Source organism: Opisthocomus hoazin, chromosome Z (genome assembly GCF_030867145.1).
Source record: "Opisthocomus hoazin isolate bOpiHoa1 chromosome Z, bOpiHoa1.hap1, whole genome shotgun sequence".
NCBI classification, from domain to species: domain Eukaryota; kingdom Metazoa; phylum Chordata; class Aves; order Opisthocomiformes; family Opisthocomidae; genus Opisthocomus; species Opisthocomus hoazin.
The window spans coordinates 49,023,893-49,168,071 of record NC_134454.1 but is presented as its reverse complement, the minus strand read 5'-3'; the positions used below and the strand labels follow the sequence as shown (position 1 = coordinate 49,168,071).

The 144,179-nt window shown below is 40.6% G+C and overlaps 1 protein-coding gene across 10 annotated transcripts; it reads right to left on the bottom strand.

The window, feature by feature from the left end:
* Nucleotides 1-51,339: 51,339 nt before the first annotated feature.
* On the bottom strand, nt 51,340-141,172 carry AGTPBP1 (ATP/GTP binding carboxypeptidase 1). Of its 10 annotated transcripts, none has more exons than XM_075410571.1 (27): nt 141,007-141,172; nt 131,382-131,513; nt 130,290-130,360; nt 123,298-123,428; nt 122,708-122,775; nt 122,259-122,322; nt 121,766-121,912; nt 121,364-121,495; nt 119,353-119,446; nt 117,811-117,848; nt 115,125-115,333; nt 114,485-114,662; nt 112,169-112,266; nt 111,030-111,146; nt 109,683-110,392; nt 106,102-106,185; nt 105,747-105,833; nt 105,515-105,663; nt 103,952-104,039; nt 103,114-103,258; nt 100,576-100,729; nt 99,656-99,836; nt 98,061-98,190; nt 97,564-97,695; nt 95,753-95,929; nt 90,275-90,435; nt 73,048-73,955 (listed from the first exon to the last, which is right to left on the bottom strand). In XM_075410571.1, exons 3-27 carry the CDS (start codon nt 130,319-130,321, stop codon nt 73,778-73,780), a joined length of 3,684 nt encoding a protein of 1,227 aa, XP_075266686.1. In that variant the 5' UTR covers nt 130,322-130,360; nt 131,382-131,513; nt 141,007-141,172; the 3' UTR covers nt 73,048-73,777. The 10 variants fall into 10 exon arrangements, with proteins under 10 accessions (XP_075266695.1, XP_075266686.1, XP_075266691.1 ...); XM_075410576.1 differs by having other exon boundaries at nt 98,061-98,172; XM_075410572.1 differs by lacking the exon at nt 141,007-141,172 and adding an exon at nt 140,005-140,139.
* Nucleotides 141,173-144,179: the final 3,007 nt, after the last annotated feature.

Below are 144,179 nucleotides of genomic sequence, written 5' to 3'. Positions count from 1 at the left end.
AGCAAAACCTGGAAACATTTGCTCCCTCACTGTGCCTCGTGTGTTGCTCCCAGAACCATTCAAATAAGAGCACCTTGACATACCTTGAAGGAGCCTCAAAAGCTGTGCTCAGCTGAGCTACCTGTGTCAATGTGCATGGGACTCTTGGCTTGGTGGCTAACTGTCCCTCCCTGCCAATGAGGTACACGCTCCAAATATTTTGGGGGCCTCAGCTAAATCAAAAAGGCCTACCACTTCACTTACTCCGTTTGTTCCTCCAACTATCGGCCATATTGATTTTTATCTTTAGGCTGTCTTGCAGTACTGTCCATGGATACTGTCCAGTTCTTCTAGAGACTGTACTACCATACAAAGAAATGATTTCCATTCCTCCACACACAGCCATCCAAGGCCTGATTTAAGTCATAAGACACTAGGCAGCAGATGGATGTAATGAGCAGATGGCAGGAGCAGAAGGCCCTGGCAAGCCAACACAGATGAGCACAATAAGTAGTGGTTACCCCACACCAGATGATTTCTTAGCCCTGGTCATGTGTTTTACAGGGGTCAAGATGAAGAGGAGTTTTAAGGAGCGACCTGCAGAGGGTAGTATGGAGAGGGGTGGTCTCTGCAGGGAGCTTGTTCCACAGACGAAGGGCCTGGGGAAGGTGCAGGATGGTCCTTGCTGATGGCTATGCGAGTGCTCCCTGGTTGCATAGTGTGAGTGACAGTCAAATGTACCTTTAAATTTTTTGGGAGGCAACTAGAGAACTTTGGATGTAACAGTCTTTATCAAAGAGTGATTTTCTCTGATTCATTTTTTCCCCCTGCAGAAAACACCTAGGTAAATAAATGCACACACACAAATGTGCACACACATGTACCCCCCAAACAACTGAGGATACAACATTACATGCACAGTCAAAGCACGGAAGTCACAATATGCCTCAGTGAAGTGCACACAGGTTTGTTCCCTTGAAACCACATAGTTAAGCAGTCACAGGTATGGACAGCATCACAGTTCTCGGAAAACAGGGATTTCCAAAAGGTCAGATTATCTTGAAGCCTGTTACATCTTTAACCAAATAACTAGCCCTTTTAAGATTCTTCAGCATTACTAGAAGCTCACCCTTGGTATGTTACCGCACAGGACGTACTATTTTTCCTCCTAGCAGAAGACAACTGAGATTTTTGCTTATGGGTTGTGCAAAAAAATTCCTGAGGTCTAATGATTTAACATTAAGCAGTAGTTTCAAGATAAATGCTGGAAACTGGAGAAATCCCGCTTAGGTATTTATGTAGTTTAAAGACTAAGTGAACTGCATATTTCCGTTTAGTAAATCTGTGGTCAACCTGATCACTTTAATATGGCAGCTGAGGTGGCAGAAGGAGGAAGTGATTTATTGAAAAACCATCAACTTTAATATGTATCAGACCACAGAAAATTTCCAAAGTCCCCAAAGGCCATTTTTTATTTTTTTCTGTCCATGTAGGTCTTTTTTGTGTGTGTGTGTGTGTAACATGTCTAGCTTAAATAGTAAAAAATAAGTGATAATAACAACCAGCTGTTTCCTATAGAATAAAAATTGACTGACAGAGCAGCTGCCATTCTGCTTTCTCTCATTCCCCTTGTCAGAGCTTCAAAGTGTCTGTTTAATGTGGTATATTAACAGCACTATTATGACTATAAATATTAAACCCCAAATCCTCATGAGGAGCTCTGCTGAGTGGAGATTTGATTTTTGGCTTGTGATTTTCCAGTGGAGCTGCCATCAGAGCCATGGAGACAGTGTTTCCCTGTCAGAAATGCATGACACGACATGTGGGCATGCTCTCCCACTTCTAACATGCGCTTCCCAAAGCGTTAGCTGGCCACAACTGGGGCTGTCAGTGTTTTCAGTCTTCTCTGCACAGCTTCCCTGCAAGACACATCACCAGATAGCTTGGTGTAAGTCAAAAACTGGTCAAGGGTTTGCAGGAAAGTCTCCTGGAAGGTGAAAAAAACTGTAATGGTCTGTATTGCTTTTACTGGCATAGCATATGGGGATTGCTTTCCCAATAGAATGCCATTGACTTCTTGGATGTTCAGAATTTGGGCATGTAGTTTCCACTGGCTTACCTGGAAATGACATGCTGAAAACCTGTGCATTGGTGAAAGTACAGAGATTCCTGGCAATTTTGTTACAGGCCTGTTCTGCACGACTGATATTAATGGGAGCTGCACCGCTAGCTGAGACCAGGCTTTAAAGGAGCAGCCTTAATTTGCTTATCAGTAGCAAATTCATGTGAATTTCCTCATAGTCTGTTCTTAAAAGTGTTTGTTGTTTCTTTTCCCAGAGCTTTCTTATTCCTCCAAGAAAATCATTTTTACACTTATGATCACTACAGCCCTTGAAAATGCTGGATTGTCTGGAAGGAAAGACACCGAGGAGAAGAGTCACAGCAGACTACTGCAATCCCTAAAGCTGTCCACGCTGGCACTGGGAGTAGGTGCAGGAGGTGGCTAAGCATCTGCAGAGTTTTTAAAAATTCCTTGTGGTAGTACAAGGAACAGGAGCGTGGCTTCATTTCTGAATTCACTCTGTAAGGGTAACTCGTAGGAGGGACTGATGCCTAGAAAGGTCTGCAGCATGGAGGATTAGGAACTCCCCCAAGAATTCCACTAAGAGGAGAGCCAGGACCCTTCTTACTTAACAATAATAACCTACTTATACTTACCTCCCCAGAGTGTTGCGAGGCTTAATTAGTTAATGTTTGTGAAGTGCCTTGCAGATGCAGGAGTAATGTACATACTAAGTATTCTTAACTGGCAGAAGACTTCCATGTGAGAAGTCCCTAAAGTCTGTTAGAACTAAATTATTCAGCAAGTCCCCAAAATTATGGGGCAAGGTACAAAGAGCCTCAGAAACACTACAAGCCCACTTTTGCAGCCTCCCTGTGTTTCACACCCCAAGGGCAAGGACCAAAAATTGTTTCTGTTTGCTGGGCACTACACCCCAAGACAAGACAGGAGGACAAGGTCTGTGAGAGTCCCACTGGACTGAAGCGACCTAAACAAAGAGTTGCCTTCTCTCCAGCAGGCTAAAGGCAGATTTTCAGTTTGTGACATGATTACAGCTTGAATTCTACCCCAACACCTTTCATGATCTTCTTCTCCTGAGTGAGATACACGCGAGATCTCTTCCAAGCCAGCCAGGAGACTGATTTTCCCAGGCAGCCCAGAGTTTACTACCCCATGTCTGCTGGACAAATGCAATTGCCGAAATGGAGCAATAAAGCGTTGCACAACTTACAGAATGATTGCTATGCTTTTATACTAATACATAAGCCAAATACTATGCACACAACTGACAAGTTGGAAATCTTCAGCCGACAAACAAAACCGAACAAAACAACAAAAATGTCTCAGATACGGTTTTTCAGACTCTATAGAGACTAGCTGTCGTCTGATGTATTGCTGTTTAGTTTCCCATTTAATTTCCAGCACAATGAGAACTGCTTGTGCTATTCTTCGTTACTAATGTGTGATTTTAAATTTTTTTTATTCCTGCGTTTTCCTCTTTTTCTTTCCTCTACATGTGTGTTGGCTTTCCGGATGGATTGTTCAGTTGGCTATGTACAATATTATCTCATGCGTTTACATTAGAAGGAAAATAGATTTTCTGGCATCTGAAAAGTACACTGATATAAAAATAAGGCATACAAATAGTTGAGATTAGTTTTCCCATCTTGGAGTCATCATGAACGAGGTGTGTGTAGCTCCATACTTGTGTCCTGGTGCAGCTGTCTCCTGTGGTTATACTCAGGTTATATACCCAGACATTTCTGGTTCCGGTCTGTGCCGCAGGTGGTCCTGCTGTGCCAAGTGGACTTTGGACTCTCTCCTCCCTCTGCTCCCTCGATTGCTGTGGGCAGTCGTTTGCTTCCCACTTATTGTGAGTGTCCTCTTGAGGCTATGGCTAGGAGAGAGGTGCCTCTCCAGTGCCTGGGGAAGAGGACACACTAGGAAAAGGATTAAGGGTCTTTTATTTTGCCTCAATCAAGGGAGCAACAGATACGAATGCACTGGCAGCCTTTATCCTGCTGCTCTCTAGGCAAGGAAAACACTAGCACATAGCCAACCTTCTGTGGCAAGTGCCCCAGCACTGTAGGTAGAGAAGTGTGTGTGAGGAGCCTCAGCCTAACACTGCACTATCGATGAAACACATTACTGTGTATCGGGCACCTAACTATACTAAGTGCCCACAAGCTATAAACAAAATAAAGGCAGGCCTTAGGAGGCTTTTCCAAAACTACACTTACTAATTCAACATTTCTAATGTCATGTACACAGAGAAAATACACCATTTTATACTGTACTTCTGGGGACTTCATACTAAAAACCTGCTTGGATTGTTAGAATAGATGACCAATGACTGAGGAAACTATGCAACAGCCATATACCGGAATCAAAATTTGCAGGAATTTCGGTGAGGTGTGTATTGCACTGTAGACAGACAATGCTTCAAGCTTTTATTTGCCACAGTTGACAAAAGCAGTGAGCTACAGGTTCCAACATCACAAAATTTTTTTCCTGCCAGCAGAGTCTAGGAGAGGGATCTTCTCTCCTTCCCACAGAATGTACATTAGCAACGCAGGCAAAGATGCTTAATACAGACACAGAAAACAGCATGTATGAGATATCTTGCTAGGTGGAGTCTCTTCAAATAGCTGTACACGTTTCCTTTGAAAACCTGTTTGTTATGATAGGTCACCACAAGCTAAACAGCTGCCACATTTCCCGTCAAACACAAAGTTGGTTCTCTGCGGTTTTCCCCATTCCTTCTCACTGTAGATGAACAGATGAAGGCTGATCTTGTAACCAAAATAAATACAACCAACATGTACACATTTTCCATGATACTATAAGATCATCTGTTATTAACAAGCCTTGTGGTAACAAACCCTCTTATGATGCATTTATTCAAGGTTCTACCTTCCCAACGAAGGGGGAATACTTAATTCGTTTTCTGTGCTGTACTTTGTGTAACTAAATAATTAATCACATTGATATTCTATCAATACATCTTTCTTTAATGGTTAAACACGTGTTAATAATTCAAATATCCATGGGTGACCTCTTTGCACTCCTGTGATTTTCAAAAACCTCAGTGCTCTTTGAAGACACTCTGCCATTATCATGTACGGCACAAGTTAAAAGCCTTTTGTTCTTTCTTTTCTTTTTTCTCTCCTCTTCCACTGGTGTGTGCCTTTCCTAGAGGACTCCTGTGGTCCAGCAGTAACCTGGGGTTAGTTTTAAGTGGAACAGCACAGTTCAAGAGTTTTGAACTGCTGATTCAGTCGCAATACTTAAACACAGAGCAACTATACTGAGCGGGCAGATGAGTGCTACATTGCATAAACCTCTTTATACTCATCTGGCAAAGATTTCAATTATGATTAAGTTCATCAACAGAGTCTGAAAACCTCAGAACTGGATGTTTGCCCAATTCACGGGTTATACAATTATGAGTTATTAGAGTCCAGCAGTCTAATGACGCTGCCAAGCCCCAAAAGAATCTGACTACTCTGAAAGACTGCGGGCTAAAAATGCAATTACACAGCCTCTTCTATAACACTTTAGCATGCACTGCCTACAACGGTAGCGATGTTTCCAGGCAAAGTGGTGACCTTTATAACGGAGCTAGAAACGCCAAATACAGAAGTCTTCTCTTATATCCTGTACATAATTAATGGGTAAACCTTTCCCTAGATCCATGGAGGAGCAAGTATTTCCCCATCAAGTTTTCCAAATTTTACAGGTGAAGAATAGACTAACTTCCCCAAACTTACAGTGGAAACTTATAGCAAAGACCATAAACCGCAGTGGACTATCTTGCATTCATGCCTACCGCTTTAATATGAAAACACACTTCCTTGTTAAAGCTTAGATGACATACACTGAGAATTGTTTATCACCCAGTGAATCTTCACACATACTGTTGCAGTGGTTTCTCCCAAAGGGTATATCACAAATCTTGCTGCCTTAATAATGCTGATTCACACATTTTGGAAAAAGAAGCAGGTTTCTTAGGGAAATGAATTTTGGGGACAAATTCTGGGAATTCTGGGAGTGCTCTCTTGGCCAGCAAAGCTCATGAGCAGTGCTCCCATGTTTTCCTCCCCTTTTGTGTAAAACAAAAGCAGAGACTGGCTTAACTTATACACAGACTGCATAGTGACAGCTGGAACTGACATGGTTCTGCTGTGTGTAGAAAATTACAGTAAATAAACAAATATATATACATAGGTGAGTGGAAAGTAGATTTTTACATAACACTGCTCATTATCTCAAAATTGGTCCTATCAGGCATATCACAAGAACACAAAGGTTTTTTTCTCTGGAATCTCCTCTTACTAAAAGTAAGAGCTCAAATACTCTATGAGGTGACATAGGAACCTTTTGTTAACTCCTTGTGTCTTTTCCTCTACCTAGGGAAAGAAGAATGCAGCTGTTTGTACAGGGCTTATACCAACTTTTATATCTATTGTACTGCATAGCATCTACACACTGGTATATACCGCCATACCTCCTATTTCTGGAAAGTACCAAGAAATTTAGGTAGTCCTTCTAAGTCCAATTCCGGAAAACATCCACGTACAGAAAAGCTATAAAGCCAGTATTTTACCCTTGTACTTCAGTGACCTTGTCTTACAAAGAAGTGCTTTCCCCCAGAGTGGCTGGGCCTTAAGCCATGCTTGAAAATCTAGTGTTCTGTTGCTGGGTCAACCAGGACGAAAAAAGGATTCCCCATACAAGGTCCCTCTGAAGGGGCTATGGCGAGTGCCACTGTGTTTGACTTGTCGGGACTTACGCTGTGCAAACTGAGAAAAGGCTTTGAAATAGCATCTCAGTGTCAGGCTTCAGAAGATTTTCTTGACAGAGAGCCAGACCCACCACAATAGAAATTCAGGATGATGAAACGTACACACACAAACCCCATGTGCTTTCTTCCCCTCTCCTCAAAGCGGGACACACCTGCTAGCTCAAGACAATGACCACGCAAACGGCTGTCAGTCAGCTCATCACCTCTCTGCAGCCAAAATTACCCCAGGAATTACAGGGATTTGTTTTTCTAAAGCAACTGCAGTCTGTGTCAGTGAAAGAAGGAGACCTTTTCCGACAGCATAGTGCAGGCAAAGGTTTGAATAACATGCACCATGCCACATGGTCAGATGACTTGCAAGAAACACTCCTGGTTTTCAGTTCCAAGGGAAAATCATATATCCCTGAATCCACACATGCTGGAGGAATCTATTCCAAAACAAAGCATAATTCAAAGTTCAAAGTTTTGAATGTTTATTATTTTATCTGTGCCTGTTTTTAATATTTATATCTATCTCCATGGCAAAAAAAAAACAGTCTTTTATTTATGTTAAGTTCTAACATTGTAGGAAATGTTTCGCAAGGAAATAAAGCCATATACAACAACATTGGAGGTCAACATGAAAACAAAACCAGGCCACGTCCATGCAAAACTCTGGCCCAACTGCACAAGACCTCCCGAAGTGTAGTTGACATTAAAGAAGATCAATGTCTAGAAGAACAGCAGGAGCTTTTCTTTCAGGGGTGAGGAAGAGTGCTCTCAACCCCTTCTTGAACTTCATAGAACACTGACCAAGAATGACATCTCTTTAACTGATATTTTTTATTTCTTTTTGGCTTTGTAAAGCCACTCAGAAGAGCTGGCTGTAGATTTAGAGTTATGCTTTCATGGACAGAACACACCCTATTCCTTTGCGTTCCACATTACAGTTAACCCACCCCTTAAACTGCCTTCAAACATAGGCATCAAAACCAAGTAATTTACCATAGCCTTTAAGATATACAAATACTTACTTTCTTATCGCTGACAGCTGCCAACTTGCGACTAAGCTAAAACTTGACCTTGCGTAGTCACTAGGAGCTATATTCCTTAGCCAGCAGAGATCTCAGCCCTTTACATAGCCACTACATGATAAAAATAAGCATATTTTTCTCCTTTGTATTTACAAACACAACTATTTTTTAGTTGTGAATATTCTACATACTCAAGGGCATGTTTTTATTCCCCTGATCTCTACTTATGTGTGGACACTGCTGTCACTCTGCCTCACTGATGAACCATCTGAGGCATTGAAACATGAATTAGCCAGCTGGAAACTGCACAAGGTAGTGAAAGAGCCAAAATTTTAAATAAGCATTTCCAGACCTCACACCCTAATTTCTTTGGATGCCCCAAGCTCTGTGTGCAGTAAAGATCTTATTAGAAGGACCTGGCTGGAGGAATAAAAGGACAGAATTAATTAACTGAGTTGAAATAAGAGCAATCTAAACCTTAACCTGATGTTTTCACTGGATTTTTTTTTTTTTTTTTTTTTGCTTTCTACATGATCTCTGACTTGTCCAGAATCAAAATCACCATCACATCATGGTGATCACAGAAAACACTCTTTTCTTTACCAGCCAGTAGTCAGAGCTGCTGGCAGCATCCTTTCTCCAAAGGTTGAGATGCCTTTCTACCTCATTCAAGTACAAAACATTTTGGGTTCAAACAACATCCCTTCCCCACCTGTTGTACCTGCAGTGACAGAGGTCAGCCAAAGCGTTTCTGGTGCTTGTTCCCAGACCTCGCTGTGCCTGCACTACCTGGCCTGTGAAGGTGGCTTGCCTGCGCGGTGTGCCTCCCTCTCTAATCTGTAGAATGCACGGCAAATATCTTCTCATGGCTTGGCAGCCTCATGTGGATAGATGGGGCTTTGATAAATAAGAAGACACTGGTCTAAGAAGCTCCATTCCTTGAAGTGCCAAGGAAACTCTCTCACTCATTATCGAATAGCCTACAGTGTTGGGGTCTGCTTTGGAAGACATCAATTAGCCCTTGCTTTATCCTCTAACAATACAATAAATATTTGATAATCATAAGCTGCCTAATGCCAGGCGAGTTTCCAAGGAGAAGGCCTGACTGAATTGGCAGCGTGCACACCTCACGTCCGTGCAGTTGCATGGAGGCAGGGCCAGTCCCTGCCTGTGTCACTTGGGCCTGCTCAGGAAATGAATTTGGCAGCTTTGGTCCAGCTCTTGGCCAATCAGCAGCTGCACTGAAAAAATCAGTGCTGGAGCTGGCACTGATCTGGTATTTCTGTGTCGTATGTTCATCACATGCAAAAGGTCAGCCTTTCCCATTGATTTCCAGAACTTCAGCGGACTTTGGATGCTTTTCCATTTTCAATTTTCCCTGCACACAGCTGGAGCAGGAACCATGGTGTCTCTCCTGTGTGATGCAAAAAATATGTAATGCAGAAAAATGTTCTGTCCTGGCAAGTAATAAAGAGTTAAAGTCAGTGGGAAGAATTTTTTTTATGAACTCTGACATTGTCTAATACTTTCCACTGAAATACTTCCCCAGTAAGAATGGGGCCACACAGACTTTTTGTATTTTGGGGGACAGCACTGACATTTTCTGACTCTACTGATGTTACTGATGTTCGGATTTTCTGATGTTTAGAAGGACTGTTGAGGAAAAAATTTGGGTTGAACCAACATATGGAAGTGAAGCCTTGTGTTTCAGATTGGTATTTCTGCATTTCAGTATGATAAAATATGAAAATGCCACTACTTCAAAGGAAGTCTTTTCAGTCCAATTTCCACATCGGCTTTTCCAAAAACCGTATATTCCGAAACTTCCTGCTCCATAAAGAATAAAGAAAACTGTCTAAACAAATGCATTTGGGCATGTTTTTATTAAAATAACTGTTAAAATACTATAGTCTCTTTTGGCAGGAAAATCCCTCCTCCAAAGAACTACAATGTGTTACATTTGCATAACAATGTCCTTAATAACACTCATCAGGGATTTTAGTTCTTGCCCTGCCCATGTTCCAGGAAATTCTGTCTTCCCACTGGAAAGAAAAAGTCATTTCTTCCATGAAGACTTGATTTCCTGGTTAACATTCAAACAATCAGAGTGACTTATCAAAGAAAGATCTGCGCATTTTAGAGAAGTGCATGATACAACTGGGGCTGTGGTGTGTCTTTGCAAGTCTGCTTTGTGCTTTATTTCTTTGCACTGTCGGAAATGTATTCAGCTGAAGCACAGTGTGAAATAGTTCAGCAGCTCTTCCAAGTAAGCATATTTGTACATTGTGTGTGCTTTTGTTTTTAACAATGTAAAGACGGTCAGCCTGTTGACATTTGTTTAAGAATTTGCAGGCGCTAAATCCTCCTAGTAGAGCTGACTTTTATCTGTAGTGTAAAATCTACCACGCTGCCTTTTTCTCTTCCTCAAGAAAAGGGAATCCACTCCAAGTATTTCTAAGAAACTTTGGGCAGGTCACAACAAGCCCTTGCCCTCCAGAATCATACCCTTCTTTGGCAGGATTACTCCAGCACCACAAAATGGACTAGAGCTTCAGCCACCATCTCCCATCACAGGTTTGAGTGGGACAGTGGGAATTTATCGCTGTTGAGGATGTTGTTCAGTTCTAAAAGCTTAATGTCTAGAAGGGTTACTTGCAGATGTGTCACCTACCTGACCAGCAGAAATGTCTTGGCTGTATGAGTCCCAGCTCACCCTTTTTAAAATGCATACAAAAGGGGCCACAGTAGCAGTGCAACAATTTTCAAAGTAGGTCTAGCCCAAACCTAGTCCCATTAGGTTTGGAAATGTTTCCATAAACTCATCACTGGCTCTGTCATTAACAAGTGTTAAGAAGTTCTTGTGGCACTGAAATGCTGCTGCTTTTCTTGAGGCTACCATTACGTACTACTACGCAACTGAAAAAAGAGCAAAAGCCCTACAAGAGACCAAACTGCTTCCTTCTGAAAACAACACCCATTCTGCAGTGATAGTCATGCTTTTTCTTTCTGTCACTTAGCTTTGTCACTTTTACTGTCAACCTGGGATTTGCTGAGCAGCAATTCTTTTGTTTTGGTTTAAGCTCAGGATTCCTGCAGAGCACAATGCAACAGAAAATATGGTCCTACCTGCTGCGGAAGAGTGTTTGGTTTTCCAGACATTCAAACACAACCTAGTTGCTTAATTTTTCAGACCAAGAGCTATTAACAGGTATACTTGCACATGACAAGTGTATATCATAAGGTCTGATGTATGCTTGATGCAGAGGAGCCTTCTGAACAAGAACTAGCGGGCTTGTATATTTCTACCAGTATTCTGGCATTTTTTCATTTATGCTTCCTTCTGCTCAAAAGGACTTTGAATAGGAAATCCACAGTCAAAAGTTAGCATGTTAGCAAAGAACAGTTTTGCCTGTTTTTGCTTCCCATAAGACTCCTGGAAAAAGAGGTCTTCCTCACAACCCTCCCTACTTACCTAGTGCATCTCAGGCTTGCTGAGTCTTTTGTGCTACAGTGCTTGCCGTTCAGTGGTTGCTGAATGTCACAGAATGGCTTTCATGGGCTGTTTTGGGGAAATGAACAGGCAAGAATGAGAAATCTGTCAGGGAGTCCTTGCACAGAAATGGGGGGGTTCTTCCCACATTCCTGCTGAACTGCATAGCCCAGCTAATGCTAATAAACCACCCAAAATCATGGAGAGATACTGATTTCCATCAACTGAAGATCCAAGCCTATATGCCTTTGACAGATTATGGCATGGGTGTAGCTTCAGTCCATTTTTTGTGCTAATGGAGGCACTTCAAAGAGAATCTCCGAAATATCAGTAAGAGAGAAATATTGGGTTACACAGAGACACACTCCAATTTGTATCACACAAGGCTCTGCCCCAAAGACATTAACAGGAAATTCTTGTGTCATCTGTGAGCAGTTCTTGCAAACAAATAGTTTTGTCATTAAAGACGGACCTTTTTCCTTTTTTTTTTTTCCCCTTTCAGCAAATTCTCTGGAAAATGCAGGGTCTGAGTGGCCAGACTCCTCTGGAGGTTCAGGTGGGATTTGTGGAGGACTTTCAGCTGAAATAAAAATGACATAATAATTCATGAGTGCTTAAGGTACCTCTTCAAGAAAACACTGGAAAGATGCATTTTCAAATGTGTTCTCAAATGTGTTGTCAGGCCCATGTAAAAGAACACAAAACAGCGGTTCCACCTTCATATGTCAGGACAGTGCTCAGAGCTCTGAAGCAGGCAAAAGTCCCAGGGGACCCTAGGATTTCACCCCTCACCCACCTGCACTCTCCTACCTCTCTTGCTTCCAGCATGGCTCTGCTCACTCTTGACTGCTGACGCTTCTCCATTTTGCATGGACATAATCCTTCAGCCAGGGAAGAGTAAACATACAGAGGATTTGTACAAGGACCCCTGTACATCCATGGAGGCTGGACACTGCACATCACAGCCTGCTTCTGACTTAGACATAGCATTAATTCAAACAAATACTGCTAGGGCAATCCCGTAACTTCAGCATTTCCACGTACTCTCGAGCAACGGGATCATTTTGGTAGCTCACTGAACCAGTGGGCTGAAAGAGACCTCAAGCAGCCTCCTCCTTCATCTTCTGTCTACACACCTGTGAATGTCTTGATTCCACAGAACAGCCTGTGCCAAAGCCATTTTGGACAGAAATTGCATTCTTCTAACATCTCGGTGATGGATACTCAACAACTAGGGCTTCTTTGCTATCCTTACCTTTAGAAAGTTTTTGCTCTGGCTTTCTTCTTGCTATGGAGGATTTTTTCTCTCTTTACTGTAACCTTTTACCTATCTGAAGACTATTGTGTTTTACTTCCTTTCGGACTAAAAGTTTTCAGAACAGTCTTTCCATGATTCGTAACTGTAACATATTGACAGACAAGACACTGTCTTTGGAGATGTGGTTGTAACACCTAGGTCACACACACACTGGGATGTTCTAGCTACTTGGCTTTGGGCAGTTGCTGAACGGAAAGTATAGGAGCCTTGTTACAACATGTGGAAGTCCTGTTCTGAAATCTATGGTACCATTTCACCTATGTGGAAAAAACATTTAGAAAAATCCACATTTTAAATTCTAGTACATAACACCTGTATATTATTCCATTTCAACCCCTACTGAAAAAGCTAGCCCATTGTTTCCTGGCATGAAAATGAAATGTGCTAATTTGGGTCAATCAGATTTTATGGTCAAGCTCAGTCAAAATATTTGCAGTGTTGTTCCAGAAAAAAAATTCCTGTAATCAGTCTGATTGGCTTCAGGTTTGGGACATTATTTTTCATCACCTTGATCAAAAAATGTACAGTTTTATAGTCCTACTCATCATACTGAGGTGCATTAGCACCTCTGTATATTTCAAAAAGTCCAATAAGCTAATTTCAGCTATGAAAGCTAAAGTCAGTTTAGTCCTTACTTTACAAATTTCTAAAACATTCTTCAGGAGAAAACTTAAGTAAACTCCACTTAGTTTTACAGAGGAAGATTCAAGATGATGGGCTACATACTTCTTTTAATCTGATTCATGGCATACTGCCTTTAAAATTAGAAGAAAGCCACCTCGAATGAGTCCTGAAAGAGGATTCAGATATTTTGCACAAAGACTTTCTGTACACAAGCAGCACTGAAACACTGTCTTTCCCTCTATGAAGATTTGTCCCCGTTTGCCAAATGCTAAATACTGTCTCACTAGGCAATCTTGCGTTTTGAGCTCGTTCCCTAAACAGTGTTTTGATTTTCCAGCAGTGTAGCTGGCATCAGAAATAAGTATGTACTGTATTTTTCCAGTGCCTGTTTATTTTCTCTTCCAACAGGAGCTTTCTTTTTCCTGGTAACACTTCTCCCATTGCAAGTTTTGGTCGGGGTCCAGGGGATTGTGGTCAGCTTCTGCAGGGATTTTTCTCCTGGTTCTCTCTCCATGCATATTTCATGTGCCCATTACTTTAGGTGCCATAAACACAAATTAAAAACAGCATCATTTCTGCCAGAAAGGACCATATTTCTCTACTCATTCATTATTTATGTTGCTTCCTTAAGTGGTGTTGTTCTTGCTTGTTTGTCTCTAATAGGGGATACAAGTTATTTCACAGCCTTTGTTCATTACCCAGATTGGGCTGATCAGGAGGTCCACTGAACTGTAAAAGCAGTGAGGCTCATCTCTGCTGATAGATAAATCCATGAACCATGTCTGCTGCTGAACAACCAGCCCCAGTCAGCCACAGAAACCACATTAACCTTACCTTTAACTGTGTGTCATGGGAGAGAAGATGATTTCTGTGCTTTGGGCCCATTTGAGCACCGAATGTTTAACCTCTGCACCCAGAATGGGCTATGAACTCGCACGGTGCATAATCAGCCTCTAAGTATGAGTAGATAAAGTGCTGTTCTGTGTCACAGAGTCTGGTCTTGTGAACCTCACCTTCTTCTCAGGAACAAGTCAAACTGCATTTAAAAAGCCGTTTGATTTCTGTCTCCCACTGCTTTTACAAGGAAGCCCCCAGATTCTCTCTACTGCAGTTTTCACAAGATTTCCTATTTCCATCCTGTACTTCCATATGGTCAGTTTTGACCCTTTCCTTTTTTATTGTGCCAACTTTCTTATTCTCCAGTTACATAGCTCTTTCAACCACGATGCATTACCAACCATTGCACTTTGATGCAGCAGCAGCGCAGTCTCACACATTTTATTTTGTCACTCTAAAAATGTTTCTGTGCAGCTGGAGCAGAGACAACTCCACTAATCTTGACCACTGGCCATCTGAGGCCTGCAAAATCATGAGACTGAATTGCCTTGTATTTTCTTGGGCAAATGGCAGGATTTTTTTTCTGCCATCAAAGCTCTGTTTTTCACATTTTCAAGCTGCTCCACACCACCAGAAAAGCCGTACATTCCCTTTAAAAGAAGAGAGTTGTCATATGAATGCAGACTGAAGCTTTGACAAAACCACCTTGTGCTACAAAATGCATAGTAAGATTGTGAGACCACACCACAATCGATGTGGTGTACTCAACCACACCACATCTTTGACTCTACTTTTCTCCAGGTAACCACACAAGAGGGATCAGTAGGTCTATGTTGCCACATGCTGCAAGGCCATCAGTGAGTTCATCCCAAAGAGGTGCTAGAGGACTGTCATCTGTTACCAGCAGAGCCAACGAGGGCATTGTCTAAGTGCAAGATTCACATTACACAAGGAACAGGGTGTTTGCAGGACATTTTATCTCCTCTTTCTCTCTGCACAGCTATGATGCTATGGGTGTCTTGTTGAAGGAGGGGCAACAGCGCAGGTTTAGAGTGCTCAGTCCTTGCAATTTTGGGGAGTCCCACATCAACCAGAGAGCTTCATTTGAGGGCAGCCTGTGTCTTCTGGTGCTGCCATTAACAGCTAACCTTGCAATGAACCTAACCTCCAGCACCAGTTGTCCTGTCCTGTTGGAGAGCTGAAGGACAGTCAACAAGTGCCTTGCCAACGGGTGTTTGCTGGAGGCTGGTGTGTTTTCTTACTTCCAGACATGTCACAGCTGAGGCAGGAATGGCATTTCCCTCACAAGAGTACAGCCAGCTTGGGAGGGAGGGAAGGAGGACTGGAGAGAGGGCAGAGAGAGAGGAAGGAAGGAAGGAAGGAAGGAAGGAAGGAAGGAAGGAAGGAAGGAAGGAAGGAAGGAAGGAAGGAAGGAAGGAAGGAAGGAAGGAAGGAAGGAAGGAAGGAAGGAAGGAAGGAAGGAAGGAAGGAAGGAAGGAAGGAGTACCAGTCCATAAGGGGCAGTGCTATGCCAGGCAGAAATTAAATATCATGTGCTACCCTGAGACATCGCATCCATTTCCCTCCCACCATCTATCTTTACTCTCAAGGGACTCTGAATAACAGAGGCTGCCACTGTCCTGAACCACCGATATTTTCACCCGTTTCCACCACTTCCTTTCTTTTTTCCTTTTAGGGAGTCCTTTAGACAGCAATTAAAGCTCTAAGGCAACAGAGCTCTACCAGAGCCTAGGAACAGTGTTTCAAACGAACTAGGAAAACAGATTACCAGCCCCTGGTTGTGCAGAGCCGTCGCTCCCCCTCCGTGCCTTCTGCAGGCAGAAGGAGCATCCCGGGCAGGCAGGGCTGCCGGCAGCGCGGGAGAGCACTGCCACCAAGCGCAAACCCAGCTCCTCCGCATCCCCCGCGTAGGGAAAACCATCTTTAAAAGCCCGTATCCACACCTAGTCTTCAGCCTCTGTCTTAATGAAACTGCTACAAGTCCCACAAGTGGTCGCACTGGCTTTCTTTGGGCTGTACAGGCTATAATTACTCCATCACTTGATCATTTTTACTCTGTGAATTAATATTTCAGCCTGTTCTTTCACCTTCTTCTTAATCACCAGCTCTTTGAGTAACTCTGCGTACACAAAAGCTGCTAACGTCACAGACCTTTTAACAGCTGGTTAAACTAACTCTGTGATGGCAGGGCGTGCAGCAATCTGTGAAGTGCAGAAATAAGAAATCTCCCAGTGACACTGCGAAGAGAAGGTAGTGAATGGCTTCAAGACTTAGAAAACTAAATTAGGTCCTGCCTATGTGGGGATGCTGAGGAAGGGTAATCTGAGCTAATTCAAGGTGTGAATTTAAATTGGATGAGGTAAACCACATTACATTCCAAAGTCAAGTAAAAGAAACAGAATTAAGCTCTATTTTAAATCAAATTAAAACTGTCACCACAGTGTGTTAATGCAATTCGACCAATACATTTAAAAGTGAATTTGATTAACTTCCCCACAGGTCCTGTATCTGCACAGACTAGCCCTGGATCACAATGCCACCAGAAGTGGCTGGAAAACAGTGATATTCCCTCCTATGATGCGCTCTGGCACTGGCTCACTGAAATTAATTTTGTTCTGCTCCACCCCTGTATCAGAGCAAGCAGCCCGGCCCTTGCTTCAGCTACCTGAATGCTCGACGAACAGGCACGGTCTCTGTGTTTGGTTTACTCACGTGCAGAATGGGGATGCTACTGTTCTTTTCAACGGATAAATGATGAAGAAAATGCTTATGAGTTCCTCTTGTTTGTTCAACACTAAAAGATGTAAGATAATAAACAGAAAAAACATGCTCTGTTGTCTAAGTTATGAGAGGTTATTTAGTTCTTTTACTTTCCTTTCCTTACTATAATATTAATGGCAATATAAATATTTGTACTCAGCATTTAAATATTTGTACTGTCAATGAAATCACAGCATCAAACAAAATTCACTACAAATGTAAAGCAATGGAGGATCTGAGTTCCAAATACTTCTTTTCAAATTCAGGCAGTATTTAGGAACTACAGCTTAACTCTGCTCTACCACAGTCTCCAACACCAGCCTGTGCCTGGCTCAGTCCTCTGGATGCCAGCAATGCTGTGCAGAATTGCCATGAACAATACACTTAACAAGGCTAATGAGAAGTTCCTTCCTGGCTCAGTTCCACATCATGGTTAAAGCTAGGGGAAATAAAATTAAGAAAATGTTAAAGGCTGTTAGTAGATATTGCAGTTAATTCATAACAGCAGACTGGACTCTAATAGCGATATGCTATCATCTGTTTCTTGGCAATCAGCTGTACAAAGTCACACTGCTACTTACTTTTAATTAATACATTTCCACTAGTGCTCTTCATAATTTACACATTATGCATCAATGAAAACGAAAGTTCTGAAAATACTTTCTCTGCTTCTTCCTTCTATTCTCCCTCCCTACCTTTGCAAAAATTACATGTAGGGTGAAAACATCACTGAGAGCACCGACAGAGAGTGAGCTGGCAAGTCCTTTGCTTAATTGAGAAAAAAGTGGCCAGGCCAAGTGGGTGCACACCAAAGTGGGCAAAGAAGTGAATTTCTCTTAGGCTTGCTCTGACATGGCCATATGTGACTCTGCCATGCGCAATCTCTGCAGAGCCTCTGTGCCTCGCTTGGTGCCCGTAAACCATGGCACCGCCTAGTTGTGAAGGCATTATCAGCATTAATCACAGCCAAGACATCTCTTGTGTGTCTCATGCAAAAAGGCAGGGGACAGTTAGGCAGGGACAATGCTGCTGGGGCTGAGTAGGCACCATGGAGAATGACAGTTTGGGTCTTCCAGGTGCACTGCCCTGAAAAGAGACTGCAAAGACCAGATAGCCTGGACGGTTTTCAGAGAAAACAGGACAGGACAAGTACCCAAGGCATGTGCTTTCAGCTCAAGTCATCAAATGGGTTTTCAAATTCAGGCAGGACCTCCAAGGTAGGAGCTGCAAAGAAAGGCAGGAAGAGCTGGATGGTGTCTAACCTTAAACCACTTGCTGAATAATTCTTAGCTGAGTTTTAACACTAAGCCTGTCAGCACTGGGAAGTGAGGGAGTCCAGCCAAGCAGACGAAGTGAGGACACACTACTCCCAGGCAGGTGGCAAAGAGAAACACCCCTGCAAGGGGGATCTAGGTGTAAAGAACTGATCCCAAAAGGGAAGACAAAGGTTGGGCAGTACTGCTTGCCCTGCTCCGAAGAGTCAGAAAAGACAATACTTCCAGATGCTGGCTTTTGGGAAGGAAAGGAAAATACAGCAAAAGACATTGTGCAGGTAATGACCAAACACCCTTTCTAGAAAGAAAGTAATGATTTCAGGGGACAGATCCTGATTAATTCTGATTTTTTCTACATATACCTAGCCTGAAAAATAACTCTGTGGTAAAGCAAGGATAAAGCCAGCTCACACATGTCATTTACATCAGGCGGGATAAGCCCTTGTAAATGTGCAGTAAGGATTAATTGCACTTTGGCAGAGATGGACCAGATGACCTACTGTAACTGTTCTGGAGGTAGCTAACAGCCAGAATAAGTCATCTTGAAAATGCAGTAGGGAAGCTTAATGTTGCAAAGATTCACAGCAGAAATGGCTGTGTTCTTCTGCATGATAATAAGAAAAAGCACTAAGGGGTGAATTAAGGACACAGGGTTGGTTTTGCGTTTTAATTTCCTGGTATTTTTCAGGTTATGTTACAATTTAAATATTCCCAAGAGGCATGGCAAGTTTGTTGACTGTGAAATTTGTATCTGTTTTATTTTTGCTTTCCTTTTTCTCCTAAGTAGGAGGCGGAACTCTCTTAAGACGCGTTATTATATCCTAAATGTCTGATGCAGCTTGGCAATCGGCATTTTTACGGGAAAAACGTATGGAATTGTGTTTGGTGTGTGAACTACATGGCTATACCAAAGTTATTTATTCAGGCAATCATATCTTTTAAACAAAAAAACAATCTTTAATAAGCATGATTTATTTACCCTAGAGACTAGAAAATCTCTCAGGTAAATGTATTTTTAGACATCTCCATGAAGTGAGTTATTTATGCTGTTCAATACATTAAATCTGGAGATTAGATGATTCACCTGACAGACATCAAGTCTTCCCCTGGAACTGCTTCATTCTGATAAGCAAAAGTGCATTTCATGCCTGCTTACCAGGGAAAAATTACTACATTTGCACAATATCTTGTAGTGACTCTAAAGAGGTGTTTCAACATCACTAGCATTTTCAGCCCTCTACACAAAAAGCAAACAAACACAAAGACAGTCAATATTGTCTTTGTACAGTAGTGTATTCAGCTCTGATGGGGCTTTGATTCAGGGGTGGTGAACATTTACACCTCTGAGACATCTGCTGTCTTCAGACAGGCAGTCATTTTATCTTCAGCTTGGAGCGGGCAGCAGAGAGTCTACATAGAAAACGTGCTTCTTAAAAATGTAATTGAGTCCTTTCTTGTTTAGGGCATTCTGACTGAAAGCACATGGCTGCTATTCACATAAAGGAAAGCAACCTTTCTACTAAAGACAGAGTTGTTTATATAGGAAGAATGCTATTTCAGGCTGCCTTTTCAAGGTGGCTTGAAAAAATTATGTGAAGTGCGACAACTAGGAGGAAGGAAAAATCAATGTCTTTGTTTAGCATGGGAAGGTGGACTGACCCTCCAGCTAGAGCTTATATTTTTCCGAGACGGTTATATTTCCCCAGTGACAAACTCAGAATTGATTTTTTTCCCAGCCCTCTAGAATTTAGATGGGAAAGAAAGAAAAGAAGTGTGATGAGAATTCGGACAAACTATCCTGGTTCTCTTTTTTCTCCACTTGTGCAACAGGGAGGGTAGCATGCCATGTACCCAGCCCAGATCCCACCCTGCAGACCTGATGTCACCCACCAAACACTGACTTGCTTTCAAGGCTGGTTCTGAACACTCTTTCCAAGAGAATGACATAGCAAGCTGTCTTCTGATGGGCTGAACCAGATGGACGTACCCTGGAGAAGGGGAGTTTGATAAGAACAGTTCCTCAGTGGCAACCCCTCATAGCTCTTGTATAATTAGTATCTACTCTGGCTAGCAGCAAGGTGCACACCAATGGCTTGGGCACCTCCAGTGGGAAGGTCAGGAGTCCCAGAACATCTGAGTGGAATAGTGCGGAGCCTCATTTCAGAGAAATGTGAGATACTTTGGCAAGTAGCAACAGGGTGGCAATTTGCATAAGAGACTGGCAATAATATTGGTGCTGTCACTTTCTGGAAATGGCAACCCATTTTTAGAATTCTTAGTGGAAAGTATTCAATTTTTATTCAAATTTTATTTCAGAGTAGAGGCTGGAAACAAAGCAGCAGGAGAATCAGAGGAGTACAAAGAGAGGAAACCAAAACCAGAAAGCAAAGTAAGGATGCGAAGGGTACATTGTTGTCAAGTTTTCCACTCAACAAGGCTTCTCCTTTGGGGCTCCTAAAGGGGCAGCTTCAAAGAAACCATTTCACACACTGGGAGAAGAGCAGCAGTGGTATGGGAAAAGGCAGACTTTCAGACCGTGTTGAAACACAATGAAAATAGGATAAAATAAAATGCTACAGTTCCCTTGGCTTTATGACTATGCTAGGTACAAGCTTTACTCCACAAGAGGAGCTCTGAATTACTCTTCTCACACAGACTTACACGTCATTCTGTTCCAGTGCACCTCCTCTCCAAGGTGCACTCTTTTCCTCTTCTTCCTCTGCCTCCATCTCTGTCCACACAACCAACTTGCAACCATGTGGATGTCCTCTTTCAAACTTCCCTGTGCACCTGCACAGGGTTTTGGTTGGAGTTTTTAGTTCCAGTTTTGCCACCTTTGTTACTGTGCATGTCCAAACATCAAATATGGAGCAGAAAGAAAGTTCCTACAATGTTTTTCAGTCTTGTGATCATAGTATTTTGCACGTATAAACCATAACATTTTTCATTCACAGACCTCTGAGCTTCTAATTGATTACTTAATTGTCATAAAACGTTGCTGTGATCTAGGAAAGTATTGAAATGAGTGAGTAAACTAGTATAGATTAATAAAGTCATTAGTCAAGATGACTAACAAAGATGAGAAATGTACTAATAAGGTGTAGCTGCAGCAGAAGAAAATGAGCTTCAAATGGATTAGCAGAGTGATTTTTAGTGAATATTTCTGAACACCTACACTCTTTCATAGCCAGCAGAAGCTGTGACTGCTCAGGAATGTCAAAAAACAAGAGTAGGTCTGACTTACCTAGGGACACTGACAGTGAAAAACAAGATGTTTTTGTAATGGAAGTGTGTATGGGGCATAGGAACACAGCGCTGAATGGACCACCTGGGCTACTGAATCCACTCTCTCACCTACATGGACAACCACATAAGTCATGTTCACTCTAGGAGTCCCTACAGATCATATGCTACTCACTATCCATCTCCAATGTCAGTTGTCATTATAAATACCGCTGGCTCAGAAGTATCTCCTGGGTGGATCTCACTGTTGCCTGGCTCCAGTGGATGATACTGAGATAGCCTTCCTGTATGGACATCTTTACCGAGGCTGCGTGGCTAGGGTGCATTTTGACCAAGACAACCATGGTTCTATTCAGTCATCCCATGCTCAGTCTCCCTGCACTCTGTGGCCCACCGGCACCTTCTCCTGAAGTAATGGGAGAGAGGAGCAGAGAGAGACAGTATAATTTATTTCCCCTGTTGAGTAATGAAGGTACCAAACGGCTGATGGATGCGGAGTAATGCTTAGGTAAGATTGACAGCCATTTCCTCCTGCTTCATACACATAACTAGCACCCACCTGTTTTCCTCCCACCCAGAGATATTTTTGAAAGCTTCTTCTAGCAAATTTCTGCACCAAAATTAAACCCATCTAGCAGTCAGCCTCACTGCTGTGTTCCCACGTCAGCTGTGTGTCATGACAACAGATGATAGAAATGCTGCTATTCAGCCTTCAGGGTGCGTGTTTCTCTTCTTTTTTTAAAATTTTAATAGCTTTAAAAAGAGCTCTGAACAAAAGTGCTTGCTCCATGATGCAGCGCTGAGCTAAGGCGTGCGGGGCAGGTATACCTGCCCACATGCAAGCAGGCAAAAATAGGTAGAGTGGGTGAGGTTTCCTGTGATGCTGTGGGGGCTGAGGGAGAAACACTTCAAGGAGAAAAAGACGTGGCAAGAGAAGGGAAAATGGAATGAAAGGAGAGGCAGAAGCAGAAGTGCTCCCCCTTCCCTATGCGCTGGGGCCCTGTAGCCCTCCCCTGCGGGGCTTCAGCAGCAGGTTGAGCCTGTGCCCCGCACACAGGTGTCCCTCTCCTGCCCCATGTCCTAAAGCAGGTCAGACGTCCCTGCCTTGGGTCAGTCCTTAGGTTGCATGGCCCCACTAGGCCCTGCCTGGCTCCTCCTGCCCCGCAGTGCTGACTCAGGAGACCAGAGGCTGCTTGGAGACTTCAGTGGAAATTGGGAGATTGCAACCATTAGCTTTTGCCAGTTGATCAGGGACAGATTCTGTGCTCTGAAGGAGAAGGCTCCATGTCCACCACCATTGCTTGACTTAATGCGTGGCACAAGTGCCACTTGCCACGTGGGGACAGTGAGTGTTAATTTAGGACCTACAAGCCACAGCTGGGCTTTCACTTCATGGTCATCCATCCTCGTAAATCTTACCTGTGTTCCAACTGATCAGGAGTCCAAAGGATAGGTTGAGTTTCTGTTTTGCTGCTGTTCTGATTTTCTAAGACAGGGGCACCACACACAGAAGTAAAACTGTGAAAAATAGGACAGCTGATGTAGCTTAGTAGATTTTTGGTGCTAAATGTTTCATTTGCCCCCTGCTAGGTAGGCGGAAGTATTGAATGGTTTTCTCTGGAAGAAAAGATGTCCTGAAAGGAACCTGGTCTAGTGTCCCTGCCCATGGCAGAGGGGTTGGAACTAGATGGTCTATAATGTCCCTTCCAACCCAAACCATTCTGTGATTTTATGAAAATTCAGTGTCAGCAGTGTAAGAAAGCCTGAGACAGGCAATTTTAAACACAGTCTGTGTCAGCGTTCCTTTCAGTCCTTCTGAATGAAATGGGAGGGTAGGCACCTACGTAATATCCTTAAGGTAAAAAACCTTGAAAGTTTCTGGCCCTCAAAGGCTACAGCCTAAAGAGCGGAGACAGTCAGTTTGCCTAACAGTTTGCACACTAGGAGTTAAAAAACAGCACTGAGAAGCAAAGCTGCTTGTCCAAAGTCTCACAGAAAAGCAATGGCAGAGGCCAAGATGGGGGGCAGAGTTGCAAACCAATTTGACTGTGTGAAATGCTTTCCCACCTAATTGGCAAATGAGAAAGCATTCCTCGTGTAACATTATGTACTTATTTTCTACCACTCATATTGCTGAGGATGGGTTTAATTTGGAATTCATTTTCAAGTGAGTATTTTTAAACCTTCTCTCATAGCAGGCTTCTGTGAAATGCAAAAGGCAACCATAAAACACTCCCAATAAAATCCACAAACCACTTTCTAACCCCATGGACAAAAATTAAATGACAAAATAACTACAAAAAAGAAGATCAGAAGTAGAACAGCAGATCCCGGGAGAAATCCTCTTTCAGGGATCATCATAATAAGCAGAAGTACCTGGTGTCACTCATCTGAAGTCCCGTTGCATGCATCCTGGACAAGTGACCTCAACGGGTTTTCTACCAGTTTCAAGAAAGGGAAGCTTGTATTTCTAGGTGGGGAAATCTTGTTCTGCAGACATCAGCTGAGTTACTCCGTGGGCGTAGAGAGCTACTGAATGAAAGCCTCCTCCCATGAAACAACATTATTCCCACAAAATATTTTTTCTCACAGGACAGACCTGCAGATACTCCTTTCTACTTAACAGCTGAACTAAAGAGTTTGTACACATGCCTTTTTTTTTTTTAACGCAGGTTCTCAAAGAAGAAAAAGAAATAAACCTAGTAAAAGCAGGGTCCCAGTTACTTTGGGATCAGCTATGTAAGGGCAGTCAGAAGCTCAGAGAGAAAGGCATCTCCAGCTGAAATTGCTGCAGTTTGCAGCTCACACCTCAGCAATCGTCACAGCTGTATCTGTTTCACAGCATCATAAAAGACCACAAGCAACCCCTGAGCCAAGCAAGAATTTAAATATGTCTTTGAGGTCTTTCCCATTTAGAAAATCATTTGTGTCTACGCTTGATACTAAGGGCTGTTTCTGAATATAAACGCTTCCTTGAATCAGGGCTACACAAGTATCAGAAGCTTAGATCAAGGAGCTGATCTGTCAAAATGAGACATTAGGGGCATGATGAAATGCTGCAGATCTTCCCTTTAATGAAACTTAGTTTATGAAATCCTTTAATAAAGCTGCAGTGAGTATATTTACATTCCCAACAGAGAAAAGCTCTCTCTTGAAACAGGAAAAAATTACCACAATTAATAATATCCTGATATTCTTCATAATGCCAGTAGATTGTAAATTTTTGTTGAGCTGTTCATCATTTTGAATTTCCATGCATCTCTTTATTCCACATCCACATCTACACCCGCTGGGGCACTTTAAGGACTAAAATTCATTGCTGTATATTAAAAATAGCAAATGAATCTCATGATTTCTTTTGTATCTCCCCAGTTTATTCAGCATACAAAAGACAGAATCAATGGCATACTGCCTGAGGAATAGGGCTATTTTTATTTTTGTATTTTTTTTATACTGCTGCAGATTTTTGGCTTTAGTCTTGAAAATGTGGTGTGCTACATCAATATATGTTCACTTTAAGAGTTTTCAGATCATCTGCATTTTGCTGTGCTAATCCCGGATGTTTAATATCAAGCAAAATATTATTTATATCCCATTCATCTCTTTCTCCAGCATCTCCTGTGTATCTGCATGTTCCTTTTCCACTGCCAAGAGTCTGATTTGAAATATTCAGAAATTATTTTCTTCTCAGGGGCGCAGATCCAAGTAAGTACTTATACCTAAGCTTACGTATCACTGAAGGTAAGCTCGAGCTTCAGAGGCTGAGGTGCTTCCTTAAGCTGAGAGGAACAGAGGGTAAAGGACGGAGTGGGTGCCCCCATGGGCTCTACCCTTTGGGGAGAGCTGGGACCCACAGACCCAGCATGGCTGTTGCAAGAATTGGTCTGCTTTCTGTTTGAGAAAAGCAGAGTGATATTTCCCTCTTTTCCTTCCATCTTTCAGCTCTTCCACAGTTGCCTGTGGTTTTCAAATACTTGTAAGTGGCAGAAAATTATTCAGGAAACAGTATCTTTAACACCTAAGGATGTGTGTCACCCAGGTGATCTGTGTGTGCCCAGTTTTCCTATATCTTGTTTTACCTCTATTTTTTTTTAGTAGGTTATTCCCTTTTGCATTTACTGTTTTTTTCCATCCACTATGTCTATTATTTTCTTCAGATGAATGCAAAAGCAAGTTCAATGTTTCAACCATGATAAGTGTATGTTCATTTAATCTCCATCCCAATTTAGTAACAGATGGACTTTCTACCAAGTACTGCTATATCCCCAGGATGCTGATGAAACACTTTCTATCTGTCCTCATGTATCTGATGAAGGCAGTTCACTTTGCCTTAACTGTCCTCCTTTCTCTGAAATCACCGGCTTCCTAATTCTTCTATCTACATGTGTTCCTTGATTTCCCAACTACCGTTCAGGATTTTAGGTTATTTGATTTTATTATTTTTGATCCTGAACCATAAGACTTCTTGTTTTATGACAGAATTCTTTCGACTGTAACTTTCTGGACATGTTTTACTATTCACTTCCGTTTTAAAGCAGAGCAGAAAATACAAAGAATACACTTTTTCCTTCTTTCACATCCTCGGTACCATTTCTTCTGGGACTTTTTCCTGGCATGTGAACAGGCTTTTCCAGTAAAGCAAAGCAGATATTTTGCAACTGTTTTCACAGTTAGAAGTCCCTGACATGATATATTTAGTACATGTGTCCTGTATGGCAAGCATTGTACTAAAACTTTTACTTGTAACCAATCTCAATGAAATTAATATAAATATGTACCCCTGTAAACTAATCTTCTTCTTGTCTGGGAGAAAATAAACTTCTCTTTGGATTTCTACATGTATTTCTCCCTTTACCAAACTGATTACAAGGAAACAATATACATACTTACAGTGAATCTTGTGATGGAATTTGCAAGGATTTGGGTTTTATTTCTTTGGTTTCTGCCTCCTAACTTATGGCTCGGGTAGCTAAGACATGTGTCTAAACTTTAATTTTAACTAAATGCTTACAAATTTGGAAAAAAGCCGAGGCCTGATACAAACTTATAGTGAATCTTGAGTGCACTTCAGATGCAGTACTTGACTGGATCCCACCCAGTGTACCTGAAGAGCAGTCATCCTTGAAAGACAAACTCACGACTTTTTCTTCCTTTAGAAAGCACAGACATTTTCAGCTCAATTCTGCTTCCTTTTCCCTGCCACTGAAGCAATGTTTGTTCCCTCATAAAATGGAGCTAAACAAGGTGATCATATGAGTCATGAGAAAAGAGCAACAGCAGTAGATGGTCACTTATGGTGATCAGCCTGAATTGCTGACTGCTCCCCTGCTGATCACTTGCAGACTGTGGCATCTCGAAGACAACTGGGACTTGTCTGGGGAGCAGCATTGGTGCCCGTGAGGCAACAGACAAAACCAGTTTTACTGAAAGTGAAGTTTGCCTTCCCAAAACATTGCAAGTCTAACGTTGTAGGCTATTTCCTTAGCTGATTGCAAAACATCGAACACTAGCAACGGAAAGTAGAGGTGTTCTCTTCTAAGCATAGTGGAGAATACATGGCTAGCTAGTCATGGATACAGCTGTATTTCTAGGTGTTAAAAGAGATGTCATACTGCCTCATAAAAATGCATTCTATTGTCCTTAAGTTGATAGTTCAGTCAACGTGTCATCAAATAGTGTTAGTACCCTTCCTGCTTCCATCTCATAATGAAAGAAGAGTAGGTACATGTGGCATTAATTCTCAAATCCCATGGTATTTTTTTTGGTATGAAGAAACAAAGTATTATCAGAGCAGATGTAGGTAAAGAGAACAGGAAAAGAAAATTCAGTCTGTTTGAGATTTTACTATGCCGAAAACCTCTTCTTGTTTCTCTGCAGCACTTACGTACTGCCATCTGAGTTAGGGCTTCACATCATTGTGCAGTTGGGCATCTGGCAATAGTTGGAGTAAAAAGATTTTGAGGCACACATCATCAACATGTATATAAAAATAAGAAAGCCTAAACAATTCCAAACAATGCAAGGAAATTACTGAAATTAAAAAGGATTGGGAAATGTGTTCCCCTTCTTTAATCAAATGGCAGTATGAAAGGAATTCAGCAGCCCTCAGCAGTTTACACTAGACAAAACTTATAATTCATCAACGTGTTCTGTAGTTTCTTTTAGTCAGTGACAAAGTTTTGTTTGTTCTGCATTTTAAAACAGTGGAAAGGGGGAAGAGCAACATTGCCCGGATCACGACATTTATGCACTTCTTTTAGGTTCCTAAACAGAAATTAAAGACACTGGTAGACGCAAATTAACAGTATCTAATGTACCTAAGGCAGCATAAAAAGGCCCTTCACTCATCCTGCTAATCGACATGCGACAGGCAGAGGATGGCCACTGATCTTGCTGACAGATCGGTTATGAAGGAGGAGCAGTGAGCAGAGTTTCAGGGTGAGTCCCCACTAATGGGGAGCGGCCGGCAGCCTCCCGGCAAGGAGCTCAGCCTTTCTGCAGCGTGGTGAAGCCTGCGCTTGCTGCTGGTGCTGCTGCTGCTGCTGCTGCCACAGGAGACACCCGAGGCCACCCCTCACCCCTGCCTGTGCTGAGCGGTGCTTATTTATCCTCCCATTCAGGAAGGGTGGGAAAGTGCCTGCGAACTGGAAGGTTTTGCAGTGTGCTCTGATCTCCCAGGGATTTTGGCTGAGTCTCACCTCCTCGAGGAGCTCCAGCCACAGATGAGTGCCCTCAGCCAAGAACATTTTGTCTCCGCTTCTCACATCCTTGCCTCTTCTCTTCATGGCCATGTGGTCCCAGTGTGCAATGCAGTGTCGGGGCATTGCAAAGGAGCTGGTGGCTTCTCCAGCAGTCAGCTCGCGATCCATGGGGAGTATGAGGTCAAAAGCCAAGGGCACAGGGATGCTTGTCAGGAAGCAGGCAGCAGGGATTGGGGTGGCTCCAGGTGACACAGACAGCAGCCAAGCTCGGTGCAAGTGGCTTGCCAGTGGCCACAAGGCCTTATAAAGAGCAGCTATGGGAAGCAAGAGACATTCCTGGCAATTGCCTCACTATTAGACACAAAAGCTCCAGCGCAAAAATATGAATAGTAGGGTAAAGGGACCGGCCAGAGGGTTTAGCTGGAATTTGGACCTGTTGCAGTCAAAGCAAGAAATTCTGGGTCGCTAAAGAGGGTCCGGGCTAGAGTCATCTCCTGGTGCAGTTGCACACCCTTCATCAATGTAGGCACCTACAGAGGCCCTTTGCATCGCGTGGTCTGGGGGTGGCACCCACGCTCAGGGGCTCAGGAAGGCCTCACCCATGGAACACAGGGCGGCACCGCTTGGCAGCTTCTCTTAGCCAGCAGAGGTGAGCTGTCATCCGTGTTGGTGATGGGTCGTCATCCTTTGCTGAAAGCCCCCAAGCTCATAGTGGCACTTCGGCCGTGCACCAGGCTGTACCTTCAGGCCCAAATGCGTGTCTCCTGGAGACACTGCAGGCATGAGAAGCTTTCCCGGTGGGTTCACCCACACTGAAAGAAGAGTTGAGGGGGACATAAGGGGGGAAAGCAGATCTGTATCTCACTGTACCATCTGGACTCCACGCTGTTATCCACAGGGCCCAGAAAGGCAAGAGGCTGGTGCCACGCTTAACCCCCACCACTCATCCTCAACCCACAGCTCTCACCACGGAGGACATCAGGCTCCTGTTGGCACTGGTGGTCTGGGAAAAGCAGCTTTTGCCCCATTTTGTGGGTGCAAACAGAAGAGCCTGTAGAACAAAGGCTATTATTAATTCCCATCTGCTGAAAGGAGGCTGCAGCTGTTTTGAGAGGTTTTCCTGCAAGCTATGCAGATCTGCTCAGAATTTTAATGGTTGTTTACCAACCAAAGTGTGCCATTGAAAGAGCAAGTCGTTTCCAAGAAAACAAGGTGTGAACGTCATTTCAGCCTGGAAATAAACCTCTTCTTTCTTGTGAACACTTTTCTGGGCGAGCAAAGACGTTTTTGTATTTGATTGTTTCAGTTTTCAGCTGTTCTTTTTTAACTCATCCTCTCCCATCTACAAAGCATACAGAAGACATTCCTTGAAATATGCAATGCATTTTTATACTCACAAAAACCTGTTAGGGGGAAAAAAACCCCAAACATTCTCTCTGTGTGTTCTCTAAATGACTGAAGAAAAAGGCTAGCCCCACAAAACACAGGTCTTCAGTTGAAAAGGAACGTGCATGAAACTGGTATCTGAACAAAGAGCCTAGCAAGCCCTGAAGAAAAACATAGCATACAAAAGATTAAAGAAGGGAAAAACCAAGAGACTTTGTTGTATTCTGGGGAATGGCAAGACATACGGCAGGCCTTCTATCTTACATTTTCTGCAGTGGCCATAAACTTCAAGAGGATTGTTATTGCTAAGAAATTAGCATGTATTTAACCAAACTCTGTAGTGCACATTATTTATATCAGGAATTAAGTCTCTGCAACTGTGCCTGTGCTTTATGGCTGTGTATAACTGCAAGTCCTGCTTCTGTGATATTAGTACATGCAGTTTCTCTGCGACATGTATATCATACATAGCTGAAAGAAACACTAGAGAAATGCCTCAGATAAATACAAATATGCAAAGATTTTTCACTTCAATGCATTTGCAATCCAAGCTCTTTTTCTTTATCCCAGTGGACATTGAACTGTCTGACCTGCAGAAGGTATTTATAGCTAACATTACAGTCCCTGAATGCAGCCTAGCATTCCTGGTATCACTGCTGCAACTGGGGGATGGGAAAGATCCACTAGCATCTACCGTTTAGCCAAAAAGTTATAAGTATGCTGCATTTAGAGGACTATGCCTGAGAAACTGAAGAGACAACAGAGTTAAGTGATTCAGTAAAAGGCGGACATTAAATGATCATGACATGAATTTAACACTGAAGTGGTGCTAAGGAGAGGGTTGGACTGCCTGCTCCTGTTCCATCGGGTCATGCAACTGAAAATATTAGTGACAAAATTAAAATATTTGTCTTTCACTAAGGCAGAAAGGAAAAGTGATTTGGACAGTCTGACCTTCTAATCAGAGTTAAGTCAACACATTAACAATAAAAATGGACTAATATTTCAAGGAAATTCTTTTTAACAACTGTAGCGGTTCAAGTTAACATGAGATATTTTCCTCTAATATAACAATACCATTAAATGGTCATTGTTTGACTTCTGGTAATGGAGACACCAAGGTTTTCTGTGTGTTTTGTGTTTCTGTTGCAGGAGTCCAGATAATAGATTAGGCTACTGAGATGGCTTTCTTCCATATAATCATGAATTTATTCTGTCTTAGTAAGTGCTAACCTTCAGCTTTGCACAATGGTGGTGCGAAATGAATTTCTACTTCTGGATAGCTAATTCCTAGCCACTGACTTCTAAGACAGCATGTGACTGCAAACAGCAGTGTAGGATTAAATACATGTTTTTAGAAATATTATACTTGCCCATTCCTTACAAATATTTCTGCTCTGCAGTTCAGCCTGCAGCATAGCACAAACAATGACTGAAACAAGTGTTACAAAAAAAAAAAAAGAAGGATGGGAAATCAGGGGAGTGATAAACACAATTAAGTTAATGGCATAGTCTAAAATGGCCAGAGATATCAAATGAGTAAGCCAAGTGAAGAAATCACCTCTCACTGCGCAGTGTTTTCCCTATTAAGAGAGTTGAAGCTCTCCAATATTTTTTAAGTGTTAAATAGGATTTAGCTATATAATCCAGCCACCCCCAATTTTCTTTATGCATGCTGGCATTGATGGGCATGATCTCAAAGAATCTAGGCACTTTGATTTACTGTGAGACAGTATGAAGAAAACATTTACACCACCTGAAAATAACCTGATATACTACACTGCACCATTTTACCAATGCTTTGTGCTCTGTCTGCATGTATGTGCAGGTAGATAAAGAAATCATAGAATCATAGAATACTTTGGGTTGGAAGCAACCTCCAAATGTCATCTAATACAACCCCCCTGCAACGAGCAGTGATATCTTCAAACAGATCAGCTTGCCACCAGCCCCCGACCAACCTGACCTTGAATGTTACTGGCGATGGGGCACCTACCACCTCTCTGGGCAACCTGTTCCAGTGTTTCACCACTCTCATCATAAAAAACTTCTTCCTCCTGTCTAGTCTGAATCTACCTTCTTTTTGTTTAAAATGGCTACCCCTTGTGCTACCACAACAGGCCCTACTAAAAAGTTTTCCCTCATCTTTCTTAAAACCATACTCTAAGTACAGAAAGGCCACAATAAAGTCTCCCCGGAGCCTTCACTTCTCCAGGCTGAGTAGACCCAGCTCTCTCAGCCTGTCTTTATAGGAGAGCTGTTCCAGCCCTCTGATCATTTTTATGACACTCCTCTGGACCTGCTCCAACAGGTCCACACATTTCCTATGCTGAGGGCTCCAGAGGAGGATGCAGGACTCCAGGTGGGCTCTCATCAGAGCAGAGTGGAGGTGCAGAACCACTTCCCTCAGCCTGCTGGCCATGCTGCTTTTGATGCAGCCTACGATACGGTTGGCCTTCTGGGCGCACATTGCTGGGTCATGTCCAGGTTTTTATCCACCAGTAGCCCCAAGTCCTTCTCCTTAGGGCTGCTCTCAATCCCTTTGTCATCCAGCCTCTATCGATACCGGGGGCTGCCCTGACCCAGATGCAGGACCTTGCACTTGACCTTGTTGAACCTCATGAGGTTCACACAGGCCCACCTCTTAAGCTTGTCAAGGTCCCTCTAGAAGACATCCCATACCTCCAGCATTTTGACAACACCATCTACGAACCTGCTGAGTGTGCACTCAATCCCGCTCTGTTGTTGATGAAGATATTAAACAATTACTGATCCCAGCATAGACGCCTGAGGGACACAACTTTTAACTGATCTCCATCTGGACATCGAGGCATTGACAACTACCCTCTGTATACAACCATCCAACAAACTCTTGTTCCATTCAACAGTCCATCAATCAAATCCTTATCTCTCCAAATTAGAGAGAAGAACGCTGTTGCGGACCATGTCAAAGGCCTTACACCAGTCCAGATAGACAACATCCATATCTCTTCCCTTGTCCACTGATATAGTCACTCCTTGATAGTTTTGCTCCCACAGCAAAGTTTCACCTTCAGTTGTTCACAGCCAGTGCTCTGCAGCCCAGTGCAGTATTGTTAGACTCCCTGTGCTGTGGGAATGGGCACGTAACAGTGAGCTGGTTATTCGTGTCATCCCACTGAACAAGCTCCTCACTTCCTTACACAAAATTTGCCCAGAAATAAGGGCTAAACAAGTGTGAACAACCAGAGCAGTAGGAAACAACCTTATCTCCCATTTTTGATCAACATCCTTTACAGACGTGAAAGCTCACTGTCTGGCTGTTGCAATACTCTGGGAAATGCCCTCTTTCTCACTGCTTCTGGACCTGTCTCCTCTATCTCAAAATGCTAAGCACCCACTGAGCTCCTGCATCCTTATGGCAGCTCAAAATCCCACCATCTAATCTTTGCATGCCACCCAAAAGACAGTACATGCACCTTGTCACTGCCACCACCTGGGACAAAAACTTGCACCAGTGTTAGCTGTAGGTGCAGGGCTTTATGGACACAAAACACGTGTCATGACATGGAGGATCAGGGACTTCCATCAAGAGTTACGACATCTTTACATGAGGAGCAAAGACGGTGTGTCCTGAGATCTAGGAGACTAGCAGTCTGTCCCCAAGGGGTCAGTACTTGGCCCAGTCTTGTTCAACTTCTTCATCAATGACCTGGATGAAGAGTTAGAATGTACCATCAGCAAGTTTGCTGATGACACAAAACTGGGAGGAGTGGTGGATACACCAGAAGGCTGTGCTGCCATTCAGTGAGACCTGGACAGCCTGGAGATTCGGGCACAGAGGAACTTGATGAAGTTCAACAAGGGCAAGTGCAGGGTCCTGCACATGGGGAGGAACAACCTCATGCACCAGCACAGGCTTGGGGCGGACCTGCTGGACAGCAGCTCTGCAGAGGAGGACCTGGGTGTGTTGGTGGATGACAAATTGACCATGAGCCAGCAGTGTGCCCTGGCTGCCAAGCAGGGCAATGGCATCCTGGCGTGCATTAAGAAGAATGTGGCCAGCATGTCGAGGGAGGTTCTCCTCCCACTCTGGAGTACTGTGTACAGTTCTGGGCTCCCCACTTCAAGAAAGATGAGGAGCTACTGGAGAGAGTCCAGCGGAGGGCTACGAGGATGATGAGGGGATGAGAGCATCTCTCTTACAAGGAAAGGCTGAGGGAGCTGGGCTTGTTTAACCTGAAGAAGAGAAAGCTGAGAGGGGACCTAATAAATGTTTATAAATGGTGGGTGTCAGAAGGATGGGGCCAAAATCTTTTCAGTGGTGCTCAGTGACAGGACAAGGGGCAGCGGGCACAAACTGAAGCACAGGAAGTTCCGTCTGAACATGAGGAAGAATTTCTTCCCTCTGAGGGTGACGAAGCACTGGAACAGGCTGCCCAGGGAGGTTGTGGAGTCTCCTTCTCTGGGGATTCAAGACCCGCCTGGACAAGGTCCTCTACTACCTACTCTAGGTGACCCTGCTTCGGCAGGGGGGTTGGACTAGATGACCCACAGAGGTGCCTTCCAACCGCTAACATTTTGTGATTCTGTGATTCTGTGAAATTCTTATGTCCAGTCAAGGGATTTTATGCTCAAGGAGGGTTATGGTCCTGCAATGCTACTGTCAATATGAGTCTCTCGACCAAATGAGTTATGCCAATGCATTGGAAAGAGTTGGCAGCAGAAGGCTGCAGAGGTGGCTTCTGTGAGGGGGGCTGTCCCATGCCAGACATGTCTGGTTCCAGTCAGCGCTAAAATGGAGCCAGTATCCCTGGCCAGAGGCAAACAGTCCATCATTTAAGCTGGTGGTGCCTCTGGGAAAAAGTGTTTAAGAACGGGTAAAAAATATCCCTCACCAGTTTTGAGAGAGGGGAATGAGAGCAATGTGACAGAATCAGCCCTGCAGATATCAAAGTCAGTGAAGGAGAAGGGGAGGAGGTGCCTCAGGTGCTGGAGCAGAGACTCCCCTGCAGCCCATTGAGAAGACCACGGTGAGGCACTGTCCCACTGCAGCCCATGGAGGACCCTACACCACAGCAGGTGGACATGACCTGAAGGAAGCTGCAGCCTGTGGAGAGGAGTCCACAAAGGAGCAGATTTTCTGGCAGGACCTCTGAACCCGTGGGGGACCCACGCTAGAACAGCCTGTTCCTGAAGGACTGCACCACGTGGGAGGGACCCATGTTGGAGCAGTTCTTGAAGAACTGCAGCCAGTGGAAAGGACCCACCCTGAAGGACTGTATCTTGTGGGAAGGACCCCATACTGGAGTAGGGGAAGAGTGTGGGGAGGAAGCAGCAGCAGCAGAGAGGAACTGTTAGGGACTGACCACAAACCCTGACCTCGTCCTTCTGCGCTGCTTGAGGGGAGGAGGTAGAAGCGTTGGGAGTGAAGGATTGAAGCTGAACCTGTGGGGGTGGAGGGGAAGTTATTTTACGTTTTGTCTTAGTTTCTCACCATTCTGCTCTTCTTTTAATTGGCAGTAAATACATTTTCCTCACATCAAGTCTGTTTTTCATGGGGTTGTAGTTGGTAACTGATCTCCCTGTTCTTATCTCAACCCACAAGCTTTTCCATCTTGTTCTTTCTTGTGGTATCAACCCACCACAGCCAATAATTACTCCTTGAATGAACCACCAGAAAAATACTGTTGGAGTTTAGATACAGGGATGGCAACACACCTCTTTTCTGTTGTTCAGAGAACTCCGTGGACAACTTCCAATTCCATCTTTCAGAAATCCCCTGCAAAAGTGGCAGCAAGAAATGATCCCTAACCTGGCTAAACCTCCAATGTGCTGTACTAGCCTTAGATTTGTGTTACGACACAGAAAGCCATCTAGAATAATTTCCCACTTCTTCTTCCTGTGTAGAGTAATTTCCAGCTTCGACACAACAGGAATCTATGACCATATTTCATTGGAAGAGTGTGGATTATATGTCATACAATGATGAAACTCATATGCTTCTGTATTTGTACTGCTCATCTGAACAATATTAACAATGAACACTTAAGGTAAAGCTGATTGATTGGAATAAATTGGCTTTTACAGACAATAATAATTTTTTTAAAGACTAGAAAATTCTCTTAGTGGAAACAACTTATCTCCCACATTTCTTAAAGAAGGTGACACTGAGACTACTACAGCAGTAATCTCAACAAGGGTACAGCACTACCTAATCAACATCCGGCAATGTCACACAATCTGTTCACACACCACCCCTCTGTTTCCAGTGTATTCTGCAAGCCCGTGTCAATGTATAGGTCACTGTAAGCACGCAAAAGTCCTGCAAATGTCAAAAATACAGATTACCTCTTGCAGTTCTTATTGGGACACTTACTCGCACACTCAGAGACTTTTGCAGATGCTCACAGGAGTAGACCTTTTCTGTGACTGACCACACAAGTTGTGGTTTATCAGATGTTCCCGAAGGCCCTTATGGGACAGATTACATCTCCCATGCTGTCCCTGCAGTCAAACGGCAGAGGGGAAGGGCGACACTGCATCGTGAGACCTGAACAGAGTGGGATTTCCAGGAAGCAGCTTGACACAGTAGGGAAACCCATCCTAATTTAATTAATAGGAAAGAAATACTTTGGGTTGTTTGAACAAACCAGAATATCACAAAGCCACTTGGGCTGACCCTATGTGAAACACCAACATGCCATACCTTAGACAAACAGAAAGCTTCTTGATGCGATGTTGTTTTGTAGAAACTGCATTTTCTATTGTAAAATCATTTAAAAAATCTTGACAGGCTTCATGGTCAAGAAGAATCTGTCAGTTTCTTGCTCGTGACTCTATATTTCGAATGCTATAAACACCAGCTTTTTTTGGAAGATAATATCACTTTAAAATTCTAATTAAAGCCAACAAGAGCTGAGACTGCTCAGTGTAGGACTTTGAATTTTAGATTAGCCAAGTCATCAATTTGAAACAGGAACAGACCAAATAAATATGACAAAGTAGAAATGAAAAATTGTCTTTTAGAAATACTCTGCCATTTATTCACAACAGACCAAGCAGAACACCTGGCTCCTTAATATAGAACAGTAGTTGGGGCAGCTCCATTAGGGGAAATTGATTTCAGCAGAGATGGTCTTGGAAAAAAACAGTACTTTCCAAAAAAAGTCATATGGAAACACTTGTTATTCCCTCCTCTTCCTTTTCAAATCTGCTTCAGGGAAAAATCTTTCAGGAGCAAAAACTTAAACATTGCTTCCTTCTGTCTGCTTCCAACAGCATTTTTCATGCTCTACTTCTGATTAAAGGATCTGCTCTCATCAGGTTTACACAAACACTGCATTTCATGGTTTCCATATTTCAGCTCTAATTCCTTTGACTACTACGGTTCTCCCTTTTATTCTTCAACTCCTGTAAAAGAAATAACTAGCTCGCATGAATCACTTATTTAATGTCCAAATTCAGTTAAAAGAATTGCACCAGAAGGAGTGAAAAATTAAGATCTCAAAGTCATTGAAAACAGAATTATTACTAATGGCTAAAGCTCCATTGTTCCTCTTTATATGTAGCTACTTCTGTCTATGAAAAGGTGTTATAGCTGTTTTAATAAACTATTGAGTCTGGTTCTGTAAAGAGCCAGTGAGGAGCCTTTTCCTATTCATTAATATTCACTGCGGTGCTGAATTCCATTTCAATTTCAGTGGCTGGTAAAGGAGTGCAGCGCCTTGTGAGGTCAAATGTTTTCTTGGTCACATAAGCAGAGACAAATCTGGTAGGAAACCAAAATAGAAAGTAGGATGGTAAAACTTCTGCTTTGATAGAAAACAAAATCTTCAGTTCAGGAAAACAGAATCAAGTTTATTGTTGTCATGACATTTCAAGACATCTAAGTTCATGTCTTATAACTGCTGGGAATTCATCTAGCCACCTTCAGTAAATCACCACATTTCTCCGTAAATACAAGAGAAATGAAACTACGTTCACCCCTTTTCTGCCTTGCCTTCTTGTCTGTCTTGCCTCTCTGTATCAAATGCTTCTTAGCAAGGACAGATCTAACTTGTTTTCTCTGTAAGTTTCCCAGAAGCACAGAGTGGCTGAGGTTGGAAGGGACCTCTGGAGGTCATCAGGTCCAACCCCCGTGCTCAAGCATTGCACCTAGAGCAGGTTGACCAGGACTATGTCTGGACAGCGTTTGAAGATCTCCAAGGATGCAGATTCCAACACCTCTCTGGGCAACCTGTGCCAGTGCACAGTCAGAGTATATACAAACTTTATAAATGTTTTATAAACTTGTTATGTAAGCTTATACAAAATTTATACATTGCCTAGCACAAAGAGCCCTCTCCTTGTGTGGTAAGAGGAAGCTACCTAAAATAAAGAACAAGAGCATAAGGGTTTGTAAACATGGGACTATTTGGGATCCAGGAGCAAGAAACAAAACACTTCAGTACAAGATAATGCATGTAATCATATTGTTGTACATGAGGAGTTAAAGAGTTTTTATCTGTTTAATGCTGTTTGAAGCACTTCAGTTGCTCCTGAAACAGCATGAAAATGATCAGCAGTAGGATGGAGAGTTCAGTGCCTGCCTAATGAAGGAGGGCTGGAGAATCACTATTCTAACACTGTGCAAGGATACACATATAGTGCTAATATGAGATGATGTATACTATGTTGTACTGCTGTATAACATACAGATTGTGCTTTGCCTCAGAGACATGCATGTTAGGTCTCAGTATGGGTGAAAATCAGGGTGGGTTTTGGCCAGGCAGAGGTCAGCAGGAAGACAGCTGTTCTATTGGGAGACTGGACTGCTCTCCTAGCAGCAGTGGAAAAGTCACTTTTTCTTTTTAAACTTGTTTCCTTCACACATTTGCCTATTTGAATTGCAGGTAACCTGGGGCTCAGTTTGCCTCACAGTCCAGGTGGTAGCTTTTAGCAACGGTTTTGGCTGCAATTTCTTCTTTCTAATTCAAATAGTTTTTTTAAATTATTCACAGAGCACAAAGATTTTCCAGAAGACTGAGACTTTGGTTTCGCCTTGACAAAAACCATCAACCAGGTAAACAAACACCCTTAAATGGCTGATTTGCTGTAGAGGGAAGAAAAACTGGCATAATCTTAAAGACTACGTTCATTTAACTAGTCTGAGATTTACTTGTCACGGATCACTCCTCCAGCTGTCAGTAATATACAAGTATGTATCTGTGTCTGTATATGTTTTGTGCATGTGTATACCACTAAGCAGCTACAAAGTACAAAAAAGTGTAATATTAAATGCTCGTCATTTAATCAGTTTACGTTCCGCTACCACGCCGGTTATTCGGCTCTGATGCCCATAAACAGTGTCATGATCGCAGCATGAGTGCGAATAGCAGGAATCTTTTGTTGGGCAGTGACTTTTTGCTAGGGGTAACAGAACTGAAAACCAGCTTTAAAAGAACATTTGTCTGTTGTTGTTTATTTTTAATTTCAAGTGAACAACTTGATCATTATCTGCTGAATATGAAACACATGCAATGGATCACATAAAATCACACCCTGTGAACTTCGGGAGGTGCAAAACGCTTGGCAGAGCTACAGTCTCCTGGCTGAGTGACTCAGAAACCTACCGTGTCCCTACAGACATTTCTTAGTGTCATCATCGTTTGCCCATCCAGGCAATACAGATGTCTCACACATTTGCAGTCTCTCTCCAAAGCACATCCAAATTAACTCTGCATTACTGAGCAAGTTCATTCTTTCCACCCAGCCCTGTAACCTCCACTCACTTTTCTGTTCTAATGGCTTCCTGCTGACTAATCCACTCTAAAAGGAACAATATGAGAACAACAAACATTCCTTTTTCATTTGCTGGATAGGTAAAAATCACAAAATGCTAGTGGGTTTGAATTCTTCTACTTGGTCCAAATTGAAAATTATTCAGAACCTAGTCACCAATTTCATACATACAACACAGAGTCACTGAACTCTGCCCTTACATAAAATCGGCTTTGTATCACTCATACAAGCCAAATGTTAATTGATTTTCCCAAAGAGGATAAGGCCAAAATCATTTTCCTGCTACGACATTTCATAATAGAGGTATGTCCAGCTTTCAGTCAGTGACCTTGGAATCCAAACGATTTGCACTGTCAAACAGTTAAGATCATTTAGTGCACAAAGAAAATTTTTTTAAAAGACGGGAAATCCGACGGAGAAACACTTTGGCCAAGGTGAAGTTCTCCATTCCAGAATTAATCCCATGAAAGAAGCATTCTGACCCATATTGTGGCCATCTGACACAGTTTACTAAAAAAACCCTTTTTCTGTCCAAATTACTTCCAAGACACTGTTTTTGCAGTACTTTTTGTACTTTATTAGTGTCAACTAAACATGAAATCCTTAGGAAACTTCTACATTTTGTTAGACCAATATAAATCCACGGGAGAATAAAATCAGTGAAGCTTTTGTTTTCTTACATTATCAGATGTTCAGACTATCCAGATCATGCTACCCATTGTTAGCATGTATGTTCCATAAGTGTTTTTAACTGTATTGGTACACAGCTAAAAGAACATTTTCAGAGAATGAACATTTCTTCTGCCCCTATACATTATTATATATATTGCCTTTCAACTGTATTTCCAGCACACTTATACAAAGAAAAATAAAGCAGACAGAACTCTAATCGGTGAATGTTTCATGTCCTTGGAGCTGTATTTTGCAGTCATGGGGAAGCTTCAGAAGGAAGAAAAAGTTTTAAGAAGGAAACAACACTATAGTATTTGCATTTTTACTTCAGAAAAAAAAGCTGACAACATACTCAGCACAGTTCTCTGAAAATATTTCACTGTTGCCTATCTTTTTTCAGCATAAGCACCACAAAGAGAGGCAATTTTAAATATTTTATTTTGGCTTATTTCTTTATGTGCAAAATGCCCTGACACAAGATGGCTGAATATCAGAAGTGCTGACAACAGGTATTGGTTCAGTTATATGGATTCAAATTAACATGGAATAACTGGCATTGACACTTCAGAGGACAAGTGCATACACAGGGAAAAACCACAAAGTTGTAGTTTATACAGTACCCAGACAAGCTGTTTGTAGCAGTAACGAAAGAAGTATTTCCTATGAAATATTTTATAAGTAGCATAAGAAATACCTTCCTTCAAGTTTGATTTACTAAGTCAAAGTCTATTGTCCTGCTCAAAACACACAACTTTCCGTATAAATTTAGGGTGGTATTATGTCAGTCTTTTTAATCAGTGCTGGGGAAGAACATCCTCTCTGCTTTAATCTATGATAAACCCTTCATTCATGGCACAGCAGCACTCAATTTTAACCCAAACTAGGCAAGCTATATTCTATTTTAAGATATAGACTTTGGTCTCCAAATGAACTCCAGAGGTGCGTGCTTGCATCCAAGGACAGGTTCTGGCTTTCAAACAAAAATTTTACTTCTCATTTTCAGTCCAAATTAGATAAAGCTGGTTTTCTGTGACTTCAGTTCCGTGGTTTGAAGAGAGAAATAATTATGTCACCTTTGTGCTAAAATTAGACATTTTCTTTGTACCATAGGTAGATAGCGCGCTCCCTGTCATTAAGTAATCAATAATTAACAAGAAACTGAATAACAAATTAAAGATTCAGGCCTTCTTCTTGTAAACCTATAAACACCTCCTTACCTTTGTTTGGGTAATTGTAATTAAAGTTACCTTGTTCTTATGCTTTGGCAGGGTCAGGGCCAAAGTTAAAACAGCAGCAAGAAGCTTTTTGGAAACATGGGCAACAGTTTTAACTTCATGTATTTTCAGCAAGAGACTAGTTTGCCATCCAGACATGAACAAAGCATATGAACTTCTGCTGGAAAGTTGGTGAATCATGATTAAAACCATTGCTATGGTTGGAACTACTGAAAAGACGGCTTTCAAAGGTTCATTTTTGCTAAATCACAGCCATCTTTTATTGAGACAATCAGCAGCACTTATTATACTCATTAAGTCCTTTCTTAGAATCAGAAATTCAGACTTTGGCCTCACATGGCTTTGGCACTACCAGATGTTCACGTAAAATCCCTGGGACTCATTTGCTCATTTTCGTTTGTTTAGGGCTCTTCCTCCTTCCTCCCATCTCACCTTTCAACATGGTGTGGCCGTACTTTTTTCTCCTCAAACTTTTAAAAACAATGCAGCCTCAGGCAAAGCCCACGCACAGAACTTCAGGCTAGTAGGAGAAAGAGAAAGTTAGGAGTGAGTCACGCCAGAGACATGCGGATGACTGACTAGAAGGCTCTGGCTAGGGTTATGCGTCAAGCTTCCCAAGTGCTTTTCCTCTGTAGATCTCACAGAAGTTCACAGATGTTAAAAACTATTAGTCACGCTGAATGACTTGACACACGTTGAATGTGCGTTAAATGTCTTTCCCAAGACCTCATAGTAAGCTGCAGCCTTACGACAAGTTGAAGCAGGGCCGTATGGTTTTCAATGCCAGGCATTTTTCTCCAACATATCATTGGCCTTCTATACACTGCTGACGATTGTTTTTGAGCAGTGTAAGTATTGTGTAGCATAGAAGGAGTGTGACATCCAAGACTCCTGAAGTCAGGCTCTGAAATCCATTTAATGCTATGTTTAAATAAGTAGCTATGGCTGTGAATACCCTACAGTAGACAAACGCTGCCACTGACATCAGTGGAACAGCCTTCCCACTCCCATCCAGGTGAAACAGATTTTACCAATAAAAGCCACTTTCTCTAACCAGAATTATTTTCCTTTCTCCACTCCCCTCTTCCTTCATTGCATCCGTTTCATGCTTCTCATGCTTGCCTTCGACACCTTTACTACTAGATGAGCCCTCACAACTTCAGTGTCGACATTTTGCCCTCCCATTTCTAAAGGCACCGGTCCAAAATGCCTTTGTCCTACCTGCTGTTCTGCACTTCGAATACCCACTTTAAACTGTGTTTCTCTTAGCCTAAATAAGAAGGGTGTGACCAATATGCTCTTAGAACCCCTTCTCTAAACATGTATCTGTCTTAGAGCAAGAAATAAAGCAGTTACCAACAGTGGGGTAGAGACTCCAGATTGTATGGCTGCTCTCCTCTTCAAACTTGAAGCTACTCCTCTCTTCTTCTTTTGCTTTCTGCTGCTTTTCATTTGGTCAAATTACAAGGATGGACTCATACTGCTGATGGGCAGCATCTGCAAGGTCTGTGTTTCTGCCTCACTGTGAATAACTCTGCTAAGCACTGGAAACAGTTAACTTCCCATGGAGCTGTGGAGACGAGGACAGGCGGAGAAGAGAACCTCTGAGTCACTTTAGCAGGTGCTTACCAGAAGGGTCAGATATCCTCTGACTGGACCTCTGACGCTGCCCCCGAAGGATTACGTTCAGCAGAGGTCTGTGACAATGCTCTGCCAAAAGTACCCTTTGGTGTATAATAACAGAGACAGGGTGAGGATGAGATAGCACAGAGCCCCTTCCAGATGTTCTTCCTGTTGGCAGCTCCTTCCACACAAGAAGTTTGCCCAGGCGTTGCATCCTGTGGATTATCATTTTTGTGACCCTGCTCCTCTGCAAAAAAAAAAAACACAAACCAACACAAACAAGAAAAACCCCTAGCATCTTCTGATGTTATTTTCTTTCTTACTCAGTACCGGATCCAGGCTCTCCCCTTTGCTAAAGGAAAGGTTATAATAACAACGGCTCACAGTGCTTTTAGTCTTCATTAAAGCGTACAGGGGGATGTGTCAGCTGCAGGGCAGACATGGAAGATGCAAACAAAAAATGGTATTGTTTTGTGTTTCTATGTACTTATGCAGGCCTTCCTGAAGGCCTTGGAAGTCTCTCTCATATACAAACAAAGACAGTTTATTGGTTATAAGTATTAACCTCAGAAAAAAGAGTGTTCTGTATGGCTTTTCAGACTTCTCTAATGTATATATTGCTTTCCATAGCAACACCTTCTGAAATTAAAATGTTTTCAACAATGTTTGTAATATCTTCGCTGCTCTGTAAATGTCATTTATTCACTGTCATGTCAAAAAAAAGCAGGAAGAGATATTCTTTTGTTAAAATGGGATAAGACCATCTCTCAGCCACTAAGGTATCGATCTCTAGCATGTGTTCTCCAAAGTGAGAGTATTACATTTTTATATATATCACTGATTAAAATCAGACTAATATTTAGACAAATATTTTATGTAAGGGTCTGGACAGAGAGAGGAGATGCAGGTAACACCGTTTTACTACCCCCATAATTTTTACATGTGGAAAAGCTGAAATACAAAGATACCCATTTCACTCTTGCTTGCAGAGTCAGACAAAGTGTCTCAATGAGCTGGAAGTCTCCTGTTTTTCCATCCTCATGAGACTTCACAAGCTCTTTTTTGCCTCTTTTTCAGACTTTTTGATCCACCCTTTTGCCCTCAACCTTGAGGAAAAAGACAAAGAGAAGCAGGTAAGGTAGATGGTAAAGCCTGGCTTAATTAATTCTCAGTGCAAAAATATGTCTCAGTAGTAGGAGAAACTTCAGACAGAAGAGAAACAGTGGAAAATTGAAATATTCACTTGGAAACTAGAGATCTAGTGGATCTTTATCCAGTGCAACAATATTTTAAAAATACTGTAATGTAGCAGTAACTATTGTGTGCTACAAAAGTATTATTTTGCCTTCAGAAGTGCTCAGCAGAGGGCTTTTTTTCCCCTTGGTCAGCTGAAGACACTCATGTTATTAGGAAAGAGTGTCAGGAAACGAATATAAAAGTTATTGTGAGAGGAAACCTGTTTCAACTCCCATGATTACAGTTTAGCACAGCTGCACCCCAAGAGAACAATAGTGAGATTTATTTCTTTTATAAGTCTCAATTTTATAAAGTATAAAACAGTCCTGTTAAAGAAAGCTGTGAGCACAAAAACTGTCTGGGAGGATGTGAACATAAAAGAGAGAGAGAAAGAGAGAGCACAAGAGAGCAGGGATGCACATGTTACTGTGAAAGGGGAAATAAACATGTTTCCATCTAATATTTAACTGATTTCTTTTGGGTGCTTAAAAAAAATGAGAACCTCCTATATTCTAAGCAAAAAAAATGAGTAAAAAGCAAGGCGCATTTTACGTGCTCGCTATAGGCACTTACTCACTACCTCTGTGCTAAGCACAAAAACTGGGCCCCCAGGCAGGGCATCCACCTGTATTTGCTGGGCATCTCACAGTCCCTTTGCAAAACTGGGTCCCAAGGGGTGATTTTCTTTTCTCCCAATGGCCTGCCACAGCTGCCCTACATCTTATTTTTAATTTGTGTTTTGCTTTTGCAATAGGATAGGCAACTTTGACTCTCTATCTGCTCGTCGTGCTGGCTGCATGCACATGGGTCAGGTACGTGTGCCTCGGCACTTCACCTCCCCCCAGCGGCACAGGCATCTGCTGAGATCAGCAGCCGAGCATGTGGAAGCAGGGCTCAAGGATGCTGGGATGTGTTTCCAGTCTTACTGGTCAGTACTTAGGAAGAGCTCAGCAATTCTCGTTGTTCCTTCCACCTTCTGTGTAAAGCCTTCTGAATAAAGCCTTTCTGAATCAGTGGACCTTTGCTTACTTCAGCTGTCTCCCCAGAACGGGCCTCCATCCTATCTGCAACCGCTGGTGCTACCAGGCTGGTTGTGAGGGGCTGCTGTTCCCTGCCAGTGACCCAGCACTCAGACCTCTGCCACTCTTCGGTGTGCTGCCTTTGCAGCCAACCCGGAAAGGTTCCTGTGCCTGAGGAGATTAGCTGGCAGGAAATCACGTTCAATGCAGTGACCATGTCAAGCCTGCAAGAGACCTCCTACCCCCATTTTGCTGTTTTTGCGGCTGAGACAAACATGTCTGCTTTTCAGATGAGGAAACAGAACAGCCATTCATGTGCATTATGAAAAATAAAAGTTGAGGACACAGAAACAGTAAAAAGCAAAGCCCAAACATTAGAAACAACCACTAAGAGAAAGTACAGTCAGCTAAGAGAGATTATTCCTGCATTTATTTCACTAATATATAACTATACATCATATATTTAAGCTGCTCCCATTGGTCTGCAAAGTTATAGCTTCAAGTGGGGGGAGGAGAGAAATGATGCTATTTTACGAGAAACACATAAAAAGAACTGCTCAGCTACCTTCTGAAATACTGCATTAGAAGTCAAAATTCATTCCAACTCCTTTCATTTGTTAAATGTTTTTGACAGAGAGTATGGCATTTCTTCATCACCTGCTCTGAGCTACCAGTATCACAGTTTTCTCTGACAATGCTATCTGCATGTCAGTTCAGAAACATTAGCGTTTGAAAGCTGGAAAATTTACACATTTTGGTTACAACACAGTGCTCACTCAGGAAATTTAAGTTTTGTTTCCAGATCTGCTGCAGATATAAATCCCTCCAACAAATCCTTTGACCCTTCCATGTTTCAGTTTCCCTATCTATAAACTGAGAATCAGCTATTTTTAAATTGCTGTGAGAAGGCAAGATGTACTTTTCTGTGTATAAAACCAAAATATTGTTTTTGACATGCAATCAGCTACCACTCTCTGTTATTAGAGGCTACATATTATGATTTGAAAGAGACAGATGTCTGTGTGCTGCTGTTTAGATGTAAAATCAGAAATATCGTAATTCAATGTTATTTTTCGTATGAGGCATATGAAAAGAAATTCATATTTCAAAAGGAAGGTAAAGCATTTGAAAACACATCATAGCCATACTGTACCTCCTAACAGTTCACCCCATTTCTCCTTCTATTCCCACATGTACATCAAAAATACAATAAAGGAAGAGGAGAAAAAAACAGTTAAAACTGTTATGAAGGAAGCTGGTACACAACTAAAATCAAGAAAGCTGCCCACTGATTTCAACAGATTCAGCTTATGACTTTTTTAGATTTAATGAGAACATTTTTGCTCTCCAAGCCAAAAGAAAAAGTCACAGTTAAACATTTCAGAACCAGTTTTACTTTCTCAAGAAAAAGAGGGAGTGATTGTGGAATTATTATGAAGATGTCATCTAATTTTTATAGCAATTCTGAAAAAATAATTATCTGACTTATTCCTGACATCATTGTCATTGTCATCTCTTCCTGTTAGATAGGCAAGTCATATCGCACTTTATGTTGTCACTCACAGACATCCAGTAATATGTTGAAGTCGGTATTTCCCAATGGAGAAATACATAACTCACCACTTAACTTTTCCGTCTGTTAGTCTTCTATGAGTTTTCAGAAAACAAAAAAACAAAAAAAAGAGGTGATCACAGTGTTGGCTTTATTTCTGATAAACACCTTTTCTCAGATGCTTGGCCCTCTGATGCTTTAATGTATGCAGTAATAAGGCACTTCTTCCAAAAAGCTGGAAACTTGCAAATATTTGGAAAAATGTTCAGTCTCCGAACTTGCCACTAACAACAGTATCATAAAAAGACTGCAGAATAAACTTGTCTCTGCCGTAACTCAAAGGGATATCAATGAAATTAAATTAGGAACGGGTTTAACTCAGAACTTAGACCAGTGTGTTCCTAATGGATCCTGTAATAAACACAGTATCCAGATTTTCTTGTCTGGAGCAGGTGTTTTCCATTCCTTTGCATACAGGGGCACCAATAAATATGATGCAATTTTCTAGACCATCCACATTAACAACACTTGCATGAGCTAAGGATGCATCACTAATGCTGGCTACTAAATGCTTACACCTGTTTTAAAAGGTCAGTTCCAGGGCCACCCACTTGAACAGCAAAAGGGGTGGACTCTGCTGTCTCCATAAGAACACCCTTCTCCTTTTCCTGGGCCAAGACTGTCCCTCAGACTTTCAGCCAAAGGGAGGAGGGAGACAGAAGTTTCCTCCACCGTGGTCACACCACATGGAAACAAGCAGGGTCCCCTTCAGTGCAGGCCTCATGAAGCCATTAGCAAGAAAATGTGCCATCAGTTTCACCCAAAGAGTGTGGCAGAGAGGATGCCAGGAGGGATATACCTAGCTGCTTCTCAGTCAGCGATATAGCAGTTCTAGGTGCAAAAAATCTAGAGTATTTTTTGCTAGGGAATATTATTCCTTCTGGGAATGCCCCTTATTTAGCTATGAGGCTCTCATAGCTTTTACTGAGTGAGAAATCACCTACCATTTATTCTGTGGGATCTGATAAACCAAAATGAAATGCAGAGTTTAAACAACGAAAGGGTAAAAATCTTCTTCAAAAATACCATCAGAGCGGAAAGCCAGAAATTGGTACAGAATTATCTCTTACCAGTGGAAGATGGCAGACCGTTGCTGTTTCCAGACCACCCTTAAGAGCACCTATGTTCCCTCATCTCCTGTCTTCCCAGTTTGGATATCTGCATCTTTCTGGCAGAAATCACCTCCAGAAGGAGAGGAAGGAAGGAGCAGAGAAGAAATTTCTCACACCCTACTCATGCTGCACTTAGAAACCAGTTTTCCCTTCCCAGTAATTCTCAGTTTGCCTCACTCCCCATAGTTTTCAACTGCCACCATATTTTTAAAATATTTGCACTGATTTACAAGTTTAGAACCTGAAATTGCCCTATTTTCTCCTCTTGTGAGTGCTGCTTTGAGCTCCAAGGGCAGGATTTGTGGTAGTAACAACCACTACTTGACTGCCAGCAGCCAGCCTTTGGAGGGACTTGTAACCACCAGGCAGGAATCATAGAATCATATAATCATAGAACCGGTTGGGTTGGAAGGGACCTTAAAGATCATCTAATTCCAACCCCCCTACACTGGGCAAGGTCACCTTTCACTAGATCAGGTTGCTCAAAGGCTCGTGCAGCCTGGCCTTGAACGCTTCCAGCTAGCGGATGTTCTGGGCAACCTGTTTCAGTGCCTCCCCAGCCTCATAGTAAAGAATTTCTTTCTTCTGTCAGTCTAAATCTACCCTCTTCTGTTTAAAGCCATTACCTCTTGTCCTATCACTAAAAAGTCTCTCTCCAGCTTCTTTAAGGGCTCTCTTCAGGAAGAGAGCAAGAAGGCTGCAAGAAGATATTCATGGAGCCTTCTTTTCTGCAGGCTAACAGCCCCAACTCTCTCAGCCTTCCCTCATAGGAGAGATGTTCCATCCCTCTGCTCGTTTTTGTGGCCCTCCTTTGGCCACGCTCCAGCAGGTCCATGTCCTTGTGCTGAGGGCGCCTGAGCTTGATGCAGGACTCCAGGTCGGGTCTCGCCAGAGCAGAGCAGAGGGACAGAACCCCCTCCCTTGACCTGCTGGCCATGCTGCTTTTGATGCAACCCAGGATACGGTTGGCCTTCTGGGCTGCAAGTGCATATTGCTGGGTCATGTCCAGCTTTTCTTCCACCAGCACCCCCAAGTTCTTCTCCTTAGAGCTGCTCTCAATCCATTCTCTGCCCAGCCTGTATTTGTGCTTGGGATTGACCCGACCCAGGTGCAGGACCTTGCACTTGGCTTTGTTGAATTTTGTGAGGTTTGCACAGGGCCATGATTACTCTAGTCTTCTGCAGTCAGAGGAAAAAACAGACCTGCTACCATGTAAACCACCATCTTCTTACCTGCTGGAGGAACTACTCTGAGAGGTGCCAGCTATAAACTTTTCTTCAACACAAAAGATGCCTAATATCACACTATTTGCCATCATTGCTACATTAACCATTCATAATTAGTTGCTTCATTAACTAGCTATTAGCAAGTTTGTTGTTAGTTACCCCTTACGCAGAATACAGAGTGTGAAAGAAACTAGGACTAAGACCCTCAGTTTGCCATGGTGCAATCTGGGTAGCAAGGCATGCGGAGGACAGGTATCCCACTGGCAGAGAGAGGCCAAGTTCTGTATGGAGTCAAAGTGTAGCAAGAAAAGGGGCAAGCAGCGGAAGATGGGCAATGATACCACTGATGAGGAAGGAGGAAAATTGTCATGCTTGCTGAGCAAAAAGTCCCACAGGGCCAAACCAAAGATGCTCTGTAATATTCCCGCAGGAGTTCTCCGATCTGTGTGTTGGGTTGGCTCACTGTGGGGATGGGCATGGCACAAGAAACATCGTCCCTAAAATGCAGGTTTTCTGCTGATCTCACTCAAGGAACACTGCGGTCAGGAGAGTTACATTTTGATCTGGTTTAGAGGGAACTACTTATGAACTATTGCCAGCCAGCTCAGAGCTGTACTGCTCCACACATCACAAGTGACTCAGAGTCATGATAGCTTGAACAAATAAATAAACAACAGTTGAGGAGAGAAATCAAAGGCACAACGGAGTAATGAAAGCCATGTTTCTTTTCGGTTTGCATACAAATCATCAGATGCTAAATCCATCAGCCTAAGAAAGGGACAAAAACTTTTGTTCTCCAGGGCTTGGATTAGCTTTTGTGTGGTTTTCTAACTACATTTCTTTTAGCTTTTCTTTGCCTTTTTAATCATTTGTCATAAGAAGAAAGCAAAGAGAACATCTTGATTTTGCGAGATATTTTCTTTTGAAGGCAAAGGAGCTAGTGGCACGTTGCAGTAGGTGCTTACATTGCCTTTTCTTTCTAGGAGCTTTCTCTCTAACTCAGCACTGCTTTCTTTCACAATTATTTTACTTCCCTCCTTGGCTGGCTTTGAGATTGCGACAGCCGAACAAACCCTTCCTTCAAAAAATAATTTTGACAAGCAGCATGTGGGTATATTCCTGCTGCATACTAATTTGGAAGATCTCCTTTTGAATTTGGGGTGCAAGAAAACAAAGCAAAGGTCAATTTAAAGCAATATTTGTCCTAAAGCACTTCCAGCCTGTTCAGGCAGCCTCCTAGAACCATCAGGTCATTGCAAAGTTGGTGTCCACAGAGTAAAAAGCAAGCACAGCTTCCCTACATTCCTTCTTCCAACACATACACAGGGATTTTTACTGCAACACCACTAGCAGAAAAACAAAAATCAAGCATATGCTACAGTCATTGCCATATTTCTCATAGAAAATTAACTGCACAATTAGCATTCACGCATAATAGAAAGATCCCGTGTGTGTAGCACTGTAGAAATAAAGCTTGACTTATTAGGCTGCAAATAACAACTTCAAAAAGTCCAGGCATATACCAGTTGCATTAAGGAATGTGTGCCCACTTGTCCACCAGTAGCCAATACGAACTACAGGGTGAAAGGATGAGGATGTAGGTTTTGCTTTGATGGACAGTTTTCAGTGAAAGGGATTTTATTGTCAGCATTTCCATTTGTGACTGGAACAATTTAAATAATGTTTTCCTGACAGAAGAAATGAGCCAAACATTTGGGAAATAAAAGTAATTTTGTTCTGCATTTCGGGGAAAACCAGTCACAGAACCCACTGAAAACTCATCACTCACCTCTAGGTTAATAAAGGGTATAAAAAGTGTTGCAGCAGTCAGTTACGCCAGAGATATTACAGTTAAGCAGGCCAAGAAGTTTATTGCCTATTTTGTGAAGGCTAGTTCATTGGGTATCCTGTTGAAAGCTGCATTAGAACTCCAACTTCTAAACCAAATAGATTTGCCTCGCAACAAGACCCTTAAGCTGCGTTTTTCTTGAACGGCTCCTTTAGATTCATATCCCAGGCTTCCCACTTAAGGCATCTGAAAGAAAGCCGCAACTTCTCTTGCATACACCTAGCCCATAAACAAGAGCGGTCATCCGCAGGTTCGCTGTCAGGATCCTTTCATCCTTCTGGGATGTGAAGATCCACAGAGCACCGAAGATGAGAAATAATATCATCTGGGGTCAGAAACAGGAGGATAACACAAGTGCTTAAGAACACACAACTTCCAGCAGAGATGGAGATGAAAATCAACTACCTCATTCAATTACCAACCATATTCCAAGGGATTCCTTTGTGGTCATTCTAAGTGGGATATGCAGACATCTATAATCTTGTATGTATAATTTCTTCTCTGAGTTTCCCAGGAGGGTGATGTAGTGCTATATGAGGACCGCATTATTGCTGAACCTGCAATGACCACAACAAACAGAATTAAATCTATTGAACTGCTTTTGTGACAAACCTTTGCTTTCAGTTCTGCTAAACCTTCTACAGTTTCTACCTTTCAGTCAGAAAATTTCCAGGCTTGCCTCTTGGATCAGTACTACGTACTTAGAACATTTATTGGAGGAAGTGAATAAAACATAATACTCCCACATACTTTGCAACAAAACAGAAGCAGAAAACCATGCACTTGCCACAAACACAGGCAACAGTCGTGGATTCATTTTACACAACTTCTGAGAAGGTGAATAAAGAAGGAGGAGAAAACCAAGAAAGTCTAAAAGGACAGAAGTTAACACGTAGCAGCAAGGAAGTTAAATAAACAGTAGCATACATTTCAATATTGGGTGAACATTAGTTTTATGGAAAAACCAAACACTCAGACTTCCTCTGGAGCACCATATTTCAGGCACGAGATGTATCCCTGCTTCCTCCACCTTGCCTCAGGGGAGCAAGGTCGAGCAGACTCCAGCTCCTTCAGCTCCCTGCACCATCTAAGCTGGCCCCAGGGACCCTCACTCTCCCTCACTCTCCCAGGAGACAGCCACCACGGCACCTTCCCAGAGGACTGTTGGCCTTGCTCAGGTCCCACTTTGCTTTACCGTCCTACAGACAGACCTGTGTTGCTAGTGCTGAGATGCAGCATGTGCAGCTCCAAGGACAGCCCTGCTGGTAACAGCTCCCGGAAAGGGGGCACCAATAAGGCGGTTTTTGTGGGCGTCCGCTCGTCCAACAGGTGTGTCTTGTGGCCCACTTACAGCTCTTCTGGCTGAAGGTGTTGGGGTATTGCAGTTTATCTGGTGGATTTTGTTACTGCAGCCCTGCTCACTGGCATTTTGATTGAGACTACCAATTTACTTCTCAGCAAGGGGTTGCAAACAAGCAAACGGGTTATATCATCTCTTCATAATTGCTGTAAATGGCCAGCTGTCCAAACCAATGAACTATGTACAGAGGGGTTTTAGCCCATTAACAACTCCCTGGACTACCCAGGCAGCATCTTTTTGAATGCCTAAGCTAGTGAAAAGGTGGGACATCTCATGTAACAGTGGGATAGTGTTGATTTGTGACAAAGGTTGTAATTCTGCCCTGCATAGATGCATACAACTCATTCACGTAGGAAAAACCATTTCCTGCTTACTACATTGACAACCAAAACTTTTCTTGGCCTACAGAGCTACTAAGTGTTTCATTGGAGAAGGTTGAGTGAGGCAATCAACATGAATTACCTACTAATTAAGTAAAATAATAAGTAGAAAAAAATCTGGACCAAGTCTTCTCTCTGAACCACCCCTGTATCAAACTTCCCTCAACTGAGAAATACTGATGTGGCATCCCACAAGTTGCCACTTCTTATTTGCAGATTCTGCTGTTCAGAGATAATCAGAAATTTACCAACAGTGTTTGTCCCCATCAGAAGTTATTAATAGCTTAAAATAGCAATATTTTACAGAAGCATTCAGTTCTGGTACCAGTTCTCATAAAGAAAAAAAGGGGAAAATATTTCTGCTAACATTCTTTCTGACAGCTCCAGAATGGAGTAATTTGGCTTTTCATTTTGAAAAGAATTCTTGTATTAGCCTCACTTTAAAAGTTTGTTTGCAGAGTGTTGACATCTTGTTTTTATTACCACAAAGGATTTTTCTTCATGAAAGTTATTTTCAAAACTTTCTGTTAAACTTGCAAGATTTGCTATCAAACAGAAAGTCTGGTTCCTGTACAGTCACTGTCACCAAGTCTATTTTTCTGCTGTACCAGTGATCTGTCTTATGAAGGACTGAACTGAAATTCATTCCTTGGCTGGGAAACACAAAGATTAAGTAACATAAATATTCTACAAGCACTGTATTCATGTGATAACATGATTACTTTCACATTACATTGCAAACTCCTGTGATTTTAATTTTCCCCCTTTATTAAAAAAGTCCTGCAAAAATGTTATTTGTGGCTGTATCTTGTTGCATCAAATCAATATGTTAGTTTGTGCCCATGAGTTATCCCAGTGAGTTAAAATGATGCTGCTTCTGTGAATGCTCTTGAAGAACAGAATAATAGGAGCCTGCAGGGAAACTTGATGTCCATAAAAACCTCAAAGTCAAAAAAATGTCCTGGTGGGCACATCTTAAAATACTTCTCAGCAACATTTAAAAATACAGTACTTGCACAGAAAGATGTTTTTTATTCATTGATTTGTTAAAACAGGCTAAATCATCACAGGAGAAGATGGTGAAGAAAGTCACACAGCTGCAGTACAAGGGCATCAGCTTCTGTTTGCAGTTATGACTTCATTTTCTTTCCAGTTTCTCTTGCATACACAGTGGTCAGTCTTGAAACTAGCCTGATTTACTTTGAAAAATAAATACATACTCCACTACTTACTTCTCTTTACTTCAAATAGCCAGTGATGAACACATGATACTAACTAAAAAGAGAAAAAAAAGAGCGACATCTCACAGAAAAAGGAGGTTATATGACAAGAGCTGTGTGTGGTTTCGTGCTAGTGAATACGTCAGGTAGGTTGCTAGCCAGCTGCATCTGGGATCTCAAACCTCCAGATACGCTTTAGTGGTGACACACTTTTTTTATTGCCTCTCCTCACACCTGCACAAATGTCCAACCTCATCCATGCAAAAATGAGGTTTCAGGCAATTGTGAAGCCTTTCTTGATTCCCAACATGTCCTGCGACAGTCCCGAGACACAGCAAAGTTAGTATTTGTAGCTGAACCCAACAATAACCGCCACTAATAATCCTTCGGTTTGGGGGTCATTCTACGTACAGAATCACAGTCAGAGCAGAAGATCTATGAACTGCAGCATACATTTGCCAGGTAGTGCTGTACATCCCCTGATTATCAAAAAGCCCAACAGAGCCAATGCCAGCCATCTCCAAGACGGACCTGCTGCCGGTCAAGACCGAGCCCATTACTGACAGTGGTAGCGCCTCTGGGATAACATATTTAAGAAAGGGGAAAAACACTCTGAGCAACAACAGGCAGAGAGAGGAGTGAGACAATGTGAAAGAGGCAGCCCTGCAGACACCAGGGTCAGTGAAGAAGGAGGAGGAGGAGGTGCTCCACGTGCCGGAGCAGAAGACCATGGTGAGGCAGGCTGTCCCCCTGCAGTCCATGGATGTCCACGGTGGAGCAGACATCCACCTTCAGCCTGTGCAGGACCTCAGAGCAGTTGGATGCCCAAAGGAAGCTGTGACCCTGTGTGGAGTCTGTGCTGGAGCAGGGTCCTGCCAGGACCTGTGGACCCATGGAGAGAGGAGCCCACGCTGGAGCAGGTTTGCTGGCAGGGCTTGTGACCCCATGGGGGACCCACACTGGAGCAGCCTGTTCCTGAAGGACTGCACCCCATGGAAGGGACCCACGCTGGGGCAGTTCATGAAGAGTTGCAGCCCATGGGAAGGACTCATGATGGGGCAGTTCATGAAGGACTGTCTCCCATGGGAGCAACCTCATGTGGGAGGAGGGACAGAGTGTGAGGAGTCCTCCCCTGAGGAGGAAGAAGCAGCAGAGACAATGTGTGATGAACTGACTGCAATCCCCTTTCCCCATCTTGCTGCGCCACTCGGGGGAGGAGGCTGAGAAAACTGGGAGTGAAGTTGAGTCTGGGAAGAAGAGAGGGGTGAATCGAAGATGTTTTTAAGATTTTACTTTATTTCTCATTATGCTACTCCAATCTGATTGGCAATAAATTAGATTAGTTTCCCAAAGTTGAGTTTGTTTTGCCCGTGACAGTAATTGGTGAGTGATCTCTCCCTGTCCTTATTTCGACCCATGAGCCTTTCCTTCTCTGTTCAGTTGAGGAGGGGTGTGATAGAGGAGTTTTGGCAGGCACCTGGCATCCAGCCAGGCTATACCATGACAGAAAGTAACCCATAACAAACTTGGTCGCACATCAGATGGACCAGCATAGGCCATAGACACATTAAGGCAGTGCGCTTAGGAAAATTTAAAGGCTACAGTAGGAAAATTTAAAGGCTACAGTCTCTTGAAATTGCCTTTGTGAACACAGGGAGCAGGTGTAGTTGCTGTTGGCCTGCGCAGAGCCAGCTTATCAGCACATATATGCAAGCAATAGGCAATTCTGGCACTTTTCACAAGTATTTGAGAGAAAGTTTGGCTTCCTTTTACCATAAAACTAACAAAATAATTCTAGAGAGAATTTTTGACTCACAGTAGGCTACATTTATTTCTACACAAAATTTAACCCTCCCTAAAAAACTCAGCCTTGCAGTTTTTTCAGTTGGGTTTACATAGCTAAGAAGAGTGAATCACTGTTCAGTTCATGAGCTGACAGGGAACCATGAAAAAGGGATAGCAGTTTACCTGAATGTCAGATGGTAATCAAGACTGTAATTGCATTGTCAGTTTTGGATTGAAGGGGTCACATACTTCACTGGATTGCACATCTGTACTGAAATCCTGCAAATGGTCAGGTGGAACAGCCAGCCTCTGCTTCAAAACCTGTTTGTGAGTCCTTCCTTCCTGGCATCAGATATGAATTGCTCTAGAATCCTTTGCCCCAAGGGTGATATTAAAGTAGCTGCTAATGGAGGGACAGAGCCTTTCCACCCACTCGTATTATCCATCACAGATAATTACAACATTGTCTGTAAATGAATAAGGTTTTTCTCTTTTTCTTTGCTCTTCCAAACACTTACAGCTGCAATGTCACAACAAGCATCTGTGACTTTCCTATATTTACTGTCAGATTGGAACAGCAATCCTGCCTCAGTGAGTCAGGAGAAGAAACACTATAAAAGAGAATATTAAACACATGCAGCAGGAATGATAAGAAAGAAAAGACAGGGAAGTTAATAAGGATATACACACCTTCAGTGTTTGAAAGTATATATGCATGCTTTATGGAGCTGTGTGAAATACAGAAAATCAGATTCCATAGACCTACAAAAGCTATGGTAACCTTAATAATCCTTTTCAAAATACAAATAATTTCAGCAAGTCTTGAAAAATATTTTCTTAGTGAGTCTAGAGCAAACTTAAGGAATTCTCATTTTGCAGTACGTTGTAAATAACTGATGCTGTTTTCTTTTCTGTATGCAGTTGTTTTATGAATTACCACTCAGATGGTACAATGTTTGCTAACTGATAGTAAAATAAAATCTGCTCTCATGAGAAAGCTTAAAGTAACATGGTAGAGTTACAGGATATTGCTCAGGCCCAGGGCATGTTCCATTATGCAATATAATCATCCCCAAACCGCTGAAATCTCTTCACATGCATTATTATCAGGCATTTGCAATTGAGTTTATTTCTCAGATAGCAGATCTGACAGTTTACTAGATTAACCAAGTTCTTTCTTCAGTGTCCTTTCTAGTTAATCAGATACACTGAAACTTCTGTCACCTGCTGTTGCCTCAGTCCATGGTATTGCTCACAAGGTAGCTGTGCACAGGTTTCACTGCGCTGTTCTCCCCATTACAATGCTAAGTCCAAAAATGAGTAAATAAGAGAGTATTTCAAGAAGTGAACCAAGTAGTTACTAGGGTGTAAACTGAAAAATAATTGAAATAATTAGAGGTTAGTCTAAATACAAGAAAAGATACAGTCAATGGGTGCTAAGAATGCATGGCTCTGAGCTGGTAACGTATAAATCTATGAGGCTGGTGAGATTTATGGGAAATGAGAGAATGTAGCACTTGAGCAAACCTGAATCTGTATCACAAAGTCATGCTTTACAGGGTGATACCATTGTGACTGCCTGCTTGTGGTCTCCTGCGAGGACAGCTGACTTTAAAATGCTTCATATTTGTGAGGACAAGAACTTAGAGCTCATTCATAGACGGCTGTAAATGGTGAAGATTATTCAGTTGCATATCCCAAAATAGACTGGGAGGAGATTTAGTGCTCCTCCTGCTACCCTGACATGCCTGATCTTTGGCACTCAGCATTTCCTGCAACATCAGAATGCTCCTTTTCTGCCAAGCATGAATAGCCCCTGCAGGGCTGGCTGCAGACCTCAGCTTTCCCTGGGGACTCAGGCTATTGCCGGATGAGGAGCCATCACTGCCTGAGGCTGCCCTCTAGGCACCCCACACACCCCTGCACAACCCGAGAGAGACGAGCCAGGCAGATCTCCAGGAGAGACCTCTCACCTAAAGGAAAACCTTTCAAAGGAGTGATGAACAGCAATGAGTCACTGCTCTCCGAATACACCTTCCCCACAACGATCATCAGCTAAGCTGTAACTGCCCAGGTTTAACACTGGGATCCTTGGATCTTAGTGCACGCCATGAAAGTGAAAAACGCCTCTGCTCCTTGCTGCCCTTTCAGCTGCCTTCACTCGCAGCAAGAGGGACTGTGCTGGGGATGCTGCACTTGGCTTCAGGGAGAACAACAAAATAGTCGCTGTCACGCGGGGATGGACCCCTCAGCGTTAACATCCCACCGCTCCCGGCAAAAAAGCGAAAAAGGGCGAGGATAGCCACGCCACCTGCACTGTTAAGAACACAGAGACTTCTTCTGTAGTTTTGGTGCACTTGTTTTATTAGGGCAATTGGATTTGGTGGGGCTGGGAGGCCTTGAGGGCCGGTGCAGGCCCCAGCAGATGGCCCAGTCCTGGTGTGGCCATCCCCCGAGGCACCCTCCAGGGTCAGCGAGGCGGTGCCAGCCTCTTGCTGGCCGGAGAGCCCTGGGACCTGCCGGTCCTCCTCTTCCGGGGTCGCCGTATCTGCCCAGGGGAGCGATGCCTGACCCGGTGGGAAGTGGATGGCCCGGGCACAGCCTCCCCTGGCTCCTCCTGGGGCTCTTCTTGCTCCATGGGGATGGCAGCAGGAGCAGAGGAGTGTCTTCCAGGACCGCCAGCAAGAGCAGCGGATGAGGTGACGGGAAGCTCATCCCCGCTGGATGTGGCAGGGCTGGCACAGGGGGCTGGTCTGGGGCCGGAAGACCCTCCTCGGGAGGCAGCAGGGCTGGGGCTACTGGAGTTCTGGAGGGAGACCCCAGCATCCAGACCAGCAGCTTGGTATTCATACCATGGATGCCTGGGAAGGTGTCCTGCACCATGGCTGTCTGTAACAAGCCATTGCCAAAGGTCTCTTCCGTCTCCTGATGGAACCAGGACTGCAGGGTCTGGAGGAGCACTGGGTGGGTCTGGAATGCATTCAGCCAGTTTGGGTGCTGGAGGATGTTCACAAGATACCTGGGCACCTCATCTGCAATCCACCATTGGAGTGATCCATGGCCCTGAAGGTCATCGTCATCTGGATCTGTGGGAGCCGGTTGCGCCTCACCGACAAAGTCTGATGGTGGCACGGACAGTGTGAGGCTATGCTCCTGGTAGTCATTGTCTGCCCACACCAAGTGCAGGATGGACTGCATCCCCCTCTTGCAGAGGGGGCACTCGGGCTTGCACTCAGCACACCGCAGGAGGCATTCATAGCAGAAGTGGGGGGGGCATGGCAGCACGTAGCTGGCCTCCTTGCAGCTGCCCAGGCATGGGGCAGTGACCACCTCTCTAGGCAGTAGAGAAATGCTTCCTAGTGTCTGGTCTAAACCTTCCCTGATACAGCTTTCAATGATTCCCACATGTCTCATCGCTGGATCCCAAGGAGAAGAGATCAGCACCTCCCTTTCCACTTCCCTTCCTCATGAAGCTGGAGGGAGCAATGAGATCACCCCTCAGTCCCCATTCCAAAAACCAGGAGATCAGCTCTTAAACATCTTCTTCTACTTGGACTTCTATGTCAGTATGTCCTACCCAATATCTCCAAGGATTGAAAAAATCATTCATTCTTGTCGTCGTTTAACCTGGCAGCTGGTAGATAAGGACCAGACAGTTGCTCGCTCGCAGTCCCCCTTCCCCCATTGGGAAGGGGAGAAGAATGGACAAAAAGTAAAACTTTTTTGTTAAGATAAAGACAGTTTAATAGGACCACAAAGGAAATAATAATAATAATAATAATAATAATAATAATATAATAGATTGTACTAGATTACAATAGATTATAATAGATAATAGAGAATAATTATAATAAAGAAGATGCAAAACAGGCGATACACAAAACAATTTTTCTCACCGCCCTATGACCAATTGCACAGCCAGTCCCTGAGCAGCGATCACAGAACTCGCAGGTTTCGCAGAACGCTCTAAACTTACTGTACTCGCAGAAGAATTTCCGCCCCCGAGCCAGCCCCCATTTATATACTGAGTATGACATCTATGGTGTGGAATATCTCCACTGGCCAGCTTGAGTTAGCTCCCAGCTTTTTCACCCCTGCTCATTAGCCGAACTCGGTGAACTGAAAAAAGTCCTTGATTTCTTAGAAATGGGTAAAAACATCAGTGTAGTATCAACATTCTTTTCATACTAAATCAAAAACACAGCAGCTACTGGGAAGAATATGAAGTCTATCCCAGAGGAAACCAGGACAATTCTATATTTCTGTCAGTTTTGATCTTCAGGATTACACCATTTATGTATCAAGGATTGATAACAGATCTGTAAGAGTATTAATATTTGAATGAATGAGACAATCTCTCAGCAGAATCAATCTCTTGGCACAAAGTGCAGAACAGAATAGAATAGAAGAGTTCCAGTTGGAAGGAACCTTGGATGATCATCTACTCCAGCTGCCTGACCACTACAGAACCAACAAAAAGCACATTATGAAGGGCATTGCCCAAGTGCCTCTTCTTAAGGCACTGGTAGGCATGGGATATCAACCGCCTCTCCAGGAAGCCTGTTCCAGTGCTTGACCACCCTCTTGGTAAAGAAATGTTTCCTAGTATCAAGTCAGAACTTCCCGCATAGTGTGCTCTCCAGAGAAAGCCTGTGTCTTGCAGATGAGTTCTCCTCCCAGGGCAGACATCTCGCCCTCTGTGCAGCCCCAGCGCGGTGGGGCCTGGCCTGCTCCGGCTGCTTTCTGCCTGCTGCCCGCAGAGCCTCTCCCTGCTCTGCTGCTCCCCAGGTTCCTGCTGCGTGCCTGGGTCACCTGTGGGCCTGGCATTGGGACCTCACCATCTTCAAAGACCATATTCCAGCTGCCCAGGATGTGTTTTCCCAACACAGCTTCCCCTGAGGCACTTGACGGCTGCTGTTGGGGCATCCTCAGGGAGAGAGGGAAGGAACATGGTTTTGCACTGTGAAAACCAGCTCAAAGTGTGATTGACATCCCTCAGCTAGGGGAATCTGTTTTCTTCTTCTTTCTTCTTTCTTTTCTTTTTTGTATAAAGAGAGTAATAAATCAAGTATCTTAAAGTAATGAACTTGGTCAAGTGAATATCTACCCTGCAAAACACAGGCTGAGCTCTTGACTAATTCCATTATTTCAATCCTCACGTTCTATACTGGGTAGTTGACATTAGAATATGTTATGCCTCAGAAGACCTCATAAGTCAAGCAATAGCTATTTCTTAAAACAGAATTTTAAAAATTCTGTCCAGGACCTAAATTAGGGCAAACATTTTATTCTGCTTCCACTCAGAATACCATTAATAAGATGTTGTATCCTCTGCAAAACTGGGAAAAGCTGAGGACAGTAACTGTTGTGGGTTTTTTGTTACAAGCCCAAAAATTATCCCAGTCTTGGTTTTTAGACATGCTGAATCGCCAGAAAGCTGTGTTTGGTATTTGTATACCTTCTGTATTTCTCTGGTATCTTTAGCAATTTCTGTAGGGAAAAAATAGATGGAATATGAGAAATTAATTTTGCATGTTCACATTATGAACATCCCAAGCTTAATTCTTTCTGTGATCCTTTTCTAGGCTAGTAAGTTGCTGAAATATCTTTTTTTTTTTCCTACTATTTGTGACATTCAAGAAAGCTGCTTGATCTTTCATAACCTCAAGTATGATGCCAAACAACAAAAACAAACTTCAAGTTTGCAATCCTCCTGCTTTCTGGAACTTTGTATCTTCCAAGGTCTGTGGAAAGAAATAGCAAATACTCGTTTTTGCTTTGCCATAAAGAGCAAACGAGAGTATGAATAACAGCCCATCTTTAAAGTAAAAGCAATGTATATTCAGAGCAAGTGAGGGATTTGATGTTAGAGGTAAGTTTACATTTGGCAAGTTACCATTTTTTCTTCTGCTTTAAAGATAATTATTTTGCATACTTTTCTTTGAAAATCAGGACAAGATAAAAACAGATGTTTGAATACTTGCATGGGGATATTTTAGGGAACTTTGAGATTTTTTATTATGTAAATAAACTAATAATATTTATTGTTATCCTGTCAAAACATCCATGTGCTCTACATATGTTAATATAAAGATGAAAAAGTTCTTGTCAGATTTTTTGTTCTTTTTTTCAACACGTGTAGCTTGATAGAAGCATTTGAAGATAGTGAGATTGAAACAGCATTTACTGGTTGCTGGAGTGCAGTGAAAGACCTAACTGCACTCCATATAAAATTGCATTCATGTCGTAATAAAGCTGCATTCAAGAACTCCAAAGTTGCCTGTACAGACTTCATTCAGGCCCCGTATGATTATAAATTATGATGCAATATTTATGTACTAACTTGCTTTCCCCCCTTGCATCTGTGCCTCATTCACTGCATGAAAGAGACCCTATACCTTTAACGGGCAACTATTTGATATGCTGTTTCATCCCTATTGTTCAGTGTGGAATCTCCTGCCTTATTAACTTCACACTATTCAAAATATTCTGAAACCAAAATCCTCAAGTTCATTGCAGGACTCTTCGAAACAGTTTGTTTAAAATACAGTGATGCTCATCACTGTATTTATATTTGGCGAACTCAAAATGTTTAAGTAAGAGAGTGGTGGGTTTCCTCCATTTTTTTAGCTGGGACCTGGAGTGTTGAGAATTTAAGATGCAAAATAATTACAAATGCTCAGTGCCCTACAAGGAATGTGAAGCATTGCACTTCGCTTCGTATATTCAGAACCAGCTCCCACCATCTTCGGCAAATGTTTTGGTGGTCTCGAGTCAGGCTTTCAGAAACTGACATTTGCCAGCCACTGAGAAGCCAGGAGCAGGGACCTGACTAACTCCATGAAGCAGAGGCAGCAGTGGACACCAAATCTAGATCTCTAGGCTGGTATTAACCACTGTGACTTTTTTGGTGATTGATCTGTTCTTCATTTGCCAGACAACTCCCACGGTCGACAGCGAGGAGCCCTTCCTAGCTACATTGGGCTCACTTATGACGTACTAACTCCTTTCCACATCACAAGTCCATAATTTTCATGGGCATTAAATATTAAAATAAGTTTGAGCCAAATTTTTAAATTGCTTCTACAATCTGCTTAAATTTAGATTGTCTTAAGTTTACATTGAATTTTAAACAGGTGTATTTTGAAACGGTAAATTATGCTTAGGGAGTTTTTTAAGTTTCATTTAAATTAAAGATCTGCATATAAGTCTCTACTTTTTGCAAGAAAAACAGAGATCATATTCTCCAAAAGGAGTGTGCTTACCAGCTGAACACAGAGTAAATTGCAAGATTAGCTGAACTCACAAGTTTTTCTGCACAGAATTTCAAGGTCAGACATCCGAAAAATAGAAAACTGTTCTGGAATAGTGACTACAGTTTTGGAGAACAGTAAGACAGGCAAAGAGTTTTGAGTCAAGGCAGATGAACTATGCGAATTCTCACCACAAAGGCCAAGATATACTTGGATGTATGGCCAGGAGACGGGTTAATAGAAGTGGGAAAAGTGGTGTAATGCTGTCCGCAGCAACAGGGAATCCGTGTGTGCAGCGCCGGGTTACCGTATGGTCTCTGATGACAACTGCTGAACAGTGACCCAGGGACCACTCAGAAAAAGCTGTAAGAATGAATCCAAGTTTAGGCAGATGCTTTACAGGAAAGCAGGCCAAAGAAGTGCAGTCCGCTTGCTTCAGCAAAGAAAAGATTGAAGGATGACTTCTCTGTAGTGATTTCTGAACTGTAAGGAGGCAAAAACAAAGTGAGATCAAGTACTAGATGTCAACCGCTAGATGCACCAGAAGTAAAAAATGGGAATTTTCCTCGTCAGCCATAAGAAGTAATTCACAATTCAAGAAGTTTCCTCAGGATTCAGCAGTTCTCAGAGTCTAACTCAGGGCTGAACTACAAGCATTGCTCTCTCAGCCACCACTGACCAGCCTGAGACAGGAGCTGCTTGATGACCCTTTCTTTAAGCAGCATTAATGAAAGTAAGATGTAATGGTGACTCTTGTCCTGAACATCTGTAAAGTCTATGCTAATTTTCAAGTAAATCATATGAATCATATTTAGAAACTGCTCTGAAATAATCTCTTTTGAAAATTTACTGCACGGTCTCATGCCACTGTCCCAAAAGTTACAAAAAAATGGAATAATGCAGATCTTTGAGGTTTCCCCAAAACTGGAAACTCGCAGAACTTTCAGGTGTTTGCACAGACAGGAGGGAAGGGCAGAAGATTTGTGGTGTTGTCATTTCTTTCCCACAAGAGCATTGCTGCCAGCTTGGAGGTCAGACTATTCGAGTGCTTCTGTCCTGCCTTTCCTGCTCAGACTCCTACATGTTAGCTGTGAATTCACAAGGATAGTTTAATGTCATCATTAGCACACCTATTAAGTCTTAACAGGCACCCTGGTTTGTCACTGACTCGTGACTGTAGCCATTTCCACCTAGAAATACAAGATGTGGACTGTGGCCATCTATGGTCTCAGACACAGCACACAGGTAATATTGAATAGGACAGAAAAACTGTAGCATGAGACTTTCACAGGGATGAAACTGTCACAGCGCTTCATTTAAGTGAAGGTAGTAAACAATATCGAAAACAGTGACATCTGCATGCACTGGATAAGTACAGTCAGTTAATGAAGGGGGAAAGGAAACCTCTTTTGCTGCAGGATTTTTAAACAATTTCTGGCTGCTAGGGATAGTTTGGATTTGGCTAGATGAGCTAATAAATGGGTCCTCCCGTCTTTTCTAGAGCTGTCAACACTGGCTGATGGCAGAGATGAGGTTACAAACCCTTTCCCTACTTCTGCAGCACAGGTCCTGCATCTTTTCCAGTCTGTGAGGAAAGAAAATGGTTAACCTGGAAATTGTGCCAGGATATAGAAACACACTGGATATTTATTCTATACTATCATCTCATTCATAGGTTAGTCACTGACTATCATATAAATAAAAGACAACAGCATAAATCAAAACAAACCAGAGGAAGAAAGTACAGGGAAACATTATTTTAATGGTTCCTGGGAGCATTTCATGGTCAATACCTAGTGAAAGACATCTCTTTCACCACTTCATTAGGCCAAGGCCTGCGTCATCATTAGAGACCCTCACTCAGAAGAGCAGTCACCAGGGAAACACAGTGTAAAAATGACCTTTAGTTGCCACTCATAGGGCTGCCTGGAAAGGCTCCTGCCTGTAAACAAGGAGTGACGTTTGCTTTTCTGCTCCAACACTTCTACAGATATGGTGTGCAGTCTTCCACTGTTTATTTGGTTGTAAGTTATTAGCTGGCAGCCAGATGTGTATGATGAAAATAATGAAATTTAAGATGCATAAACAGGAACTCTGTGTAAAAATAAGATACAGCTTCTCCTCAGAACAGTCTTGCAGCTTTGAGACATGTTACGCTGCTGAATGCCATATGGACTGCTTTTTCACCTCTTTACAAGCTTTCTCAAGGGATTATTCTAATAACTGGCATTATGTGGGGATGTGAATCTTTTACGTATGTAATACTATCAGGCAATGCATTCTAAGTGTACTACCAGTCATCACAGCTTTTATTATAGCAATCAATATTTTATATCCTTACATGATGTAATATAACTGCCCTTTCCAATTTACAAACCTTGGGTTGGAAAATGGTACATTTCTTTCACAGTATGGACCCACATTATGAATGAAGCTTTAACGGATACCACTAAAATGAAGAAGAAAGAATGGGGTTGGGTTCATGCTATATATGGCTCTAGCCTGGAAGTGGCAGGTGGTCTTTGGTAGGAAACAGTACAACTTCTTCTGTCAGTATACCAAAAAAAGCTTCTTTCCTATCTAGTCAATACTGAAAATTAATTAGCTTAAAAATTGAGAACCTGAATTTTAGAAATTCAGAGTTTGAGTGACTGCAGAAATAATATTGAATTTGTACTTCAACTGTGTCATGTCCCAGTCCCCCTCTTTTTTTTGAGGCATTGAAAATAAGTACATCTGAGCTATTTGAAACCTCTTTGCCATCTCCTTAGTTTGCAGTACCATAACCTCTTCTCTTCCTCTTTTGGTATAGTTTAAATCCTTAGCACTTAGAGGCATATAAAGCCTTTCAGCTGGGAATGAGAAAATGCCTTTCCAAATTTCCTGAGAGTTACTCAGCCTCCAGCAGACACATGTGGCTTAAATGTCTCTTCCTGCAAACCCCAGTGCTCAATCAACACATAAGGCCTCCCGGATGTAAAGCTGGGGTCTCAGATACGTTCTTTCCACCCTCAAACCTGACAAATATTTCTAAAGTTTTCTTGAAGTACTCCATTTATATTATTCCATCCATATAAGCACCTCTAAAGGTGAGCACAAATCCTTGTGGAGTAAATCACTAAATTTAACAGGGATAACTTTGTTGGTGGATCCTGGTTTTAAGGTGATGATTTTAAATTGTAAGGCAATGCTTATGTCCCATTTTTGTAGAACAAAATTGTTTTCTCACAAAGAGGTGTTAATGATCTAGTTGGCAATAATTACAGATCTGTATGAATATGGGGGGGGGGAGAATGTGAGAAATGGAAAATGCAAGTCTTAACCTAGAAACATGCAATTACTTGGAATCCCTGGCCCTCCTGCTCACAGAACCACACACCCAAGGATCCTGCTTCTGTGGACTGGCAGCTGTGTTCCTGAAGGGCCAAAATTTGGTATGATTCGCCCAAGCAGGTTGATTGGCGATTGCAAGACGTGCCATGACCCTTCTTTTGGGCCCGTTTGTTCACGCGTCTTACTCTGAGTGCAAAGAGATGCTGCAAGCGAGGTATATACACAACATAAAATCGTAAAGCCCTTGCTCACTGGCTGGCATGCACAAAAGGCAGGTGGGATTTGGCGAGCTGGTCTGCAAAGCCCCAGCACGCTGACCACCCTAGCAAGGCTCTGGAGGCCATGCAGGAGTCGGTCCCACAGGCAGGGTGGGCTCCGGTGGAGTGCTCAGCCCTGCTGCGAGACACCCACCACGCACACACTGGCACTAGCGGCTCATCCCAGTGATTCCCACCCAGCTGCCCTCTAGTTTTCCCTTGAGATTTCTAGGCTGGTGTCTTCTTGAATCCTCGACCCACCAGTGATGCCATCGCAACAACCCTGCTCCACACCCAGCGTTGCCTTTCGTTCCGCCGCAGGGATGCTCTGGGTTGTGCCGGTGGCCTGGCCCCAGTGCTCCATCGGGGCCCCCAGCACCCAGCCAGTCCTCGCAATGATATGGGGGGAAGCTCAAGGCAGGGACCGAGGAGAGGGAGTTTCGCAGGCTGCCAAGGAGTTCTGGCCCCCTTTGGCTCTGCTGTCCATAGGCTAGAAACAAAATAGCTATTTCCCATGTCCATCTTCCATTTTCTTTCTTTGCCCATAGGTGCTTCGCCCACAGCCATCTTGCCACAGCGGACAAGTCGCGGACAAGGGTGGTCGGTCTTCAGCTCTAGCCTACGTGACCCTTAAGATTGGCAAGCTGTAATTTATCCTTCCCTCCCTCTCCACGTACCACAGGGCAGAGGAGAATCTGCCCACAAATCTCAAAGGTCTGTGAGGCAGACGCAGCCAGGTAAACAATGTTAAGGCTTCTTCCCCTACTGTGAATAACAGAATTTTCTCCTCAGCATAAGAAACTGTGTGAGAGGAAACACCAAGTGACTCGGCTTTGTTACAGAATTAGCTGACCAGAAGCCACTCCTGCTCGAGTACATCAGATTTTATTTACTTCCCTGTTAAAATTTGTGTCCAGCTGCTTAGCATAAAGGGATTTGTATAGTTAAAATCTTCCTGAATTCACTCATTCCAGTAACACACATCCAAAAAATTGTTCTTTTGAAATATAGTCTACTTCTGTTCCAGATATTCAGTCTTTGGACAAAAGGAACTAGTAGCTGACATACTGAGTAACGAGCTACTGTATTTAAACATATAACTTGGGGCACCTTCTTTCATTCCGGAACGCACTCAAGGTGTACATTTGATAACAGCAGTTTTAAAGCAATTCCGACTGATGTGATTCACAACAGAAAACTTTTGTCAACAGCGAGGTCAAACCCAAAGGAAGAGGGAAAAATCACTTATGCTAAAGGACTGGTTTGACCAGACGAGATGCTTTAGAAGAACAAAGTAACCTAAAGCAGATGTGGATTTAATTGAGCTAGTGTGCAAGCGTACACATGCACAAGATCTATCTCATCTGAACTTGTCCCTTTTGTGATTGTACACAAGCTGTAACAGCAGCACGACTGTTGCAGAGAATCTGTTTTCATCGCTCTTCACAGGACAAAAAACCCCAGGCATACATTATTTTGGAATACCGTCTGACCCAGTTTAGGATTTTTCATTTGGTAGTGTATTGTACTAAATCAAATTAAGTGCGATGATGGATGAAAGCCAAGTATTAAGGCAGACGGTTGGCTGAGGGTTTGTGAGAAAGACCTCATTCCAGTCTGTCTTCATAAAACGTACAACTAAGCCATCTTAATCTGTGGGGTCTGCTGGACTGCTTGTATCATTAGCAACATTCATGTAAATATGGTACAATTAAGCAAGTATCATACAAAATATCAAAGAACACATGTCTTCCTTACTCTGTGCTTCAAGTATGGATTATGCCGAAATATTATCATGTTCATTTTCTTTTCGGAACGAAATGAGCACAAATACCATGCTGCCATCTAAGAGTAGTTCATGTTTCCTCAATGATCAGCCAAAGGAGACAACAGTTCTGAAAAGCTACGTGAGCCTTGCTAAGGAGAGCGGTCTGCAACCCATCAGCTGATGAAAGACCACCCCAGGGCAAAGCAATTGAACTCCAAAAGCCAGTAGCCTCCCAGGGCTGTTTCAGGTGCTCGGGTTAAATGTAAGAAAACTGCAAGCTGTAAATAAAACATGGTCTGCATGACCTGGGTTTTGGCTTCAGCCTACACCGCCCCCCCCAGCGGTCTGGAAGGCAAATAACCTTTGTCTTGTTCTCAGGTTTGAGGGGAAGCAAGACTGTTGTTCTGTAAAAGCTAACCCTTGCCTTGGCCATTCCTGGGCCACGAACCTACATGTTCTGTCGCAAACCTCATTATGACTTTAACAGCTTCTCTAATAATCTTAGAATTTACCTTAAACTGAGACACCTCATGCAGATTAAGCTGTATGAAGGCTTCTACAATAGTATTACATCATTTTAGACTCCAGTTGCCTTTTCCAGGGGAAAAAAATAGAAGAATTGAGTGATAGATTTATTCTCTAAATACACAACAAGCGAATCTAGACCTTTTTCTTTTGAAGTGAGTGGGACAAAAGATGGGTAAGTGTAGTCTGGGGTTTTGAAAAAAGTTCTTAGTCTGTAGTGAATTGTGGACATTCTTTGGTATGTTTATTATCTTACCTTTGCAAGTCTGGAGTGACAGTGTGAAAAAGAGTCCTATTTCAGGTCACTGTAAGTCAACCTCCCCACTCCACATTAACAGCGGTGTTTCATGTATGGACTTAGTATTGTGGAATTTTGTTAGTCAGGTTGTTTCATTATTTAGCATTTAGCCCAGTGAAAAACTACAGTAGTGCTGTGTAGTGCTGCTAGCGTAAGTACGTATTCTTCCAATCTGCCATGAAAAATGATGCATGCTACATAACCCCATTCCAAGAAAGAAGGGCACACACTAAGCAAAAACATCTCATGGTAAGAATGCTGCACAGGCATCAAAAACCAGCAGCTGGTTGGCATTTGGTAACCACATAATTTGGATCAACAGATCCTATGGTGTGCTGTTTCCTTTGTTGCTAAACCCGTAATTTGCAGCAATGATTCTTTTTGAACTGGTTCAAAAGCTGTAGTAACAATATTATGCTTTTTTACAAAAAAAAAAAAAAAATAATTGCACCTAACTTTTTCTAATAAGAGAAGAACTAAGGGGGTGTGCTCATAGTTCTGAAGTATTTTACAGGAATTAAACAAATTCTCTATATGATACTACTAAAAATAGCCAAGCCATCCATAATTTAAGATAATGTATCCTTTACTAGGTGTCCAAGCTGTTCAGCACTTCATATTTTGAAGACCTTCTTTCAAAGCAATCTCCAGTTAGTTTATTTAAGCAAATAAGATGCAAGGTCACATCTCAAATGGTTTACATCCTGACAACCTTAGAAACATTAAGATCAAAGAAATACATCCTTAGACAAATTTAAGAGTCGCTGTGACTCTTCTACACCCTACAACAGTTTGGACAACAGAGCTTGTGAAGAAAGTTGTTGAACTTAAACTAACATGGCACATGTAGTTAGGTAAACTGCATATGTATTTGCAAAAGTAACACTGATGATTCCTAGTAATCACTTGCTCTTTTCAGACACCTCCATACAATCAGAAGATCTGCTTTTAAGCTTTCCCTCAAAAACTTGGCTCAGATTTTAAAATTGGTACGGCAAAAATACAAATAGTAAGAATAACTTAGTCTTCAACTGCAGTGTGAGTTGCACTGTAAAGGGATAACTTACTGAAGAATAAATCTGTGCCTTTCCTACATCAGGTGAACCGTCAGTTAGCTGCACAGGAGGGAAAGATTCTTGCCAAAAGACTCTTCCGTGTGCTCCGCAATGGCCTTCATTGTGGCTCATCCAAAGTCTTCGTAAGTTTTACATACAATGATGAATATTAAGCTTTTTAAGAAAGTTATAATTCAATCTATTAATATGCAAATGGTACTCTTCAGTCCGCAGCACACTGACTTTAACTTGATGGTGAACAAAAATATCCTCATTTGTTAAATGCTAAGCACACCCCAGTTCTTATATGTAGGTACACTGTTGCAAATGCTATGATGAGAAATCCTTTAAACATTTCTAACCAATAATAGGGAAGCAAAGTGATTGTAATTAATTCTTTATTATGTATTTTTATTAATAAGTATTGTTATTTGGGGCATGCATAACACTGCAACAATTATAACTATCACAGCATTACAACAGAAAACTATCTGAAACGTTGAATTTTTGCATTTTGTGAACAGTGTTTACTACTACTGGTCATCTTTGAGATTCTAACCAGTTCTCTCTGAGAATTGAGGCTGACAAAACAATCCACCTCCAAAAACTACCACGCAAGATTTTGGCACAAACTACAGTCTTGGCTCTAAGTTACATTACACCAGGGGACGTCACCAGTGAAGACACAATACTAAAATTTGTGCTGCAACTTGAATTATACCTGGAAAGGGAATAAAGCAACTGATCATCCAGCAATTCTTCAGAAGCAAGACAGTAAATAACACGGATGGAATTATTGTTTATAATCTTTTTTGATGTTATTACTGGAAAAAAGATTTAAGAGTATCTTCTTTTCCTACACAGAAACAGTCATGCTTAAAGAGCATCTTTTAAAATCAGATACGCATTGGAATGCCAACGCCTAAAATAAAGACAGTCAACTGTCTGGGGCAGGCCGTGCTAGATGACTGATTTGTGACAGTTCAAGAAGCTGCCATTCTTTGCTATCCATTCTGCCCACTTGTTTGGGGTGGTGCCACAGTAACACAATGGAGCGTGTGCTCAAGCCTCAGCTATTCCATTTTCAGCTGAACACCGGACTTCCCACCAAAACAGATAAAAGGGGATAACAGCGTGAAGCATCTACCACTGTGGCAGCTCTATCCAAGAACGGGCATCCCTGTGAGCACGAATGGAGACTCTGCCTTTCAGAAGGCACACCAAGCAGTGCCGCAAAACATGTAAGCAGTAATGGCCTTCGCATTTTCAACAACGTGTAAGGTAATGACGAAGTTTCACTCTTGCATTGGAACTGCATTGGTAGAAGTTCAGACCCACAACTGCCAGACAGACATCTCATCTAATCAAATGCATACACCTAACCTAATGCATAAGTGCATTAGGAATCTAACGTATAAACACAACATTATTCTTTTAGTAAAGTGCTGGTTATCCTGAGCCATTATAGAAGTCATGAATGACTCCTCCTTTGCACAGACTAAAAGCTGTAGGAGACATGAGAAGAACACACATGCGTATTTACTCTGTATGAAGAGACGACTTTGTACTACTAAGCCACAATTCTTTCTGAATGGATGAAGTACATTTCTAGTCTTGCCTGTAGTATGACAACGGTGCTTCAGGATTAACACAGATTCATACGAAAACCAAGGCGAAATGCACAATGGGGTTAATCAACCTGTGCCATCCTGCATCACCTGAAATTGAAGTCAAATTATTTATATAAAATACTGAAGTAAGAGTCATTGAGGATGAAGACCTATTTATGCAGATAACTAGTGTAAGACTGACACAGCAATATGAGCATTCTGCACTCTCTCGTTGGGATGACATAAAGACAGTTTAAACATTGTGGCAAGATTAATCGTCCCGTTTGGCAGATTCCCAAATTCCCCTACAGTTTCAACGCAGATGGCTCCTCTTCAACAGGATATTAAATAAACTTCCTTATTTGCAGTATGTAGTTCACAGAACACAAGGAACGCTAATTTTCGCTAGAGAGGGAAATTTATCAAGGGACAAGAATGTAAATGTTTCCATTCTACTCTTACACCTCAAAACTGCATGATTACTAATACAAATTTAAGCCTTAAACAAAAATACAGTAGCATATCAGCAGGGACCAAAAACCCTCCCCCAGTTTCAAAATCAGGATGGTATGGACAGGCACCACCAAACAACACTGCATTTGAAACAGCAGATCCTGGCAAAAATCCATCTCCTGACTGAGAATCATTGCTATAGTTAATTCTCTTCAATTTTTTTTTATCCTTCTACCAAAGGCACCCTTCCTCTCCAAAACAGTTTTATTTGCAACAGTAGACATATACGCAGTTCTCACCAGTTAAAAACCTGCTGTAACTCAGAAGTGCTGTTCTTCATGTTCTTCAAGCCCTAGCACATGCAGCAGAAAATGAATGCCACAATTAGGTCGCATGAAGTAAAAATAATTTTGGAAAAATATTTTTCATTGCAAAACATGTCAGTTCTGTAAACAACAGGGTACAACTTCATTTCTCTATTCGATCTTCTTCTAAGCACAGGCAAGAGGCCATAAGAATTAGCAGATGACAGGAGAAGATGAACAAGTGTAAATCCAATGTCTGACAGCTTGACTTTAAACATGAAGAATACAGAATCACAACTACTCAGGCTGGAAGAGACCTCAGGAATTTGCAATCCAATCCCCTTCTCAGAGCAGGGTTAACACTGCATTGAGACAAGGCAAAAGATGTTTAAACCAAAATGCATCTTTCCTCTTAAAGCATTATGAATTGTATATATAGCTAATGTGCCCCTAGCAAAGTGAACTCTTTTTAACTATGTGTATATTCAACAAGAAAAACTGAGCACCTGGGTACCTGAACGTACATACAGTGTACATATCTAATCACTTCTTGTAGTCACGTACACGTAAAAAAAACCCAAAACCTCTTCATATTAAACCACGCCTATTTTATGGGAAAGAGTTTTATACAAGTGTATAGTTCTTGTAGAACAGGCTGCATTGGCCACTGTGCAAAATTCCTGAACTGTGAACAGACGACACATATTTTCAACTAGTACTGTGGCAAAACCATACATTCCTCAGAAGCAATAAACAAGTGCAACAATTCATACATCACTTTTTCACTTTTAATTTAGTAATTATTGAATGGTTCCAGAGCAGGCACTACATTACTCCAAACACAATCAAGTATCTTTGAAATAATGTTGAAAAATAACCTCTTCACCTCAGTATACGCACGCGCATATACACACACGTACACAAATTAATTTAGAAAATCTGTACATACATATTATTCAGGAAGCAGCTCAAAGAACCGTACCACAAAGAATTAGTTTCTGTACTCTGAAACACCACAGATTATAATTCATTCTTCTGAAGACAGGGTTTAAGGACACAAAATGCCATGCGGTGCTATTTAGTAGAAAATGAAATGGTAAATAAACTTATCTATTCAGTGCTAAAAGAAAACACAGAACTCCTTAAATAGAACAAATGCCAATTTATCAGAAAGCAGAAATATTTACTGTCCTTGAGCTAGGCAGGCCCTGTTATTTGTGGTTGCTTAAGCTTATCCCCTTGGTAGACAAATTGAGCAAGTATTTGACTATGAAAATCCAGGATACTTAATTTCCTAGTACTGGCTGCAAAGACAGTTCAAGATAGGAGTACCCTTGTTGAATCTGAGTCTGAAAGTGCATCTTCTTGATTAGTTGCCTCGTAATCACCTTCATTATCAGCTAATTCAATGTCTTGATCATCATTACTCTCTGCACTGTAATCAACTTCTTCGAGGAAGCGAGGCTCATCTTCATCCAAAACATATGTAGTGGGGCTACAACAAACAAGAAGTTGCATGAATCACGTTAAAAGTTTTACCTGGAACAAGACTTTCAGACCATGCCCTGTCCCTATCCCGACATACAATAATCCAAGAATTACCTCAGGAAAGGGCCAGTTTGCCTGAAATAATATGGATTTTTTAATTGCATGTAAAACAACTGGGAGCCAAAACCATGTTTGTAAGACCCTGAACTAACTAGTCAGTCACACACAACTCATGATCCAAATGTGCTGTGACAAGTCAGCTACACATTACAGACCTACACTAACAGCCTGTATCAACTTCATATAATTATAGCAGTATCAGAAGTTGTTGCAGAAGGTACAACTACATAAAGAAACAGCACTTGCTATAAGGCATAAGCAAACTAAAAAGCAGATGAAAGTCTAAAATTTCAATTCGGAAACCTCTGTATTTTATTAAAACACATTTTACTGAAAAGCATCATGAACAATTACACTGTATGTATCAGAGATGACAAAAGAAGGAGGCACATTTACACATACAACTAAGATTAAATTCCTATACGAACCACTTGACTCACATCAAGTCATCACATGCTTACACGTGGTTAAAACCTAAAATTTGCACGTTAGGCCTTGCGACTTAGAGGCAGTGGATTTAAGGATCTGAGTCACGGCCCACAGAACGGTCTATGCCCTTAACTAGTGGCCTCCAAGAATAAGAAGACTAACACCTTTAGTGTTAACTGGAGAAACGTTAAAATACAACTTTCTCATCCTCTCACCTCCCGAGCACAGAGGAGAGGCAGGGGGAAAAAAAAAAGGAGGGAAAAAAAGTGCTTTCCAGACTCAGGTTTACAACCTCCCTTGGGACATAAAAAAGGTACATGCTTAGAAGCACTAGGTATTCCTAAATATATCGCCAAGTAATTTTATACTCAGATGAAGTGCTAAAAAGGTTTGGTAATGCATTTTACCTAACAATCAAATCATACAGAACTCATACAAAACAGTGAAAATGTTCTTACTGAGAAAGATCATACGGTACTTGTAGAAATGCCTGCATATTAATTTTGATGAATATTGTCTTAAGGCACACAACAGCCTGCCTTGCCTGTGGCTTTATAATTAAAAGGATTAATCACTGCTTCTTTCGAAAGGTCTTTCAGGAGCTTAAGTGGACCGCCTGAAATCTGCAATGCAATCTCTATTCAATATAAGTAAATTTCACAGTATTTTCCTCTACCTGTAGCCTCAACAACACACTACACACCGTAATATTTTGTGCTGTTGACAGTTAATTCAAACATTGGGAGATAAACAAATGATAAGAATTGTTAGCCTTAGCTTAGGAAAAAAAGCACAGAAGACACAAAATAGTCAAAATTAAATTCAGTCACAGTCACAGAATCACAGAAAGATAGGGGTTGGAAGGGACCTCTGTGGGTCATCTAGTCCAACCCTCCTGCCGAAGCAGAGTCACCTACAGCAGGCTGCACAGGACCTTGTCCAGGCGGGTCTTGAATATCTCCAGAGAAGGAGACTCCACAACCTCCCTGGGCAGCCTGTTCCAGTGCTCCGTCACCCTCAGAGGGAAGAAGTTCTTCCTCATGTTCAGACGGAACTTCCTGTGCTTCACTTTGTGCCCATTGCCCCTTGTCCTGTCACTGGGCACCACTGAAAAGAGCTTGGCCCCATCCTCTTGACACCCACCCTTCAGGTATTTGTAAGCATTTATAAGGTCCCCTCTCAGCCTTCTCTTCTTCAGGCTGAACAAGCCCAGCTCCCTCAGCCTCTCCTTGTAGAAGAGATGTTCCAGTCCCCTCACCATCCTTGTAGCCCTCTGCTGGACTCTCTCCAGTAGCTCCTCATCTTTCTTGAAGTGGGGAGCCCAGAACTAGACAGAGTACTCCTGATGAGGCCTCACTAGGGCAGTGTAGAGGGGAAGGAGAACCTCCCTCGACCTGCTGGCCACACTCCTCTTGATGCACCCCAGGATCCCACTGGCCTTCTTGGCAGCCAGGGCCCACTGCTGGCTCATGATTAACCTGTCGTCCACCAGGACACCCAGGTCCCTCTCCGCAGAGCTGCTCTCCAGCAGGTCCGCCCCAAGCCTGTACTGATGCATGGGGTTGTTCCTCCCAAATCCAGTCTCTGGATTTAAATTTAAAACAATCTGTATCATGGTTTACTAAAATTTAAAACAATCTGTACCATGGTTTACTAAACAAGCTCATACTCATTCAGTCATGCAAAAACGAATGCTCCACAAAACTAAGTATTTTTAAAGGTTATTTAAGCTGCAACTATGTTGTTTAATGAACTGGGTGTTTAAAACAAAATTGTTTCTATTCAGGAGAGACAAAACAGTGAGGAAAATAACCAGCAACTTTGCTAAGATGCCTCTTTCGTTTTACAGGTGGGGAACCCAACATACCATAAGAATACATGCTTTGCATGAAGAACCTGTGAAAGCACCAGCAAGGCAATACAATTTTTTTGTGCTTTTGCCCTATGACGCTTTCTGCCTTAGGAAGTCACTACCTATCAATACTTCTTCTAAAGAAAAAAAAGTTGGGGGGGAAAAAGTTCAATGTTTCATTTATTTAAAGTACATAATGAAAGGAACTTCACCAAATGTACTGCATTACAACAAGCACACAGCTTTTTTGCAGCTTCTGCGTCTCATCACTTAACACACATACTGACTTGTTAGCTTCTGTATGCAAGGAATCCACACCACCATTGTAGGACAGACTGTGTAATTCAATTCACAGGAAATGGAGCCGTTAAATCAGAATGTTGGCCCAATATTAACTAATAATTCTGAATACTGAAAGAGAAAACTACTATGAGCTATGTTAACAACAAACATTTTATTAACCACTGGCAATGGGATGTTAATGCATTACATTAGGCACTTCTAAAAAGTAATGTTACTGAGGTATAATACAAAATAGTAAAGCTCTTTAAAAAAGTCTATCCACTCGCTTTAGTTAAGTGTCATTATTTGGAAACTAACACTCACATAGAACTGACAGAACTGGACACACAAGCAAACCACACAGTTCACATCTTTGAAGAGGCCTGTCAGTTCACAAACCATGTCCTATTTTATATTGTCTTGGAAAACACACAGGTATATGTACTCCATATACACTTTTGCTGTAGTTGTATAGATTTATTTTACTTCTTCATGTATGTGTAAGCACGTAGGCATGCCCCTAACTTCCACAAATTCAGCTACTGTGCACAGTCTTAAAGTCAGGGTGTCTGATGTAACATATTTTAGACATTTGCTCTGGCATGTGTGGACTCAAAATTCTCATCCAAAACTGAGGGAAGCTTTTTGTTGACATTTGCCATTTAATGAAATATTAAAAATCAACATTATATACTACTTTATTAAGTAAAAAGCATTAGAATAGATTAACAGATCTTACTTTCAAAACTACATAAACTTCAACGTATAAACTGGTGCTGAAATCTGCTTCATAATAATCTTAGCTTTCTATTAGCATCCAGGACAATGCACCATGACTTCTCAATCATTTATTACTGAAAATAAATACTATGATTATATTTATTAAGATGATTTTTTTCACTTTCCCTTTCTTGAGTCTTCATTCCTTATAAAATGATATCCGAGTACTTTCTACATTCAAAGGCAAAACCCGTGTCACACACCACTCACACACATTTGCTTTCCCATGGCGTGTTTTCTTCTGATGTAGCAAACATTAACCTTGGACATTTAACTTTCCAGCAATCTTTATTCTAAAGGTTAGCATAAATCCGCAAAGTGTAATTATTCCTCCACGGTTTTACTGAGGCTGGGTCACAAGAAATGTAGAAATCAAAACACCTGAAAAAATTTCTTGCTGTTTAATCAAATTCTTTATTTGCCTTCCTGCCGCTCCCCACCCTCAGCATATCTTGTGACAATGTATTTTTAGCTGCCGTCATGCTGATTCTATGGGTTTTAATTTCCTAACTTTCCCTTGGGCTGTTTCTAATTAACTTGCTCAATAATCCCTCTTCCTCCACCCCTACAACTCCTGCTTTTCCTTTTAAAAGGAAACCATTATTTCTCTCAGGTTAGCAGAGGTTGTTTATCACACAGCTACAGTTCTGTAATGTAAGGGATGTCATAATCTGTGTATTTTCTTTGAAGTCACAGCAGTTTAAAGAGAGTACTATAAGAAAACCTGAAATTTTGTAGATTTTACTTAAACAATATTTTATGGGTAAAAAGACGAAGTCCTAAATACCTGATTAATACACCTGACACAATACTGTGGTCTTCATGTGTATGAAGAACTTATAAGAATACTCCTTTCATTCAAAAAAAAGTGTATTTTCTACATCGCCTCCCACTGAATACACTGAATTTAGGAATGAACACAACTTCTTTCTAAAACGTATTTTAACTACTATTTTTTTAATGACAATATCTTACTATGTTTTTTCTTATCTACATTAATGCTCCAAACATATTAAAAAATAAACCTATTCACTAACATGGTACATTTTTTCAAACTAAAATTTTATTTGTCCCTCAAAAGATATACTTGGATTTTTCATTATTCATATGACTCAATTACAAAAAAGTTAATCCACAAGCCAGACACAACCATTACTAATTTCACACCCATGGAGATCAGCAGTTTTCTGAGACTACAGCGGAACTGTATACATTTTAAAACTTTGGAAGAAAAAATTATGAAAAATTCACTGCCAAACTACAGAGGGTTGCAGCTACTTGGGGAGTTGGCAAAGGAACGAGAGAAAAATCTGGAGAAATAATGATGCCTTTTCACATTCCATTGCCAGGGAGGGGAAAATTCTAGAGGAGACAGAGAATCAGAAAGCATCACAAAGGAATCATTTCTCCATACTTTTCCTTTTAATTTCCCTTTAGTATCTACATTCTCTTCTAGGGATCAGCAACGCCGCTACAGTAAGCCACATTACGCATGCAGCTACACGTGCCGTCTCCTTCAGGAGCTCTTCACCTATGTGTTCTTCCCAAGTGGTAACAGTATTTCCTCAACGGAATTTCCAAGGCTACAGTGGAGAACAACATGTCCAAGTCTTTTCTAAACCATAGGAAGCAGGTTATTCAAATCGCATTTAAATCTTGTTTTCAAATATCATCACTTAGACTTACAAAGTTTCACTCCACAGCTAATTAAAAGTAATCTCTACACTTTCTTTGTGCTGTCACCCTGAAATACATTTTGTGAAGCTCAAAACTGGATTAAAATAGTTGGACTCAACAATCACTGACCGTAGCCCATGCTAATATCTGGATCATACTACCAGGAGTGGAAGAAAAGCTTGAAAAATGGTATGAAGAATACATAACCTGTTCATCATACTTCTTTTTTTTCCTCTCTGTATTAGTAGTTTCCTTATTTTGCCACAGAGAAGACAAACAGTACTTTGATGCTACAGTCTATACAGAATTAAAAGCAATTAGTTTCACTTAGGCCAGAGGAGGGTGTTGGTGCATGGGTGCTGCCACCACGCCTACCAGTGAAATTCCGGGTCTCGTCTTTGATAGCTGTTTCTTCCAACCTTCTGAAAGGGACAGACAGGACAAAAGTTGCAGTATAAGATGCCTTCTTTTTAACTACATTGTACACCTGAAGTACCTGAAGAAAGGCCAAGAAAAGATCAAACGCTGTAGGAGAGTAGGAAGGAACAAAACTTTTACTCCCAGGTGAAGGAAATTAGAAGTATGCGAATGTCTGGGCAAAGCTGGAGAGTTACTAAGGGGGAAGCAAATTAAGCAGGACAAATCCACTTTTCTTCTGGCAGCCTTGAGAAATACCCTTTGCGAGGAGATCTTGGACTCATTCTCACTGCATGTATCCCTCACTCCTTGCCCCACCAGTCCGACATCTTTTCTCAAGAGTAAGACTAAGTGCCGGAAATGGATTTTGCATTGGGTGTTTTCTTTCCCACGGCTCCTTTTGGCAGCCTACTTTTTCTACCATTTTCTAGACATGCTTGGTCCCAAAAGCTCAGTCTGCTTCTCTGCTGTAATTAAATCAAATTAACAAACAAAAATACACCATGTTCTAGAACACACCAATGAGCCTCAAAACAACGAAATGACTAGAATTTCCAAAAAGAGGTCAAGTTATTGCGCAAAGGATAATTCCAGTAAGTCCTAACAGTTATGACTGCAGTCACATGTTTTTGTTTCATTGCACACAGACCCTATGAAACCTGTCAGTATAACAACTATAATTCTTACTACAAGATCAGTATTACATTTAGTCTAATCTTTTCCATTTGGAACTGGCGGGAAAACATTGCAAAATGGGTTTGAAACAATTGAAGAAAAATAAAGTGTTTAATTCATCACTTAAAATGTTAAAGTGCACTGCCAGAGGGAATAAATCTACTTATTGCTTTATGTTTCTTAAGTCAAATATGTTTCAGACATGGTTTAAAATGAACTCGTGGAAACTGAGCTTACGTGCAATGAAATACTGGAGGTCTATTTTAAAATATTACCATTTATTTGGTCATTATAAGTTCTACCAGTAAACCCAAAAAGAATTTGAGAAATGCTCAAAATCACTTGCAAAAAATAAAAGCAGTGCTTCTGTGTGTTTAGATTTGAATGTTTAAACTTGACTGTGTATCCTCTAAAGCATTAAAACTGTGTTTTTATAAAAACTAACACCAGTAACTTCCAAAATAAAGGAAATAACTACAATCTTATTCACTGCTCTGCTCTAACATTACAGGGACATTACAGCTATGCAAAAACTACTCTCTTTTATACTTCTTATTCATGAACTTTTTACCTGCATTTTCTGTAGGAAGCTTTTCATTCATCTCTAATGGTAAGTAACAAGCCGTGAATCATGAGCAAAGTATAAGCAGTACTTTTATTAGCTATTTAATACAACAACGGGAATGGAAGTCTGGGCATATAAAGAAAGGAACTGTGTGACTATGATATGACCCATGACTGCCTCTGAAGAGGAACAGAAATTAGCTTTTTAAATTTTACTCAGTAGAGGCTCTTTGTATATTTCCAGCACTCAAGTGAATAGAAACTTAACAGACAGATACCTCAGCTGTCATATTTTTAGTATCTTGTCTAGAACCTTACAGAAAAACTAAAACTTGAGCACTTTGGATACAAGGATTGAATCAAAGGACAAATGGACAATGTATTTCACAGATTTGGCATACAGGTTACCCCAGGTGTTAACAGAACTCTGTTTTTTAAAGCACTAAGAATGAGAAAACAATTAAATTAAAATCTATTTCCTGTGAATTGCAAAGAGAGGGACTTCTGCTGCACAGAAAAGTAGTCAGGTCGGGGGCGGGGGGGGGGGGAGCGGAATCGTATCAAGCAAACATTTCCTCCAAACAGCAGTTAGGTCTCATGCATCTACGGAGCCCTACTACCCTGTTTCAGGTGCAAGGGTACCTAGAAATGCCAGCCGCAGGGTTCTCTACATTTTATTATCATTGGACTGATAAGTGGGAAAAGGAGAGCTCAAGAGTCTGATAAGCCTTATTAGAGGTGTCACTACAAGCTGGTACTCCTCCTGTCTATGTAAATTATTTGTAGTCTTCTAGCAAAACGTTCTGGAGTGTAGGTCACCACCAGGCACAGACAAATCAGTGGCTGGACATAAGGCTGCTGCAGTTACACATAAAGTTTAAGAAAACACACACCTGAAAAAAGGGACAGTGGGCTATTAGGTCAAACTCCAGCAGTGACACAGACAGCTATACAGTTTGCACATTTCTCTGAAAAACATTACAGAATCACAGAATCACTTCACCCTCACTTTTTGAATAGAAAGCATTTCCACTGAATTGAATGAAATAAATCTCTGTATAAATGATTATCGAATCACATTTAAGATGGGGTCAGAACACATAGAGAGCCATGTACAAATACAAATACCCATTTCAGTCTTAATGCTGCATTTTTAAACGTAAGTTGTTGGAATTACCAGGTTTAGTTTAGATTTAGATTTAGCTAAATGGACACTAAGAGCAAGGTACCCATTTTCTCACTTCATGCTACACATTTTTCTATTTTAGTGTTATTAAAGTAGATTTACATTTCATAAATTTAAGAAAAAAGGTATCAGACATCAGAAAAATCTAAACAGTTCACAGATTTCTTCAATAAAGTTCAATATTTCTTACGTCAATGTTCCTTATCTGATGAAAATTGTAGCTCTAACGTGCAGAGTCCGATTTTTTTTTTTTCCAGTGCCTTAACTTCTTTAGTGCAGAAGCATTTGGTTATTATGTTTCACTGCCTGTAGCTGTGTAACACCCAAAGGTCATAATTAGGGGAAATTTTTTTTTTTTATTTTTTCTACATAGAAATTCAATTTCAAAACACAGAATGAAGGCATTCAAAGATCTCTCTCCAACTTAAAATTTTATCTTACAGTACAATTACTTTTGTGATTTTCATGATCTGGTCTTTTGGGATAGAGATTGAACCTTTCTGGTTTTTGAAGTTCCTGGGTACTAGTTACCTTCCTCACACAACTGGATTATAAACATTTGCATGTACAGTCCCAATAATGTTAATCTCATTATGAGCTTCCTGCTATTTTTCATCTATGCTTACAAGTGCCAAGCCAACTACATGGCATTTTTGCAGTAGTAAGTCTTTTACTAGTGCTTTCATGAAATCCAGTATAAAATGGTCCCCATGCCCCTTGCTCCCACCAACAAAATATAAATCAAATCAGATGCAGTTTTCCCACTGCTGCCAGCACGGATGTACTTTACATGCAATTTATTTTGGTACATAATAGTTTTTCCAGAGCTAGCTGGATAAATGAAACATTTTAGCTGGAAAAGGAAATTCAAACTATGCATGTCTATTAATATCCCTCTCTCCAGGATCTGCTTTATTCTGTAACATCAAAACAACGCACCTTCCCACTTGTTCCTTTTCTCATCTAGCATTACTCCAGTTTGCTATCAAACAGAAAGCAGTAACAACCTTTTACTCACTGGAGGCACTTTCATACCCATCATAAACAGCATGCTTTAAAGAACCCTTAAATCCAAAGGATTATGTTTATGCTTGTACATACTTTCAAAGAAGCTGACCGACTTGTGTATAGATTAACTACGGAAATCCTACTCCAGAACCTTAACCATTACCTTTACTGCAAAGTTTAGTTTCACTGAAATGAGAAAAATCTCTCTCAATGGATCACTATCCTAATCTACTGAAAGTTTCAGAAATATTAGAAAGCTGTAACCCTGCTCTTAGTTTAAGGTAACATCTAGCACCACCATTTAATCCAGACAACAGTTTTCTACTTCTTTACCGCAATTGCACCTAACTGTCCACAGTCTGAGGATCAGTTAAAACCTTAACCAGAGTGGTAAAGCATAACCAATTGCCTCTCCCTACACTACCCTGGAAAGGTGGTCAAGAACTACAGTTACTTTTCTTATTCACTTCCTTCAAATATCTCTAGAACTGTTTCTTTTGTGCCTATGTCCATTCAAAGCAGTATGTTAGAAGGCTGGCTGGCACATGACTCCTCATCCTTTTTTATCCCATCCTGATAGTGAAGTCTTTCTGATGTGTCTTTAGCTCTCCGTCAGATACTGTGGGGCATGATTCACGGACGACATTCCTCAGCTCAAGAGATGCTGTTTTAAGGCTACTCCACCCTGAGTAACATTAACACACTAAGAAATCCAGCACATAATATTTTTCCAAAGCACAGCCACTAACTGTGAACTGGGATGCTAACTTTCTCCAGAGAGACAATATAAAATATAGATTCTGTATCTCAGGCAGCTCTTAATATATAAGTTACGTGGAAATCTGGGGCTGTTTTTCAGCGCCACCCTGATAATTAATTACAACCACATCTTGATTCAAAATGCCGTAACTGAGGTTAGTATTTCAAATATTTATACTGAAGCTTAGTGCTAATAAAATTGACAATGATATAACACTTCTGGATGGGAAAAATACTAGTCTCATCAACATAAAACAGTAGCTGCAAATGAAAAAAAGTAAAACTTCTAAAAACTAGTTAGTGTGATAAATAGGTGTAACACATCATTATTAAATTGTGAAGTTCAACATGCTGCACCAATGCACACAAGGAACTCAACAAACACGTGCCCTTGCTGAAAGACTATTGTCTAGAGGCCATCCACAATAGCTGTCAAGTGAAACTGCTTTACAGCCAGCCTCTGTTTATGGAAGAATTCGTATTTACAAAATTATTAAAGCATATATAGCAGAAATGCCAAGGGATCAGGAGCTTGACTGTGAGAGTTCTGCAGGACAAAAATGCAACTACATTGTGATTTTAGAATCTTTTATTCTAATTACTTAAATTACCAGTCTAATTTGAAGCTGCCCACAACACCAGCACTCAGCATAATTTGAAGATAGACTTAAAGACGTTTTTCCCCTTTCACAGAACCACAGACAGGCTGAGGTTGGAAGAGACGTCTGGAGGTCATCTTGTCCAACACCCCTGCTCAAGCAGGGCCACCTACACCAGGTTACTGAGGACCACGTCCAGACAGCTTTTGAGCATCTCCAGGGGTAAAGACTCCATATCCTCCATGGGAAACTTGTTTCAGTGTCTGAGCACCCTCACAACAAATATATATATATAACCATTACATATATACACATATATAATGCTTAAATGGAACTCCATAGCCTGTGCTCACTGCTTCTTAGCCAGTCACCAGACTCCACCGAAAAGAGCCTTGATCTACCTTCTTCACAACCTCCCTTCAGGTATTTGTAGACCTTGATAAGACACCCCCTAAGCTTTCTGTTCTCCAGACTAACTGTCCCTGTTTTCCCAGCCTTTCCTCCTATGGGAGATGCTTCAGTCCCTTTGATTTATGGGTAACACCTTCATCATTGTAGGGGCATCTTACCGGACTCTCTCCACCATGTCCATGCCCCTCTTGTACTGGGGAACCCAGAGATGGACACAGTATTCCAGGTGTGGCCTCAACAGTGCTGAGGAGAGGGGAAGAATCACGTCCCTCAACCTGCTGGCTACACTTCACCTAATGAAGCCCAGGATACCATCAACAACCGTTGCAGCCAGGGCACACTGCTGACTCATGTTCATTTTGGTGTCCACCATGACCCCCATGGACTTCTCTGCAAAGCTGCTTTCCAGAAGGTCAGCCTCCAGCATATACTGGTGCTTGGGGTTGTTCCTTCCCAGGTGCAGGACGTTGCACTTTGCACTTCTTGCTGAACTTCACGAGGTTCCTGTCAGCTCATTTCTACAGCCTGTCAAGGTCCCTCTGGACCAGCCACTCCTAGTCCAGCACTGTCTGCAAACTTGCTTAAGTTTCTGTCCCATCATCCAGGTCACGAACACAGATATTAAACAGGAGTGGAGTCAGTATTGTGTCCTAGGGTGCACCACTAGTTACGGCCTCCAACTAGACTCTGTGCTTCTGATCATCACCCTCCAGGCCCAGTTGTTCATCCAGTTTTAAATCCACCTCACTGTCTGCCCATCCAGCTCACAATTCATCAACTTCTCTATAAGGATCCTATGGCAGACAGTGTCAAAAACCTTATGAAGTCAAGGCAGATGATACCCACTTCATCCCCCATGTCTACCAATCCAGTCATCTCATTTCACTGCAGAATGTTAGCAGGTTGATCAAGCATCACTTCCCTTAGCGAATTTGTGTTGACTGCTCATGATGTCCTCTTTCATGTGGCTGGGAAGGCTTTCCAGGATTAGTTGTTTCTTCACCTACCCAGGGATCAAGGTGAAGCTGACCAGCTTGTAGTTCCCCAGGTCCTCCTTCTCGCTGCTTTTGAAGACAGGAATGACATTTGCTTTCAGTGCCTTACAAATGACATTTGCGTTACAGTGACATCAGCCAGCTCCCTTACTACTTGTGGGCACATCTCATCAGGACCTATGGACTTGTGCTTCAGTGTTCTCCAATCTGTTCCTCTTCCACCAGGGGTAAGTCTTCCTTGCTCCAGACTTTCCTCAGACTCTGGGTCCTTAGATCACTGAAAGCTGGTCTTGTCAGTAAAGACTAAGGTGAAGAAAGCATTCAGTACCTCAGCCTTTTCCATGTTCTGTGTCAACAGGGCTTCTGCCCATTAAGCAAAGGGCCCACCTTTTCCCTAATCTTCTGTTTACTACCTACGTACTCACAGAACCCCTTCTTGTTGCCTTTGACATCCCATGCCAAATTCAGCTCCAGGTGGACTTTATCTTTCCTAACCATGTCTCTGCATAGTCAGAGAGTGCCTCTGTATTCCTCCCAGGTTATCTGTCTCTGCTTCCTTCTTCTATGTATTTCCTTTACATGTTTGAGTTTTATCAGAAAGCTCCTAATTCATCCACGCAGGCTTCCTGGCAATTTTGCTTAAGTTCCTGTTCATGGGGATGGACTGTTCTTGAGCTTGAAAGAAGTGGTCCTTGAAATATACATCAGCTTTCTTGGGTCCCTCTTCCCTCCAGGGTCTTATTCCATGGGACTCCTTCAAGCAGATCCCTAAAGAAACCAAAGGGTACTCTCCTCAAGTCCAGGGCTATGATCTTGCCTTTTGCCCTGCTCCCTCCTCTTGGGAACCTGAACTCCATCATCTCACGGTCGCTGCAGCCAAGGCTGCCTTCAACATTCACATCCCCACCATCACATCCTAGTTTGTGAGTAGCAGATCCAGCAGAGCACCTCTCCTTGTTGGTTCTTGTATCACTTGGGTCCAAAAGTTATCAGTGCTCTCCAGGAAGCTCATGGATTGCTTATGCCCTGATGTGTTGTTCCTCCAGCAGATACTGGGGTGGTTGAAGTCCCCCACAGGAGTATCAGACATCAGGCTGTTTCTAGCTGATTGTGGAAGGCCCAATCCATTTTTTCTTCCTGGTCAGGCAGCCTACAGCAGCCACTCACCACTGTGTCACACAAAGTGATCTGGTCTTTAATTTTCACCCATAAGCTCTTGGTTGGCTCATCCGTCACTCCTGGCAGAACTCCATGCATCCCAGATGCTCTTTCACATCATGGGCAACTCCCCCTCTTCATCCTCCCTGCCTGTCCTTACCCAGAGAACCTGTATGCCTCCACCGCAGCACTCCAGTCGTGTGAGGCATCCTATCATGTCTCCATGACTCCAACAAGATCACAGCCCTGCAGCTGCACACGTATCTTTAACTCCTCATATTTATTCCCCATGCTGCATGCACTAGTGGATGGGCACTTCAAAGTGGCACCCCAGCATGCTTATTACCCAGAAAGGGCCTGGGGTTTTTTTCCATATGGTGCCTCATAGGCACCTCCATGCTTACATACAAATACCTGAGAGAACGCTGTAAAGCAAGGCTTTAAAGAAGAGAGTCACAGTGACTCTCAACTATTTAGTATTTATGAATAATTTATTTTAAGTACAATACTTAGTGAAGAAATTTCCTCACAGCCCTCTTCTGTGCCTCTGTGCACTAAGGCTAATTCAGCTTTTCCCACTGCCATTCTAGACTAACGCCTGTCTATATGATTCTTAATCTCTGTGGAGACTCTGCAACTTTCCCAGAAGACTATTCCAGAACTTCATTTTTGCTTACCATGTAGAATTATTACCTGAATTTTAGACTGACTTTTCCTTGTAATTCAAGGCCACTGCTCCTGGTCCTGTCTGCCCTAGAGGGAACAAACTCTTTGCATCTGTCTTTTTGTATTTGAAGGCAGCTGTCATTTCTTTCTTCCTCCCCCATTTCCTAGTTTTCGTCTTCATTTTGATAAAGGCCTTGCGAGGCAAACTGTAATCAAAATAATGAATTTTATTTGCTGTAGTGAGACTTCCTCTGTCACAAAGACAGAATTCCACCTGGCGATTTGCCTCAAGAGCTTTACAGTATAAAACTTTGCCCCTTGCTCCCCAGATTTATTTCAAGGAATATACCTGAGGTGCACTATGGAACTTTTTTCAAGCATCTACACACTTCCGTAGCTGTTAAGACTTTTCACTTCTCAAATTTTCATCTCTTTTGTCAATACTTACATCTCATGCCAAAGAAAAACTGAAATGTCTATCAGATAGTAAGCTCCTCACAATTTTAAGAAGAATCCTAAACAGACTACCTTCAGACGACACATACCCAGAATCCCTAGCAACACATATAAAACAATATATAAGCAATTCAGTTTTATTCTTCTCAGGCTGATCCCTGTCCATGAGACAAAACCCACTCAATCCATATTTTCCTATTCCAAAAGCTTAGGACAAGACCACTGCTTTCCATAGTTACCTGATGATCAATTATCTCAGACCCCAGCATAACAGCAGTGGAAGCAGATTTTCCATGCTAATCTCCTTGCAGCATTGCTCATTAAACTACTATGCTACACAACTGGACAAGCAAGAGACTTCTTAGAGCAAAGCAGGTAATTACAGTAATTCATTCTAATAGCCAACTTTTCAGCCAAGATAAGGAATAAAAGAAAGAGTTCAAGACCATTCACAGTTTAGCCCTTTCCCCCTTTTTAGTTTTAAAGACACTGTGGACATAGTAGAATATGGTTTTACACTTGCAAAACCAAGGACACAGATTTTATTTGCACTTTCAAACTTCATCTTACAAGGCTGACAGCAATTCATACAATATCAAACAAAAATTTATAGTGATACAAACATTCTAAATGCTGAGCACTGCTCTCTGCAGCTACCATTGTTTTGGTATCAGTGTTACATTAGTGAACAACACCAAGGCATTCTTAGTGATTAAAATGCTGTGTTTTGCCTACACTGGAGACACCCTGCTAATGCCATTCCAACAGCTGCAGAGCACTTTCTGCTTTTTTCAGCACCTGCCACACTCACTCTCCCAGTGAGCCTACCTATGCGTCGGTGAGGCGTACACACCAGTGGGGGGGGTTAATCCAAAGCCATCTTCTGATCCTCTCTTCCAGTAATCACTACTCAGCCTTACCCAAGCACAAAACTTGATGTGACAGTAAAAATTCGACCATTACAAGCATGCTAATGCTGTACTAGTGAGCAAATTATACTAGGCGATCCAGCCATCGCTGGAGTTATAGATATCTACACATCACAGCTACTCTTCATACACTTTTAACCATTTACTTCAGACACTCTGCTATTGTTACTCCTATCGGTCTTAGCACCTTTCCGCTTATACTTCAGTTTTCATTACTACCTGTAAATGAACACAAGCTGCAATCTTTCTCAGTGCTCCACATTCTGATAACATTTATATGTTTAAATGCCAGAACCAAACATCCTCTCCCCCTTCCATAGCATACTGCAGACGCCCTCCCACATCTCTGCTAGTTTTGCATGGTCTATAGACAAATTGCTCATTAGTCTAGCATCTAATGAAAGTCTTAGTCTCCAGCACCTCCTTGTTTCAGTTGCACAAAACCAATAACAAATTTCATTTCTTCCCCACATTTCCACAATATAGGTCTACCTAAGTTGGAGCTACAGTCAAGGCCACTATAAAAACATTTTTGGCTCTAAATATGCCAAACAGTAACATATTACAGTGTGTAAATCTTACTCTTTTCTAATTTAATGCTTTTCTGAAGTCTGGAACTCTGCTTTATTTAATCCCTAACCAGATTTTCAGAAAGACATGCTTGTACATTTGAAATCACTTCTTTGCTGCACACCCCCAATTACCATGTACACATGGATACTTCAGGGATGAACTACATGAACAGAAGTACGCAATAGTATGCATACTTTTGTAAGCCCATCTAGAGCTTTAAGAATTGACAATTTAATAAGATTGCTACCGAGAAGACACAATTCATTTCTTTTGCGACCCAAACCTTATTTCACACGTTTTAAATTCTTTAAATGCTGTTATATATCTCTACCAGAGGGGAAAAAAAGAAAAAAAAAGTCTGGAAGGAAAAAAAAAAAGTTCTTACAGTGGTTCAACTCATGTATTTTAAGTCTAAAAACATTTTTAATACTTTAGCCAGTAATAAAAAGAGAAAAAAAATCCTTTCAAAGAGACAATTGAGACCTGCAACGTACTGAGTTTTACTGCACATAGTAACTCCCCGATGACATTAAAATTGCCAGTGTTTATCCCAGCAACAAATGTGACATATAGTCTAACTCTGTATTTATTGTTTTCTTTAAAAGTCTGAAGCAAATGAATTAACACAAGAGGTCTCCAACATGTTCAGAATATTGTTACACTACCATGTCACAACGTATCAACATGATTTCTGATGAGTGGAAGAACATTTTTGAGAGAATCATTACGTCAATTGAGAAACCAGAATTTTTCCTGAAAAAAAAAAGTAAATATAATAAATGTGTACTACCTTGTTACTTTACAGCTTGACCCAATCAGCTCATTTTCAATATCCAACAGACTAGCAGGCAGATTGCATTCCAAAGGTGAGGCCATTCTTTTTAAACGCAGTAAGCCAACACAGAACTTTGCTCCCATCTCCTCCAGTTCTCTTGTCCCTATCTGCAATCCCTAATTTAAAAATAAAGTTAAAAAATACAAAATAGGTACATGCAGATGGACCCACACATATTGCAGAATTACTATTTAAAAAAAGATGTTATTTTATTTAACACACTCTTTTGCTCTAAAAACAGAACAAATAAGAGTAAACACTTATGATCAGAGAAAACTCAAAGAGTAACTACATGGTTCCTCTCATGGAAACATCCACATTTCTTTGGAGCTTCCTAATCTAGACTTCTAGCACATCAATATTAACAGGACTTTACCCAGTGGCACTGGAAGAGAGACACAGATCATGTCCAAGTTCATAAGTACAGAATATTTTAAAAACCTGAGACAAAATTTATAAACAGGAATTTCAAGTACTAAGATTTCACAAACAAGAGTCTTCAACAGAAGTTCCATCAGAATGAAAAAAATTAGTGAACTCATATTGTAGCTTCAAGTTCATTGCTATGTTCTGACTTGTAAATAAGGCTACTTAAGGCAACAAAGTTACTCCTTGACACAAACACCTTTTCCCCTCCTATAAGTTAGAGGCTACACATGTTAATTCTGAAAGCATTTATTCACATATTTACAACAAACACACAGTATCAAAAGTCATAGGTGTTTTCTAACTCAAATTCCACCAAGGTATTTTCCCCTGCAAAGAGTATTTAGGAGGTAGAACTTACATAATATTCTCCAAGTTTACATACATGATAAAGCCTCCCATCAGACAACTGTATACTTCTAATTTAGCCAGCAGTGCAGTATGTAGGGACAGAACCTCTCAACTACTTTATGAAAAGAGAATGGTATTCCAGAGTGACCCTCAACAATTACGGAATTGGCTAGCACTGGCTGTGCATACACTAACAAATTCAATGTCACAACCCAACTCAATCTCCCCCTTTGCAACTTTTGTATCTCAGGAGAATTTAAAATGATTTTAGCTTGGATCTTCCCAGCGGCTTAAGATAAAGGGTAGGTAAAAAGAAGCTTTGACAAAATAAGTGGGGAAGCAGAAGAACCAGGAACTGGTGGTAAGCTAAGTCATCAAGTAGGAAAAGACATGAAGTAAAAAGAATGGAGTAGGAATTTTTTTATTACAAGCTAAAGCCCACACACACGCAAGCTTCGTATACGTTGCCACACTGACACTGTATTTTAAAATGCAAGGTTTGAAAGACAGCGTTACGTTCTCCGCGAATGGCAGAGTCTACACATTCTTCATGTACTTCTGTTTTGAACATACGCACACTTAATAAACAGAAAGTTTATTTTTCTTGCAAGTATTTTTCTTCCTCAGTAGCCTTCATAAACAAGGTGCTTTTTAGTAACACGAAAGCTAAAGCTATACCCACTATTCTAAATAGTGCCAAATTGTACAGAAACCTGTTAGCAGTGAACAAGAGTTGGATATTTGAGTATTATTGTTAATAGTAATACTACTTACCTCTTTTATAATGCTTTTGTGCTGTAGGTTTCAAAGCACTTTATTAATAAAGGAAGAATTATCCTCACTTTACTGATGGAGAAATGGAGGCAGAGAGGGTTGAAGCGATTTGCACAGTGTCTCACAGCATGTCACTGACCCCGCTGGGAACAGAAATCAGCTCTCCTCACTCCCAGTGCAGTACCTTATCCACAGAGGGCAATTTTTTGTTTTTGTTTTGTATTTGTTTGCACGTCAGTAACATTCGAAGTCCCCAATCATAGCTGGGGCTCCACTACGCTAATCACAGGAAGACACAGTCCCTGCCCCAAAGAGATTAAAATAACATTAAGGATAAGAGGCAACAAGTATGCAGAAGGGGAAGGAGAAGTGTAACAGTAATCTCACTGTTACAAGGATTACTAACGTGCGCAACTCGATGGTTCAGAAACTTTTCCAATCATTGTCTACATCTGTTGCTGAAGAAATTATCATTAGTTGGCTGGTTCCTTACAGACCGTATAATAGGAGTGGCTCGAAGTCAAAGAAGGATGAGAGTAGAGTACGAAAGAAAGTGCAAAGACAATTGTTAGAAGATAAATAGCGTGTGCATGTTCGGTGGCTGCTATTTTCAGCACAGCAGAAAGAGGATGTAACTAAAGAGAGACCTAAATGGATCACATTGGAGGTGGGTAACTGTGAAATGCCTGGACTACATGAAGTTTGAACTTACTATACTGAAAGGCCTACATACTTGCAGTAAAAGCCCATGCCAATGTCTAGATCTGCTTCTGTCATTTATTTAAATCAATATGGAGAATGCAATACCACAAGCTGCCAAATACCAAATTTCTTAATCCACTGTTATTCTTCCATCAGCCAAATCTCTTCATTTCCACCGAACAAGAGACCCAAAGTCTCTTTCAGGAAATAATAATAAACAGTTGCCTTAACTAAGGGACCTGAAGTTCATTTTCACTGAAGCCTTGATTACATTCCTGTTCTTGATATTGTATTCACCTTCAACTGTTGTTCTAGTACCTTTAACTGGGGCCTACTAAATTTCCTGAAGTGTTACAAGCACTGGTTTTAAGCACAAGCCACCTGGAAGTAGACGCCTTGGGTCTGTTGTTTTTTTTTAAACATGCACCGAATTTCATTGCTTTTTCTTTACATTTTATATAACTGTCTTTCTTCTAGACAGTAACATTTTAGATGGCTAGTTGAAGTCTTCCTTGCTAAGCATATCACAAAAATATCTTAGAATGAGCAGACTGTCTTTGTGATGATCCTTGCTACCTGAAAGATGCAAAACAAAAGCACAACAGACTGTGACCTTAAGTTGAGAAGAATATTCCTGTAATACGTAGTTAATAAACTGAAAACAGCCATACTAAGATCATACTAAAACATGATCATCTTGTTCTGCTTTCTTATTCAGTAGAGGCTACAAAGATATGACCATTTTTGACAACTCAAAATCTAGAGATTGAAGAATCATGGTAAACCGACAAAGTTTGTTGATTGAACCCTCATCTCCTAAAGTCTTCTCTTTTTGTGCATCATAAAATTGCCACATAACAAAATATTTTCAATTAACTTTAAAATTAAGCAATGCTCCCAAACTTACTAATCTCCAGTCAAGAAAGGGATGGAATTCAGTCTTCAGGTAGTTTGAGTTATTGAAGAAATCGTTCTTTTGTCTGGCATCTTAATTATCCTCCATAGTAGATCTTGGAGTATCTCTTCACCTAAACGTTTGCTTTTCAATATCTTGAATCGCAGACAACTGAACAATATTTGCAGCACTAATTCTCAATGCACTACAAAGACCCCACACAAGCAGTTAAAACAAGATTGCTTCCAGAGATAGCTCTGTCACCAGGGATCCTAAATGCAGGCAAAAATTGCTAACTTCAGTTCAACAGCTTTCCGGCTAGAGATAGTCTAGCATCACCATTTTTGAGTAAAATAACAAAGAATAAAAAGAAAAATGGATGTTCTTCTATTATCCAGCTTTGGCAAAGACTCAGCATTTCTTCCACAAAGAACAGAATTGTTGAGTAATCCTCTTTGTACTTTTAACAAAATTCAGTGATGATGCCAAACCAGAAGACAACTGGAGAAGTGCTTCAAACCTTTACACGATATACAGTCCACTCCCTCAGAGCTGAACTGTCACATCCTTTGGGGTGCGAAGTAGGAACAGAGGCAATTTCTACAGTTTAACTCCTCTCTATGTTTTGAAATCACATATTAAGATATGTCATCAAATTTATACCTCAAGTTTATTCACAGTTAGTGGCCCCACTCACTCCACAGCAAAAAATACAGACTGCGCCTCTTCATCTCTTTGACCTTCTCGCTGGAGAAATGTTGTTCTTTTCTTGTTCTGTCTAGTCAACTTGGCCTTTCAGATACATTTTCTTAATAAGCCTGAGCATTATCATAGTGAAGAAAAAATGAAGAATCTTCCTGTATGTTCAGAGGATGACTAAGACCTCACAAATAGTTTTATTCCACATACAGTGAATGACAGAACAGCAATCTGATCTCACCAGCTAGTTTATATTACATAGAAGAATGCTGTTCCCTTTTGAGTAAATTATTTTGCCAGAGAATTCAGCCATTTTTTTTTCTCCCTTACTGAATAAGGGATGTGCGTCTTAAGCATCTTGAAAGTTTGTCCACAAAGCATCTTCAATTCACCTTCCTTTACAACTTTCCTTAGCAACACTGCTGAAGCCATGAAGGTTCATGGTTAAAAATATTCTGGAAGTTTCAAAATAAGCAAGTTGGACAAGCTATCATTTTTTAAAGCTCCATAAAGATGTCATCTGAGGAGTAATGGAATATCCTGAGAATAGCAGGAATGCTTCTGTTAATTGATAAAATTAACTAATTCATCTAGTAGTTACAGACCTGATGAAATTTCTGCCAAATATCTGCCTTCCTTTTGTCTAGGGAGATAAGCACGGGTGTTGGAGCATACATTAACACATTAAATATACCTTGTTTCAACATTTTTTTTGTTCCTGCCCCCTGCCCCGCCCCAGTCCCAGCCTTCTGATCCTCTTTTTGTCAAGCACCGTATTTGAGGCTTATGGTCCTCTTCTTGATCAGCATTCCTAAACTCTATGTTCAAGTAGAGGAAACTGTGACTTCTTCCATGAATGACCATTTTAAAAACTTGCTTAAATTAGTAGCTAATTTTAATCCAGTGACTGAAGTTGAAGATGAGATGTTAGGGTGGTGGTTCTCTTTTTTTCCATAAAAATATTTTATTTTACATAAGTTCTCTATTAATGAGAAACTAAAAACAGCATCACCTTTTGTTGTCAGATATCCACCCCTGTTAACACTTTTGAAGGACAAAGTTGAAAACAAGTTTTAAGTCAAACAACTATGATGAGTTCAGAGACATGTAATTTGTAGTTATGATACAAAAGTATTTTGATTTATAAGCCTGTTTCTGCTGCTACAAAGGAAAATTATGTAAGGGACACTACTAAATATCTGCTGAAGAACCATGAACTGCCATGGTGCAGTCTGAAATTGTCATATGCACAGGAAATTTTTATTCTAGTACTGGCATTTACTACTACCCAACAATCTACTGGAAAGAACAGTTCTGATTTTTTTAACTACATGCATACATACGTGTTACAAGCAGTTATCAACTGTGTTGAAACAGCCAATAAGCATAACATACTGGGGGGGTTTTAAGTGACAGATGAAGACTGTTATGCAAATTAAGTAATTTCACTCTAACATTAGTGTACACGGATCTTCAAAGAGTTTTAGAAGTTTAAAGCAAGCAAGCAAGTGGCGTTATAGAACAAGATACCAATGCAAACAAAGAAGTTATGAAGCAAGAACAGTTTTACTGACATATTTTCTTACCTTATATTTGCCCTGGTCACATCCACATAACGTGCTTTCCATTGTGTAGCTCCTTTGTACTCCTATCTCTCTCCAGACAACAACGCGCGCTGTTGATTCCTTGGACTTTTCCACTACAAAGCTGCAGCTGCCCATGCAGAATGCTGGAGCAGTCTGACTTAGGATCTTGGGGAGTGCCTGCAGGACAGCAATTTGAAAAATACAGCAATTCTTTTCTTTCACTTATGGAAGCAGGGGAAAGGGGCATACGCCACCACAAACTGTTAGAAAATTTTGCTGAAATTTGAATTAAAAAAACAAGAATGAAAACATTTCCCCATCATGAATTTTCAAAACTCATCGCGTTCAAGTAACAACAGGTTTGCCATTTCACACTTATAAAAATCCTCTTTTTCCAATTCAATCACTAAAATTAAGTGGTAGTCTTGTGGGTAATAATCAGGATTCAGAAGAATTCCACCACCTCCTAATTCACCAAGACAACTTTACTCAAATAAACTCTACTACATACCTGACATAATTAATTGAATTCGTTTTCAGACTGTTTCAACAATCCAATTTGCAGACCTAACACAGGCAGTACTTCATTGATACATAAAAGTCAGTCATATTCAGCGAAGCACTAGGTGGATATTTAACTTCAAGAACGTGAATCAAAGTTCAATACAATGGTTTACGTGACAGCTTTTGAAAAAGACGAGAAACGGTTTTGCAAATGTACGTATTTGACTAATGCTAAGCGACTGCATTCTGTCCAGGTTTTATTTGTATCAGTTAAACCAAAGCACATGACCACTGTGAATTTCCTATTTCAGTAGTACGTACACCATTATTAGTGTAAGCTTGCCCAACATTTCAGTCCACCTTTTTGAAACCAAGAGGTTTTTTCCCAGAACTGTTACTGACTATTGTCTTATGTGTGGTATGGTAGCACAGGCCGAAGTGACAGAACATGGTGGGCAGCAGACGTGAATGACATCAGACTCAGCATCCAGGAGACAAAAAAAAAACAATCAAGGAGTGATAGATTTTTTTTTTTTTTTTTTTTACAAAATAGTTGGGAAAAAAAATCTGAAAGCATTTGTAGTCATGCACACTCACAGATGCATTACAAGCGTTTTAACGTACATTCACACGCTTTTCAAGCTTAACTGCATCTCCCCCAAAAAACACAGGGTCTGGATACATGAGGTTGCACAGATTTGCGGTTGCCACAAGGCGGCAGTGGAGTTACACAGAAGAAACAGGTAACACATAATTCTTTAAATCTTTTCGACTTTTTGAAAGCTTATACAATGCAGTGGATGTCGTTTGTGCAAGTATATTATGTATATGTATTAAGGGCACATGCCTCAACTGCACATCTGTACAAGAGGAACCTTGCCTATTTCCATACTCAAAAAATAGTATTTCTCGGAGCAGTATTTTATTTTCTGGTTACTACAATATTGTTTGCATTTGCGACACAGGCTTCGATGACTCTTTTTTCATCCAGTAATTATAAATGCACAGAATCATATTTTCAGTGTATTTACTGTAACGGTAATGCTGAACATAAAAAAGTACATATTGGTACAAAGACCCCCAAAAATAAAGCACTCTACTAACATTAAATCTTTAGCTGTATTAGTGTACAATGTTTAAAGCTCTCAAAATAGTTGGAAGCACACTCATGAACTAAAAAGCGATCATTCTAAGTAAGTCTGCTTATGCTATGAGACCACTATGTGCACATAATAGTATTGGGAAGTTATCTAAAAATAATATTCCAAATTCATGCTAAGTGAAAAAGGTACAAATGTCAAACTTACCCTGTAACCAGGGTCTTCCATCAGGTCACAAGAGGCAGCATTAACATTCGTGTGCCACATTGTCTCTTTGATGCTGCAGCCATACATAAATACATTCTTTTTACGAGAGTGACCATGATAATCGCAGTAGACCTACAATAAATCATTCAGCAAAATAAAGCCAAGGCATATGAAATTAACATTTTATAAAAGTAATAGAAGGAAAACAAAAATTTTTATTTGTACTGTTGAAAGCTCCAAAGATTTAGGAAATACAGCTCCTTATATAGTTAACTTTCACATTAAGGCAAAAAAACTAGGATTCATCTAAGCAAGGTTTAACCTTCTGCCCTAGCAAAGGATACAGATTTAGACCTAAAGGTTTGCAGAAGACAAGTTCTCCAAGTCAAATTTAAGAGTGACACGGTTTACAAGACCACCTTAAAATATTTACTTAACAGACTTGCTACATAGACAAGGATAAAAAGATTCAGAATTGCTTACACACACATACTCACCAAAGGTAAGCGTTTTATAGCAGCCAGATATTGCAGTAACCCTTTAGCATGGTAAATAGTGGGATGCAGATCTGGATTTGGATTTTGCCACTGTCTGTTTAAATCTTCTCCACTTAAAGAGCAACGGTGGCTATTGTGAGGGGGTGGAAAAACGCGTGATGTAGTCTATATTACCATACTTTTAAATAAGCCTCCCCCCCACCTCAAGTTTTCCTCATCACCACTGTTTCTTTGGAAGGAGTCTGGTAAGAAACACACCCCAGTTTTCTAAAATGCCGAATAGTAGAAGTGTTTTGGATTTTAAAGTTATGTTACAGAAAACCTAAAAATAAATTATAAGTAACTTCTTATATGAAGTCAATTGTAATCTTGCTTATTTGCTGTTGAAACTGAAAGCTTGCGATTCTATTCCAGTGCTAGCTCAAAATCAGTAATTTTGAATATACGCTATCTTTACAGTGTTGGTGTCTTCTGTAATATAAAGACTAATGTCAGTCAGAAATCTAAGACTTGAAACATGAAATTGTTAGGAGACAAGCAGCTGTGAGAAAAACAAGAAAGAAATAAAAACCAAACCAAATAACCAAAACACTCAGTGAACAAATAAAGATCATCTCTGTATTCAGTAAACTATCAGCAAGAACTTTTAAACTTGCAGAAATTCATGTTCCTGCAGTCATCTTCAGTACCTTTGTCTTTAGACTCCACCTGCCAGGACAGATTTCCTAATTGTCCCTGTATTAAACTTTCACTTGTATTCTGAATGATTTATTTCCAGATGTTCCATTAGATAAATGTTTTTACATATATAAGGACAGTGTTCAACTCAAATCCATAATTGCTCTGATTTTTACTATTTTGTTCACAAAACCTTTTAAAATGTTGCCCACAACTAGTTATGAAGGAACAGTAGATTCACCATACCAAAGTCTCCATTTCATATGAATTCCCTATAACCAAATAAATATAAGACTACTGAATGCTTACTCATAGCAGTATCAAAAGGTCCTGAAATATCCCTTAAATTTATTAAGAAAAGTGGTAGTAAGTCGAAGAATTATCATTAATGACTTTAATTAAATCAGGATACTTTCTTACCCTTTCTCTTGCACACTTATTAACTTTCTCCTTTTCAGTAACATTTGACATCAGCCATTTCCATAACATCCTTCTAAAAACTATAATTAAGAGGTGAAAAAATACGTAAAATGCTTTCTCAGATACAAGGACTGCTCTTTTTCATGAGAACCATGAACTTGTTTAGCTGTTCTTAAAAGCAGCTGGTGCTCTCAGATGACACTCTACACCTACCCAAGACTGTAGCTCAGAAAGACAATTAAAATGCCATGTCAAATCACATAGGAACGATTATCATCCATGAACAACTGAAGACATTTTTTATAAAATTGAAATTCACAGAAGAATGCCTCTGCCTTTAAAAAGCCAAAACAATGGAAAAGTCCTAGCTATGTTTTAAGTGTGGTTTTTTTCACATTATGTATTGCATTTGCAGGTTTAGATATATTTTTTTTTAATTAACAGATGCAAACACTTAGTAGTACAGGTTACACATTTGTGAGTAAACTTATGCTTACTTTCCATTGATGACACCATCTGGGTTCAGCATGGGAATAATTTTGAAAATGTAAGATTCTCGTAAACATTGAGCACTTGGATTATTGCTCATAAGGTATTCCAGTGTCCCCTTCATAACCCAGCTTGCATTAGTCTCTCCAGGATGTACACGAGCAGATAGGAAAATGTAAGGACGATTCCCTAAAACAAGTATGCACAGAAGTTGCAAAACACAATTCAAGTGAAGTAAACGGTTTGTTAATTGAAAAAAGAGGCAACAGCTACTTCATTTATTACAATGCAAAATGCAGTCTTTGGGAGTTGAGTGTTATTGATACCATTGATGGACCTTGCCAGAATATTGTTGTAAGGACTGTTAATTACAGAACTCTCACAATGGACCTTCATATTCAATCAGACCATCATACAGTCACAACTAGTTTGAGCTGGCAATTGTGGTATGATGACTTTGATGGGTTTTTTTTCCAATAGCCAAGAAAAATACTGGGGCAGAGGAATAAACCAGGAACGCCATCCTAACTAAAGCTCACTTTGAATTGCAGTACTTAGATATTGGCTTTATGAAAGATTTTTTGACAAGCAAATAACCTGAGCATTCGGAGAAATACTCAGAAGTCAGGTATTCTTTTCCAAGAAGTGCTGTCTGCAAAATGTAACATATAAAAACATCTAGCAATCGATTTAAAATATATGAATATACATACTCTTATATATCCAGATATAAATATCCTATTTGACTACCACAAATATTACTAAACACAATGCAAATCCTGAATATTGATGCCTCAATTTCATTAAATTCATCAACCTTATTTTACACTGCTATTTTTACTATGCACAACAGTTACTACTAACTTTTTTTCATAAAGATCTATTATTACATTATTTTCAGTAGATGAGAAAGAAAAGTCATACTTACTGAACTGACAGATATGTTCATAGTAATGGGACTCTGGCATGGCCGTAATGGTGATTAAGGGACAACTGTTGCCTGCCAGGGTCTCACAAAGAACAGCTTGTCGAAAATATATCTGTTGAGGGTTGTGCATAGATTCCAGCTTCTGAAGATGCATCTTCATCCCAAAAATAATGCAAAAATGCTTCAAATCTTTTGCAGTCACATATCACAGCATATTCCACAGGTACTATTTAATCAATCTTTCTTTTTGTTGTTCTAAACAATGTTCAAGTTTCCATCATAATTTTGAAAATAAAATATCATTCTCTACATCTCTAACCGAATACTTCTCTTTGTAGAGTCTATTTTTCCAATGGTTTCGAGGAAGATGAAGGCACAGAGGGTACATTACTTTCTACCAGATGATACTGTAAGAACAGGTGGAAGGTAAGAACCTTTGCGCTTCATTCAGGTTATCTGATCAGGACCTTTTCAGTTCGAATGGGGATAACAAGTAAAGGGAGAAGCAATAAAGAGGAACAGAGAGAAACAATCCCCGCAGATGAGACGTCACAGAAACAATAGCAAAGATCAAAGTCTCCTGTATCTAACTGATGGCCCACTGAGAATCTACAGGCAAAGCTTTGTAGAGGACCAGCTGCAGGACAAGGAGGAAACAAAATGAACGTGAGGAATTGGGATATTCAAGGGAGGCCTGCGGGAGCATGCAAAACTTATGCACCTGATCCCTACTGTCTGTCCTTAGCTACCTCTCTGTGCAGCCTCACTTTCTATCCCCTGCATGCACGTGCTGTGTGGATAGGTGCAACTAACAAGACAGGTGTAAGTGGATCTGGGGTCAGCAACTAGAGGGAACAAGGGTCTCAGCATCAGCAGTGGGAGAGGCCACACCTCTTAGGAGCATCTGTGGGCACCAAAGACTTTGTGTCCAAAGTGCCAGCTACTGCTGGGATCGAAGCAAGTGCACTTCGTGCCAGCAGCAGGAGCCGCAGGCAGTGTAGGCAGTCTTCAGTGTGTAGTGTCAGCAAGAGGGGGTCTCGGTGCCAGATGCTGGAGTGGGTCAGGGTCTTGGTGTCCATTCACTGGGGCAAGAAAAGTGTGTGTCCCAGAAACCAGCCAGTGGGGTGATAAGGGGAGTGAAGCAAGGGAGGGTGTCTAAGTGCCAGCACCCAGCACAGGAACATGGGTCACGAGCCTATGTGCCCAGAACCAGCTGCTGGGGGGAGTGGGGGGGGAGCATACGCATCTTCCCCAAAGCTCGTGTGCATGGGGTCTGCGTGTGCAACTTGCTAAGAAACTTCAAGGTGGACTACCTAGTGAGTACGAGGCCACAGGTGGAGGCAGAGGCATCAGGCAGGCCAAGACTCCATGCTGGCACTGAGGGGAACCACAAGTGTGGAGTGCCTGTGAGACAAGCGTGCGAGTGCATGCATCTGTCTGCTAGGCAGCAGCATCAGGCTGGACAAGCGTGGAAGCTGGAGGCCTGCACAGCAGGTGCGAGAGACTGGAATCCAGGCAGGGGTATGGCATGGACGGGTCATGCCAGTCATCCACAAATGTGCACATACTTATCCGGGGAGGGGATGGGTGCTTTTACCAGTGAACAGCAACCCTTACCAGCTGGAGAGTAAGAAAGGGACCTGGGTGTCTGTAATTATCTTTTAAGCAAGTCCTGGCAGTGTTACAGAGGGGTGCTGCCGAAGGCAGCACATTGCCTGTGCCAGCCTGTGCAGCCAGCCGCGACGGGGAAGGCAGATGTGCAAGTGTGTATCCAAGTCTCCCTCTCTCCCTCTTCGGGATACACACTCAGACTCACTAGTGGTGGAATCTACCAGCAAAGAGGAGAGCAGCAGCCACACCTGTCAGCCTGGGGCAGAGACCCTGGCCTCTTGGCTGGGCTCCACCAGCTGTGCAGGAGGAAGCACCAGGCCCCAGAGCTGTTGGTGGCAGCAGCTGCTCATAACATCCCTTAGCAGGTACTTTTTCCAAGAGCAAGTATGCCTTAGTAAAAAGCTTCATTCAGTGCTGTTACACACTGGCCACTGAATCCCCCCGTTTGCTTTTATGGCCACGACAGAAGCCACCAGCAGACATTCTAGGCCAGAGTTTTGCTCAGTACCAAAAGCTTCATGCCACTTTGTTAGCCAATTCATTATCCTAAAAAGGTCTCTGATTACCCTAAATACAGTAACCTGAATAGGTCAGTTATGAAGAGGTACATGCAGAACAGTAGGATATGAGTCATTTGACTCAAACACAAATACTTCATCCAATCAACACTGTTCCCCACAATTATGAATTACAATTCCCAGAAAACCCACTTAAGCTGCAAGTAAGTACCAAATTTATTTTTCCAGGGACTGTTTTCTAGAGCAACCTACATACTTTGCCAGTCTAATATTTTATGAAACTCTCCATTTTAAGCAGCATTTTGAACTTCCCAAAAAGAAGTAAGAAGAACTCATTCATGAATACTTACATTCCACACTGTCCAAAAGTATGAATATGTATCTATGTAACAGATCATAATCTTCTCACCTTTAAAGTTGAGTACGTATATGGATAATGGTAAGCAAAGTAGCAGACATCATCTTTATGTTGGAAGGTCACCGTGAACGTAATTGTGTAATAAGATTTTCCTTTCTGACCTCCAGCAGCAATTGAACTTCTTGAAAAGTGATTCCTAAAAGTAAAACAAAGATAATAAACACATTAGAACACTTCTTTTTTTTCATATCGTTATTCCTGAATGCAGACTCTAAGAGCCAGGAAGAGTTTTACGGACTGTACTTCTCTTCTGCATACATCCAGGTTAAATACCTGCTTACACAGGTTTTAGGTTTTACTGTTCCCACCATCTGTAAGGATACTTCATTATAGCAGTGATACACATTCACTCATAGTGGGAAAAGAAAAAAAAAAAAAGGAAGGAAACAACTGTTGACCAGGAAGGGTAACATATGGATATGCCATCTCATCTCATCCTGTGTTCCAGGATTGCCCTACAATGATTGCATCATAGAATACAGCAGCCTAATCACACTCACCATGTGATCAGTATTACTAGAAGTCACTGTTAAGATTTCAAGTAAGCATGCACATGTACATTCCCTTAAAGCCTCTCTGGAACAGTACGCAATTTCTCATAAAAGTATAAACGATGAACAGCTTAAATATTAGCAGTGTGTTAACAAAATAAGATGCTGTATATTTTGACCACTTCTATTACTCTCCGTAGTAACTCACGAAGAAAACTCTGTTCACAACTGAACTACTAAAAATTATCAAATTCATAAGCAAACATTTCTCCTCAAAAATTGTACCTCATACTGATATTCAGTATAAGATTTGCTGTATGTTTGACTGGCGTACTTACTTATAGTAACAAATATCTGTGCCAACACGAGTCCAACATGGTTGAGAATTTAATGCTTCTTGAACAGAATACATAAGGGGCTGCATACCTTAGAGAAAAAACACATCTCACTTTAACGTTTAACATTAAACATCAAGATCTTAGCACTAACTGACCATATCAACACTTAAATGCGAGTCTCTGAACTACATATACTCATTTACTCACTATTATAGAGTATATTTTCATGAATGCTTGGGTATTGTACACTCTTTCAACCTGGTGACAAAAGATTCTTCCACTTCTCCCCTCATCACGTCCTCATTTTCAGAAAATAACAAACTAAAGATAAAAAACTATTAGACCTATGGAAGACCAAAATTAAATGTTTACATGAAAGCTGTCGCTAGCATGAATGGTAATGTATAAGAAGTCTTGGGTCCCACTCCATCCAACTCACCATAACAAAAAGGCTTCAAAGATAATACAAAAAATTTATACCATCATCCATTCACGCGGATTGCAGAAAGTAATTGATGTTTCAGGACAATTTTTTTTTTTTTTTAAAAAAAAACAGTAAAGCTTTAAAGTTTGGGATTTTTTTAAAGAGTATACTTAAGTTGAATACTTAATACGAAGTTAAAGTAGAAAATAATACGTATTAACTGAACACTGTTCACTAGTTAGACAATTAGCCAAATATATTGCCTCCATCAGTATACTTAAAAAACCCAAAGTAACTATCAGGTAAGTATATGTAACATATGAATGAAGAGATAAGGTAACTGATGAAGAGTAGTAAAACATTTCAAAGCATCCTATTACTAGTGAAACTACCTGATGTTCCTGGATTTTATCAATGTGAATTGTACAGTTATGACAAAGAATAATATGATGTTACTCTGTCCCAAGAATTTGAGGTTGGGGGCTATAGTGGAGATTTTTCCTTCTTAAAGGACGAATTTCAGAAAATCCATCAGGAAAAAAAAAACCCACAAACTCGCAAAAAGGCATACTCAGTCAGCCAGTACTTTTGGATGAGGTACAAGCAGCAAACACCACTTGCTCGAGGCTGCAAGGGTCACCTATGAAGCCCAGTATTTCAAAGGAGAATTACTCTTCCTTCTCAAATAATGTGCCTCTCTTCCTATCAATAAGACAAAATTGTTTAAGAATGTCTCCACTTACTTTCATATCTGAAAATATATCTCTATTCAGAAAGAGATTAATGATGACAGTCGTCATTCTTCTTGCACCTGTGTGGATCAACAGCCTTTGGTGTTGTCCCCACCATAGCGGTCTTGTAAGACAACTTTCAGCTGCAGCCATCAGTAAATTTCTTCTGCTTTAGCCTCTTACAACAAAACTTCAGTTTAAAAAGTGACAGCCAGTGTTTTAAGATACTTTTTTTCTTTTCAACTGAAACGCGTCAAAGCATTTTCTAGTAATACTATTAAAAAAGAATCTGATCTGACAACATGAATATACTACTGATCCTGGGGCAGAGGGAAGGAAACAGCTGAGCCATCTAGTACAGATATCTTTCTATGTATTTCTTCTCAAAGTATGGGAAGTGTATCTTACCGTAGTTAAACTGACTGTTTGACTTTTCACAGTTGATGATGTTAAACCGGTAACCAATGCCAGTTTTCATTCCACTGACTTCAAAGTAAAACCACTGATGATAATGATTGCTATTTATATCCGAGTTCAGAATTAGATCATACTCATTTCTAAAGATTAACAAAAACAATCTTTTATTAAGAAGCAGAAATAAAAGGCCGTATGTATGAATAGAAGAGTTAGAATATCTTACTTTCTGATCTGAATAACTTTGCGCAGGTTTCCAGATTCAAATTTGGAATTAAACTTCAAAACATCCGCGTCCTCTGGTACCGAACAACTACAAGTAGAAAAGGGATCAAAACGAACAAAACAAACTTAACTAAAACAAACTCATGAAGTTTATTTTAGCCCTCACTTGGTAACTCGGAAATTATTTTGAACCTTCCTCTAAATACAGCCTGGATAGCAGAAACACTATTAACATCAGATGAAACTTTCACTGAAGTCTGTCATAATAGTACTGCTTTAAATATTACAAATCCTACCACAGAGAAAGTAGAACAGAGTGTTCGCTGAATATTGTTTTCAGAAGGATAAAAACTTACCTCAAATTATCAAGGTCATACACAACTCTGTCTATAATGTCATTTTGATGAATCAGTCTTTCAATATCTTGAGAGATTTTTGTCCTAAAATAAAAAGCAGAGTTCTCAGTTACATTGTTGCATACTGTTACTAATTAGAAAAGCGGAATCACCTCATACAGCAATAAAACTAACAAAGTTGACACGAAGACAGGGGGACAGATTTTCAGAGACACCTCAGCTTCATCCCCACTTATATCCACAAACAATAAATGTACTTAAGTTTAAACACCTCCATTCACAGCTGACCGAGTCCAGTACTTGTATGTGAGGGAACTGAGTTTTCATGCACACAACCCACTGGGTTTTGGAAAAACAATGCACCATTTCATACTTCGTAGTAGAAGCAGGAATTACCCAGTCATTACTTATGTTAACGCTCTAATCCAGGACAGCACGAGGTAACATTAGTAACTTACATGAGTCCTACCATAACTAAAATTAAAAGAGTTTTAGAGAGTAGCTCGTGCAGTGAGTGTGTTAGTGCACTAGCTTTTCACCTCTGGAGAGCTAGGTTCGTTTATCGACTAGGTAACAAATAAGAATGAATTTGGCGGTGTCAGCCAAATGTCAGGTGTATGTTTATCCAGATCATAAAACCATTGCACAACTGGCAGTATCTAGGTCCTGGTTTGGAAAAGTAAGAAGGTGTTGCAGTTCAAGAATGAAATATAGTGGCAGAGCTGTGTGGAAAAGCTTGCACAACACCTGCAATAAGAAGAAAAGGAGGCAGATTAACAGTGAAGAACACAGGAACAGGGCGGTAAAGTACGTTCAGGCTGGAAACTGTCCATTTAATTAAAACAAATATTGTTAACAAACAAGAAAAAGAAGGTATGTGCACAACTCTCATGCTTTTTACTAAATTAAAACTAACTGGAAAAGAAAACACTCACAAGTCCAACATACTATAAAAATTGTAAAAAGGCTGACTCGCCAGAATCTATCTGATCAGATTCAGCTCAGGGCAGAACTACAGATTTTTGATCTTGCACTTGATCTTACACAACTCCTCAGACCTCAGTATGCCTCAGCTCTAAAGGGTAATAATACCTCCTATCATCACAGGAGATTTCAAGACAAAATCCATTAATGAACAAGGCATTCAAATACCATAATAATAACCAATATAGACAAAAGGAAAGAAGAAATGGCATTCAAGATGCACACGAAAAGGAAAAGTAGTAGCAGACATTTTCAGGTTCCAAAAAAATCAAGAGAAAAGAAAAACTATTTTGAGATAAATAAATGAAAAAATACAAAAACAACACTGTTGATGTGGAGCTGTGTTTATAGATTAGCTCTTTGTGGATCCTGATTTACCCGATGATCACTTGTGTCAGATGATTAGAAAATACTAAAGTGTACAGCAAAAAACAACCTAAAATGTTAAGGAATGGAAAAAAGTAGGAATTTAACCCCGAATTATATATATAGGGTATTGAATTATATAAAAAAATTTTTCCGTATACAACACTTTGGTTATTCTCAACGACATTTTTCCAAATAATAATCATTTGGTGAAAATCACGTCACTAGATGGAAAAGCAAAAGCACTCCAAAGCACAAATTCAAAAACATTGCATCTCCTAGCATACCGCAAGACTAAACACCCTCCCCAACCACCACATCACATTTGCCTCATGAAAGCAAAAAGAAAACCCACTAACTCCACACCTCAGGCCTCCACAACATTTTCTTAAAATTACAAGGATTGATTAAGACAACCATTTGTTTTCTAAAGACGACTTCGCTGATGAGCAGTAACTAACTGTTTACATTAAGAAGAACACGAATCCCACTGAATGCCAAAAAAGTCTGGACACAGCTTTGCAGAAAACTTAAAAGCTTCCCCGTGTCCCCAACCAAATTCATTTTCATCACCTTCCTATAAATCCCGTAAAACATTAAGCTTATTTTAAGCAGGCTCCCTTCTCAGAAATTTGTTACACTGCAGTAACGAGTCATTTGTGGAAAACTGAATTCTTAGAACAGTGTACCTGTGATGCAGGGTTTTTGATGGAAGTTTAGCAATATTACCTGATATTTCACTCCTGTTTCACACAAGACCTAAAAAAGTTACTTTCAATACAGAAAATACAACAAAAATAAAACATTTTAAAGTAAAAATAAAATATATTTTAGAATGACCTTCACAGTTTAGAAATCAGCTTCATGTATAACCACACAAGCAGGTTTGTTGGTTAAAAGTCAGAGAGTTAATACCGTGCTTTTTATCTAAGAAGAACGAGCATGGGAATGACAAATTTTATCTGACTTCACTCAATTTTACTCAGGAAAAGTCAGAATTATTAAGTACTACAAAAACATACATGAAGATTTGCAAGATTTTCTCCAAACACAGTCTTGAGTCAGAAATCACCCAAGAACTATCTCCCTTCTAAACCAGCTGATTCTGTCTAAAATAAGCAGCTTATAGGGAAGATGATTCTTCTTCAACACTGAATGGTGCTTTCTAGTAACAGTATATTCATCACAGCATTAGTGTTTCAACACTTTGTCACTTCACTTGAAAGATCACCTTTTTATGACACGTGTGAAATACCTGAAGGATTTTAATTGTACAACACAAAGGCACTTAATATCTTAATCATTTCAAAAACTAAATGTCAATACAAAGAATCTCATGAAACTGGTTAAAGTTGTAAGTATAAAGCTGAAAGCATTCAATTTAAAAATCAAGCAAGTGGCACAGCCTCATACCTACTATCACAGTTCTGCTCATTTTTCTTTACAGTAACTGACTATGCATATGAACCAGCTCTTCACACCACCACTGCAAATTATTCTTAAGAATCACATCACCCTTCATCATCTTCTAATATATCTCAATGAAGAAATACATAAATGGGTGTTGATGCATTGGGTTTTGTTGGTTTTTCGTTCTGTGTTTATTGCGTGTCATTCTGTAGGACCTAATACAAACTGCATCCTCAGCATTTGTTACCTCTAAATTCTGCTATACTGCCAACACTAAAAACAAATACTTAAGTGTATTCATTTTTTCTTTTTTCCCACTACGTTTTCCTGAAAGACAGCTTTATTAGCACAGCAAAAAAGAGCTGAATTATCTTTAAACTATTAACTGTCCTATCTTTGCTAAGACCTGAAGGGAGCATTCAGGATTTTATTTTGTTTGTTTGTTGGGCCTTTTTTGTGGGTTGTTTGCTTTGTGGGTGTTTTTGGTTTGGTTTGTTGTTGTTTGGTGGTTTTTTGGTTGTGTTTTTTTTTTTTTTTTCAAACTATGAAATTGTGATGGGGTACCGTGGGAAGGCATAAAGGGAGACTATAAATTAACCTTAGTATTTAGAAACTGAAATACAGAATTAGCAATTACAGACTCAGATTGCATTCTTGTTTATTGTTCTGCATTGCTTAATGCCTGCTCACCTACCTTCAAACTGCTTTTCAGTGAAAACAGTTTTAGATACCAAAGTAAACATTGTGTATGTTGATCTCATACTAAAGACTGTTTCTCAGGAGAACAAACCCAACAACAATAAAGGACTATGGTAACTCACCTCTGCACCCCATACTGCCTTTCCAGAATAGGCTCCTTAAATGGGGGTGGAATATGGCCAAAATAATCTGGATAGGCCACTTCTGAATATTCAGGAATAGACTTTGTGTTTTTTACCATTTCAATATAAAGATCACAGTCATGAACTGGTGATATGTCAGAAACCTCAAGTATGATTTGTTCCCCTGATGAATTTGATCTGGAATCCTCCTCCTCTGAATCCACCCCTGTGCAGCAGAGTTTTCCCAGCTGGACAGATGATCCTTCAAAGAGGCTGCTTCCACAGGGTGAAACATGTTCGCAAGGTTTACTACAAGCAACTGTGGTAAGGCTGGTTTTGCTTTCCTTCCTTATTACACACCCTGTACCATAATACTGATCATTTTTTGCACTGTTCTGCAGACTGATTCTGTCCAAGCCTTTCACAATTTCTTGGCTTAGACACTGGCATGATGGAAGCAGGTTTCTTTGATCACTTTGCTGATGTAAACTGCTGTCTTTGATACTGTCTTTCTTTGGTAGTTCCAGAAAGGCTGGTCTTCTATTGTATTCCTCTGTCAATAAAGGATTGCTCTCCCTCAAAGCAACTCCTTTCGTTGACTGGTTTGCTTCAGCAGAGTGCTCCTCTCCTGCTGTAGGAACAACAATAGGGCCACTCAGATTTGCATCAGATACAAAAGGCTTTGGTTCCTTGGAAACTAAGTCACATTCCTTAAAAAACATAAGAGAAAAAATAATTAAATTATTTATTTTTTTAAAAAAAAAGTAAACAGTTCCTAAAGTTTCATTTATATTGGAAATGTTTCTCTTTCATTGCTCCTGATGTACATTTTGCAATCATCCAACACAAGTGTAATTTATTTATTTTAGCATGTTTAAAGTTTAGATAAACATAGCAATGAAGTTTCAGCTTTTACAAGAACATAGTGTCAAAGCAGTAAACAAGTAGTTCACCAATAACAAATTATCAAGTCAATGTGATTACCCAGGTATTTTAACCAACTACTATAAAGAGGTGCACAACATTTAAGTAAACGTCTAACACAATGAATCTTTGTCAGAAATTTCGTGTCCTTTCTTACTATTTTTTGCTTTCTGCTGTGTGCCATAATCAGACATGAGAAAATAGTTTTCCTTTACATCTGCCCATGGTCTCCTTCTCAGTCAAATTAAAGTAACCCATAACATTTAACCACACAATTCATTATAAAGCACTCTTCTATGTAGCTCTAGACCTGCAGACTCTCATTTTTTGGCTAGAGAAACTAAGCACCAAAAAAGAACGACAAAGTGTATCATAGAGTCAAACCATCACGATGAGGAACACCCTGGCAATCATGTACTTTACCTGAAAGTTTTCTGAAAGTTCTGGGAAAAACTGTTCATACATTTTCAGTTCTTCTAGGGGTCTTCCCAATTCCTGTCTAGGTTTCAGTTTATTAATATCAGTCTCAATATCATCATTCTGAAAAAGCACCAGAACAAATTAATCTTGCATCCAGAATTAATGAACTTCTAAAATAACTACATTCACCTTATACTTCTGACACGGCCACGCTTTAAAAGTTGAATGTCACTATCTTAAAAATAGCTGAACTGCACCTTTCACCGTAAGGGTTTAAGCAGCTCAGTTTTATTCGTATGCCAAGGCCTCCGCTTCAACAGAAATATTACAAATATCTCCATTTTCTTGCTTTCATCCAAATATATTATGCACAGACATCAGACTACACTTTACATGAATACTGTGTGTAATCCCACTATTGCAACTTGGAATGTGGAGATACCATCTGATTGCAGCGACAAGGAAATAATTGCTTCTTTGGAAGATTCTCCCTTCATCACGACTCATGAGAGCCTTAAATAAAATTTATCATTCCAGTCCATGGACAGACAATTCAATTAACTCAACATACGTAACACAGAAACATAGAATCAGGCAATTTTGACCAAACGTCCTTTCATGTTCTGACAGGCAGCTGGAAAGCAGAACAAGACCTTCCCACAGTCACAGAACAGTGAGAGGTGTGATCTCCACCTCTACAGTCAGTTCAACTTTAAAGTTACCTTGCTGAAACACTGACTGAACCAATCCCAGTCTAGAATGATGGAAACAGTTAAAGCCACTCCTGCATCCTAAGCAGCTTAGATGGGAAGAGCGGGCTGAGAGAAATACAAGTTAGGAACAGAACACTACTAAAAGAGTTCGTAGTTCTGTTCCACTGTACTCCAGACACATCAAGTGTGAAGCAAACAGGTTTTGATAAAAATCTTGAAGCAATCTGAACAACAAAGGTTGATATTTTCAAGCAGCACTCATCTTCCTTCAGTTTCAGGAGCTTTCTTAATTTTTGACTTTGAGGAGGTTTTCAGGGCAATTTCTTGTCAACACTTTAAATATATGGCTGTATACATGATTCAAGCAACTTACAAAAATAGAAAACTGTTATGCTTGATTTTTGCCTGTCAATTATGTCTCATACCAACCTTAAATTGTTGGTCCTTGTCATCATCATTTTCAGTTTCAATTTCTGATTCCGTTTCAGCATCTTCATTATCATCACTTTCATCTACTACATCATCCACTATGATACACAAAATTTTGTAAAGCAGATTATACACTTAATCCAATATATATGCTCAAAAAGTTTCTATGTCCTGGGTTTATCTTCTTTTTCACTTACCATTTGAAAAAACTGTGAAAACCTACTCGTAAATATTAATTACTGTTACCAGATTTACAAAACAAAATGCTTATTTGACAATACTGAAGACTCAGTTTATTACATTTTTGTCCAGTTTTAAGTTAAAACAAAGGTCTCTGGTTTAAACAAAGCAAAACAAAACCAAAAAATACCCACTCACTCCCTGCCCCAAATAACCCAGCATGACAGTAGACAGCCACTAGAAATGATTTATAATATGGAGGTGCCAAGAACATCTCAGCATGGCTTGAGGTCAGCACAAAATGAGAAGGCTCAGACACCTTTTCCCAAAGTAAGTATTAATGATGTCCAAAACAATTTGAGGTCTCAGCAGCTTTTAGTCATCTCAGCTAGTATTGACCCAGTATCAGGCAACAGTGGGACAAAGTACCCTTTCTGTCTTGCTTAAATGGGACCTAACAATTAAAAAAAAAAAAAAAAAGTCAGAAATTTATCACTGGAAATTCAACCAGTAAGGGAAGTAGTCAAGCAGTGTGGTCACTGCAACTGCTTAGCATGGACAGGTTGGGAACTAAATTTTACCCCCAAAACATACAGCACGATGTTGTTTTTTAGAGATGTGGAACTATCAGGACGCTAATGACTAATTCTTACTTGAGTTAGAGACTAGTATACTGCAGGATCTAGGACTTCTCCTTTTTTAACAAAGAAAATCAAGAGGAAGCAAATGAATTGAATTTTTTCGACATGACTAAGGAGAATTGGGCTAACTTGCTCATACGTGGAAGTGGGCATTAACTGGTTATTCTGGCAGATGTTCTGCTTACTAGGGGCAAATTTGACCTTTATCTAGAAATCTCATGCAGTTTGAGTGCTGGGATTTTTTGTTGTTTTCTGAAAGAGTGTTTTCCATGCAGGAAATTTGCTTTTTGTCAGTAAGGGGCTCACAAATTATACTGATTTTCTAGTGTATTCAGAATGACTACATTTATTGCTTTTACAATGCTGACTATATAAGATTACACTTATAATACCCAGCCCAACATTCTACGTGTCTTTTAATACAGAAGTTTTTCTTTAAAAATAATATCCTACGTGTCCTATTTCCTCAGGTTTTTCACTTCTTTTTTTAATAGATAAAAAAACCTGTCAGTGGTCTACTTCAACACAATAGAAGTTTCCAAATGGATATTATGCCACATACAAATACCAAAAATACTATACTATGTAGAGGTTTAATTTCTGTGGATTTTGGAACACACTTCTAAATCTATTTTCTACTTTGAAGACAAAACATAAACAAACTCGAAGCTCCTGCAGTTTCATTCTGACTCATATGAACCCAACTGTGATTGCATTTTATTTCAGGAGATACTGTGAATAAGAAGATATTAAGAAGTCTGATTTTGCATCTTCATTTTAGAGTAAATATCTGACAGCAACTTCATGAGTTGCTTACCCAGGTACCAAGCTGTTTCATCATACCTGAAAATGCATTAATTACCCCAAAATAATGAAAGGTGTTCACAATTGGATAAATCCATTTCTCGTAAGGCACCATACATATGCTTTGCAGAGAAGTGTTGCCTAAGTGACTGCAACAATCCAAGAAAACAGCTCTACTTATCCCATCACGCAAATGAAGGAATAAGCACAGTAATTCAAAAAACAATGCTTCAAATGGAGTGTGTTAATCTAAATTCACTACATCCAGCTTATCAGAGTAAGAGAAAGAAATCAAGGCATATACATTCCTGTAAAACAGGCTGTACACTACACTACATTTCACATAGGAGAATGTATATGATAAGTGAGTTAAAAAGAGAGCCCATTGTAGACTAGTATGTATGGTTTATGCTTTACACTTCGGAGTTTGATGAACATCACATTTTAGTTCCTGGGGTTTTTTTTTAATATCTCAGAAACATAACCACATATGTGCCGACAGAATTTTCATCAGTTAAGACCTAACACTACAAACTGGTGCTCCACACCAACAGTCACAGACTCTTTGCTAGCTGAAAAGAGTCTCAGAGTGCAAGTTTTAGTGGAGAACAGAAATAACTGCAATTGATTCCACCTTACATAAAGCAATGTTAGACATACTCAAAGACAAAATATTACAAAATTACCATACCATCAGGAGGCAAATTGTACAGCTGAGCCACAGGACCACTGGCAGGAATAACTGGGAGTTGGAAGTGAAAAGCACTTTTAATAGTTGGTAAAGGAAGACGATTTTTAGGAAAACATTTTCTCATTATTAGGCTGGATGTGTTGACAAGGGGATCAAGAGTTCTTACCGCAAGGCACTCCTATTAACAGGAAAATAATGAAGACAAGAAGAAAGTATCTCTTAAATGAATAGTCAAAGGAGATTTGTTTTACAGATTTCTAGAATTCACTAATGACAATGTATTGTGTTTAAAATAAATTTTGCTAATGTCTCCATGGAAGGCCACAAGAACTTTACCACTCAAATTCACCCTTTTCAAAAACCTAAACTCGAAAATTAAAAGACTTCCCCCTCCTTTTTTAAAATTAAATTCAACAGCCCCTCCCCGAGATAGTCACAGTCAAATAACAGCAAATATTAATTTAATTCTGTACTCCTTCATTCCGCTTTAGTCAAATACAGAAAATAATCCTTACCAGCATGATCAGAAATGACCACAAATATCATAAAAGAAATATGACAAATTTGAGGTCTGGACGTGTTTTTAAAGCCAAAGAGGCAAAAAAAACCACTAACAAAAAAACAACTGAGATAAACTTACTTGTGAAGTGTTGTAAAGAATTTTCATCCCATTGGCATCAATGAATGCTTTTCTTCCCAATTTGATGTTTGTAACACTTTTAATGCACTGTAAAACTCCTTTACGTATCAGCATGTACCTGTGTCGACTATCATTACGGTGCCAATCAACATAAATCGTTAAAAGCACCTGCACATATCCTCTGTCTACCGCTCTCCTGGCATTTGTTCCTTAATAAAAAAAAAGTTAGGAAAGAAAATTTAAAAATTGCCCAATTATTTCAACATTACTTTCAAATCAATGTTAGAATTATTCTTTTTACCCAAGTAACTGAATTGTTTCATTTAAAGTAGTATTTTAGCCACATTCAGCAGAGTTTTACATCAACCTAAACAGAAATGACTGAGGCCAGTAATCTACGCTTCATTCTTCAGAATAACATTGCATGTAATTTTCATTATTTACCAGAACAGCATGCATTACACTTACAGGTAACAGTAAGATACTGTCAGATTGCAAATTGGGAAAAAAAGTGTTTATATAAAGTATATTTATCTCTATCCACACACACTGCGTAGATACAAGATTTGAAATAAACTTCTTAGTGCTTGTAATCCATACAGTTCTGCAGCAACTATCACTCAAACTTCATAAACTCAAAATACCTCTGCCCCAAATACTGAGTAATCAGTATGACAACTGGACTCTACACAGCAGAGATTAGTGTTTTTATTAAAAGATTTATATAAAGTGTAGGAAGTTACAATGTCAAAACCACTCAAGACTGAATAAGGCATCTCCAACTAAATGCACAAGACCTCCTGTTTTAAAGACACACCTTTTCAACATCTGTTCCCTCAACATTAAAGTTTAACTGCTAATTTACAGAACAGAACACTGTCAATAACTCTGAAATATTTCTTTTCGTAAATTTCCGAAGGAGAAATTCCAAAATTAGTAAATACACAAATCTGTAAGACCAAGGTATCATCAATCATCATCATCAATGACCTGGATGAAGGGACAGAGCGTATCCCCACAAAGTTTGCTGATGACACAAAACTGGGAAGAGTGATGGATACACCAGAAGTCTGTGCTGCCATTCAGTGAGACCTGGACAGGCTGGAGAATTCGGCGCAGAGGAACCTGATGAAGTTCAACAAGGGAAAATGCAGGGTCCTGCACCTGGGGAGCAACAACACAATGCACCAGTACAGGCTCAGGGCGGACCTGCTGGAGAGCAGCTCTGTGGAGAGGGACCTGGGTGTCCTGGTGGACGACAGGTTAACCATGAGCCAGCAGTGTGTCCTGGTTGCCAAGAAGGTCAATGGGCTCCTGGGGTGCATTAAGAAGAGTGTGGCCAGCAGGTCGAGGGAGGTTCTTCTCCCTCTCTACTCTGACCTAGTGAGGCCCCATCTGGAGTACTGTGTCCAGTTCTGGGCTCCCTAGTTCACGAAAGACAAGGAACTACTGGAGACAGTCCAGCGGAGGGCTATGAAGATGACTAGGTGACTGAAGCATTTCTCCTACGACGAAAGGCTGAGGGAGCTGGGCTTGTTTAGTTTGAAGAAGAGAAGGCTGAGAGAGGACCTTATAAATGCTTACAAATATCTTACTGGCGGCTGTCAAGCGGATGGGGCAAACTCTTTTCAGTGGCGCCCAGCAACAGGACAAGGGGCAACAGGCACAAACTGAAGCATAGGAAGTTCCGTCTGAACATGAGGAAGAACTTCTTTACTCTTAGGGTGACAAAGCACCGGAACAGCCTGCCCAGAGGAGTTGTGGAGTCTCCTTCTCTGGAGATATTCAAAACCCGCCTGAAGGAGGTCCTGTGCAGCCTGCTCTAGGTGACCCTGCTTTGGCAGGGTGGTGGGACCAGATGATTCACAGAGCTCCCTTCCAACCCTGAACATTCTGTGAGTCTGTGATGGTATCCTACCGATCAAACATGAGAAAACTCAGCACCCTGTTTAATTGGTACAGAAGTTCCCCATCATTTGTCTGAAATGGTTTTCTGCAAGTCTAATCACGCCTCAGTTCTTAGCCAACTCCACTAAAACTACTAGGAATACTGTATTTTTTATACAATTGTTTGGAGAGAATGAGTTTGCAATTCCTTGTCAGTTACAATCCTGGCGCAACACCTGCAGAGACGACATTTGTCAGGGTCCACTGCTGCCAGCAGAGATAGCCCGTGTCTGGGAACAGACCATTCTTTCATTACCCTTGGTTCCACTTCATGAGCATCACTGACACACTTCTCATTAGAACTCAAGACCTAATTACTCAGAAAGGTACCTGACAAAACCCTATATTTTCCCGTGCCATTCACCAGATACTTTCAGATGTATGTATAAAGAAGATGCACAGGAGTTACGCTGTATTTATGTATTACTGAAGGGCTGAGGTGAGTGACTGTAAAAGCCTATTTCTCCACCTTGGATCCAGACCAGTTCTGCAGAAGCAGCGCAGCCTGTCTGCTGCATAACTGAAGAGACAGTAACTAATTGTTAAACATATATATATACACACACCACAAATACTAAAGTACCAGAGACTGCACATAAAACTGTAGCCTTATTTCTTCATTTCCTCGCCTTGATTTTGTTTTGGCCACAGACTTAATATCAGTTTTAGTCTGTGTATATATACACAAACACATATATATCTCAACTAGACAAACAGTTTCTTGTACTCAAAGACTTACTTGATTTTAGCAATGCAGCAAGTGTGTCTAAAGCAACCCTGTCAACATAACAAGAAAAGTCAAAACAACAACCAACCAGTAAGCTTAATTTACAACACTGTAAAGCTCTACAAAATGTTTACTGCTAACAGATTTATTTAGTATCTAACCTCATATTTTCCTGGTTGCCTTGTATCACAGACTTTGCTTTTAAAATTTTATTTTATTAAAATACCATGCAACTCCTTGCTATAGCTCAAGTCTGATGGTGAGATTTAAATATCAGTGCACTGGCTATACAAATTTTCAGTCTTTGCAAAAGAACACTGTAAGAGACAACGTAACGTTTAGGAACCATACTCCATGGATGAGATAGTCTCACAACTCAGGTTTCTATGCTAGTAGCAGAACAAGTACTTCCACAAAGCAAACAACACTATTTTAGAAAACCGTAAGTCAAAACGGGCAGTGCATGAATAGATTGAGGAGTGATGCTCATCAATTTGTACTACAATACAAGATCATCAGTGTAAGACCTTTCGTGTACACAAAGAGCTTGTCTCAATTAAGTCAAGACGTACAATTAGAAAACATATATACATATTTGTACCCTCTTTGTAAAGATAGATTTCATGCGTCTGATCTTAGACCTTAAACAAGGATATCATGATTACTCACATGATGGCACAGTAAGTTCATGTCTAATTTTAGCTGAGGCTTAAAGGGGCAGAGTATTTTTTTAAAAGATACTCCAGTGACCACAAATACCAGATTTAGATAACATAACACTATTTTTTTTTGGTACTGAAGTCAGAATACGAACAACATGAGATTACTATTTTGCTAACTAGATGAAAAATCCAGTCTTCCAAAGGCACGTGCTTCAAAAAGCTGGTAGTGTACAAAGAAGGGGCTATCTTCAGTTAAATCCACTTATCTGTATTTACCCTAAAGTCACTTTAAGAAAAAAAAAAAGCAGCAAAATACGGGAGGGTAGGGAGGGGAATCTAATGTCACCACTTTAATGTATGCAGTGACTTTTTTAAAAAAAAAAAAACAAAAAAAACCAGAACAAAACACAACAGCCCACTAGACAGGTACTGCTGGTACTTCCTACTCTAAGTTTGATGGTTTTGCTCTGAGGGTCCATAATTGCTTTGAAATAAAACAGAAAAAAAATTCTGTTACAAAACAAAATAGATACTGTCACTCTAAAAACACAAAGATGGGGGAGCTAATTCAACAAACTGAAAAATGATGGAATTGTCTTGATCTGTTTGTCCTGATTTTGGGATAACCACTGGATAGTTTCTATGCAGGAATATTAGAGACAAAAGTAACATTTATATTCTTTTACCAGTACTGTAACTAGACATTAAAATATTCTGTGTTACTCTCCTAGGTTAGACTGTTAGATTTTTGGTTCTCCTTCCCACCTCCCTTCACTTTAACTTTCAAATATGAGTCACATTCGATTTCTCTAACATTATTTTTCATTTACAAGTAAGTTTTGAAATGTATCTAAGGCTTTTCCATATCCTATATTAAAGAGATCTTACTTACTTCATAAGGCTAGTGTTCTTTTTACTGAAAGGGCCGATGATCTTAAACATCAGTTCTACTACTCCATTCTTTCCCAATGACACTGCATTTACAGCTGGAAGAGATAAAAACAACCCATTTTAAGATAATGTAATAAGAAAGGCAAAATAAAAAAAATTTATATACTCAAACTAAAATCCATGAGAGTTAATTCTGAAGTACAAAAAAATTTTAGGCATGTTCATGCTTTAAGACATAAAATGACAAGCAGACACTACTCTGCACAAAATTGGTGATATAATCCAATCCTTACAAAACTTGGAAAAGAAGAAAAAACTTTATTATTACTTTACGAATAAAACTCAAGTACGACTTCCAATGCATGCTTCTGCAATCTTTGGTATTAAGATACATCATAAAGACTATTTTCTTCAAAATAAATCTCAGTTTATCAAGACAGCACGCTTTCTAAAATTTCAAGTCTAAGGAGTTCTATGACTTGCTATTATGCTTTAGTATCAGGATAGACAGGTATGTCCACCAGGATGTGAATGCCAAGCATTCGCTGTAAAATTTAGAAACACTGACCAGTATAAGCTTTCCTGAGCTACATGTTATGCATATATGTCCTCAGAAAAAAAAAAAAAAAAAAAGAAAAATGATCTATTTGAAAGGGAGCAAATTAAAAGAAATTATGCTAAGACCTACAATCAAGAAATGTACACTAGATGCATGTATGGCTGAAGTCCAGCACCCACTGAAAATACAAACCGCTGAAACAGGAACAGAAATTCAAATCCCGATTGAGCTTAGCAATATGCCCTCCTAATAAGCTAGGAAGAGAGCAATTAGGAATTTACTTCAGCATAACGAATGCTGTTATTAGTGTAGAATTTAGTACTTGAACCCATTCTGCAATTTCATCATCATTAGCAGCAATATTACACCACTAGTATCTAAGAAGAGTTATGACTCTATTCTGGTAGCAATTGCACACAAGCTTTAAATAGTACTACCCATCAGAATGTAATGAACAACTACTACTTCTGTTTTTAAGGAGTGGGAAATACAGAAACATAAAATTGGTCTAAGCAGAATTCAGATTAGAGACTCAGTTCAATTGCTCGTTTTCACGATGAAGTCAGTTTTCAGCTAAGCTATGTAACTATCCGTATTAAACTCTTCCACTTAGAACCATTTTACCTCATTATCAGACAGCTCAACAGAAATAAAGCTCCCACATTTCAAAAGTACTGGGACTTTACGAATTGTAGGTACTCATGTGAATGTCCTGAAAACACAATCTTACAGATCATCAAATCAATTCTCTTGGAGGAATGTGGTTATATTTTCAATTTCTTGCACTTCTTTAAGAGGTTTAATGACTATTTTGAGCTCACAGGAAAAACTTTAGAGCACCTATCCGACAGTAGAGATATAGCAAGAACCACACAATTTTCATCAACTTCCTACTGTCTGCTGAAATAATGAACTAGGCTCTTGTGGAAGAATATTAGTCCAATCGTAGGTCACTTCAACATATGGAATAAGGGAAAAGTTGAATAAAGTAATACAGTATTTCCTGTGTGAATCAAGTTTTAAATTAGCAATTAAGAATGAAACACAATAATAAAAAGCAAAAAAAATCATAAGCATGTATAGTAAAGAGAGTAATTCTTTAATTTGAAGTATTTTGCAAGCACAATGTTAGCATTTCTGGTTTAGATCTTAAAACATCAGCCTTCACCCAAACTGGATGACTCAAACTTCCACACATCCAATAGCACTGATTAAAACCCACACACACAACCACACACACAACCACACACACTGTGTGATACAAGAAGTACAAACATGCTTCACAGCTTTTATTAGAAATTTAGCAATTTGATGATATAAAAAGCAAGTTCTCAAATAAAAATTATTTTAAACTTCTAACATTCAACAAGTATTTAGATCCAATATTTTAACCGTTCCTAGGTATAACTTTTTACCTCACATGGGAAAGAAAATAATTATCTGCAATACTTACAGTTGGCTGAGTAAACTCTTAATACTTGAAGACACGGCATTATTAGCCTGTTGTTCTGCAAATTCTGCTTCACTAAATTCAAGGATATGTTTAGGGCACCATTAATTCTTGCTTTCACGCCAATCTTTTTGTCTGATATCAAAAGAAATACAAGATCAATCACATTAATTTTGAAATTATAAAAAAACAGAAGTTAAATGAACCATGAATTCTTTCTACTGATAATGTCAATCCTGCCTATTTACTTTTTACCATTCTTTCCCCTCCTGTTTTACTTCTTTCTTTCTCCTCCAGTTCTGAGTATGTGGATGCTTATACAATAACGGAAAGAAATTTTTTCTTAAGTTTCAATTATAAAACTGTAAAGCATTAAGCCATATTACTCAAGTAAATCATTATCACCTTTTGGACCAATTTTTGCAAGCAGAGTATGAAGAAGCACCATTAATTCTTCATTTGGTGGAGAGTCTTTGCTGGCAGTCAAAAGCAGCTGCAGTAAGATCTGTGTCCCTCCTTTACTGACTAAGACGCTTGCTCTCCGACCACCACCTAGAAATTAAAACTCAACTAGTATCTCCGAAGCCAAAGAACAATTAAGTATCCAAGCTACAGTTACCATAAAGAAGGTCTTCAGAATGGCAGTATTTTCTTCATATGTGACTGCACTATGCTGGACTCAGACTTATAGCAACATAAAATAGTTGTGCATGATTATTTGAAAGGTGACTTCAGTCTTTAGGTTCTTTTTATTCTGCATATAAATCACCTTTAGCAAACATCAGAAACAAAAAAAAAAAACCCTCAAAAAGAACCCCAAGCAAACATAAAACCACCCCAAAAGTCTACAGAATAATATAGGAATATAATCACAAATTGCTTTTTAATGAAAACTTACCAACGGAGACTATCTCAATGAGAATATTCAATATATTTAGAATAGTTTGAGGATCTTTCGTATTCTGCAATAAAAAACAGAGAGATTTCTTTGCTTAATGTAGAAGTCCGATGCAGTGGTTTAGCTACTCAAAGCTCGGAGAAATTGCCACCACTACATCAAACAGAGCTTAAGATGTAACTACCCACCTAACCATCCCACTATGCAGCCTGAATTCACCATAAAGCCAATTAAAATCTAGTTTGCAGTATGGAATATTAGTTAGAACTGACAGTTGACAAATAATTTCTTAGAATATTTAAAAATAAAGGAGAGAAAGACCATATCTCATTACAGTCCTACACAAGTTTTGGAGACTAGCTAGGACAACTAGCTTTAATAACACAAAACCCAATGATAAAATTAATACTTTCTCTGTACCTATAACCACACAGATTAAAAGGTTTTACCTCTAGAGTTGACAGGATAATTTCTATTCCAGTGGAGCCCTTGGAAGTCATCTCCTTCCTGGTTTTTTCTGCCAGTGAGAGAAATACAATTTCTCTTTTAATACACTAGCTTGCAGAAAAAAAAAAAAAGCGATCGTATGCAGAATGATTAGAAAATCTACATTTCAAATCGTAAAACCTATTAAAAACTGCATATATGTATACAAAACTAAGTAAAAGACTTAAATGATTTTAACTCATTTTTGCGTTCACTTGTTCAACAATCTTGTCATGCCCTAGACAACGGACTGTAATGAAAAAAAACTGTAAGAAAGCTCTCTTCCAGATACTTCTACTTCTCATATATATATATTCACACACATATATATACTGTGAAGTATTACTTAAATTATAGCTGTTTGACAACACAGAATGCACTCAGTGTAACCAATACTGTATTAGATAGCATTGAACATTGCCTTAAACAGGTGTTTTCAACAATCAGTGACAAAAAGGAATGGATATTCAAGTTTACCAAACACAAACAAAAATTAAAGAAAAACAAGAAAGACGACTCTAAACTACTACAACCACAAAACTTACATATTTACCTTGACTCTGAACCAGATGAAGAATCTTTGAGGTAACATATCTGGCATTGTCTGCTTCTCCTAATACAGAGTCCAAATTGATCTTCTCCAGCTGTGACAGCAGAGACATAGTCCGAGAACTGGTAGAAACACTACAAGAAAAATTTTTTTTACATTCATTTTTCCATCTAGATCATAGAAAAAAACCACTAACAACAGAAATCTCATGTCAGTGTAAGGGGAGTGGTTAATTCACCTTCACAGTTTATATCAATTGGAAAACAGTCTTAATCCTCCTTAATTCTGGCAAATTTACAGATTTTGCAAAGCCTGCATTGCAGCAGCCTAATTATATACAACAGTATCTCCAAGAGCAACTGTGAAAAATGAAACTGGTTGCAGCAAATAAAATCCAGACGTAGGTACAAATGTTTATCTTTGTCAATTAGAGTTAACTTATATTTAATATAGTTTAAGTGCCAGGATACTATATCAAACCTGCCATTCAAGTGAAAACCTGCTACAAACAGTCCCAAAGACTGTTTGTCTTACAGGCTGGTGTTTTGGAAGTTAAAGAAAAGATTATCATTCAAAAAGTGAGCAAACTAGCACCCTCCAGTTGAAGAAAAAGAACACCATTTTGAGTAAAAAACTTTGGAAGGTGTCCAAAGCTATAATCAGAGTTTGGACTCATTTTGAACAAAAGAGTATTTTGGCCTGACATAATAAAATTGCCTTGAAAATGTATTTTAATATAAGAAAATTTCAAAACAGGCCTTCATAAAGATGGGTAGATTACAGTGAAAGAATACTTGTAAACATCGACCGTATTCAGAATAAAGTCAGTCTAGAAATTGTTTTATTTGCTCTTCAGTTTTAGATCATAACAATTATTCAGAACAGTTTTGAGATTCCCATATAAAAGTAATTTAGACAAATGTTTAACATTTGAATTATAGTCATGTAATTAACTACAGGAAATGATGGTTTCCATGGATTAACTACCTTGACTTCTCACTTTTGTAACATTCATCCTGCAATAATCATCTATAATTCATTTCACACACATACTGTTCTAGCTGCAATAAAACTAAAGTATACTACATTGGTTTTATAAATACTGTCATTTTTGTTTATGACAATGAGGAATTATTACTCCTTGATTTGTATTTTACATCTGTGAAAAGGTTTCACATTTACAGTTAACTCTACTAAAATAATTAGTTTAGATGTGGACAAAAATGCAACAATCAAGGAAAAAAGGTAGCTGACCGCAATGGCTGCACTACTGTGAAAGCAAAGTGGTATAACAGCTACTGAAGAAATTGCTTCCACCACTTTCACTTTTCCACACAGACACCTAAATGAGCAGCATAACCAAAAAATAACTTCAGAATACAGATGATGCTTACAAGCTGTTAACATCAGTAATAAGAAATGGTTACACTAATTACAGAGCTTAAATCAAAATAATTTTATATTGTGAAGTAAGCATATCACCTTCTCAGCTATTTTCTGGACTTGGATTTAAAAGTATTTTTTGATCTAAAATAAATCTGTCTTGGTTGCTGAAATATTACTTTCCTTGTATAAGTAAAGCACAATCCCTCTAATCCTCCAAAACCAGGCTGAATATTATAAAGGTGTTGTTATTATTTGCATAAGCTTTGTTTTGTTTATTTCTGGTCCTCCATTTATCCACTGAACTTGAAACACTCTACCCAAGATTCTAAAGAAATCCACAAGCTCTGGTGATCTCTTGTACAAACTGACAAAATTCCAAAGGATGTTATCTTCACCAGCTTCACAATCAAAACGAGTCCAGCCAATCCACATATAAGCCAATGTCTATGAGAACTGCTGCTTCTGTATAACTTCCATTGTCATATACAATTGATCACACAATGAAATAAATGTGGTTTGAAAGCTGGAAACAACCCAGGAAAGCAAAGATAATCCTTAGGAACAAACAGAAAAAAAAGAAAACAAAAGGTTTTGTAAAGACAAAACTCATTAACAGGCATTAAAACATGATTTTTGACTATAGCCTGCAAATTTCAAGCAACACTAGCACAAGGAAGTAATATACCACGTAGAGCAAATTAGCATCTAACATATTTCTCCATACTTACTAAAAGCTTTAAAAGATTTAGGAAGGGTAAGTCATTCTCACTACTGGGTGGTATAAAAATTTAAGTCCTCAGATTTAGGGGTATAATCTCCTCCTGGGGTCAGTTTCTATCAAGACCAATAAGCACTCATTCTGGCAGTTAAAACGGTATTTTTAGAATGGTTTTAGGCCATTCATCTTGCAAGAAGCCTCTCAACAGAAACACAACCAAATAAACTTCACATCTTCAGCGTATCCAATAAAGTGTTCTTCAAAATAACACCAGCCCAGAGTCTATGCTGAAATATAAATTAAAGTCCTGATTTCCTCCTAGCTATGACTGAGTTTTCTTCTCAAAACAAGAACCGTATTCTTATAATATTCTACACTCAAATACGTAGTGGTTGTGATAGTGCGACAGCGTTCAATGTCTGCACAGTAGATCAAAAAGGCTGTAGGACAGGAATTACAGCAGCCAGCCTGACTGACTCTGCTCCTGTACATAATGCTGCTGTGACAACCCATTTGACCTAAGAACAAAATGCAAGCCCAATTTACAATGGGACTCTTTCTGATATTTGCAATACAAATACATACGTTTTGACCAAGAAACCATTCAGGATCCAAATCTAGAAGATAGTTCTCCAACAGAGAGGGCCACCACAGAATTCAGTATTTTTAATCCAACAGCTAGGTAAATCAATAAGGAAATAGTCAAAATGGCACAATAAAAACCGTGTCCTGTCACAGCGAGATTTCCTTTTAAGCTGCTCACATTGCAGAACCTCACATGAATACCCTGAACACTGTAGCTAGCCTTTCACACAAGACTTGTTGTCCCACAATGTGAAGAACACTTCTCGCTACTAAACCCAGACATTTTTCATCCCACCCATTTTAAAGCCTTCTCAGAAGACCACTCTGCAGTTGCTGAGGGTTACACAACGTTTCTGCTATCTTCAGTTATAAAAATCACAACTAAGGAGCACCAGAAGAAGCTTTGTAAGGCCACATAAACTATTGTCTTCAGAGCTGGATGAACACCACAGCTGCTCTTCATGACAGACACATGCCCAATCAGTCCTTAACGGTCTGCAAAAATGGGGATTCAACAATCAAAGGCAACTTCATTCTAAGACCTTGTATCCCTTCATCTGAAAATTTTTCTCTCTGCAGTTTAATCTAACTATTTCTAGCTCTCCTCACTACAAATATGACTGTCGTTTACCCATTTCTGTGGTATACCTCTCTAGCATGGTACCTTCCACATATTTCCATCAAACACTCTTAAACATTTTCAGCATTTCACAACAGTGTTTTGAAGTCATTTGGTCCTCTAATACTTTTGCAGATCTTTCCAGTTTCAAGGTGATTGCAATTTTAACAAGCACCCTTTCTTCTCTTTCAGATCTACTCAAAGCTCAAAATATTTTCAGTCATTAACTGTAACCAGAAAGAAAATGCACATCCAGAAACAAACTGTGCACCATCGCCTTCTGACAGCAATTCACCACCACTGCTCTGGTACCCAGTCAGTGCTCTACTCCAGAGCATCTGAATGGAACACTTGCCTTAAATTCCTGATGGCAATCATATGCAATGGTTATTTTAGTACAGCTTTAAATGGGTATGTGGTATTTTAATACCAACTCCCTGCTCATGGGACCTGTAACCCTGTCACACATGAAAAATCAGATGTTTTTTCAAGAGTAACTCAAAACACCCTTCAGCTGTTTGCAGCCTCACTCATTCGGTTAGTTCTTCCAGGTTCCTTCCATGCAAAGAAGAGAACATAGCAGCTACTCAGTTTCTGCACTGACTCCCACAGACACAACCACTAGGTTTGCCATCTCTGTCTTTCACTACTGTCCTGGTTTTGGCTGGGATAATTTTCCTCCCTGCTGTGTTTTGGATGTAGTAGAAGAATGTTGGTAACATTGACTTTTTCAGTTGCTGCCATAAATCAAAGCCTTTTTCCAGTTTCTCATATTCAGCTAATGAGCAGGTGTGCAGGAGCTGGGAAGGAACACAGCCAGACAGATAGCTAAGCTGGCCAACGGAAATATTCCATACCATAGACACCACACTCGGTTTCTGAATGGGTTTGGCCAGGGGGAAGAAGGCTATCGGGTTTTCGGTTTCCATGAGTTTTTTCAAATCCACTCTCAGCTGGGAGTTCAAACCTTTTTGGGGCTGTGAATTGGTTGTCAGATGGTGAGAAAAATTGTATTGTATACAGTTTGGTTTGCATATTCATTATTATTATTATTGCCATTACTATTATCAGTATTAGTACTAGTATTTCCTTTGTTGACTTACGAAACTGGCTTTGTCTCATCCCACGAGTTTTCCCTTCTCCTCCCCATCCTGCTGTAGGGGGAGAGGTGATAGAGCAACTGTCTAGTGCTTAGTTGCCAGCTGCCAAGTTAAACTACGACAACTACTTAACCCAAGTCTCATGAGTTCTGAAGACAACTGGTAATTATCATTCTGGGATGGATTTAGACTTTCTTTAAACATCCTAAAGTGAAGTTTACCAGGCTTATTTGATCCCATATACTGCATGTCTCCATAGGCAGGAAACCGTTTCTCCATCCCACGTTGAAATGCTGCAACTGAAAACACCCCTCACACTACCATCTTACTTGAGGAAAGGAAGCACAAAAAAGCTTGCCATCATCTGAACTGTTGCCAAAGCATACAGCGTTGACTCCAGCTAACCAGAAAGCTTTGTGGGTTTCCTCTTTCTCTGGTTAGGAGAGCTATGTGCAAATATAGAGGAAGCAACTACCCATACAGTAAGGAACAGAGGACTGCAAGGTTTCATGTTTGAAAGAGATGTCCCTCAACAAGAAAACATCTTCTCAAAGAAAGCTCCCTCACTGCAGGGATGTCTTTTCCAATCCCACCAACTCCCAAAAGGCTTAAGCACTCTGAGTATGAAGAAGTGCTAGATTCACAACTCTCTATTACTCACTGCATGCTACTTTCGCTATGCAAATGCTAAAACATTTCATTACACCTTTCTAAGTGTCTGCTCAAGATGAGAAAGATAACTCTAATGGCTGTTCACAGAATCACAGAATCACAGAATAGTAGGGGTTGGAAGGGACCTCTGTGGGTCATCTAGTCCAACCCTCCTGCCGAAGCAGGGTCACCTACAGTAGGTTGTAGAGGACCTTGTCCAGGCGGGTCTTGAATATCTCCCGAGAAGCAGACTCCACAACCTCCCTGGGCAGCCTGTTCCAGTGCTCCGTCACCCTCAGAGGGAAGAAGTTCTTCCTCATGTTCAGACGGAACTTCCTGTGCCTCAGTTTGTGCCCATTGCCCCTTGTCCTGTCACCACTGTTATGGCAGCTTATAAAAATTCAGTTGTCTTAGAATAGATTTTGACTATTCATCTTGCAAGAACCCTTCCAAGAGATAACAGTCAAATGAAGGAAGTCATCAGAAACCTTCAGTTTGCCAATTGCACCTACTTCCTCCGACACTGCGGTTTGCAGTCAGCCAGCACACTGACGTATCAGGGAGTGTCTTCTTCCCCCAAAGAAAACAGGTCTTCTGTGTTTCAATAAGCCTTAGAAAAAGTATTTTGAAGTAGGCAGGCTTCTCATGAGTTTGTCTTCATTTTATTCCAATGCAAATAATTTCCAAACTTTTTTCTTCTCAACCACCTCCACAGTTACCAAATAATCTTTAAAGAGCCAACACTTCTGATCAGTTCACAACTATCTCCATACAATAAATTCACCGTAATTTATTCATGAGTTAGGGAGCAACTGTTTTGAATTGCATGGACGGAAACTTTAACTCAATAACTAAAGAAGAAGAAATGTACTAAAGTAGCCACTCTGCAAAAAGCTAACATTATTTGTGATAGTATACTTTATGTATTATAATTAGCAGCATTTCCAAGAATATCCATTGCTGACATTTGCTTATCATAATGCCTAAGGAACTAATAACCCGTAAGTAGAAAAGGTAATAGTTTCTTTACTATTCCTTTTGATTCATCTCTCACACAAACAGGAAAAACCAGTCTCTGATATCAAGCCGTTCCACTGTTAAAGTCAGCAAAAGCAAACATGATTCTACATACAAAGATTTAAAATTTTAATTTAAATGCACCCCAAGATATAAAATTAATCCACAGTAGAGCATGTCCTTCATGCAAATTCATCCACTTCTTTAAGAAATAACTGATATTTCAGAGAACTAAGACTGAAGTCAAAACTCCCTATTTTGCTACCTTTCGAATTTTTTGTAAAATCTGATTAGATGGTTTGATTTAATGAGGTGGTTTAACATGTGCTATCTTAACAAGAGTAAGACTGAAAGCCTTTCAATAGTTTCCTGATGCTTAACAGACATGTTGTCTTCCACAGATAAACTCATAACTTTTTCAAATATTTGCTAAAATAAGTTATCATGAAAATAACAAACAACTTTTCACCTCTTCTGATCTTCTGTAATCTCACTTTTGTTTGTCCTAGCTCTGTGCTGGATTGCAGGACTGCTGGAGAATGATATACATCTTGTGACAAATTCATGGCTTTTTACACAGTACTATACACTTGTCCTTTAATTCCTTCAGTAGAAATCATTTTATGTTTTGCCAGTATTTGCATGAAATTATAATTGTTTCAATTAAATTTAACATATATATTATATTTGAACATATCTAAGGAAATGAAAACTTAATTCAAAAAATAATGTATTTAAATGTGAAACTACTTGATGTTAATCAATATTGACTCCCTCAGTGTTTCAGCACATCAACTTACACATTCTTACTAGGAACCCATAATGTGTATTTTATTTCTTTTATTATTAAGATAAAGACTGCTTTTTCACAAATCTCAAATAGCTTGATGTTGAGAAGTCACTGTAGTTTTAAATTTACCTTTTTTCAGATGATGTTTTTACTTTGTTCATATCGGAAACCTGATTCTTCAAATGACCATCTCTGATAATCTGGAAGATATTAAACAACTACATATTATCAACATCTTTTCTTCTTTAATAATTTAATGCTACCACCACATTGGATGTTTCTACACTAGAAATGTTAAATAAATTAGATCGCGTTGGTTGCACTTCTCCACACTGTCACAAACTCTTCTCTCTTCATTCCATTTGACCCAGCTTTTAAAATAAACTATTGCATTCTAAGTATGGAGTATGGTTCTGCATTATAATTCAGCCCCACCAAGTTCAGAGTCCAATTACAGGAAACCAGAAATTTACATCAGTTACTTCATAGACAGTATTTTCATGTTCAAGATTGAATTTTCTCAAACACAGCTTTAGCTGAAGCCAGTAAATACACTTCTTTTAACTTATTTGACAATGTTGTGAGATGCCGTAACACACTTCTTTCTGACTGCCATTTCATGTATCTATAGGATAACTAGGACTAGAGGCACAGTGAGAAGCATGGAGTGTTTGGTGTCCTTATTTAAGTAAGACCTGAATACGTTTCTTGGACAGAAACCATATCGTGCTAAGGACTCAATTTTCCTATCCTTTTAAGGACAGAGCGTCCTCAGGGTACACTGCTTCCTCAGACGGTGCCTCCAAGCAATTAAGGTTGCAGTCTACAGGACCATTTAACTGAACCTCAGTACCTCTATTCGAGATCTAATATGAATGACAAATATGCCCACTGTGAAAAAAACCCAGTGTCCTCAAAGAGCACGGTGGTTAGTTTTCAGGTAGAAGGCAGAAGAAAGGGGGAATAAAGCTGTTCAAAGATCTGGGTGTTGAGAACAAAGACAATAAAGCACTTGTTCTCTTGGCAAACGCAGGCAAGAAATTCAGTGAAGCACGCACACACAGTCCCCCTGCCCCCCAAGAGAAATTTGTAAGACTTCTCAAAAATCCTTGTTATTCAGCATGTAAAATAATCAGGTTTTTATTACTGGTAAATTCCACTCTGCAATTGCTAAAAGCCTCAAGCAAATGAAGTATGAAGCAAGCTTATCTCCAGACTTACCTGAAAGCAGAATCTTTTCCCAGCAGCCAGGAAACTAACGCTCAGCTTTCCACAAGAATTCCAGCTTGACTCAAGTTAACAGGTGTCCCAGATTTGTCCAAGTACCCTTCAAGTGTAAACTAGCTTGACTTCCTTTAAAGAAAATGAACAGTTACAAGAGAATAGCTGTGTCCACCACAATATATACAATTTCACAAATTATAAGGTCTGGATTATCCAAACCAGCTGAAGGTCTTACTGGGGTGAAAATATTAGATACTTTAATTCAAGTAGCCAAGTGCTGTTTTACTTGCAGCGTTGACCTGCTGTCAGACAGATGATGAACAGTCTGCCAGTGCCAAAAGTATCTACATATTATAGTGTACTGAACTGCTGTACAAGTGGAGCCAGCTACAGAGTTAAACTATCTTGAACTGCAAGATCCGAATTTGTTTTGGTCAAAATTCACAAAGAATTTCAGTAAACGCTAATGTGCAAATGCTCCAGGTCAAGGAGAAAAGACAAGCAGATAAGAAAACGCACAAGAACCCCTGCAAAAAAAAACAGTGAGAAAGAACAGGGAGAAAAAGAAGAGATATAAATGCATACACCAGCAACCCACAGTTGTGGTGGAACACTTCTGCATGCTAAAGTAACAAAATCTCTCTTTAACATTTTACTAGGTGATGCAAAAAAGCCACTTCCAAACCATTTTTAAAACTTTTAATATTATGCTTATTTTGAACAAAGGATGGATAGAAAGGTAAAGGCAGAAGATGTACAAGTCTTAATTTAAACATACTTTTTAAACACACTTGCCTGCCAGTGGTAGCAAAGCAGAGGGTAAATTAGCATTAGTTCTTCTGTATTTAAAAGACCAACAACAACAATTGAAAAAAAAAAAAAAGGCCTCAAGTTGGAGAGGAACAGAGGAGAGCAGGGAGTGTTGACTAGTTAAACTTCAAGCTGGTATATGCTGGATCCTGTGGAATCTCCCTGTGTGTTTTCACATTGTCTGTGGAACATTACCCCCTCTGTCCTCCCACCTGTACAGGGGAAACAGGCAGCTTCTTCATTGGAAATTTCTCCGGACAGGTAGAGTTCCAAACCAGAAAGCTTCACTCACTATAATAACACTACCAACACCAAGATAAATTAAACAGACTGCAAGAAGTTACACATCATTTTTTCCTTTCCCCCCAGAAAAAACCAAGACATGCCTTATGTGACATGTATTTGCCTCCCTCCTAGGTGACTTCCTTCTCACTGAGCCACTGACTCCCCTTCTCCACCGATCCATATTTTCAGTCCTATGAAATTCTGCCACTCACCGGCAAAGCTCGTGTGGAAGGGCAGAGCATAGCCCGCAGTGTTCACCTCTCATGTAAGCTCTGGCACGTGCTGAAGCGTAACAGAATTACATGGAACCCAGACTCCTACTTCCTGGATAAATCCTGTAATCGCAAAGCTACTGCACAGAATGGCGAGCACTACCACAAAGCTATTTTCTTTTGCTCAAAACAACGGCTACAGAAACGAGCTGCCACCACTTCATTCAGACCGCATGTTCAGACGTGTCTGTTATGCACTACTGGGAGTGCCTATTAGACTACAGACAACTCGTAAGAACATAATCTTCCTGAATACTGATTTACATGCATTAGAAGAACACCAAGATGCTCAGCCTCTCCAAGTCAGCAATAACTCTGGTCAGACCTTCTAACAGGATTCAGAGGAATTTTTTACTGATGCTATTTAGGTAATAACCTGCGTGGGGGTGTGTGAAAAGGGGAATTAGTCGTTCTGGTACTGTGCTCTTAATGCTCAATGCTAATACCATTCTGCTAGCACAGGTGACTGGACCTCAGAGCTTCTGCAAGAAAACAAAGGGATTATGACCAAGGTCACAGAATCCAGATGTTGTCATCATCTTTTATGAACAGGCTCAGTCCCAGTTCTTCTCATGTGGAGGAGGAAACTTCTAGATATGGGGTTTGCTTTGCTGACTTCCAGGCTTGAGGCTTCTTCCCTTACTGCAACCCCTGAAGATCGCACATCAAGCACTCGTGATGTTTCTTGTCCAAACGCTTCACTAGCGACACCAGACAAAGCCCTCTGTGCTCCTTGACCTCTTCTATCTGTATCCGATGCACAGTCAAAACCGGCTCCTGGTTCTTCCAGAAAGGAGTGTCTCATTCCCATTTATCGACATACACATACTTCTGTGATCCTAAATTCGCCGCTTTGGGGTAAGAGAAATCTAAAAATGCCATCTGTTTCAAAAAATAAGCAAATAAATAAAAATCCCCCTCATTAAAGTGAGGCCAGTGCCTGTCCCACCTCCCTTGTTTGTCTTCTCTCTTACAGGAATCCTTTGTCATTTTCATGCAAATATCAGGAACTTCATACCGCAGTAGCAAGTCACCTAACCATCATATTTACTCTCCATCATTTACCTAATAATGGAAAGAGGGAATTAAAAAAAAGTAAATGATGCTAGCCAAATACTTTGTATGCACTGTCACATAGCTCTTCTTGCACCTTCTTGAAGATTCTGGTACTTAAACCAATGCATGTATTTCAGTGGAAAGTGAGTATACCCCTTATTTATTGCTAGCATGAATTTCTATATGCTCTGAACAGCCATCTTTAAATAGAACTGAAGAAATCAAATTAAACTCAGTACAGTAATGCATGGATCAACTGCACCAGAACCTGCAGTAAAGTGAATTCACTGTAAATTGTTTTCCCTTTTATCCCATTAATCCCTAACGGACAGTAAAGAAGGCAGCCACTAAAATCAACCTCCAATCCTTACTCTAACTTAAAAATGTACTAAGAAAAAATGCATAGTCACCATTACAACATGCCAGTGCTGAGCACTTTCACTGTCACTTTGATAACATCACATCTGAAAGAAATTCCCATATGTTAAACACACAGTAACTTCACATCTGAGGCTTGAGATTTTTATTTTAACCAACAGCAACTCTGCTTTCATGGCTGCTATTTTTTTTTCCCTTTTTCATTCACACTGAAACTGGAAGTTTTTTAAATATACATTTAAAATATTTACATACATATTTGTAGGGAATTATACCAGACTGTCTTGCCATCAAGCCTGTTTTCTTGCAGCGCGAAATATCCCAAAAACGTATGTTTTCAAACAACTGCCATGGAAGACAAATCTACCAGTAGCCAGCAAGCTAATGGTAAGCACAGGGAGCAGTACTAGTCAGACAGGGCAAAATGACTGCCACAAAAAAAGACATGGTCAGAATCAACATGTACAGAGCATGCCAGATAAAGCCTACCTCTCAAGGCCATGGAGGCTGAAAAAAACCCAGTTTTTATACTAAAATCCTGCTATTAGAACTCTCACTTAGGGAAGACAAAAATAATATATCTGCTACTGAAGCTGGAAGACATTCTGAGTTTACATAAACAGAACTCACATGCTTCAATTGACCAAAATACTTTAACACAGAGCAAGCCTGTCTTGCAAATATAACTGCAACTAAAAAATTTCAAGTAGTGCTGTATTTTCTTTTCTTCACACCCCCAGCCCCTTAAAAACAAACAAAAAAAACAAACGAAAAAACACACAACCACACACAAGAAAAGCAAAAACCCCCACTGAAAATAAACTCCTTAGAAAAGCCAGAGACCTCTGAAATTTACCCTGGTTAATACTGGGACTTGCCTGCAAAGTACTTTGCATTCCAAAGACAGTTCTTTTCATCAAATGAAACTAGAAAAATAAAAAATAAGTACGGATATGCACAGGTTATTGATACTATTAAATCTGTTCTGCTTGCTGTATATTCTATTTTCTCTGGTTTTACTTTCTGAAACCCATTTTCTTAACTAATATATTTTCTACAGAAAAAAGGCCTATTTTCTGAGTCTGATCGCTATATATTAAAAGATATTTTATCATCATAAATGAGTTGCAAAAACTACACATAAATCATACTCATGAAGAGACAAAATAAAGCTTAAGTTTTATTGCGTGTATCTAGCATAATAAATCTGCAAAACCTGTAAGATTGTTCACCTATATATGTATCTCCATGTTTTGCTTTGTATTCAAAGCTAGGCACATCCCAAAGTATTTTCAAAGCCAGAGCTCAAACTTCACTTACGCTCATCATGGAGTTACGGATTTGAAAGGTTAAAAGAGTAAGCATGAACAAGTGCACAGCAAGTAAGTAATTTCTTTGCTGTGTACCTGTTTATTTCATAGCAGAGGCAAGTAGCTGAGCAAAATCTTTGTAAATGCTACAGTAGGAAAAAAAAAAAGCAAGTATGCAAAAAAGGAAGGAATACAAAATTTCAGAAGACAGAATTGTGTCAAAAAGCAATGAATTAAAAAATTACATAGCGAAACCCTAGGCATGAACTGAGAAAATATGTAATAAATTAAAATTTCACAAATGCTAGGCCGAAAATCAAAACCCTCCACTACATCAGCTGATTGCATTCTGGGGGAGGCTTCCAAAAGACACTTCTCCCTCTCATACAAGTACATGTGGGTCTCCCCAGTCCCAGTACAGATTAAACCAGAAGCAAACTGACCTTTGATAGTGTATCATTTCACTTACTCCGAAGTCTCAGAAGCTGTTCATAGGTCAAAATATTCTTTTTCAAGACACCAAGTAAGTCTGTTTAAACACAACCATGTAAAAAGACTACTACACTCTCTGTGCTCTAGGCAATCTTGACTCCAAAATACTACCTGTGGTTTACTTTTTTAAACATAGAAGTAAATGGTTTGCCGGAACAGTAATTTACACTTGTAGGAATTCGCCCTGTGTTCAAAATTTAGGATGAGCAGCAACATGTGAGACAGCAAGAGCCACTGTCTCAGTACCAAAAAGCAAACTACCCAGAATGCTTGTAGAAAGCAGGTTAACATTGTGACAACCAGCATCCTAAATATGGCAAAACCCCACAAATATCCCTGCATATGGAAAACTCAAGTATGTTACTTAAGATTACGTGAGAAACATTCACCAGGACAGCACTGTGCTCTTGCTCTGGCAGCAGTAAGAACAGGCCACTGCTGTCAATTCAGCGGTGCTGCCTCCACCGCCTCCTTCTCTTGTACCATAAGCAGGACTGTCCCTTCGCAAAGGGCTTAGAAATTATACCTTAAATAACCCTTCTGGCCACTTAATCTTTTACTTATTCATATATGACATATTGTTTTCCAATTCAGTACCCTAAGTGAAAACTTCCACAAATATTTTTTTGAAAAGTTGTTTTTTTGACAGAAAACACTTGTACTTTAAAGCCATACAAACTGGCAAAGTTATTGGACGTCAACAATTTCCTTAATAAAAACATGAGACCTAATTTTAGATTAAAACTCTCGCAGACTACTTTGAGATGCCACAGTTATTTCTACAAACTGCTTTGTATCCTGAAAGCTCAATCCGCAATATAATATATAAAGGTTTTGGTTATCTATAATCCAACTCTAAACTCTAATGATTGAAAGCCTGGTGAAATCCTTCAAGCTTCACAACAAACTTTCAGGTTGGCAAATCCTACACTGTACTCAACTACAATCCAGTAAACAGATTCCATATCCATAAAGAGTTATAACTAATGTGGCAGGGAAAGTCTGTTTTCTGAAGCTCTCTATTCCTAGTCCAGTTCCTGAACTTTCTTCTACAAGCACTGGGAAACAAAAACATTAAACTTCCCACCCCATCCCCAATCTTACTTTGTGGAAGTCTCACAGGACTTAAAGTCCTAGTCAATAGCTCAGAGAGAGATAATTTTCAGGACCAGCTGTTCCTTAAATTAAACTGTAAATTACGACAGAATGGCTTCGAGTACACACTAAGCAGTTATCTCTTCCTAATACTTTAATATGCAGCTGTACAAAAAGCTTTCAGTGTCATCAAACAATGATAATGTATCTAAGGGTACATCAAAAGTATTTCTTCCATGATAAAAAGTTTGTTCAAGATACTAGAAAAACCAGAGATATTTTTCCTCCAGATGTAATTGTAAGGAAAAAAGTCTAATTTTCAAATTCAAAATACAACTGAAAAGGCTAACAACCTTTCCTAGTCAAAGAAAAAACACTTCTGAAAACCAGCTACTGCCTTTTCCTTGTACTCTTTGCTACAAATATTTATAGTAGGGAAAAAAAAGTCAGCTGATTAGTTTACCCACTGTTGCATTACTGCAAACTGCTGACTTTTTGACATGACTAGATAAACTGCAGTGCATAATCAGACATTCAAAATGACATGCATAAAGCTTCACAGAAGACTGAAGCACCAAAGCCTGGTACAGCAGCTTGCCAACTATGTCATGCAGCCGATTACCAACAGTCTACTTAACTGTAAAAACAGCCTGACACATGTAGCCAAAAAAGCTGTAAATATCCAACAGTGAATCCCTTTAAAAATAAAAAAAAAAAAGAAAGAAAGAAACAAAGCATTTACCAGGAAAAGAAAAGCAAAGTAAGAAAACTGCGTTTCATTTCTTGCCTGGAAAGAAGCTCCTAGAAAGTGACCGGCACGGCAAGCATAAGGTTACTCCTGGAGACACGACAAACTTGCCATCATCAGGCTCACAGAGTATCACATTCAAAGCCTGCATGATTTAAGTTGACAGAAATATTGCAAAAGTCAGCTACTTCTTGCCCAGCTAGCATAACCCTTTCATCAGGTAGAAGGTGAATGGCACAGGGAGGGAAAGGGGGCAATAAAAATAGCCAGGATTAAAAGGACAATCATAGCAGAAAATAAGCATATCCCTACACCAAAACCCGAACAAGATCTGGAAACCCAGTGACTTTCCCCATCTCTTGGAAATGTTTTGCTCATACAGTGCAAAATATCAGAGGTGCTTTCCAGCACCTAACCTACTGACCACTCCTTAAGCTTACACTGTCTTGATGGCTAAGGTCACTCTCTAAAGAAGCCAACCCAAACATCTGAACTCAGTAGTTCACCAGCTGAGTTAAAACAAACCCTCAAGCCTGGTTTTAATCCAGAAGAAAAAAAAGCAAAGGAAAAAAAAAAAAAAATCTGTGGCTCCATGTTGCAGATTTATCTACTCAAATATACTTCCAGCCCTTCAACCTCATTAGTACGCAGCAACACATTCATCTCACAATCCATAAAACTCTCAGCAACCATTCTCACTTTCAAAACCTTGATATGTACCATTTAGCTCACGGATTATACTTGGAGCAATTAAAACAGTATTACCTACCTCCAGCACACAAAACCCTGGATATCCTGCTTCTCATAAACGGTAAGGTTTTTTTAAAGCTGCAGTGAAAATTTTTTTATGTGCCTTTTAATGTATCAAGCTTTTAGGATGACAGTTTCAGGACTTTCACCTCTGCAGCTGTTGCAAAAGAAGGGAAGGATGTCTGTTTGGGTGCTCCCCTCTTCCCCCCCTACATCCAGTCTTTCTGTGTTTAACTGTTACAAAACTGTACTTCCAAATGTAAACCACGCTCAATCATCCATCTATCCAGGACACACACTGAACAGTTCATAATCTTCTTGACAGGATATTGGACAGTTAAGCTGTGTGCAGTGGCAGGGCTTGAAAACACACTCAGAGGTACCCTGCCACCACAAATCCCTCCTAAGCACTCAGACGAGCAGCTGCCATCTTCAGCACCCTCACACTCACTCCAAGAAACCTGACTTCCCTTCTAAGTTGTTGAAGGAGTTTAAACACTTCAGTTACTGCAGTTATACTGCAGGACCAGGGTGACTCGAGCAGCATTCAGTTCTTTCGGACATCAGTAATTCATATCACAAGAGCAATCTCCTAAGAGCAAGCAGCTCACAGACACTGGAATTCGAGGAGAAGTTTCAGCTAACACATCAAGAGCCAAAAAACAGGTGGTCACCAGATATGTCCAGCAGAGTATCACCATGAATTTTAAAGACTGTGAAGTCTCTAATCACAAGATACATTGCTGACAAGTTGTTGAGTGACAAGCTGAATGTCTTCCCTAGACTATAACCTATACATGAGGTGAAACAGCAGGCTCCCCCTGTAAGCCAAGTGGACTTCAGACAGCCTTCTCCCCAGTCTTCCCTCTCCAATCGTAGCTTCTCATGCATAATTTCAGGGAAGTTGCTCCCAGCAGCAGTAAGCTAAAATAAATCAGCTGATTGTGTGTTACCATCTACTACCAAGACAATCGAATATTTTTCAAGTTCAAACGCTGCCATTTGGAAGACAATTTGTGATTTTCTAGAATACGAAAGCTTAAGTACAAGCACGGCCATCTCCAAACTGAACTGAAAGCTAAGCCTGAGATCAGGTATTGCTTCACACGTAGATAAGGTATCACTTCACGCACTTAGACCACTCCTTGGTTTGGGATCCTTTCCTCCCTTTCTGAAAAAATATAAAAGGAGCAACTTATTTTTATGAAGCTTTTTTTTAAAAAAAAAGTATTTCCCCAGTTTATGTTGGCACGAAAAAAAATAATCACAGTAGGGAACTCAAACATCAGAAACTAACAAATTTTTTTTTTGTGTTGAAACAGGGGCATGTGGCAAAATTATCTAAGTAGGAAGGTGTCCAGAAAAGATTATCTTGCCAGTTCCCAGCCCCCAAAATAAAAAGATATTCCGACACAGACTCGCACCTGCACTCACAATGCAGATCCCGCAGGCACGGTTTCCAGACAAGCTCTCAGACCGCCAGCATGCTCTCACCGAGGGATTAACCACCAGCTGGGGTTGCACCACCGGCACCGCCCTGTCACCCACCGTCACAGGCAGCGGCGGAGCAGGCTCTGCCAGCCGCCCGCCCAACAGGGAAGCCTTTTCAGGAAACACCACCTACGAAGGCAGTTCGCATACACGTATTTCTCTAAAACAACATAGGTAGTGGGATTACGCTCGTTGGAGAGCTAACTCCCTCACGGCAGAAAAACAAACAAACACACAGAAATCAACATCCGCACCACAAGGCTACACAGAGGTTCCACCGGGTTTTCACACCATGCCGGTAAGTGGAAGGATGTCACCCCTGCCGGGGACGCACCACGGAAAGCCTGCAGCCGCCAGCGCGCAGCGCGGGAGTTCACCCGGGCCACGATCCCCACACGCCCGGCAAAGCTCCGCGTCCGAAGACAGTTCGCGCTGAGGACGAACACCGCCGCACGCCCGGCACGCCGCCTACGCCTCAGATTCTCTCTGTCCAGCACCCGAGCCGACACCGGCAGAAACACCTGCTACGCTTTCCGCACGCTGCCATTCCCACAGCTGTCGGAGGAGGCAGGGAAAGGAAAAAAACCCGGAGCACTGACGAGCTCCTACCCGAGCAGCGCGAAGCCAAACGGCATGCTCTCCACCCCATGCCCCGCCGGCCACCCGCAGCCTTCCCGCTCTGCCGAGCGCGGCCGCGACGGAACCGGCACCACTTCTACTGCCGGGGCCCGTAACCAGCCCCGCAGGTGGCAACGCGCTGGGCGCGGCTCCCGCAGAGCGGGCCCGCCGCCCGGCACGCGGTAGACCTGGCGGCCGGGAAGGCCAGGCCCTGCTGCGCCGTGCCCCGGCCCCGGCCCCAACCCCAACCTCTCCCCGCGGGCGCCTCGCCCCGCCCGGGCCCGTCCTCCGCTGCGACCCGGCCCGCGGGGCTTCACCTTCGCAGCAGCCGCCGTCCCGAGCAGCGGGACTGCCCCGCGCTCCCCCCCCCCCGAGGGAGAGGCGAGACGGCAGGAGGGGGGTGCCCCGCACCCCGCGCCGCTCAGGCGGGGCCGCCGTGCCGCGCCGGGGCGGCGGCTCCGTGCTGCCCCCCCGCCGTCTTCATCCGAGCGGCGCCGGCAGCGGCGGGAGGAACCTGCCCGCACCGCAGCGCGTCACGGCCCGCCCGCGCCCCGGCCCCGCGCAGGCGCCCCGCGCCGCCGCCACCGCCGCCGGGAGGGCGGCAAGGGCCCGCGCGGCCGCGCCGCCGCCCGGAGGTGGGGGAGCGGGGCCGGCGGAGGAGGCTGCGGAGGGGAAGCCGGCAAGGTCCTCACTTGGCCGGGGGCTGCCTTGTGCCGGCCCGCCTCCGGCGCGGTGCTGCTGCGGGCCTTCCCGGCGGCCGCCGAAGCGCCTGGCCCGGGGCCAGGGAGGGTGCGGGAATAGCACGGTGGGGGACCAGCGCGACGCGTCGCGTCAATCTGTCCCCCCGGCAGCGCCACCCGAGCGGCCCCCGCGTCCTCCCGCCGCCCCGCGGGCCCCCCCGCGCCCGGTGAGTGCTGGCGGCTGCGGCGAGGCCGCGGGTCCCTGCTGCCCGGGCCACGCGAGACCGCTCCCGTTACCGGTCTGTGAAAGCCAAAGGCTTACTTCTCTTTTTTTTCCCTCCCTTCCCGCTTTCGTCTCCAGATCTTTGCAGCGGGGAAATAAAACTTCGCACGCTCAAAAAACCATTGTGTTTAATGGCACATTCACCTCTGCATGCCCAGTTTTGAGACACTCGGTATCACTGATGACTTCTGAAAGCGGGCAGTTTAATCTCCCTCCCTGGCACTTTTTAGTGTGCAACAACCAAGAAGTAACATTTCCTTTTTCATTAAATTCCTCAAATGAAGAAAGGAAGCTGCTGAGAATTCCGAGGTCGGATCTTTACATTGACAGTTTACAAAACCTACCGAGGAGAAGCAGCCCTTTAGTAAGGAGGGCTGGTAAATGGAAGTCCAGCTCAAATCTCACTTCCACCAGTAACAGCTAATGACAAAGACGCAGTCTCTAATAGAAATACGCAAGGTTCATTTCCCGGTAACACTGCGTAGCCGTGGAGTTACCCATTCTTCTTCAGTAAAAAGCAGGTTTCAGATCCTTTAAATTGTACAGGCTGTTGTTCATCTTGCCTTTCAGAACACACACGCGGGCTACACCAGTCGCAACTACTGTCTGGCACACCGTGATTTATTCCACTCACAAAGGCAGGAACAAAGATACCCAAGACTTTCCTATGAAGTAGCTGCGCATTCTGGGTGACAGCAACTGGTTCTTAGGGCTGATGCACCTCAAGAGTTGTTTACAGTTATGACTTGTGACTCCTTGAACTCGGATGGTGTCACAGCGTTAGAAGGCTAAGTTCTGCTGACAGCTCAGAGGTGATCTGCTTAGAGAGCGCACACATCTGTACGGGACGCCAGTCCCCTGTCTGGGCCTGCCTAAATACTGCGCTGTCTAGCGAGCTAGCATCAGCCAATTTCTACATCAGGAAAGTCAAGTCGAGTTTTGGTGGAGTTAATTCAGGTTTGAAGCAGTATAATGGATGCTTTGGTCTATTATCATATAATTTATGCATGAATGCTTGATTACATTTTCTTAAGTCCCCTTCCGACCATATTAACGTGAACGGATAGGAGTGATTCAGACACAGAACCAGTTGTCCTTCATGTTATTATTCACTTGGTCTTTCTCCAGCAAATAATTCAACATTAATTATGCTTCCTAGAACTTGTAAACCTATGGGTTGCCATCAGAAAATGCACACATATTTGGAAGGAGATTCCTCCCTCTCCTAGCTTGCAGGTTTCTCCGGTCATCTAGTGTGAATGAGAAGAATGCAGGAATTTACCAGTGCATTGGCAACGGGTTGGAACAGCCTCACTGGTTCCACAACAGCAGTCACACCGGACGACAATTAAGAGAGAATACTTTAAAACAGCCAACAGTACAGCTGCAAGTTTTCTGTGAAGTTTTACTCATGCAATTATTTTAAATGCATAACTTTGTCTCAAGTAAAGCAGAAGACATGGAATAAACTCAAGTATGACTCAGCCAAAGACAAAAATAGTGTCAGGCAGGCTCTGGCAAGTAAAGAGCAAGTAAGGGGGGTGTAGATAATAATCGCTCAATTTTTTTAAAGCTGAAGACAAAGTCAGTTTACTTAAGAATATTTTTAAACAGCCCTGTATGTGTACTGGCACATGACAAAAATAAGTCAGTTACAAATACGAGAATTCTCTACTGAAGAAAGAGGACACGGCAGATCCAAGTAATTTAAGACTGGCAAAAAGTGTAATTTCATTTAAGAAAATACAAGTGATAGTAATATGCCTAACACAAATACTTTTATCGGTTACTGAAACCGATTAACTTTTCTCAGTGTTAACGTAAACAAAGAATGCAGAAGATAAAAGTTTTTCTCTTTTCTTTTGGGCTGCATTTATCTTAAATCATTTCACCCAAAAAGATTGTTCTGTGCAGAACTCCTGTTTTTACTAGCAAAAAGTCTGTTTATGGGAAGTGAAAAGTTATTGGTTGATTGAACCTAGAATTTTTTTTTTTTCTGGCAGATAAAAGTGATTCCAAGTTTCGGATTTATTTCTACAGAGACCGAGTTTACCTTTAGAAAACCTGACTCTGGTGTACAGATGTAGTAGCAGGACACTGCTGTTCTGATTTACACAGTAATTCTCACCGATTCAGGTGCAGTTTACTTATATGAGACTGCAGGGATCTGCCCGAGCTTCCTTTGTTTTCAAACACATTTCTGTGTGCAAAAGTGTAGTTTATTCATTGACTCTTTTGTAATGATACACTTAAGAATCACATTAAACAGAATAAAATCCTAAATATTTACCTGATGCTGTGAAGTTGATATAATGGTTCATTATTCTTTGGATTTCACAAAATATTACCACATTTCAAGTAAAATCTTTGACAAGCACACAATACTATTTGCAAACAATTAACATTTTATTTAGCCAGAAAACATAATAAATCTGTGGTGTTTTGAAAATAATGGCAATATAATTTGCCATCACCTTAAGTGAAAGCTTGATGGGGAGCCAGACACTCTTCTCTGAAAACAGCAGCA

Coding starts and splice junctions, on each gene's coding strand:
- AGTPBP1 (XM_075410571.1), bottom strand. CDS start 130,321: ATGAACAAAGTAAAAACATCATCTGAAAAAAG. Junction 117,849..119,352: donor AAGAACACTAGCCTTATGAA/GTAAGTAAGATC, acceptor TTATGTTGACAG/GGTTGCTTTAGACACACTTG. Junction 112,267..114,484: donor GTACAATTTGCCTCCTGATG/GTATGGTAATTT, acceptor TGTGTATCATAG/TGGATGATGTAGTAGATGAA.